This window comes from Rousettus aegyptiacus, unplaced genomic scaffold (assembly GCF_014176215.1).
Source record: "Rousettus aegyptiacus isolate mRouAeg1 unplaced genomic scaffold, mRouAeg1.p scaffold_m13_p_3, whole genome shotgun sequence".
NCBI lineage: Eukaryota > Metazoa > Chordata > Mammalia > Chiroptera > Pteropodidae > Rousettus > Rousettus aegyptiacus.
In genome coordinates, this window is record NW_023416306.1 from 142,568,892 (window position 1) to 142,713,070 (window position 144,179).

Genomic DNA, 144,179 nt, shown 5'->3' on the forward strand with positions numbered 1-144,179 from the left:
CGATGCGTATTTTACAGCATATCTCAATTCAGACTAGCCACATTTCAATAGCCACATGCGGCTGAAGCTACTAAATTGGACAGTGCAGATCTAGAGGATTAAAGGAGAGGTGCAGTTACTTTGATATGCCCTTGACTAAATTCATTTCTCAGCTCCTCTACCCGTTCTTTTAAAAGTTCCTCCCTTTCCCTCTTTAAATTCTACTTTATTTTGGAAATATTGTTTGCCTCCTGAACAACACTTAAACGGCCCTCGAAAGCCTGCTCGAGAACAAGAAGACCCTTGGAGGGCCCATCTCTTCTCTGCCCCTAAGGACACCGGGGCGTTCGTTGCCTGCGCGGTCCTTCTACTAGGCTCGCTCCGCGCTAAGCGGCTTCGGGAAGCGGTCACCTACATTCCGGGAGGGCGGCGGTGGCCAGCCGCCAGAGGGAAGCCACGCCGGGTGATCAGGGCCTGTCACGGTTGTCGGGCCTCATTGTGACATCAGAGCGCCGTTACTTCGGTGTTCAAGTCTAGGCTCCAGGCTTCCAGGCCCCAAGGGTCAAAGATTTTCAATGGGAGAGAGCCGGGACCGGAGGAGGCAACAACTACGTCCCCGCCACTATGCCCAGAATTCATCGCTTCCAGTCTCAGGATCTGGCGAAAGCAGGTGAAAACTCACGCGCCAGCACAGGAAGACCCAACGGCGGGAAGCACCACTCGGCTTCTGAGGACTACCAGCGGGGTCTTCCGGGTGGACCCCTACCTCTGCTGATTGGTTGGAGGTTACCGCCACGTGATCCAGAAACAGGTCGGCGCTGCTTTCCCCGCCCCTTTCATACCCCCCCCCCCCACCCAGAGGTCGCTAGAGGGCTGAGAGTGGGTTTCCTAGGCAACCGCTGTGGGTGGCCTGTACACAGCAGGTCTGGGGCTAGGGAGGGTGTCGTGTCCGCTGCTGCAACACAAGGATAGAGAGGTCAGAGGGGACTCTGCTCTGTCTCGGATTGACCCGGAATACATCCTGTCTCTGAGGTAAGGTGAGTGTCTGCCACCTGGCGGCCTTCGGGCATACATTTATATGTTGCCAGACCCTGGGAGTCTTTGCTCTGAAAGAAGGGAAGACAGGAGAGAAGCGAAGTTGAGGTCAAAGGACCCAGTAATGGTGCAATGGAGATAATATGAGAGACAAGGACATAGCTTTCTCTGGGGTCTTCAGTGAATCGAGCAAAACTTAAGAGTAGGAGGAATGGGAGAGTGACCCACGACCATTTGTGCGGCCTTTTATGGCACAGGTTAAGGTACTGGGCTAAGCAAGACCTCACCTCTAGTGGGGAAGGGCGTTCACCCCATCAGCTGCAAACTCCTTAGTGCACTGGGGACACCTATAGTTTTCTGAACAGGCTGGATATTTTCTCTACTTTGTTATACGGTGTTTCCCCACCCTAAAATGTCTTTTTCTCTTGACTTTATGGCTTTCTCCATAAATCCTTAAATGTTTAAATTAAAGGTCTTCTGTGTGAAGACTTTTATTTTCTCTCCTGATGTTATAATCATTCTCTTCTTTGTGACTCTAGTTGAGGCCAGCATACGCCCTATATACAGCACCTGTCTCACGGTAGTGATGCTTGCAGGTCTTTCCTCCCTACCAGGTTACATATTCATTGAAGGCAGGGACGAGGAATGTGTCCCAGTGCCTAGCACATACTTGGTATTTAATAATAAAAAAAAAAACTGTTGAATGGTTTGAATTAATTGTCATAACCACAGAGTCCTTTATGGTATAACAAAGAAATAATTGCTGTACATGACCAGAGTATAGTAATAATTAGAGTGTAAAGGACCATGTTTTTGTCTACCATGAGAACTGGGTTGAGTGTCATTCGGAAAAAATCAGATTTCTTTTCTATAAACTGGAAGCTCTCTATGTTCAAATTATTTCTTCCCTTGGGTATAAAGGGATCAGAATCCATTATTAACACTGATGGGGTGAACGTTTTTATTCTTTAAGACAGGGACAACCTAACATTCATATATGGAGAAAAAAGACCCTAGAGAAGAAAATATGGGAACAAATGTGAAAGATGAACATTTGACAGAGCAGTGTTCTGAAAGAGATTTAACAAGATGGGAGTAATACACAGGAAGAGGGATTCATTTTGGACAAGAGAAATAATACTTTTACTAAAACAGAAAGAGAAAGCAATACATTTTTAAGAGGAAAGGGAATTTACAGAATGCATATATGATGGCGTCATTGCTTTCTGTGAAGATAGGGACAAGATTTTCTGCTGAGAGAGAGAGAACTTGAGAAGAGTGGTGGAAGTTTAGAATAATCCCTAAATCGTTAGTCCCAGATCTATAGCTCTAATCCTACTCTCTCTAGGAAAGGAAGTTGAAGTGGAAAATATCTGTTGTTGAAGATCCAGCTGAAGTTAGAGGTCGAGCATTTGTAGTGACTTCAACCCCATGATGGTTATGTGAACTCTTCCAGCAGCATTCCAGAGCAGAGAAGAGAGGTGATTAAATCAATCCAAGATTTGAGATTTGAAAGGTGAAAGTTATAGAAGCTCCTGATGGTTTCTGGTTCCCTGTAGGGATTAGAGAAGACCTGTGGTCTCTTAGATGGGCAGGCCCTGAAAAGAGCTTTCCCAAAGCATAAGAGAGTGGGTAAAAGCTGGCAAACAGGACATACCTCCTGATGGAATCAGAAGCTTTATCTGGAAGCCTTGAGCCCACTTGTGACTAGAAAAAGCATACAAGGCTTATAAGTACCAGGAAGATTCAGGCTTCTCATAATTTAGATTTAATTATTCAAATGATAGAATTTGGAGTTTTTAAATTCTGTTTTGTTAATTGACTATTGAATTAGAACGAGATTTTTTCTAAATGAAGGCACCGATGAAGGGAAAACAGTGTGAAGTGAGAGATAAGGTTGGCATCCCAAATATGGATATTTCTCTATCAAGAACAAGTAGTCTTCTTAAATAAATGGAGAGCTGTACCTTGTTCTTGAGGAAGACTCTACACCTTCAAGATAGAAGTTCTTCCTAAATTAATCTTTACAATGGAATCTCAAAACCGTATGTGAATTTTTAAAAAAACAAATACAAAATAATCTTTGTTATACCAAAATAATCATAACTCTTATTTGGAAAAATAAATATGAAAGAATAGCCAGAAATTTTCCAAAAAATAATATGAGGTGAGAATTCCCAATATAAACCATAGTAATTAAAACAGGATAATACTATAGGAATAAACAGTGCTAAGGGAGAGCACAGATTAGAAAGTCCACAATTAGACTCAAGTATATGTGAAAGTTAGTGAATAACAAAGGGAGGTTAATGTCTTCTGAAATAAATATCTTGAACATTGACTACATAAGTTAGATCACCATTTGTTCACTGTGGAGGTACTGAGGGGAGGCTTTGCCCTTCGTGTGGTAATCGGAAGGCAAACTTTCCTTTGGTGTTCACAGAGATTAAACCAGAATGCAGGAGCTTCTCTTCTGCTACAAGCCCTTCCTTAGCTGGTATGCTATCCAAAAAAACCCTGGGGAGGGAAAACTGGTCTGCATCTATCTAAGGGCCTTGACGAGGATCTAAATTCTTTCAGGTTGTTCCTTGTTAAGTGCTCCCTTGCCTGGCCACTCCTACAGCCTATGCTGGAATATCTTGGGGTTGTCCAAAAATGGGGTATGAGACAGCTGCCAATGGGAGGCACGGAAGAAATGATCAGTATTACCTTCAATATAGATCCATCATCTAACTACTTGCAATTAACCCCGACTACTACCATCCTACTCCAACCACCACCCTCTCCAACTTACATTATTACAACTGTCTCTTAACTTGTCTCCTTGCTTGTGCCCCTGACCCCTACATATTTTCAACACAGTAGCCAGAGTGATCCTTTTCAGAGCGTAAGAGAGCTTGTGTTACTTTTCCACTCGAAGTCTCCATACAGCTTTCCATCTTACTCATAATAAAATGCAAAATCCTTGCAAAAGCCTACAGATCACAAGATAGTACATAATCTGGCCCCGCATTACTTCTCTGACCTCACATCCTACCAGTCTCCATTTTCCTCGCTATGCTCCAGCCACATCATTTTCCTTGCTATTCTGCAAACATGCCAATTAAACTCTTACCTCATTTTTTTTTTTTTTTTTTGGCATTTGTTCTTTCCTCTGCCTGGATGCATTCCCCAGATTTCCTTATAGCTCACACTCTCTCATTTCTTCCAGCTCTTTGCCCAAATGTAACCTTATTAGAGAAGTCTTCTCTTTCCTCCCATCTCATCATTCTCCATCTGGTAGATATTAGTCCCTCAATACATCTAGTAATGAATGAGCAAGTGACTGAACAGAGAATCCACTGTATTGGGGTAATTTTCTGACTGTATTTTTCTTTGTGATGCTAGCTGGGTTCCTTCCTCTCCTCAACTCAGCATGGTGAACAATGCTCCCTGTTTACAAAGCCCGAGTACAGATACAGACTCTGGGTAGTACTCTGATATGGATCTCGAAATCCTTTGATTTGGTCCCTTTGAATGATCCCCAATAACCCTCTTCCCAATCACTGCAGCTTTGAGCTTGGGGAGTTTTTGAGGCTACTTTTATAAAACTACTTTCTCTGGTTCCTTGAATTTTGGGCTGGTCTATACTGATGGGCTTTTCTCTCAGTCCGATGCTGTCCGCTTCATTTTCATTCAAAAGACCTTTCTCAACATTTCTAGCAATCGATGCTCTTTTCCTAACACTACTACATATTTCTTTCTTATTTTCACATTTCCCTAGTTATTCTAGTAGGATTTGGGAAGAGGAGTTAGGTAAATACATGGGCACCAGTCCCCATTTTTTGCCATATGATTTTAATTTGTTTTTACCTGAGGCTTCTACCACTATCCCCATTGTTTTACCCCTATTCCAACCACTCTGGTCTCCTCACTGTTCCTTAAATATACCTAACACGGACCTACCTTAGGGCCTTCGCACTTGCTGGGATATTCTCCCCCATGTATCTTTATGGCCCATTTCCTACGTTACTTTGCATAAATGAATAAAAGTGATCATGTAAATGCTTTTTTAAATAGATGTTTAAGTAAAATTTCATTTAAATATGTACATATATATATTTCACAAATCTTAGGAATCTAATTTTTTTTCCTCTAAGTGAACCTATCCCTTTCACCAGAACCCTGATAAAGGAACATATCTTCATCAGCACTCCAGAGCCTCCCTTTTGTCTCCTCCTAGTCACTCATCCCCAAAAGGTAACTACTCTCTTGACTTCCAATACCACAGATTAGTTGTTTTCAAATTTTATATGCGTGCAGTTATGTAGTATTTATTCATTGTGTGGCTTCCTTTGCTCAGCATTGTGTTTGGGTGAATTATCTTTGTTGGAAGAAACATGTTTCTTTCTCATTCTGCAACTAGGTATAAAGCCAATAGAAATGTGCACCTGTGTCCCAAATCGCAAAACTGTTCAGAGAAGCGCTAATTAGCTCCAAATGTCAATCAACAGTAAAATGAATAAATAGTTATATATTCACACTATGCAGTATTATATATGCTTTTTAAAAAACGTAGGTTTTTTCCTTTTCTATTTTTGCCTAGATCTAACTCCATCCAACCTGTCATGGCTATTATAACCACATCAGCTTTCACCTGCATCTAAGGTAACTGATAACAACTTAGTATGTATCTTTCCATACTTTCTCCTTGCAAAACCATACACACACATATACATATATACATGTACACACATATCTGTGGGGGTTATTACTGTAAAACGTGGGATCACAATATACACCATTTCTACATCTTGCTTTTCATTTTTGTAATATTAAAACTAAGATTCCTGTATTTTTAAAATAATGTATGTCTGTAATAATATAATAAAAATATTAAAAACTAAAAACTAGGTTAAATTTTATTGATAATATTTAGGTATTAATCAGTTCATATCATCTCAAATGAAGAAGTTGGCTAATTCATTTTAATAAACATTTATTGCCATGCCAGGTATGTCACTGATCCTTGAGGATTCTTTTTTTTGCTCTCTAAGTACACTTAGAAAACTGAAAAACATGAACTGGGGACAAGGTAAGGGTGTAGATGAGAGAAGACTATTTTCGTCAAGTGGTAAAGGCTCACAGTGTGAAAGAAAATTATACCTGTTTTATTTGAACCCAGAAGGTAGAATGACAACTAGTGGGAAGGAATTATGGAGAGACAATTAAATTCAGAATAAAAAATAACTTTCTAACAGAAAACTTGAGAGATGGAATGAACTGTCTTGGGGCCCAGACAGATATTTAGTATTGTACTGTGTGAAGATTTCAAGCCACAGGTGGGCAGTTCCACCTACATAGCTTTAAGGTCCCTTTCAACATGGAATGACATAACTCTAGTGTGTATTTCAATTTTATATTTTCCCTAATAGATAATATTATTATGACCCTTATTTTTAATGGAAGATGATTGAATGTGAAAACCTAAACCAAGAAGAAATAATTAAAGAACTGGTAAGTCAAAGTCAAATTTCTTTTCAGACACATTTGCAAGAATATTCAGTGGGACTTTTTTACACTCCTTTTTGGAGCTTACATAACGATTTCCCCTACTGTGTGACCTTTGGAAGCAGAGAAAAATCATATTCATGGTACAACTTACCTTCTTATGAGAGTAAAAAATGGCAACAGTGCAATCGACCATTTATAATTTCTACTGGCAAAAATAATTTTTTGATTATTTTATTTTTTAGCCAATTTTTAATTTAAATAGACAATAACTTGATTTTTTTTTTAAACAGTGCTTATGCAATGGTTTATCTTATGAGATGGTTGGACAAGAAGGATCAGATACTTCAAAACTGGAGATGTTTTTCTCAGGCTATCCGCGTATAGTCGGATTATCATTATTTCCTAAGTTAACAAGTCTCACAATTGTTGCTCAAGATATAAAAGAAATTTCAGGATTAGAGACTTGTGTACAACTCAAAGAACTCTGGATTGCCGAATGCTGTCTAGAAGTAAGTCTATAACTTGATAAGAAATATTTCATACTGAATTAATTGGTTTTGGAAACATAAGTCATTGAACTATGCTTGAGATACAGATCGGTACAAATAAATGAGAGAGGAAGGGGAGAGACCATACATGATGAATTGCAATAAAACCCTTTAACCAGTAAAGCAGACAAAAACAAAACAAAACAAACAAACAAAAAAAAAATGGGCAAAAGATCGAAATAGATTTACCAAAAAAATAATAATAATAAAGAATTAAAACAGATATATTCTACTTTTTAGTAATCAAATCAGATCAAATAATACCCCGTATTGCTTAGTAATGGAATCACTATTGGTAGTGTGAAAATAATAACATTTATATTCAAAAGTAATATTGCAAAATGTATAAAGAGTCAAAGAACGATACATGCCATTTAATTCAGAAATCCCTATTGTAAAATTTTATTCTAGACAAATAATTCAAAAGCAGAAAACAATTGTATGCCTGAAGTTAGTTGTTGCAGTATTATTTACAAAAGCTAAAATTTTGAAATATAAATATGCCACATATAGGGTTGTTTTAAAGAAAATGATTATAAACTTCATGAAATATTTTGTAATTATTGAATATTATAATTTGAAAATTATGGAAACATTTTAGACGGTCTTAAGTTTAAAAATACCCACAAATTATATAGATAACTATATAAAAATAACTATAAAAACTATATAGAAATAACTATATAAAATTAAAATTTAAAGAGAACATGAAAATTGGAAATAGTTATATTCAAGTGGAGAGATTACACGTTTTTTTTTTTAATTTAGTTCACTTTACTGGACATTAATTTTATAATAATATGTGATTTTTAAAAGAAAACATTTAAAATCTACTTTATTAAAAAGATTAATGACAAACAAGCTAACACTGTTCAGTCTGCTCTTTTTTTTAACAGAAAATTGAAGGTCTTCAAGAATGTAGAAATTTAGAAAAACTGTATTTATATCATAATGAAATTTCCAAAATAGAAAATTTAGAGAAATTATCGAGATTGGAGGTTCTTTGGCTAAACCACAATTCAATTAAAAATATTGAGGTAAGATAATTTCATTGATTTATATGTAAAGTTAATCACTACTATGGAGTTTAAACCACAGTGTCCAAGATCATATTGTGCACAAGGGTCAAAATAGTCATGATTTGTTTAATTATTGTTAAGAAGAACTGAGAGAACTTTATATACATTTTTTTTTTTTTTTTTTTTTTTTTTACTCCTCACATCAAACCATCAAACCTGAAAGGTGATGTCTTATTTCTTCTTTGGAGATTTTTAAAAAAGAAGTGTAGAGAAGTTTTATATATAACTTGCCTAAGATTAGAAACACACACTGTGATGTGTTTTTCTTCCTATTCCTCCTCCTCTTTTCCTCGCCACTCCCCTCCCTGCTCCCTCCTCTCCTCCAATAATGCTCTCCAGGTTCCAGGTTCATTGAGGTGCTCAGTGCTCAGAACACCTGGAGTACTAACTAGATCGATCAGATGATTTATAAATATAGATTTTAATGCTTTCTCCTAAGTTACATATTATCTAAATTTTTAGGGCTTGCAAACTTTGAAGAATTTAAATGATCTCAACCTTGCTGGAAATCTAATAAGCAGCATTGGTATGTACTGTTTCATTTGGAATTTGAGATAAAGCTACGCTAATATTTAATCAATATAAATATTTCTTTCTTTTAGACTTTTTTGTATGACATTTTTACAAAGCATTTCAAAATCTATGATTATAGGGTGTGAAAATACTGCCCATTAATCAGTGGTTACTAATTTTACATTGTAACTGTTAGTCTTATTTACATGCAATAAATGATATGGCCATATACAACTCAGAAATGTGACAGGATAGGAACAGGAGATAAAACAAGACATTTAATTTTTCTTTCATCTTGTTTTCTAAATTAAAGGTCGATGTCTCGATCCCAATGAACAACTGGAAAGATTAAACCTTTCTGGTAATCGAATATGTTCTTTTAAGGTATGTTTAAGTGGAATAAGTCAGTTTTATTTATCAGCCTGGACCATGAACCATTCTATTGCAGAAAATGGACTAAATAGCCACCTTTTAAGAAATAATTTAATTATTTTGGACTACCCAGTGCTGCTGGAAATTTTAGAGTTAGCTGACTAAATTGACACTGTTAAAACCAAACAAATGATATGACACTACTAAAACGAAACAAATAACTATTTACTTGGCTTTAAGATAACACTTTCTAGTTTTCATCCAATTTTCCTGGCTATACCTCTTCAGTTTTCTGGTTTTTAATCTCCTCCTTTCCTGGCTATACCTCTTCAGTTTTCTGGTTTTTAATCTCCTCCTAACATCTGAAAAAACAAACCGCTCCAGGTAAATCACAGGATCTTTTTCTCATTTCTATCTGCTTTCATTTTCTAAATAACCTCATCATGTCTTGTGACTTTAAGTATCTTTTATCTACTCATTACTCCTAAATTGGTATCTCTACTTTCCCCAACAACTCCACCAAAGTCTAACCATTTTTTAACACATGCATCACTACCTACCTGGTTTAAGACACCATCATCTCTAACCCACATTACCAGAAAAGAAAAGAAAAAAAGGCTCCTAACTGGTCTCCTTTTGTTTACCTGTTCACTACTATCTATCTGTTCTCCGTAAAGCAGCCCATTCCTTTAAAAATATGTCACATCAAATCATTCTTCTGCTCAAAACCTTCCCTTGGTTTCTCATCTCTTTCAGAGTAAAAGCCTGTTCTTACAAAGACCAACAAGACTCTAAATAATTCAGCCTCCCACCTGTCTTTTTAACAATAGCTTCTACCACTTTCCCCTTTGTTTACTGTATTCCAGCCCTATGGTCTCCTCACTATTCCTTGCACACACCCACCTTAGGGACTTTGCTGAAATATTCTTCCCCTATATATCTTTGTGGCTCATTTCTTCATTTCTTTCAAGACTCTGTTCAAATGTTATATCCTTAATGATGCCTTTTCTGCCCAATTTAGGTAATATAGCAACAACCCTTACTATCCTTCTTACCCTGAAGTACTCCCATCACTCTTTCTCTGTTTCATTTTTCCTCTTGGCATTTGTCCACTTTTCTTACTAGAATACTAGCTCCATGAGAACAGGAACTTTGCCTGTTTTTCTCCCTGCTATATGCACAATGCTTAAAACAGTACTCGACATGTAATAAATCTCAATAAACATTTGTCAAGCACTTGAATGAAAGAGAAAAAAGCATAAAAATTCTTAATGTTTATGGCATATAATGTGGATGAAAACATGGTATTTATAATTTTGACAGTGTTGGATCAAAGGAACATATAACTCTTCCTCTAGACAATACTGAATAAAGATGAGTAAATTTACTATAGAAATAATTTTGAATTAATCAGTATTAAAATTAAGCATTCTTTTACTCAGAAAAAAATACAATACCAAAAATCTGTGGAATGAGGCAGGACGTTATAAGTACCTTTAAAAGAAATTTAAACAAATTTTATTTTCTTGGTCAGAATCAAGAGGAAATATTTTATGTGAATCTTGAAAGATTGATAGAATTTTAATAGGTATTGTAGGATGATCTTCTGGGCAGTGGCAGGTAGGCATTCTAAGATGGGGAGAACAATGTGTACAAAAGGCATGGAAGTAAGAAATCAAGGGGTATATTTGAGTAATAGCAAAAGAGATCAGAGGAAGCTGTGAAAGAGAAATTCAGAATGCTATGGGAGGTAATGTTTAAGTTAACATATGAGACATGAGTAAGAGTTTCCTAATGAGAGAGAATTTGGGCAAAAGTGTGAAGGACCTACGTGGTAGAAAGGAGCATGGCAAATTCAAGAAACTAGAAATCCTGAGCATCTATCCCAAGCTTGGGAGATGAACCAAGGCTCCCAGAGGTGATTCCTAGGTTGAGTCTTGACAGATTCAGAGGTAAAATGGGGTGAAGTCGAATCCACTGTCCACTCAAAGGCAGCAGCATAAGTGAAGGTCTAAAAATAAGATAGGGTCTGGCGCATTCTGAAACTTTGAGTTGTTCAATATGGCTAAAACATAAAATGTTAGAGTTTAAATGGGAAGAAGTGAGAGCCAGATGCCGAATAAAAGAAAGTGTAAAGAGGACTTAAACTTCAGGATAAAAATGGTGAAGGAGAAACAAACTGGAAGTGTGTTGTTAACCCCTCCTCCTCCAAAGGTTGTGAGGAAAAAAAGAAGCTCTCAGGAGAAGGCTAGGTTTCAGTTGTCCTTAAGAGGCAGAAAAGGCATTTATAGAAAAAACAAAAATATTTTTTAAATAACTAAAAATCAGGAATTCGCTGGTGAGAAGAGCAGATCTGGAGGCTGAAGAAAATGGCGAGCAGTGTTCCTAGGTGGTAAGGGCAGGGAATGGTGGTGAAGAGGGTAGGAGACCTGCAGGTACAGTAGGAGCAGTAGTGAGAAAGGATCTGTGCAGAGGAGGAAATGTCGCCTAAAGGAATAAATGTGCTCAAGTGACTGGCTCCAAGGTTCCAGTTGGAATATATAGTTTAGTAAATATTCTCTGTTTTTATTAAGTGCATTTAAAATGCTTAGTTATATAGTCTATATTTAATTACTGAAGACCTATTCTATTCATGTATTTAGCATATTTTTCATTAGAGAAAAACATTTTATCTATCTCACTTTAACATATTTAAGCACATAATTAGAATTCATTAGATTACATTATCATGATCTTAAGTGTTCAGAAGCCATTTTTAGAAATGGACAGTTGCAATTAATTAATTGAATATTATTACTGCTATTGTTTTAGGACCTCACTAACTTAACCAAGCTTTGTCACTTAAAGGATTTATCTCTGAATGATCCTCAGTACAAAACAAATCCAGTTTGTCTGCTGTGTAATTACTCCACACATGTGCTGTATCACTTGCCTTGCCTTCAAAGACTTGACACATTTGATGTGTCAGCAAAGTCAATCAAGGAACTGGCAGATGTAAGTGTAACCCTAATCAGGTATCTGTGACTTAAATTTAACTGCTTATTTCTGGTTGTGTCCACATATTGTAGGTAGTAGTATCTTGTCACCAATTCTACTTTTGCCCCAATGAACTGGATATTTCACACAAATATATACAAATAATAACAGTACTAGGATCCCAATTTTGATGGCAATATTAGAAGGTGAAGTAATAGGAAAATATTTTCATTTATACAAAACTAAAAGAAGGAAATCTGAAAATCATCAGTGTTAAGAATAACTGAACTAGTACTATATATACCAAAATTAATAAAGCCTAAATAAAGTAGAAAGGAAATAAGTATAAACTCTCCTTGTTTGGAATAATACATATCAAAATTAGAAATTATCCATGGTTAGTGGCAGTATGCCAGGATTAGGTCACTTTTAATCTAATTAAAGAAAATTTGGAATTCCCTTGAAGTACAAGTGAAACCATCCACACTGCCAAAATCTTGACTATCTCCAAAATTTTGAAGAGAGCTATATTCCTGGACTGCCACTGATGGTGAACCTCCCAGTAGAGAGGCTACTTTGACAAGCCACCAAAGATCTGTAATTTCATAAGGGAGCCACCGTGTTTACTAATAGTCTTTCCACATTATATTTCTGCTTCTTTACCCGGTCCAGTGAACCACTCCCCTTCCTCCATTTGTTCATTCAGTTTACCATCCAATATATTTGTTTCTAGTCTATCTTTTATGCCAAATAATTCTGTTGAGATCTTGACTGTCCACTCTCTACTAAATAAATCACATAATAAGAACCTGCATCTATAGGAAATATATGTCCAGAACAGTGCACAAGCCTTCCAACTTAACCTGAGGTACAGATTTCCTGATTGAAAAAATCAAAACAAAACAAAAACAAAAACAAACTATTATTTCAGATAAACGGTTAAAACTTGGGCACATTTTAAAAGTGCGCCTGATGCATTTTCTTCTCAACTTGTTCATTTTGACTAATGTAATTTATAAGCACCATTTAGTTATTATATTTCTTAATGGTAGATTTAATCAATTTATCATCATAGATTTGTTAACTGCATCCATTGGTATTAATGAATTCAAGATAAATGGATTAGGTTGACAATTTACTAATTTGCTCAATCTAAAACAAGTTCATTTAGAGCATCCTTTTATATATTTGAAAAAATAATAATTACCATATGATCCAGCAATCCCTCTTCTGGGAATCTACCCCCCAAAATTTGAAAATATTTATACGTAGAGATACCTGCACCCAGTGTTCATTACAGCATTATTCGCAATGGCCAAGACACATAAACAACTGAAATATCCTTCAGTAGATGATTGGATAAAGAAGATGTGGTACATATGTATAATGGAATATCACTTAGCCATAAGAAAAGATGAAATACTGACATTTGTGACAATATGAATGGATCTTGAGATTATCATGCTAAGCGAAATAAGTCAGACAGAAAAGTTGAAAACCATATGATTTCACTCATATGTGGAATATAAAACTAATACATCAAATGAACAAGACAAACAAACAGAAACTCATAGACACACATAACAATTTAGTGGTTACCAGAGGGAAGTGGGGTAGAAGAGGAGGCAGATAAGCATAAAGGGGGTCAAATATATGGGAGAGAAGATCTGACCTTGGGTGTGAACACACTATGCAACATACAAATGATGTATTACTGAATTAGAAACTTGAAATCTATATAATTTTATTAGCTAATGTCACTCCAATAAATTTAATTTAAAAAGTAAAATAAAAATAAAGTAAAATAGAAATTTTAGTCTTAGCTATGATTTTAAAAACTGAGTTTAATAATGTTACATTTGGTCTATAGCCATGCCACCTATCTGATCTCAGAAGCTAAGTAGGGTTGAGCGTGGTGAGTACTTGGATGGGAGACCAACTAACAGTACCAGGTGCTAAAGGCATTAAAAAACAAAATAAAATAATGTTACATTTGCTTTTAATTCTTTTTAATTTCTTTACTTTTTCCCTAAATTAACCAAATAGAAAAAAATGTTATATATTTGGTAGTATTAAAGCTTTAGTAGTATTGCCTCATTAGCTAAATGATACTATTTTGTAAATTAAATTCTGTCAGTAGTCTATGTTCCTGACCTGGAAATAAATGTGAATATGCTTCACATTTAGAATATTATCCACAAAGAAAATCTTTCAAATTTTATATTTTGCTTATTAAGTTTAAATATAGAACTCTGTATAGCCATTACCATTTCAACCATCATCATTAGTAATCGAGCATACAAAACTTTGAAATTGTTATATAGAATGTATCTCACTCATATAATACTACCAATAATTTCCTATGTTTTTTACTTCGGCTAATCTTTAGGGTTTTCTCACTTTTAGACCACAGCGATGAAAAAAATAATGTATTACAATATGCGGATAAAAACTATTCAAAGGCATCTCAGTGAAGACCTTGACAAACTGAATGATCGAAAATGTAAATTACAGAAGTTGCCAGAAGAACGAATAAAATTATTCAGCTTTGTGAAAAAAAATGTAAGATTTAATACCGTAAACTTCCAATGGCCACATCTTAAGAAAATTGGCAGATAATATAGCATTATCCTTTAATTTTATATATATGTACACATACATATATATATATTTTTTTTATTAATACTGAGTTTCAAGTCAAGCTTGTCCCAAAAATATTTTGATTCCAGGAGCTTAACTAAGTTTCATTCTGTGCTTAGAAATCTTCCATTCAAAAAGGTATAGGCTTGTTGATATATTAAATTTTTAAGCTGTATAAATAATTCAGTATGATTCAGAGAATTACAGAGATCTGTTAGACTTATTTAGGCTGCATTTTTATTAGATACCAGTAGGTTGTGCTCAAAATTCATTTTCTTGTTGAAAGTCCTAAAATATCTCTTTACTATTATTAAGGCATACAGCAAGGTAGGAACTTTATATTCAAGCTGCACTTTAGTAGTTATATTATGTGTGTTTTTTTATTTATAATAAATTGGATTTCTTTTACAAAAAGTAAACCCTAAAAAATTAAGCATTATTTACCTCAGAAAAGAACTTTGTATATATAAAAACATATATATATATTTTTTTTTTAATATGAGAAAATAATGAGTTATTCAACAAATGGTGTTACAAAAAATAGTCAAACTAATTGGGAGTAGGGAAACTGGATCGTTAGTTTATATTTTACTAAAAGTAAACACCAGTGGGGAAAAAGTTAAATGTAAAAATGAAAACTTGAAAAATATATAGATTAATATTTAAGTGACCTCAGCCTGCCAAATCAAAGAAATACTAGAAGTCACAAAGGAGAAGAATATAGATTTGATTATAAAAAAGTAAAATGCTTTTGTACTAAAAGCATCATTAACAAAAATAACAAATGACAATCTGAAAAAATTGTTTTCAACAAACCGATGGATAAACACGATATCCTTAGTATAAATGTACTTATAAATAAAACAAGACAAAAATAAATAGAAAAATAGAAAAATTTAGCAAAGTACATACATTATCATTTTATAAAAGAAGAAATAAAAAGTGACTAGTAAACATTTGAAAAAAGAGCTCAACCTGATTATTAATTTCTGAATGTGAATTAAGATAACAGGCTGGCATTTTCACTGTAAAAATATTAAATCATAACACATGATAGTACTCAGAACCATGAAGATGGGTGTGACGCTATTATACCACTGATGGGAGTGTAATTCAATCATATATTAACAGCTTAAACATGCTCATAGCCTTTGATTCAGTAAATCTACATCTAACACTCTATTCTAAAGATTTAGATAAATATTTATGTATAAAGACATTCACCATTGCACAATTAGTAACAAAAACACATTGGAAACTACCTAAATGTGTAACGAAAGAGAAGAAATTATTCATTCTTAAAATAGAATAGTATGTAGCCATTAAAATCAAGTTTTAAAAATATATTTAATATTCTTTCTAAAACAAGCAGATTTAAATGCATATTATAATCAGAAATATATTCTTAAAGTAAAACATTAACAAAAATTTAAATTATTTATTTAAATAAAAATCACAGGAAAACCAATATATGGAAATCATTTTATATCTGCCATTTTCATGTGCAAATGAATGTATTAAGTAAAACCTGCAAATGTGATAAATAATAGGTATAGCTTATATAAGCTACAGAAATTTTTTATAAATATGCTTAATTTGTTTTTTAACAGCTGGGATATAGCCATTATAAAGAGAGAATAAAGGAAATTGGTAAATTTTTATTTATATACACCTGTCCGTGTATAGTATAATTCATCCTTAAATTCTACAAGACTGGGATTCTAGTAAGGCAAGTGATGCAGTCGCCCTGGGCCCAAAATTTAAGGGAGGGCCCCAAATCTCAGTAATCGAGATAAATCATACTTAATGCAATATTTTTAAAAATACAAATAATGCCAAAAAAAAAGGTTACTATGAATGGAAAAAAACCCAAATGTAAAAATTTTAAATAAAGACATTGCTATATTGAGCCATAGAAGAGACCGAGGCAAAAGGAAAAATGTGCACCCCTGCATACATGTTTCGTGTTATTTTTTATGATTATTTTTTTCTCAGAATACCAAAGTAGTTGAAAATTTTCTGAAAAATTGAAAAGTAGGTATGATAAAAGTCACATTATTTAGAGTTTAAATATTTTATTTATACCCAAACCAGAATTTACTATAATTTTACTTCGGCTTTAAAAGAAGCAAACTAGTAATATGTAAAAACCTATTTCTTTGTTTTTCTCATTTTCAGTTGAGAGAACCACCACAATTGAAATATTTAAGATTGTCTTTCACTTGGTCAGGAAAAATTGGCTGACTGAACTTGTACCAAAGTTATAATCCTATGCTGGCTCTGTTTTTGCAAAGTTTGGCCTATTTGTTATCTAGATTTCTTCTTTGATAATTTAAATTAACTATACATTGAATAAAGTAGACTAAAAGGTTTTGCTTTCTGGTACATTGATTTCAACAGTTGGAACGGGAACTATCTGAACTCAAGGGATCTGGCAAAGGGCACAGTGAGAGATCCAATAACAATAAAGTAACCGAGCTTGACAAATCAAAGAACGGTGAAACTGTCACAGAAGAACTGAGCCTTCAACAGAAGATACTGACCAAACTAAATGCTTTGAATGAAAGGGTAACATTCTGGAACAAAAAACTAGATGAGTATGTTTAATGAATTCTCTAGTCGTTCAAACTTCAAACATGAGAGAATAGAATGTTCTGGGCCATCAGTTGAGCTCATTTCCTTGCTTCAGGAGTGGAAAGAATTACCATATTGAATGAAACATGAAATCTGTTTTCTAGTATGATAGACATCACTGGTTCAAACTTGGTATATAGTTTTTTACAGAGGCAATACTAAATTAGTAACAGTGAACTTCCCCTGAGTGGCTTCCTGTCACATCGCTAGAGTCTACAAACTAAAAACATCAGTTTTTTTGTTTGTTTGTTTGTTTTTTAACATTAGCTGCTACCAATGCAAAAAATAAAAGACGTAGATGAGACTTGCAAAGCACATACACAGTTGTCTGGAATCATGTAGAAACAAACTCAGGTTAAGTATCAACTAGAAACATAGAGCAAGAAGACTAGTAAGTACTACAAATTTTTTTATTTACTGAGGCACCAAGAAGATAAGTTAGTTTGTCCTATAATAATACTAACAGAATAACAGCTAACATTTATTGAGTTTTTACTCTGTGCCAGACTCTTTGCTAACAGCTTTATGTGCATTCTGCATATAATCCTCAAAAAAAGCCTATTCAGGTGTAGGTACTATTAATATTGCCATTTTACTGAGAAACAGAAGCATAAAAATGTTGTGACTTGTCTAAAATCTGAGAACCGTAAGTGGTGGAGCCTAAGAATCTTCTAACATTCACTTATTCTGAGGTTAACAAAATTTGAGATGATTTTAATTGCCAAAAGTAGAATGACTTTTTCATGGTTTAACTGCTAACAAAGCTTTCTGTACTCAATGACAAAAGCCTTATATTTAAAAAAATTTTTGACATGGTTTTTAGTGTGATTTTTAGATCATTTTAATAGCTTTATTTTTTTTTCTTAAATAGAATTGAAGCAATTTATCATACTGAAGTAAAGCAAAAAAAGAAAAGTCATGGCTTATTGATCCCATTTTTGTTAATTGAGTTGGAGACTGTGGGAAATATCCACTTTGAAGAAGGCACTCGAGCTGATGACTGGTAAATCTGTTTGAAATTTAGTTATAGCTTTAAAAATAATTTTAAGTGCTTACCATCATCAACCAAAATATCAATTTATAAAAATATTAAACAGTCCCATATTCAAAACACTTCTCATATAGAATATTCACCCACTGAATATTGGCAGTTACCGACTTTGCCAACTATCTGTTTTCTGTTTACACCATTGCCACGAGCTAACCTTAAAAACATCTTAATGGTATTTCATTGCTCTTTACCCGATTTTCCTTAACCCAAGAGCAGAATATAATTTAGAAGTTTATGGTTCAGTATTAATTTTATGTAGATTTATACTGTTTATTTCTGGACTGGATATAGGCCTGGATCCTGAATATTGGGTGAGAAGTTAGAACAGAGACAGAATGTCAAAGGAAGACTGGCAACAGCATATTGCCAACACCAGAGAAGGCGGTCTAGTAAATTTCCTGGAGGTTCCATGATCAAAGCCAAACCAAGTTGTCTAGAGCTAGCTATTGTCAAGGTGCACATAGAGACTCTACAATTTAGAGTAAGGCATGCATTTAAAAACCAAGAATCCAGGTGAAAAGACCATTTAGGGAAAAATGGAGAGAGCTACCAGAAACAGAAGCAGGCATCCACACTTCAGAATCAAGGCCTCCTGGGAGACACAAGGAAGTGGTTGTATTGCCTCACCTAGAGGATACAACTAAAAAAAAGAAAAAAAAAAGAAAAAGAAAAGAAAGCCTTTGCAGAAAAATATCACTAATTATTTCACATTTCTGCAGTCATTTTCTCAAAATTGAGAAGTCCATGAACAAGCAAAGATTGCCCTAAACCCTAGAAGCATATATGGCAAACTTGGGTATGTGGACACACATAAACCTATAGAATGGACTTCGTGTATCACCCGAGGGATGATTTTACTCATAGTCAGTGTTGAAATAAATTCTGATTTTTTTAATGGAGTGAAATGCAAAATTTGCATTAACCTTTTAGAAAGAAAAGTGTATGATTGTTATGGGGTACTTTAAACTGAGCCCCCTGATTTCTATTAGATGTGGCTCTTCCTCACCTCTGTGAGTAAAAGCTTCTCAAGGGCCTTGAGAGTCCTTTGGTGGACAAGGGTAAGGAGCTCTAGCCAAGGAAGAAAGAGGCCTTTTAAAATACTTTCTTTTGTATAAACACATCCATTTGCCCAGCAGGTACTACTGTTTGCTTAACCACAGTACTTGATTTTATATACAAAGATATAAAAGGTATTCATCCTAGTTCCCGTGTAAACAAGTAGAGGCCTTGATTTTTCAAGTGCAAAAATTGAATGGTGTCACTTTGCAAGGTGCATGAACAATTTTTCAGTCTTTCACTTATATTTACTCAATCTTAACAGAATTATTTTTGTTATATTTTTTCTTTTTAACTTATCATAAAGTAAGCTCTTTACAAAACAAGTATATTAGTGGGAAAAAAATATGTAAAAGCAATGACTAAGAAGCCATTTAGGTAACTATGACAGCCTGATAGTAAATTAGATAGCTTTGATGGAATTTGATAAACTTTAACAATTGTTTATTTGGTTTTAATAAGAATAACCTTGATCCATTTTAAGGAAAAAATCAAATATATGTTGGCAGAATTTCAAGGACTGTTTTTTACTTTTAGCATTCTGCAAGCTTAGCCAGCTTAGCTCTGATCTTTTATGTATGTTAAGAAATAATGACTAAAGTGCTTTAAATTGCTCTGTCCACTACATTTCTAGTAGTTTTATTTAAGCACTGACTTCTCTTTTCTTAATATTTTTAAAGCCAATGATTTAGTGTTTAAATAAAAAGTACTGGAGTAGAGCTAGCATTCACAAACAGGCTTCGATGCTATTCTAAAGTGCAGCGTTCCTGTGAACGCTTTCTTAAACAGAAATGGTGGAAAGTGAAGAAGCAATTACCATTGACTTATATGGGAAGATTTTTTTTTAGCACTCCCAGACCTAAAAAGTAACCTACCACAACATACCAACTAACACATAAAACCTAAAATAACACTAACATATATGGTAAAAGCAGGAATTATATGATAAACACAGATTCTATATAAAGTAGAAATAACATAAGTACAGTGTAGTTTCACTTACCAGTGCGTGCAGCCTCTATACAGCTCATTGCAAAACAAACGCCGAATACTATTTGTTTTTCATCTTTTTTCGTGAAGTGAAAATCTTCAAATTTCTTTTGGTTAGCAAAAACAGGCACTAATGTAGGTCTTTTATAAAAACGAAGCAGCGTAAAATAAACTTTCGAAAAGCAGGGTATACTGTATAAAGGTTTTCTATCAAAATAGCCTTTTATTTCTTTATCAAAAGAGAATTGCAGATTTCTAATTGTATATCATTCAACATTTCTTAGCTTTATTTCTTTTATGAAGAAATGGGCTATATTTGTCATTTTTGAAAAGTCCTGTTTTATAGATCCTTGCTTGTTGAATAGATTGTTGCCACTATAGCATTATCATTATAGTTATATTTTTTACCAATGTATTAGCAATTTGAGTTATCCATTGTCATCAGATGACATTTATCAGACAATGACTCCAGAGCTTCAAAGATGCTGTCTTTGTGCTTGAAAAGCTTTCAACCAGATTATAGATACAAGACATTTACAATTTAAAGAAATAACTCTAAAGAACCACAAGGCAATATATAAGTGACTCTATAAGTTCCTTGGGGACAGACACAATGTCTCATGTGCCTTATAAGTCATAAAATTTAGCATTGGGCTGGCTGGATTCACAACTACTAATTTAGTTTCTGTATCATTTTGTAGATACTAACTTAACAGTTTCAGTTTTGTGTATATAATGACTTTCAGTAATTAATCTAACTATGTATAAAGATTTCATGCCATACTGTTTCAGGGAGCTATAGAAGCATAAACTTTTCATTTTATACTAATATTGGTTTCAGTCAGCAAGTCATTTAACAACATTGATTAAACTGTTGTTTAAGATTTTGAAATGCATTTTAATAGGTTGTTATTAAACTCCAGACATTTAAAAATATGTGCATTATACATTTGCTAAATGCATACATCATCTATATATTAATGAACGTTAAGGCATCTCCCTGTGTAACTAAATATCTTAGTCGATGATGTATATTGTGAATGTTCACACATTCAGATCCCACTAATGAGTGACTAAGAAATGAGGGACCTCACTCTCCTAATCTCTACAGTACTTGATGCCTGTTAACCATTCTTTTCTTGTAACTTCGTCTCGTTTTTTGTACTTAGACATTTTCCATTTTCTTTTTATACTCATCCTTGCCAGTCTCTTCTATTTCCTGCACTTTCAAAAAATAGTTATAATCTCTCTCCTTTACTCCAGTCCTGAATTTCTCCCCGTTAGACATTTCTAGCAGGATGGCCAACTGGCAAGGAAAACTAAACACATTCCAAAGGGAACTAGGCTATGAATATACAGTAGGATTAGTCAGAAAACCTAGGTTCAAATTGTATCTGCATAGTCATAAAGCAGTTACTTAACCCACCTGAACCTCATCTGTAAAAATGAGAAAAATAAAGATCTATCGCAAAAGATTACTGCTAGGAATAGACAAGGTAATGTGAAAATATACTTCATTTTTAATTATTATATTTTTGTTTTCTTATTCCTGCCCATAAATCACTCCTTCCTTCTGACTCCACCATACTTGTTTATGGCGCTACCTCTTCTCAGTCGTGGAGACTCACCAAACATTGAAGCCATTCTTGATTTCATTCTCTCCCTTGTCTCCATATCTAATCAGGCCAAACCCCACAGGTTCTCTTCCATAATGTCTCTTGCATTCATTCCCTCCTCCATTGTGACCCAAGTCACCTGCACACAGGCCCTCACAACCTTCCTATTAGACTATTGCTACAACATCCTGCCCCCTGTCTGCATGTAGTAGGCACTAGATATTTGCTAATCAATCCATAAAAATACCAAACCGGTTTCCCACATGGTCCCTGTCAGAATGCTTCCTACACAGAGAGGACTCTGTTAAAAACAAAACTAAAGCCTCTTATAGCAACTTGTTACTTTCAAAATTATGTTCAAACTCACGCCCTGACGTTCAGTATCCTTCACCGTATGGTCTCCAAACTATCCTAACTCCCTTCAAACCCCTTCAGAGTCAGCCATGGTATGTGTGCCTCAGTGCTCCTGGAGTATACCCAGTATACCACCACATAAGTGGCTTTGATTGTTCTACTTTCTTCACCCAGAGTGCTATGCATCCCTTGTCCTCACTCTCTCATTGCCTGTCAAAACTTACTGACATCACTACCCATTATTCTTTTGTGAAGAATTTTCTTGTTATCTTCATCAGATATAGTCATTATTATTATTCTTTTGAGTCTTCATAGCATTGAGTTGTTTCTCTCCTATCTTATACTCTATTATAATGTTGCTTATACTTTTCCCTTTATGTTTCCACTCCATTGGGTGATAAACTCAATGAAGACAGACACTGTATTATATTAACCTTTCCTATTTTGTTCACTTGCTCGGCATCTAACCTCTGAGTTTCAACTATGGGCCAGATTCTATGCTAGGTGCTTGGGATGAAAGTCAGACAAGACATAGTTCCTGCTTTCATCAAGCCTGCAGTCTGGTGTGGCAGACTATGGTAACAAACAGTAATAAGTTCTGGGATAACTGTAGGTGTGGACAGTGGAGGTGTGGAGAATGTAGCAGGGGGCAGCCATATGAAGATCAAAGCAGAACAGGGATGAAGAAAGTTTTCTGGAAGTGAAGATACTTACGGGAGATGCTTTGATCTGAATTTTAAAGAACAGATAGAAGTTAACTATACAAAGAATTAGGGGAAGGACTTTCCAGACAGAGGAAACAGCATGTGAAAGGGAGTGGAAATAGTATATATAATACATTTGGAGAACTACTGGTAATTCAACATGACAAGGGCCTGATCATTAAGGGTCTTGCAAACTAGGTTAGTAGTTTGAATTTTGCTCTTAGATCTATGGGATTCCTTGAAGGAGAGATATCGGATTTAGATATTATTTTATATAAAGTCCTAGAAAGTCATTATTTCAGGTTCAAACTAAAATGTGTGTACCTCAAGGCAGTAATGGCATGCTCTCAAGTGAATCTGGCATATTTTCAGCAAAACTGTGAGAAATTGTTATCCTCTATGAAGTACTGATAATACTGAAAATCATGGTGCTTCTCTATTAGCATGGGTCTAGTTCTCCCTCATCCAGCAGCATTCTGTCATTCCGTGGATAATGTTTTCTCATTCCCAGTATGACCATGTGATTGAATGAACTGCTTTACTTCTATGACTCCTGAGTCCTCTTGGCACTAGGGTTCCTTAACTCCAGGGCTCTAGGAATTCCACATAAGGAAGGGCTCAGGGGCTGAATTCCCAAGCAAACAAACACTCTATGAAAGGATCACGCTTTGTGGAGTTCCCTGTATCATTCCTGGTTCTTGCATTCTTGGGGGACCAGATTAGAAGCTAGGTCTTGTCCTTTCTCATCTTGATTACATTCTATCTAATCTTGATTACATTCAAAGAATTCTTGATTACCCTTTTGTTACTATATAACAAAAACCTTATCTACATAAAATGCCTATGGCACTAGTTTCTATCAGAATGGAAAAATAATAACAACAACAATAATTAGAGTGCAAGCAATAATAAGAGCTTCAGGGATTCCAGGACAGGTTGTTTAGGGCTGACTTGGACCGATTTAGGCCCAGAAAAGAATCTCTCTATAGATGAGACTGCAATTTGCCCACTCCACAGGATGCTGTGGTTGGTCGGCCAGACCTCTGAACTAGTTAGTAGCGTCATGCTGGATTGCAGCACTACATCTGTCTCTACCAGACTGTGAGCTCTTTGGGGATTAGTTTGGTTTGGGCAGCTCACTTCTCAATGATATGTGAGGGGTAACTGGGCAGCTCCTAGCTTCACTGATTCGGTCTTTGCTAGTCATAAAGGCAACACTATAAATTAGGAGCTCAGATGTTAGACTTAGGGAGAGACTACCCATCAGGAACCTCTGCGATCTTAGTCCTCACCCGTGCTCAGACCCCAGTTGGTTGTGCCAGTGAGGGCCAGACATCTCATCAAATACAAATATATATTGGATAGAATCATTTAACTTCCTTTCCAAATTGATCCATCTTTAAATCTCATAGTAATCTAAACTCTGTGCTACTTTTTAAGACAGGGCCAGAATTATTGCGAACACGGCCAGGTGAGGGCAGCAGAGAGCAAATGAGCACTTCAGTGCATTTTCTTGAGATTTTCACATTGCTGGCCTCGCCTCCTCTAATTCTTAGCTCAAATATCTTCTCTGAAAGGTCTTGCCCAAGACCCTTCTTAAGTAGCCCCAACTCCATTTATTGCCCCAAGACTCTCTTTCTTCAAAGCACTTATCAGTTTAGAAATGGTTTTATTTATGTCTTGTTTTTGTCCAACTCCCTTAGAATATAGGCTTTATGAGAGCAGGGACCCTGTTCTCTTTCGCTTCTGTATCCCTAATTACGGAATTATTGCAGTAGTCCAACTGAGAGATGATGGTGATTTGGAGTTGGGTAATAACAGTGGTGATGATAAAACAAGCTCATAGTCAGTATGTATTTAATTTTATTAATTTTTAAATTAAAAAAATATAGTTGGTACACAATCTTATGTTGGTTATATTAGTTTTAGGTGTATAATATACTGATTCAACATTTTTATACCTTACAACGTGATCACCCCAATAATTCTAGTTATTATCTGTCACCATGTAAACTTATCATAATATTATTACAAGATATATTTTAGATGTATTGCCAAACAGACTTACTGAGAATTGGAGGAAAGATTTATTCTTGGGGTTTATACTAAGCTACCAGTTAAATAGTGGTGCCATATACTGAGATGGAAAATACTCAGGAGGAACAGCGTTAGGAGCAGGCATCAGATGCGTTAAGTTTGAGAGGCCTATTACATCTGCAAGTGAACATACCGAGTAAGTAGTTGGATATATCTGATCTGGGTATATCCAGCTAAGTTGGGCGGAAATAAAAACTAGAAATAATATATATAATAAATATATAATATAATATAAATAATAAATATATACATGCATATACACACACACACACACACACACACAATATTTTTAACATTGCCAAAGGACTAGATGAAATTACATAGGGGTGATATTCATGGAAGTAAGAGGAAGGCCAAAGACATAATCCTGGGACAATCCAATATTTAGGAGTCACTGTCAGAGGAAAAAGAAGCATCAAAGAAAATCACGAAGTAGCAGCCAATAAGAAGAAAGCAAGAAACGAGAAAATGTTTCAGAAATGTAGGATTGCTCAATCAACATCTTTTAGTCAAAACAAATATATATAATAATTAATAAAAGACTATTATTTTTATGTTTCAAAGTTTAACATGTCTTAAACTTTGAAACATAAGTATGCCCAGTTTGAACCAAAATAGAGCTACTATATGGCAATGTATCTTTAGCAAAAACATAAAATATGGGTTATTTTCTATCATATGTAACTTTGTGTCTTCAATATTTTAAGAAAAATCTGTTATTTCCTTTGTGTATATTCTGTATCCCCATATAGGTTTAATTCCTGCTATGAATTAATTCTATCACGTTTTTGTACATGGGACTTCAGAGCATATGGTATTACAGGAGTGAAAGTAAAACGTGTCATCAAAGTTAACAACCGTATTCTGAGACTAAAATTTGAAAATAAATTCCAAAAGCTTTTGGACAATGAAGATATGCATAATTCAGAGTAAGAAGTTCAATTCCATAAGGAACATTTTTACATCTGATTTTATTTTGTAAAAGTCTTTCTGTTTTAAAAGTCTACAATATCAAAAGTATAACTTCTTAGTCAATATTTCCTTTTCATGCATCTCCCTTGACTAGGATGAGCTCATAGTTCATCCACAGTTGGGCTCTTTTTGAGACTGAGAGGGAGCGGAGAATTAATAATGACATGGGAACATCCAATGTAAGTGGGAAATATCCTCAGCAGAACATATAGTCATCTTATCATTGGCTAAGCTTTTTTGAAATCAGTTCTTAATTTTTTTTGTCTCTTTTCTTAAGGAGGTATCAAAAGATGCTGGAATGCCTTTTTTATGTTTTCGATCCTGAAGTTAAAGTGAAGAAAAAGCATCTGCTACAAATACTTGAAACAGGATTCAAAGACACTGAAACAAGCAAGGTAGCATAAAATGTCATTGAGAATAATGCTCTCTTCTTAATGAATAAAGCTCTGCCACTGGTTAAGCATGGTTTAATTCTTAATCCTTTTATCCATATTTATAGAAAATGTCTGTTTCACAGAAAGCTTAGTGCTATCATAGAAAGTACAGAATCTTTGTTCTTTGGGTTGTACAAGAATAAGTCTATTAATTACTTTATCTGCCTAACTACTCTTTCTAGTCATCTTATTTTTTATGTTGTGATCCTTTTGTTGATAATCTTGAAACCTATTTCTTTAATCTGTTTTAAACTCTCCAAGGTCCTCTCCATCTTGAAAAAAATTTCAATTAACACTGCTGTGCTGTCTAGCTATCATTCTATTTTTCTCCTTCCTTTTATTCTCATCATTTCTTTATTCTCTACTTATTTTCCCCTCCTTGATGATGATATTGCTTTATCCCTGGTCACTCCTGAGCTCCAAAATATCCAGTCAACTTTTCTCAGTCCTCTACCCTCTTGATGAGGCAGCTGTAGAACTGGTACAGAGTAGTGTTTCCTAACCCTTTTCAAATTATGGCACACATGAAAGGAAAACATTGCTACATTCGAATCCTGGCTTTCCTACTCACCAGCTATGGAACTTCACCACTCTATGCCTGTTTCTTCCTATCTGTAAAATGAAGAAACTAATAGTATCTTTCACAGAGTTGGGATTTAGCAAGACATGCATAAAAAGTTCTTGTATAGCAATGTTCACAGCATCATTATTCACGATGGCTCAAAAGTAGAAATAACTCAAATGTCCATCAACAGATGAATAAACAAAATGTATATACATGTAATGCAGTATTATTCATCCATAAAAACTCTGATACATGCCACAAATGGATGAACCTCCAAAACATTAAGCTAAGTTTAAAGTTTCTGATTTTTGAAATTATATCTAATATTCAAAGCCTAGCCATGATCCCATTACCCCTACAAACTCCTTCTTAATCACTTTAGTTGAAAAAGGATATCTTATTTGACATGTCGTGTGATGCCTTGTATTTTTAATTATTGGGTATAATTTCTATTTTCCCTTTTTTTATTTGAGAGCCAAGACCATGCTATAGCCTTACAATGCCATGCAAATAGCTTGTATCTAATGGCTATTTAGTGATATCCATTGGAAATATAAAGCTATATTTACTGGGATGTGGAATTTGTGGTCCTATGAGCCATATTTCAGTATTTATTTTTTTAAAAACCTCTTTGGATAACAGATTTAAATAATAAAAAACAATATAGGCAATTCAGCATTTATAGAAAATATATATTTCTAGAAAATTTGGCTATTACCATTAAATTAGTAATAATTTCAAAACTCTGAGATAGTGACAGGGAAGAGTAGAACTGAGTTCAAATCATGACTTTGCCAAAGTCTGCTTTTGTCCTTGGCTAGATCATAGACTCTCTCTTAACTCTAGGTTTTTTATTTTTTACTGCTAAAAATAGAGATTTTTTGTTTGCTTTTTAGAACTGTTTTCACAGCATGCAATATGAATATCTCTAACAAAACACTTTCAAGAAATAAATCTAGTCACAATGCAAACTAAGGTTTCCATGCATTAACACAAGAAGCACCTGGAGAACAATGTGGATTATTAGACCAGATATAATATTAGGATACAGGAATAGGGATAAGGATAGGAATAGGGATAGGCATAGGCATAGGCATAGGCATACACATAGGTATTAGTTATAGGTACAGGTACAGGTATAGGTATAAGTATTAGTTATAGGTGTGGATATGAACCTTCACTGATGTAATATCTCATTCTCACAGGATTTTCTTTCTGGAATTTGCACAATTACTAGTGAAATATCATTGACTGTATGTAAAACTATAGCTCCTGCACCACACAGTGTTGTCAGTCTTGACTCTGCTTTTACAAAAATAAATATTATTCTGTCACTTTTCATAAACCTATTTGCATGTAAATTTAAAACATATGAATGATTTTACATAAGAAGTTGTACTTGATGGTTATTTACTTCTTTTCAATTTTCTTTGTACAGACACATAAATATAAAACAATAAATAATCTATATTGACATTGAACTATTGTCAATTTTATAAAATACTCAGACTTTGTTCTTTCATTACAGCTGCCTCTCAGAAAAGAAGCTGTGATTCTTGCTAACAGCCTTAGTGTGTGTGAGTGTCCCAGAATTGAATTTCTACAGCAAAAGTACAAGGATGAGAAGAAAATTTCTTTTGAGCATGAGCTCTTTAGACATGGTAATATAAATATACAGTATTTCTGAACTTTTAAGTTCTAAGCCTTAAAATTCATTGATTATTTTAATAACATTTTTATACTTGGTTTTATCAACCTAGGAGATTTTCTGAAACCCATTTTATTTAATATTTACCAGTATAGTGTTACAAGACTTTCTGATCCATTAATTTAGTCAGGTTGTCAACAAATATTTGTTGAGTGATTATTGTGTGTCAGCATTAACAAGATGGGACTCATTTGTTATTCATATTTAATCTAATTTGTATGATATAAACACTTTTCACAGTCTGCTTTTGTTCATTGTGTCCTAAATAAACTTTATGTATTCATACACACATGCATATACATGTGTGAATATTATACACACACACTACACACCCCAAATTCATAGAACAGAGAAAAGAATTTGGCCCATTTATGCATTAATCATCATATAGAGCACTCTGGAAGGCAGGCTTTATTTGTCCTTAATCATCAAAATGATGATAAGAAATCATGGTTAAAAATCCAAAATTGGCTAAAGACAAATTGTGAAGCATATCGATTGCTTTATAAGTTGCCTTTTGGAAGATAAACTTTTGGTATTTAATTTACTCAGTCATGAGTAGTTTACTTGCATTTTGAATATATATATATATAAAGGCACATGGTCTAGTTTTTCTAGGACACTCCTAAGAGATGTTCCCTGGTATCTACAGATTGGGGAAAAGGACCAGTTCATCATGTCCTTTCTTGCCTCGCCCTCTTTCACTGTTCATTCTTGAGTCCCACGAGAATTTTTTGAATGTTTACTGTGTGTTAGGCACTTGGTAAGTAATAGGGATACAGTCAATACAAACTAAACATAGTGCTATAGTGCTTATGAACATTCATAATTGTGTAAATAAATATGAAATTACAATTATCATAAGAGCTACAAAGATGAAGTATTAATGCATAGTAACAAAGAATGTATAATAATAAGAACTGATCAGGTCAGGGAGTAAAGGATACCTCATTTTTGGTCTCATCTATCCAACTACTACTGACATTTGACTAATCAGAAATTTCATTGACTTTATTTATATGAATTATATTTTTATATGAGTTATATTCTCTGCTTAGATGGTTTAATTATTTTTATAGTCTTTCATTCAGTTAGTCAGAAAATTAAACAGATTATTGAATCTAGAAAGAACTCTGTTTGAAAAAAAAATTTACTTTTTTTCTCATTCTCCATTCCCACCAACCTAAGTAATACCTCATGGTTTTTTTCTAGATCCTTCTGGAATATGCTTTCCAAAACAATTAGGTTCTCCCAATTTACATTTTATAACTTATATGTAGTTTTTTTTTAAGTGATCTGAATGTTTTAGGCATAGTAATTACAAGTTACTCTATAGGATTCAGTGACTTCTAGTGATCTTTAGGATTTGATGAATATCAAGGTTCCTTAAGATCCAAAGGGAAAAGAAATGTTCATCTGTTCAGTAAATGTGTATTGAATGCATCCTGTGCTCTAAGCCACATGCTAGGTGCTGATGATACAGAATTGAATTTTTATAATGGTTAACAATAACAACTAATTTCTTATTTTAAATTGCTTAATAAAAAAACATTGCTAAATTATTCTGTTCTTTTCTGTAAAGTTTTGCTTGATATAATTACAGGAATCCTCTTTTATAACCATTTCATTTATTCAACAAATATTTATTGAGCTCCTATTTTGGATCAAGCAACGTATTGTGTGCTATCCAATGGCAACAAGATAGCTAGGATCTCTGCCTTTTCAGAATATATAGTCAGGTCTGTGGCCAGCCAATAAGAAAGGTGATACTGGAAAATTACTGAAATTAATTATTGTTAAAATTATTTGTTTTTTCAACTTAGGCATCCTTCTCATTACAAAGGTTTTCCTTGGCCAGAGTGTTCAGGCTCGTGAACAGGATTCCATCAGTCAAGCCAACTATCCAATGGTTAATTCAGTGTTCATTCCTCGAAAATATTTACTAAGTATGTCTGCCGTAAAAAGAAATGTGCTTTCATCTTTCTAAATACTCGATGTCTATATCTACTACAGATGCCTACAATTTAACCTCTGCCTAAAATAGTTTGTATACTTTTCCAAAATGTTCCTAGCTACTAATGAAAAAATGTTCCTAGCTACTAATGAACTTCCATTTTTCTATCCTCTACTTCAATGTCATTTATATATCTGTGCATAGATATTCTATTTTGTAAAATTTTATTTTATATTTCACATACAAATACCATATGTGTTATTATGATATATAATATATATTTCAAAAGATAAAAACCACCCAACTTTTAACAACAAAGGTTTTGAAGTATTACATTTGTCAAAACTACATGGCCACACATTGAATAGAAAAGTGAAAAAGTATGAAAAGGAAAATAATAGGAATAAAATTAACCCCTACTAGTCTATGTAGTGAAAAGATATTCTTACTTTCTACTAGAAAGTAAGAAACTGTATGGGGTGGGTGGTGGGAAGATATAAGAAAAAAATCTCACAATAACATAATATTTGGAACTTACTGAATTTGTTGTTTATTAGCCTGTGTAAGAGCAAAAAAAAGTATATGATGTTTAATTTTGAAGAATATTTGTTTTGCTTGTTTTTGTTTTTGATTTTACTCTAGATTCTATGGTGGGACAAAGAAACTGTGATTGCAGCTTTCGGCAGTGCAAGTGGTTTGTCTTTGATCATGACCTTGTTTTGCCAGAATACATCGTTGAATTTGAATATATTACAGTGGTATGAATGTATTTTTAAAGCTAAAATTCTTTAAATGAGAACAGAACAGTCATTTGAAGTCTAATAATGTTATGTCAAGTTTTTTATATATATGTTTATATACTTAATTTTAAAAACAAATCATTATGACACCTAAACATTTTAATTATGCAAATATATTACAGGAGTAATATATGGCTGTAGTCTCACTGGAAAAGATTCAAACTATATTGAAGACTATAAAATAAACATGAGAATCTGCTTTCACTTCAACCCCACTGCCACTCCCTGTCATGGAGGCATCCACTGTTAACAGCTTTGTGCGTTTGCTTTCAATCTTTTTTCTGTGCATTTACATATATAACAACATGTACCATTTTACATTGTAGAATCAAGTTCTAAGTATTCTGTGATGATTTTTGCCTTTAACGATATGTATCAGACATACTTTCATTTCAGTACATAAAGGTTTATACTTCATTCTTTCGGTAGCTGCATACTATTCAGTAATACTCTGATATATTTGACTCTTCCTGTTAATGAAGCATATGGGTTATTTCCAGTTTTATTAGTATTTAAAACAATATTTCAGTGAACATCACTGTAGGTGCATCTTTATACATATATAGAAGTGTCTCTGCAGCATAGATTTGTAAAAGAATGGGATAGTCAAAGGGTATGTGCATTTTAAATTTTGATAAGATTTTACCAGTACTCTCCACAAAGGTTTGACTATTTCACAAATTTCCAACAGTGTGTGACAGTGTTCGTTTTTTTGCATTTTTACCAATGCAAGATAATATTAATTTTTTTTTTTGCCTCACTCTGATGGTCAAAAAAAAGAGAGATTTTATTCTTTCATATGCTATGAATTATTTGTAGTTTTATGAATCACCTGTTACATCCTTTGACCATTTTCTATTGGACTCTATCTTTTCCATACTGATTGGAAAAATCCTTATATACATTCTGAATATTAATCCTTTATTTTGTATATATGTTGCAAATATTTTCGGTCACTTGCCTTTTATTTTTATTTCTAGTAAAAAAAAAACTTCTTGGTCATTTTAATTTGTTATTTACAAGTTAATTTTTAAGAGGTCTGCTCTCTCCATCTTTTCTGATATGGATTCCATTTTCTGTCTCATTTCAGAAGGCATTTATATAATAGTCTTCTTTATTTTCTTCCAAATCTTATATAGGTTGTTACAAAACCTTTAGCTTTTTAGTTCCATCTAGAAATTGTTTTATATTGTGTGAGGTAGTGTGATCAAATTTTTTTTTCTTAAAAATGGATAACTACTTGATAAACCTTTTTTTCTCTATTTTAAAATATCATCTTTATCGTTAAAATTATTTTCATATACAAAGGGTATATTTATAGATCCTTTTATTCTGTTCCTTTGAACTCTGTCTAATCTTGGACCCTTACCACATTATTTTGGGTATTACAACCTTGTTGACATGTTTTGATATTTGATATGGCAAATTTCCCTCCCCTGCTCCCCATTCATTAAAAAAAAAAATTCTTGGCTATTCTTGAGCATTTTCTTTTCCAAATAAAATTTAGAATCAGTTTATTAAGTTCTATTTTAAAATTCTATTAAGATTTGATTGAGATTGAACTGAATTTAAAACTTAATTTACAGCAAACTAAATACTGTGTGGTATTGGGCCTCTCATCCAGGAACATAAGTTATTCCATTTACTCAAGTCGTGTCTTACAGTTTTATTTACATAAGTCTTAAACATTTCTTGTTAAGTATAGTTCTGAGCACTTATATTTTATGGTTCTTATGAATGGGACTCTATCAGCCAAGTATGCTTACAGCAAAAGACATAGACACCCAGACAAATAGTAAATAGAATAACTTAAATAATAAGAAGTCGAGAGGTGGGCAGTTCCTGACTGTCGTGACTGTTCGGTGGTGTCAAGAAAGACATTAGCTGCATCATTCTTCTGCTTGCAACTTCATGAGCTCTTTTGATCTCATGATTGAGTTTTTTCTTCACTTCTGGGAAGTTTTTTTCTCTTCCTTAATTATTTCTTCTTTTTTAGTCTCTTCAAGCCCCCTAAAATATTCATTAGTTAAAAACATTGGATGTTATGAATTGATCCTCCATGTCTTATAATTTTTATTTCATTTTTTACATCTCCATTTAAAAACTTCTATGTTCTGGAAGATTTCCTCAATATTAGCTTCCACATTGCAATTTGATCTGCTGCCATATCTGTTTGATTTTTCTCATAATTTATTGAACATATTTCATTAATAGTTTTTAATTTGACTTTGAAGTTTTAACCCTATTTTTTCTATAGTAGATGCTTTATGATAGATGTTTTAGTCTCACAGATCTTAAAAAATTCTCTTATGTACCATTTTGGAGGTTTTTTTTTTTTTAGAGCCATTTCTGTTTGTTCATGTTATTCTTGCTTATCCCTCCACAGTTCTTACCATAATTACCTAATTACCTGATTACATAATTACGACATCTTTCTGCTGTTTTATTTGTTCACTCTGAATACCAGGTTTCTTTGGATCTGCTCTTCAGAGTGGTTACCTCCTGTTTATGTTTTAGCAAAAGGTTACATTTCTGCTCCTATTTTTCTGTCAATTCTGTGTCTTCTGATTTATGTGTCACAGTGTTAAGTCTTTTGTTGGTGCCCTCTTCACTGTTATAAAATATTTTTAAATTATCTTTTGCCAGTGTTAAGGAATATTCAGTGGGAAAGGATGAATATACTCATTCTTAGCCTACAATTTTAATCTATTCTCATAGATTTCCTAATGTGATATGATCATCATAGATATTCCTATGTAACTGAAAAAACTTAATTTTTTCTACATAGCCTGTTTCTTGTTCAAATGATAAATACAGCAACCAAAGTTTCAATATTTTTAATAATTTTTTTAGGTCAAGCCTCACTCTTTATTTTCTTCATTCAACAACATTATTCTAGAAGAAAGCAAAAAAAATTCAGAAGGATCAGTATTGTCCCAGGATTTGAAATTTGATGATGAAGTTATAAAAATGGACCCCAGAATCAAACCTAGACCCAAACTTATTAGTTTGGATGATAGAACGATACTTTCCCTTGCCAAGACTAGCATTTACTGTCATATTGTGGTAAGTATTATGAGAAATAAAATTTTGGGACAGGAAACTAATTTGGAATCAGAATCTATCATATGAAATCTAAAGCTACTAAATCACCTCTCTGATGATTCCAGGCATCTAGTCCACCCTTTCCTTCTATGCAGACTAGATCAGTGTTGTTTGATAGTAATATAATATAAATACATATGTAATTTAAAATTTTTTATCAGTCACATTAAAGAAAGTTTTGAAAAAATTAAAAGGCAAGATTAATTTTAATATATTTTAGTTAATGCAATTGACATTAAGATTCATTAATCAGGTAGCTTCATAATAAATCTTTGAATTCTGGAATATATTTTTCATTTAACAGCACATCCCAATTCAGACTAGCCACATTTCAACTGCTCAATAGCTATCTGTAGCTAGTGGCTACCATACAGGACAGTGTAGGTCTAGAGTTAGCCTTCTAATTTGCAAGAGATTTTATTCCTCAATAACAAATAAACTTTCCTTAAATGATTAAGATGAAAATAGATAAGTTTTTAATCAGTTTTCAGGATTAATCAACATAGAATATGGGAGCTTTATCTTTACAAAATTAATCAATAGAATTTGAGTTAACTTACTAAAATGACTTTGTTTACACTGAGGTAATTCTATTGAAACAGGAAGTCTATGTCCCTACCTTGACTCTCAGATCTGTCCATTTGAACTCTACCATTCTACCCAAACTTCCTTTATCCCTAACCAAGATTCCTGCTATAGCCTTCTAACTGGCCTCCCTCTACCATCACAACATTGCACAACTCCAGGGGCCACCATACACATTATATTAATATGCATTGTTAATGTACTCTTTGTATGTCATTCACTATATAATTGAATATAACTCAATATAAAGTGAGGGGTGCCTCCCTAGAGCTAGGCAACAGAGGCCCTATCCTTCTTCTACTTTGAGTGGCCAACTTTGATTTTCATGTTGAAGCTAAAGTAATCTTTTCAAAACATAAATCTGATCATGTCACCTTTGTCACCTCTCACCACTTCTACTTGAAATCTTCAAATGATTTTTCATGGCTTTAAAAATAAAACCAAAGTCCTTAAGCCTATAAGGTTTTGCATGGCTAGGTCCCTGGCCTACCATGCTCTTCATATTACTTTTTCTTTAGCTCTCTGTGCTCATTCTCCCTCTTATTTCTGAAATGCCTCCTGTTTGCAGCCAACCTAGAGCCTCTGTACTTGATAGTCTTTCTGCATGAAATGTTCTCCCCTATCCCCCTTCTCCTGATTAACTCCCACACATCTTTTAGATCTATACTTAAGCATTAAAATCTACTCATACCTCTGAGTCTAGGTCAGATTCCTTTGTTATATGCTGGGTATCCCTCTGAAACTATAAATTCTATAGGGGCAAAGGCTATTATGGCCTTTCCAACACCAACACCAGGGCAACAATATAAGACTGTGAAGTGTGCATTGTGCAAGAGGGCCACATCTAAGGGGTACCTTTTAAATCATAAAATAGTACATTTACTATAACAATTTCCTGAAAACTTTTGGCAAAATTTCTCATACTAACAAAACTTAGCATATTGTGACAATTATCTATAAGCTGGAAATGAAAGTGTCTTGAAGAAAGGAAGCTTTTTTCTAATTTACTCATAAACACTATATAGACTAGCATCATCTCTGCCATTATCTACCACAATACCTGGCACACAGTGATACTCACTAGCTACTTATTTAAAAAAAGATTGTCTTTGCAAACAACAAGTGATTATCACAGAGAAAGTGGGTTGTTTGCTTGAACCTGCAGAAGTAATAAGTAAATTGATATCTGATTGATAAATTGATAAGAATACTTGCAAATTCAAGTTATTCTTACACAACACTATCTTTCTGTGTTTATCTGTATCTCATCACTGAAAGCCGAGATATAGATAAAAATTTAGAAATAATTTTTGTTACCTTGAAAGTCAATTACATGGCTCCACTGTAACATTTCTAGATCCATTATTTATTGACAATTTTTTCTCAAGTGACCTCGTAAAACAGAAAGAATACAAAAATACTTTTGAAATAGTGAGGTGAATAGTTTTAAGTCTGCTTCTGAAAATATTCAGAAAACATCTTTTTAAAGAAATTTATCAGATTGCTTTGGCAAAATTGCATTGTCACCATCCACTAAATCTTCAAGTCAAGAAGATTAAGTCCTTATCTTAGCCAGTTTTTATTAGAGAAAAAGGGAACCTTCATAACATAATGGCAATATCACCATGTTTATCGTCAGTGTGCCGTACAGTGATTACAGGAGCAACCTTTAAGCTGACAGTATGGAAAAATTATTGTTTTTGCACTGTATTGTCAAGATTTCGTATTTGAGTAATAAATTTTTGATGATAAAGCCTTAACAATGAAAAATTTAATAAATGAATGTGCTCTGATTAGATTGAGCTTCCACACACATGTATTTCTATAGATATAAAGGGATTAAATAAAAGTAAAAGAAAAAAAAACAGAAAAAACAGAACAGAAGGTAGGCCCTTTTTTATTATTTTGGTTTGTAAGATGAAAAACAGGGAGGAGACTAAGACTTCAGAATACTTGGACCTGCTTGTGACCTCCACCTGACTGTATTAATTTAATCAAGAACCATAGCATAAGAATGGAGGGTTTGTTTTTGTTTTTTGTTTTTTGTTTTTCATCTTAAATTTGCCTATACTGCTTAAAAGCCAACAAGCTTTCTAGGGCTCTAGTAAGAATACTAGATATTTCAAGAATATTTAGATATCACATTCTTTGTTTTCCTTTCTTTGCTCCATTACTATAGGAGAAATTCAGGTACATACCTCTTATTTTCATTTTAGTCTTCCCCACTAGATTGAGTTTATGGTGACATCCATAAAAATAAATGAAATACATATAAATAAAAGCCCAGAGTATGTAACAAACAATTTTATATTCTTATAGCATAATTAAATACCAAAAATTAGAGCTGTTAGTTATAGCCTGGCTTTTGCACTGATTTATTCTAGCATTTACTGGAATTTTCTATATTTTAGGCAATGAGATAAGTATTGGAGGTTGGAAATAAATTGTTTTTCCTGCACCAAGGACATCAATTTAGTAGAGGAGACAGATGTGTTAACAACTATAGGAAACTTGGTGTTACTGGGAGAGTTCCACAGAAAGAGGTGGATTTTGAGTGTATTTTTGAAGGATATGAGAAATTTAGTTATGTCTTCTAGGCAGAGGAAAGACTACATATAGGAACATGGTTTTGAAAGAGCCTGGTATCTTCAGGAACACTAAGAAATTCAGTGTGATTAGAACATAGGGTGTGCGATGGTAGAAGGTAGAGGTGTAGATTGGAATACAGGAAGGAACATGAAGCTGTGGCTGGAAGAGTAGGTTATAGCTACATTAGGATGGATTTTAGATGGATTTTAAAATCTGGTCTAAATTCTGATATAAAAAACAAATTTTTTATTGTTTTTGTTAAGGAACAGGCTCTCTGCTTTTAAAGACCCTAACTTTGGTAGCTTGTGGTTAGATTTAACTGAAGTCAGACCAGTGGCATGGAAATCCAGTAGGAACTACTGTGGTAATCCAAAGGACAAACAATAGTATGAACTTAGACACTAAGATTCTTAATCAGGATTGAAAACATCGACTACCAAGCACAAAAAAAGGGAAGATGATGAATTCAGCTATGGTCATGTTAAGTGTGAGGTGTCTGTAGAATTTATCATGGATGATACCTGCATGTGACCAGAAGAATAAACTAGTCTGCATACACTGGCCCTTCTTTAAATTTTAGCTAATTTTTGACAACTACTTGACATTTAGTTGTTCCTCCCTACCAAGAATTTAGTTATGTCCACAGTATAATAGAGGTATTAGATGGTGATGGTGAGTAAAGAGGATTGGGAGGTAGACACCTGAATTTATCATAATACCCATTTCTTGTGAATACTTTGGTCAATTAATACATTTTCTTGTGCCATTGTTTATTTTGCAGATTATACATAAATATAATCTTCACTTGATACCATTCACAATAGTGTGGCTTAAGGACAGAAAAATATGTAGCCATCAGGGGTCCCCTAAATATAAAATGTAATAACATTCATTTTTATATAGCCCAGGATCAAATGGGCAGAGAAATTCTGGTCTAAATTCTGATATAAAAATTGTCTTAGACACTCTTCCGCCTCCTGCCTTGACATTCTGCCCTCCTACTTTAATAGCCTCAATCAGCCTTTCTTTCTTAGTTCAGTGTCCTCATACAGTTTCCTGCAGTCAAGGTATATCCTTGCCATCCTCTCTCTCTTGTGAGGTGTCCTAGCTAATACCCCAAATTTTTTCGGTCTACATTGTTCAGTGGCTAGCCTGAGAAATAGGTCTTCCCTGATAAATATCTTAATAATGCATTTAACTATTTTCTAAAAAGAATTTCATGCCAGTTATTGATAAATTTAGACAAAGTGGAAAAACAAATTAATCAAGAACCATATCCAATGATGCTATTATAAATAATACCTTCTAAGAATCATACATTAGAATTTCTCATTGGTTCTGTGTTAATATTTTTAAAAAACTGGTATACAATGTAATCTGTCTTATTTTTTAATTTGTATTTTATTTTACTTCAGAGTCTGAATCTACATGGAAACAGCTTGAGTAAATTGAGAGAGCTCTCCAAGTTAACAGGACTTCGAAAACTTATTATCAGCTTTAATGAATTTACTTGTTTAGATGATGTATACCACTTGGTAAGAACTGTCCTTTTGAAATTAAAGTAAAATAAAATTATTAATTTAATGGATATATTATGTTTGTAATTGTGACCTCATATATATATAAGTGGTTTGAAAATGACTAATATAAACAAATGGTAAGATGTTTGACTTCACTAGTAATAAACAGTGTAAATTAAAATAAGGCAGGTGGATTACTAGATATTTAAAGAAATGGGCATTCTTATATTCTACTTTTGGAAGAAAAAAATGATACAAACTTCCTTGAAAAGTATTTGGCAGTATTTATCAAGAGTCTTAAAAATACAGAAATCCTTAAAACCAGTAATCCTATTTCTAAAAGACCTTTTCTGAAAAAATATCAGGGTCTCAGTTAAAGTATCATGATCATGGACATTCGTTGCAATGTTGCCAACAATTAGAAGACACATAAATGTCCACAGAAAAAATGTTTAAAACAATCCCAGTCATTCACATATTAGAATATTATGCAATCATGAAAATCATTTTAAAGAACATTTAATGATATGTGAACATGTTAAAAGGATTCAAAAGTCTATGTAATACAATTTGTTTAATATAAGAAAGTATACATACATATAATTAAACAATGTTTTCAGTGGTTCTTTCTGAGCAATAGAATTATGTGTTTTCTATTTTTTCTTTGTATTTATTTACTATATTTCCTAAATTTCCAACAAAGAATATGTGTTACTTTAATGATTTTTAAAAATTGTTAAAAATCATGCACTTTTGGATAAGAAAATTATAGAATAGGTTTAGTTTTTCCCTCTGAAGATGAACTTTTTTTAAACCATGCTGTGGGTTCAACAGTATAAGCCAGGAGCCTAAATTTTAAAAAGTGTAATTCCTTGTCTGTTTAGGACAAATTATCTTCCCAGTTTCTCTTTGCCTTCTCTTCTATGAAAACAAATAATGCCACTCTCTGTTACAAGAATAAAGTGAGACTTAAGAGAGAATGACTAAAATAAAACTCCTGTAGCTCTTTAGAAGAATACATATGTTGTAACCATTATTGCAATATAACGACTGTCAAGATTTTCTGTAAGGATTACTAAAAAGCATATAAAATACTTAGAGAATCATAGAGAAAAAGAACTATGTAAATATAAACCATGATCCTTTCATCATCTCTCCTATTTGTATGTATTGCAGTATAACCTTGAATATTTGGATGCAAGTCATAACCATGTGATAACCCTTGAGGGATTTAGAGGTCTAATGAAACTGAAACACTTAGACTTGAGTTGGAATCAACTGAAAAAATCTGGTGATGAAATAAATATGTTATGCAAACATACTACAAGCCTTCTCTCTCTTGATATTCGACATAATCCATGGCAAAAGGTATGCAACAGACATGTTTATAAAAAATCAAAAAACTATTTTTATTTCAAAGCCACTTTCTCACTATTCTTCATTAATAGCCAGAAATAGACAAATTATCTTTGTTTTACTAGAATTTCTTTTAAGTATTTTATAAGTTGAATTTAGTGCAGTGATCAAATGAAGCAAATGTTAACTATAAAAAGGCTAGAATTTCATATCAGACTTTTTTGTAATCTCTAATAGTTTGAGAGTATTATGGCTTTAAGAGTATTAAATGTCATTGCCATTTGAAAAACTTCAGAGAATATATGTAACTCAGTGTGCTAGAACCCTATTGTAATGAGGTATAGAAACCAAGAATAATAGAATATAATGAAAGAAACCTACTCTTAATGAGGGAACGAATGTTTCACCTTCCCTGATAAACCTGGATTATAGTCTATGTTCTACTATAAAAGTAAATTTGATTGAACACTTTTTTCTCATCAAAAAATAGGTAGGTTTTTGCTAAGAAATTTTAGTATTCAACTATTATATTTAAGGATATTTCCAAGTATTTAAAATAAGCCACAAATTTATAATTTCAAGAATTCTCCTTTCCTTGCTTTTCAAAAATGTATACAAGATTGTGTTTGACATTTTAAAAGGGGACTAAAGTATGGTCCTATTAAAGTGGCCTTATTACTGTTTATATTATATTTCTTCCATTTTGCTCCATAAGATTGAAGGATAGTTTTCTTTTGCCAAAGCAGACTTTCTGAATGATCACAATACAGCTGTCTCCCTGTTGCCAAATGAGATGTCAAGGTTTGAAGATCTGTACTGAATCATACATGGAGCTGACTCAGTTAACTGCTGATCTAAATAAAAAGGAGGAATGCAGTTGTTTATCAGTCACTTTCGCCACAGTCACTTTGCAACAGCTCACATGATTTCTCCCCTTCATAAGGGCAGAACCATCCACCTCCAAACAAAATGGATTGATTACTAAATATCATTTAATTTTAACTATTATTTAAAGAATTAAGTTAAGTCTTTATTTTTACATACATAGTAATAGGAGATGCATAATTTTGAATTATATGGGAAGGAATAAAGAAGCACTCCTTTTCATGCCATAACATATGTAATATTTTGTAAAAATTAACTTTTGTTATTTTTCTCAAGCCAGCCACATTAAGGCTCAGTGTTATTGGCAGATTAAAGACTCTTACTCATTTAGATGGACAACAAATTTCTGAAGAAGAAACAATAGCAGCTATGAAATTTATTACTGGAACAAAGATTACTCAGGTTGGATTTTTAATATTCTTGTGCTATTTAGCATACACAAATAATATTTCCCATACTCTTATTTTGTTAAGATTTTGTATCTTCTTAGCATGTTAATTTAAAAAAATCAATTAATATATAACAGTTATATCACTTGAATTTTTTTGTTGTTTAAATGTATCACATTTAAATATCAACTGGTTGTATGGGTTCTCATCCCTGCACATTGCCCCAAAAAAACCTTTAGGGTAACTGTTTTTTTCCTAGTCGACCTGAATTCACCAGAGCCCTTTGTAGAGCCTACATGTAAATAAGCAACTTTCTGTAGATAAGATAAGCTTAGAGACCTTGTGAAAACATTTAGTAAAATATCTACCTAGTATTGATATTATTTGTGTTTAGCTAACAAAAACAAAATCTATTAACTTGAGAGAGAAGAAATAGCTGTATTCTCCAGATTAATAATGCTATGGTTTGGCCAAAGTAGCTTCAGCATCCTAAATATATTTACTCTAGTTATGTAGCTATTTATTTTTTGTAGGGTCTTTAAATTTTAATTCTTTAAACAATGTAATGTTTAATTTTGGATCTATTCAAAAATAAGGAAAGAAACCTTTTTGTTATAAAAATATAATTCTTGAAGAAGATTTGGGGATTTACCCTACCAGAAATCAAAACTTACCAAAATCCTATATGACAATGTGGAATTGGCCCAGGTTTAGACAAATAGACCAACAGAACAGAATATAAAGACCCAATTGGACCCATACATACATGGAAACTTGATAAAGAGCAGAGCTGCCTTTACAGATCAGGGAGGCTAGTCAGTTAAAGGCACTGGGACATATGCATTAAAAACTTCACTACAAAAGGAAAAACTAAATGTGTTTTTGAAGAAAATATCAGATTATCATTATGACCTTGAATGAGGGAACAATTATTACATAAGAAACAAAGTGCATAAAAGATTAGATTTGTCTATGTTAATGCATCTGTTCCTCAAAAGGCACACCATGAAGAAAATGAAAAGATAAGCTACATAGTAGGAAAAGAAATTCGCAACACATCTAGCTGACAAAAGATATTCTTTGTATATCTAGAATATATCAGGAAAAAGATAACAAATCAAACAGAAAAATGGGCAAAAGATTTTAAAAACACTTTATTGGAGAGGGAATCAGGATAGCCAAATAACTTAGGAAAAGATGCCCCACCATGTTAGTATTCAAGAAAATGAACATTAAAACTGAAATGATCTACTAATTTACAGCCACGAATTGGCAAAAAATTTAAGCCTGACAATATCGAGTTTTAGCGAAGATCTAATATAACTGTTACAACTGGTCACGACCTCTTTGGAAAACAATTTAGCATTATGTAGTAAAGCTGAATATAAACAACCCTACAATACCACAAGCTGTATATACTCTAAGGAAACTCTAGCATGTATGCACCAGGAGCACAATAATATTCATGACAGCAGTACTTAAAATAGCAAAAAACTGAAGTCAGCCCCAATGTTCATTAACGGGAGAATTGATAAGGAAATATTATATAGCAATGACATTTGAATGATCCACAGCTACATGTAACAGCATAGATGAATCTCATGAATATAACGTTGAGCAAATAAGCAAGTTATAGAAGAGTACATACATATTATTCAATTTATATAAAATTCAAATATGTGCAGACTAAACGATATATTGTTTATGGACACAAACAGGTTAATAAAGAAAGCAAACAAATGGTAGATACAAAATTTGAGATTGTTGCACCTGAGATGAGTGATTAGGATGCGGTACACAGGGAACTTCTAGGGTAGTAGGAATATTTTAGCTCTTAATCTGGTTTCATGGCTGGATTATATGGGTGTTTGTATTACAGTCATCTTTTCACAATTTTAATATTATTTTATAATGGTTAAATATCTGCTAAAACAAAAAAGAGTGAGGTACATAATTTCAAGTTTACCTAGATTTTGAAAACATTTTAAGGAAAAGCAAACATCATATTTTAAAATTACTCATTGGGTAATTGGGTCACTCATGTAGGAAACAATACTTTTAACTATGTATAAATGAACTTCTACATGCTATTTCCTTTATTCATTATGTGTTTTTTATTTTGTTAGTTATCTCTCTTACAACATTCTAGCACTAAAGAGGAGAGACCACGGATACTTAGTACCTGGCCTTCTGCCAAAATTCTGACACAGATTTCAAAGTTAGGACCACATCCAGTTATGAATGGAAACTGGTACTTGAAGGTAAAAACTAATTCTAATAAACTTAATATAAAATTTAATTTCAGTTGATTTTTAGTCAGCTTTAGTCTGTATATCCTAAAGAAGGCACAGAAGAATAAGGGGCCAACAATTGGAAGAGCCAAATTAAAACCAAATAGGGAGGTCCAGTTGTATATAGTTACATCATGGGGGCTAAGCCTTAATGGTGGTCACCACAGAATTGGAGATTTGGGATAAAGGTACACTACAAAACCATAGGGTAGATTTCGATAATATATCAAAAGCAAGCAAACTTTGAAGCTCAGAGCCAGAGATCAAGCCAAAGTTTGGGTAACAAGGTAAAAGGGATCAAGAATCCGGGTAAGGGAATAGCAGAACTAGTCAGAATTCAACCAAGGATAAGGGAAAAGATTATGGAGCACCAGCAGCTTCTTGCTGCGTAAAGCACCCACATACCTCTTGCCGAAGATAGAAACTTGGTTAAGAGAAGCTGAACCTTGAAAATGGAAGATGTTAGAGGCATTATTTTTATTACAAAAGATGTAGAGATGCATGTCCAGTGACAGACTTGGCTGACCCCACAGGAAGTTCTAGAATTAGAATGGCCCTTTAAATTTGTCCCAAGTCGGGCTAAGATGGCCAGGCCTAAATATCCCTCCATTATTGGATGTGGGCCAACATGGGATACAGCGTGACACAGCTCACTGCTGCCAAGGCAGTCCCTGAAGGGGCTGACAGCTGAGGGCTTTCTGCCAACAGCACTCTCAGCAGCTGGGACAAGTCCTTCACTGCAGTGGGAATCTGGCTGGCATAGCATAGTGTCCACTTACCAGATAACTCCTTCTCGGAGTTACATTCTTTTAGGAGTTTACATTTTTGTAAACTAAGAGCTTCTCAATATCTTTATTGCGAAGGAATTCCTTTAATGTTACTTACCTCATTTGAGTTATTTCATCAGTCTTTTTATCTTGTAACATTGAATTTATTGATGAAATTCAGAAATAACATACAATATGAATTATTCTACAGATAACTGCCTTAAATTTAGATGGACAACATCTCTTTGAAATCACAAATTTAGAAAAATTGAAAAATTTGAAATGGGCATCATTCAACAACAATAATCTCACGAAAATGGAAGGCTTGGAATCCTGTGTTAACTTGGAAGAGCTCACATTAGATGGAAACTGCATCTCAAAAATAGAAGGTGAGGTGTTTGAGAAATTGAAAGTTTAAAATAAGAACATCTAATTGATAAGAGCAAAAAATTAATAACATTGAGGATAGAATTTCTGAAGAGGAAAATCTCTAGAGAAGTCCTGAGAAGGTTTGGAGCAGAGTATTTTAAACACCTGTTAGTGGGATCTGTGACCACCTGCTGTATATAATGAGCCCAGGTAGCTGACTTTTACCTCCTCCTCCTCCCCTTTCCTCTCCTCTGTGCCAATGTTTACCATCTATTACCAAATTTAGCACATTACAAACTAGGCAGTAATTAATATCTGTAGAATTGAAAACCTGAATGGATGAATGAAGTTTTTTTAAAAAAGATAAAAGAGCCCAGTTCATTATTCAAAATATGGAATTAAGGTTATATTTGGAAATTTGAAGACTAACAAAATGAAAATTTTATTCACTAGAAATTGAAAATTAAGTGTATTCTATAACCTTTTATATGGATCCGCATACAAGTAAAATTCAGCAGCTTTACTAATGTCTGAGTATGTGCAGATAAATACAAACATACATAAATTTTCTGAACATAGAATATTTCCGGATGTGCATTTTAGTAACAGGTTGCCCTTGGCAAGGACAGAAGGTAAGAATTGGAAATCATGACTGGAAAAGAGAATTTATACTATTCATATCTTTTAAAACAGCATGTATAACATTTGTTATACTTTATTTTAAACTTGCTTGATCATAAGAATCACTTGAGATACTTATTGAATATTCACATTTGTAGGTTTCTCTGTAGATTTAAGTTGAGAAAACCTAGGGGTGGCTTAGGCACTTGTGTTGAGAACCATTGCTAGTCTTCTAATCCTATACAAAAGGTGTTTGTTTTGCTTTGTATACACGATTGATGACCTTAGTTCCTTTTTATTCCCTTCCATAAGCCCAGTGAAGGGAAGAATTCTCCAACCTGTATTTTTCTTAAACCCACTTTTCAGAAAAGATAGGTACCCCACTAAACTTTAACAGATATTTCTCTTCTTTTTCCCAGACATAGACGGGTTTAAAATCCATTTAAGGATTTTTGCTTTGGTGGTTTTATCTTAACTTGCCCCAGATCAATTTACTTTCAATATTGCATCGTCCCATAATAGTCCCATTGATAGTCCCATGAAAGGGAAGCATGGATAAAATTTATTAAAGATAAATTACTTGCCAAAAGCTGTAACTGATGTTTTTCAAATATCATTCCATTTAATTTCATAACCCCTTAGAAGCAGATTTCAGTATGACCATTTTATGGATAAAGAAAATTAGGCTCAGAGGTTACATAATTTTACATAAATTATTTATGGTCCCAAATCTAGTAGTGAAACATTTGAAACCACTCTAACTTTAAAGTTACCTTTCACTTGTACCTTCCTATCTACACTTATACAGTACCTATAGTATATAATATACACAGGGGTTAGGTTGTGGTGAAAGGTGGCATTTTTTAAAGTACTGTCTTAGAGTACTTTTAATCATACAAAGGTAGAATTAGACTAAATAGTTATTTATAATATAAATGATGCCACAATGAGAAATATATTTTCCAGAGTGTTATACTCTATCTAGTTTCTTTCTCTTTTTTTAAAATGAGGGTTAATGATTATTTTTTGCTTTGTGTAGAGCTTTGTGTTACTGTGATGGTGATAATCTTAATTATATCATTTGAAAGTTATTTAAAAGTGAAATTTAGTATTTTCTACATAATACCTTTCCTTAATATCTAAAAAGAATGAGTCTACTTAGAAATCCAAAATTGGAATTTAATATGTTAGCTGGGACTTTATACACAGTGTATCCTTCTTAAATAAAAGGAAAAACAATGATAGTTAATATTATAGAGTCTGTAAAACCACCTGCCTTAGAAAAAGAGAAATAGTAAAATAACCAGCCAGTTATTTTTAAATTATCTTTTAGTGCAGTCTAAATGTTTTCTTAAATTTGCTTATTTTTCTAGGCATTTCCAAGCTGACTAAATTAACCCGCCTCAGCATAAATAATAATCTTCTCACTGGTTTGGAAAAGCATACTTTTGATAACATGCTTCATCTCCACTCCCTTTCTCTTGAGAACAACAAAATCACTTCATTGAGTGGTTTACAAAAAGCTTTTACTCTAATTGAATTATACATAAGCAATAACTATATTGCTCTCAATCAGGAGATCTACAATTTAAAGGTGACTATCTGGGGTAATGTTTTTATTTTTAGAATATTTACTGTTTGTTTCTACCATGAACGTAATGAATGTTCACTATACAGGATTTGGAAAATATAGAAAAATGCAAAGACGAAAATAAAAGTCAAGACTAACAAAGTTTATTAAAATGGATTTGTGTTCAATTTATGTATACGTACAAACATATTTATGTGTAACCATAATGACCCCAGGTTCATAACCGCCTAGGGTATATTTCTTTTTATTACTCAAATAAAATAACCCAAGTTTCCTTCCCCCTAACTAGTGCCTTCCTTGTTATTTCTAAGGATTCCCAAAACTGGTGGAGAGTAAGATTCTTTAACATTTCCTGTTCTCGGAGCAGTTCTTGATTATCTCTCACTTACTTACTGGTTCTTACTGGTGGCTCCAACCTTTTCTGGTCAACTTTGCCTAGCTTTGCTCTCTTTAATTCTCCCAAAGAAACCACTAATTCAAGGCTACTGTATAACAGGCTTTACTGAAGGTTTGAATAAAATGGAAGTTTACTACAGTGCAGAATAAGAATTCACTTCAAATGCGATATGTGACTTCATTGTTTCTAAAGTTCATGGCCATTTCCTACCACTGGAACTCTCGCCATGGCCTCTTTCCTTTTGCTCATACAATATTTTTAGGATATTATCTCCTACAAGAAATGTATGTCCATTTCCTGTCTTTCCTTAAGTTCGGCTTTCTCCCTATCCTACTCCTTCAATATAACTACTTCTAAAGCTACAGAGGCAGCCTAATCAATGATAGCAGCAACAAAGTAAATGATTTCACATTATGATGCGGAGTAGATTTACTCCCTCTTGTCTTAACTTCACCCATCCAAATCTACTCAGGACCCTTCTTTCACAACAAGGTTCATCACAATGTCTCGTCTGATAAGAAGGCATATTTTCCCTTAATATGAATTTTGCTACTCTCTCAGAAGCACTCCAGTTCTATCCCTCATCAGAAGGCAGTGTTTTTCATTCTTGTTATATCTGTATACACACATACATGCCATTTAATAGGACTTTATTCCATAAACAAGGTATACTGTTTTTAAACTTAGCAAAATTCCCTCCAAGTCTTTACCATGAATAGATAAAACATTTACTACTAGCATCCTAAAAAGGATTCTGATCATATGACACAGACCACTGAAATATTATACAAAATTAGACCTTAATGGTCTGAAAGGGTAACCCTTACACTAAACAGTAGACTTAAAAGTACTCAGAACGCTATGAAATGATAGGACAATTCAAATATTAAAATTCAAGGATGGATAAACTCTTAACCATCACTAGTATATGTCACTTGAAATGTATGTATTTTTATTACCCAGGGTTTATGTAACTTGGTCATTCTAGACCTGTATGGAAACATTATTGTATGGAATCAAGAAAACTACCGGTTGTTTGTAATATTTCATCTCCCAGAACTGAAAGCATTGGATGGAATCTCAATTGTAAGTTGTTTTATGAATCATAGTGTTTAGTCCATGCTGCATGTTCACATATCATAGGCCATAATCCTTTTGAACATTGCTTTTTCTCAAGTGTGATATCCAAACTTACTATGCTTATTAATATCTAGGCCTCCAAAGCATATTTTAGTCCTGAGTTTTAAAATTTTCTCATCTGGCCAATTCTTAATTGTCTAAATTGGGGTGGCAGAGGAGGAAAGATGCTGCCTACATTTGTACCCACTGAATTCAATGTCTAAAAAATAAAGAGCATAGTTTATGGAACAGGATAGAAAAAATATATGACTTATTCCAAGTGACATGACTTTAATGGTAAAACCTGGACGGCCGGACCTCACTATCTCCAAGGCTCTACGGACGTATTATCACACTGCCTTTTGAGGATGGGAGTGCAGATTCAAAAGGCTGAGCAAACCCCAAAAGAGCAACCCCCTAAATTTATGCCAAGACACATAATTGTAATCATAATCAATTTTCTGAAAACTAAAGACAGAAAAAATCTTGAGCAGCAAGAGAGAAATGAAATCTTATCTGTAAGAGGAAAACAATTTGAATTACTGCAGATTTCTCATCAGAAATCATGGAAACCAGAGAACATTGTGGTTCTCATTCAGAGAATGCTGTGCCACATTCTTCTGGTTTCCATGGTTCCTCACCATGGAAAGAAATTGTCAGCCTTGAATCCTATATCCAGAGAAATATCATTCAGAAATGAAGAGGAAGTTAAGACATTTCCAAATGAAGGCAGCTAAGCAAATTTGGCTATTGATGATCGATTCAACCTCTAGCCTTTCTCTCTTCCCTGGAGGTTAGAGGGTAAGATGAAAATTTCAACCCTCTAATTACAGTTGGTTCCCCTGGCAACCAGCCCCTATTCTTAGGGACTTTCCCAAAGCCACCTTGTTAACATAAACTCAAATGTGGTTTAAAAGAGTTTGTTATGAATAACAAGACATTTTCACCTTTATGGCTCTGGAACTATTTCAGGAACCTATGACAAAAGACCAAATATTATAACAAGATGCTCCTCTGCTCCTCTGGCTTTCATATCGGAAATTAAAAGGGTTTAAGAGCTATGTGCCAGGAATAGTGGAGGAAGACCTAATACATATTTCTTATTACAAATCACAATATCAGTCCACCCCCTGGTCTTTGACACAGATCCTTTACATCAAAATTATTATAAAATTTAAAAGATCCTGGCATATTATTATAATTCTATTCAGTCATTATGTAGTCCATAATCAAATGAAAATATCTCCCAGGGTAAGACCACTCAGATTTGCAGGTTTCTTACTGGAGACTTTTTCAGGTTTCAAAAGCAGGAGTGATCTCAGACACCTTTTCAGGTATCTGATATAACTGAGCTAAGAGACAATATCACCTCTTGTTCTGAGCCTCTTCTGAGGTGAATGTAATATTAAATTTTCTTCATTATATAACCTATTTATTAATTCCTTTACCCATAACTACTAATTCTCCTCTCCATTTATATCCAAACTTTTCCACCTGTGGAAGGGACAGTAGGTTCGGCCACTGTGCTGGTCTTGATTGCAGACACCAATACTAGTCTAGCAAATAACCCCACTTTGTTCACTCCCATTCAAATACAGTAAGATTTTATAGGGGCAGAACTAGTGGGTTACTTTTGCCACCAGGCACTACAGCTACATTCACTATTAACCCTAATTTTCCCAGGTAGAGTAAAGGAAAAATCCTATCAGGCCCTTAGGAACAACATTTAAAAACACAGTCATGGTTTCATTGCTTAGGCACCATCCCCCTTTCCAGCACTTGAGGTTACAGCCGTGGTCATAGGACCACTGCATCATATAGAAAAAAACTGAGGTGATATGCAAAAGAAAAAAAAGTATAGTGGTTACACCAGCATCATCCTCCCTTAGCAAGACTTATATAGTCATACCAGCCTCCTTCCCACCCCATTTCCAAGATCCACCAGGAAAACAGAAAAATCTATCCAGTGAGGACATGTCTTTAGCCCTACTCATGTTTACATTGAGTGTAGGCATTCTCATGAAAGTGTGTAAGTCAGCCCTTCCTGATTTTATCTGTTTTAGACAACCAGTGTTTCAACTGCCAATTCCAATTCTCTGTCAAACTATTACCTGAGGAGGGTACCTTTCTGCCTATTGTTGGACACTATGGGCTGTCAAGTGTGTTCCTTGGTCTGAAGAAGTAATAGTCAGTTGTCCCAACTGTTGCCGTAGCTTCTGTTCCAGTTCTTTTACAGCACTCTGAGCATTTGCTTTTACCACTGGGTAAGCAAAACCCAGTCAGAGTCAATATCTATTCCTGTCAAGACCCATTTGTAGTCCCCCAGCACTACCAGCATCTGTTTGACTTGCCAGCTATGTTCAGGGCTTTCTCCCTAGGGCAATGTGCCACTTGGCCATCTGCAGTCTCTGACTCTTTTGCTGGCAAGCAGTCATACTGGTATTTTGTGCCTCAGAGAGTACAAGAGGAATATGTCCAGATTCTGCCCATCTCTGCATTGCTATAGTCTCCCAATGTCCCCAGTTTCACAGACCCAGGTGGCCACATTAACTAAGCATATGGGTACATCTGCTTGTCAATTCCACTCACCTTCCAAACCTGGAAGGGAGCTCTGATGGGCATCATGTCCTACTTTAATGTACCCCTCATAGGGCCATGCCCCATATGAGCATCCCGTTAATAGGCTAGGTTTCCATTGCTCTCCTGCCTGATCACATGGCCAGGCCAGGAACACTGGATGAAGACCAAATACATATATTTCTTATTATAAATCACAATGACACACCAGGGAACTCACCATAGTGTCATTCCTCAGGTCCCAAGGTCCCTAGCTGGTCTGCCTACTTCTCTACACCTTTCAGTCTCCTTGTGTTTATTTTATATATAACGTGCAGGGCTTTTGGTTGTACTTAGTAGAAGGAATAGGGATAAATGATTCCACTCCATTTTGACCTGGAACCAAAAAATTAATGGTATTTAGTCATCTGTAAGAGAGGCCATCACTTTTTAAATGTCCTCACATATAGGAACCACAAGAGACTGAGTATGCAAAAGATTTGTTTGGTGGCAGACTTACTTCTGACATGATTGCAGAACGGCAAGGACATTCAAACTTTGTCCAAATGCAAGAACTAAACTGGACTTCATCATCCATCAGGTACAATCATTTTATATGCTTTTTGACATTATAATTAAATATGTAATTATTATCATCTTTCTAAGGTTTATACTTTATACATCTTATCCAAATATAACCAATAATTCAGAAAATTATCTAGTGTACTTCAAAATCTCATATTAACATTACCACCTTGGAAATATTTTAAGAATCTTTATTATCACACACATTAAAAATGTTATCAATCTCTTTCTAAGACTTTGTATTTCTCTCTTTTGCTGCTCACATAATATTGCTCTAATCAATGCAATCTGGCTTCCACTGCCATCATTCCTCTAATGTTATTCTCGTGAATGCCCTCACTGTCCTGATAAGTAAATCCTTTTCTCTCCTTTTTCTTACTTTGCACTCATCACAGGCGAAATATTTAGCCATGACAATGGTCCCCAAATTTAGCCTAAACCTAGGCTCCTCACTTGAATATTCATCTACTTGTTGTTGCCCAAGCCAAAAATCTAGGAGTTATTACTCTCCTAAGAACATTAATCACTATGTTCTAAAGAGTATCTTTAGTATGTCTTGTAATTCCCCTCTTCTTTCCATAGTCATTGCCACTAGCCTAGGTTGGGAAGTGAACTATTTGAGAAACTTTATTGGTGACGTTTTTGGTTTCTTGTTTTATATAACCTGCCTTGTAAGTCCATCTATTATCCATACTGTCTTCTAAGATGCAAGTTTTATCAGATTACTTCCCTTCTCAAGCCATCGTTCAGTGGCTTTCCATTGTCTACATAATAAAATTTAATGTCTTTGCGTATAGCACAGAAAACCCTTTAATTACCTATTTTTATCTCTTGAAATCCTTGCCTTTACTGCCCTATAGCTCTATACTTTAGAAATGCTAAACTATCCTAGTTCCTTAATCTCAATCACAAGATGCCGTTTCATGTTTCTACCTTTGTTTATGCCTTCTTCACTGTCTAGAGCTTTCTTTTCTAATTTGCCTAACAAATGCCTAATAAATTCTCCAAGTCTCATTTCAATATCTTTCTCCCCTGGGAAGTCATTTCTGACTTCCCCAATAGGTTTTTCTTTCCCTAAAATGCCATTTTACCTGACTCTATTATAGCAATTTTCCTTCTTTATTTATTTTTTCTGGATCCCACTTCTTGAGGGCAGAGACAGTGTCTTTTCACATTTACTATAGCCTTTCTAAACACAGTGGCTGCACCTAGGAAATACTAATGAAAATATATTGAATGAACGAATGACTTGTTAATGGATAAAAGTATGTCATAATTGTAACTTCAGGGTTTAGAATTTGTTTAAAGAAGTAGTTAAGGGCAAAGTGATTTTGCTTTATGCTCTTCTCTATCATGGCTCAAAGAAAGGTGGAACAGTTGTAAAGCTATGGACTAGAAACCAAGCATTCTGTCTCATTACCAAAACATCTTGACAACATGGAATGCTGTAAAAGTTTTCAGTATATTCCACAGAAAACTCTATTTTCAAAGACCTCATTTGATTTTCCCATTCCTATCTCCTTCCTGGCATTTCAAAAATAACCTATTTCCCATATATCCTCTGCAGTTTAGAAGCTGAAAATCTTATGATTTACCATATCAGTTTCACTATAATTTCATGAACATGTGAATTTATAAAGAAATTGGAGGCATTTATTTTTAAAATTTCTTTTATGATAGTTTTTGTTTAAAGATGTTTTTAAAGCAATCAAATTCTATGTCATTTTCTTACATAATGCCCCCTCCAAAATAAATCTATTTATCTGATTATTTGACCCATACATTTTAATTAAGGCAATTCTTTTTCATAGCATTTGTCAGATGAGATTTTTTTAAATGCCTTTGGCATTGTACATGAGGCTATTCACCTACATAAGTTTCCTATTAAAATTATAACTGTATTTACTTTGTCTAAATTCAGAACTGTGGATTTGATTCCAGTTGACCAATTTAGAAATGTGTGTAATGTGAATCTACAAAACAATAATCTTACCTCATTCAGTGGATTAATCTATCTGCCTAATGTGAAGGTGAGTCACAAATTTTCTTTCATATTTTTCAATGCAAGCTATAATCTACTTTGGATTAAAATGTATTTTTGTGTTATTAAACACATTATTCCTAATTTTTTTTTTTTGGCCAAGCAAGAAAAAGTATTAATTTCCAAAGTTATTTTGGTTGACCTCAGTCTTATGTGATTGTCTTATAAGGAGTAGATCTTACTCTGCAGTAGGAGATGGGAAAGAAGGCTGCCTCTATATTGAATGGATATGGTATGAAGTTGAAGGACACTATGATTCTCAAAGCGGCTTCATTGCTTTCTCTCCCATAGCTTTGAATCATCTACTAAGGCATTTTAAACATAGAGAAATAGCAATTTCTCCAATTAAAGAGTTATTTCATTTAAATCAGGCTCAGAGAAGTCAGGAGTGCAGATGGGGAAAGTTGAGCAGCTTTCTAGGGTCTCCATTATTTTGTTTGAAATGTTATAATTTTGCAGCATGTCAGATAATAAAAAAAATAAATAAAAAACATTGAAGCCAAATCCAATGTGTGGTATAAAAATCTGTCATTTTTAACACTGATGTTATTCAATTATGTTGTATAGTCCAACCATGTTAATAGTTTTTAAAATGTTCCTGATCTCAAACCAAATACACACACACACACATAGTAGCATTCATATTTTAATGTCTAATTAATAAGCTATTCTATCTTTAGGTCTTATGCCTCAACTATAATCATATTGAATCAATCATTCCCAGACTAAAGCCTCAGACTCACTTGACCAACAGACAGCTACTCTACCAAAAAGTGCCTTCAAGTGGCTATGGACAGCAAGGAACTTCAAAAATAAATAGGTACTATTCTTTTTTTTTTTTTTTTTACAATTATAAATAATTTTGGATGGGAATTTTAAAAGCAGTCACATTAATGATAGCAGTAACATACATTTAGCTTACTTTAATAGTTATTTAATAATTACATTCCAAAAATCAACTTCACAAGTAAAAAGATACTCAGAATACTCCTTTGTGATTGCTTTTCTCAATTCCTCCATTTCATACCTATATGTAAAAAAAAAAGAAAACAAAAAACCTTGTACATTTAATGACCTGGTGTTTTTTTAAGAGATATAATGTACATACCATAATATTCATCCTGTATATACGATTCAGTGATTATTTTAGTATACCCACAAAGTTATGCCACCATTAAGACCACCTAATTCTAGAATATCTTAATTGCCCCACAAAAGAACTTCTAATCTAGGAGCAGGGACTTAATTTAAGTTTATCTGGTTATTTAATGTCCCAGCAGCAATGGAAAAGATACTTTATTAAAAAGATGAGGACATACCTCCTATCTTCCTACATATTTTTGGTAGAGCATAAATATATATGAGTGTGTGTGTGTGTGTGTGTGTGTATCTAAATCGGAACACTTTCATTACAGTTTTCCCAATGAAGAACATTCCTTGTGTTTTTACCACCTTTTTGAAGTATTAGGCATATATAATAAAACTCACCAATTTAAATGTACAGTTTAATGAATTTTGACAAATATATTCACCATGTAACCATTCTTCAATCAAGGTACAAACTATTCCCATTTCAAAAATTTTCCTGTCTCTCTTTGCAATCCCCTTCCCCACTTCCTGGTGGTTACTGGCAACAATTACTGATCTACTTTCTATCACTCTAAATTTTGCTTTTTTCTAGAATTTCATAAGCCCATATAGTAAGTAATCTTGTGTCTGGAATCTATGTTGTTGCAAGTGTCAGTAATTCATTTTATTGCTGAGTAGTAGTCCATTACAGAGACTGCATGACAAGTTGTTTGTCCATTTATTCCTGATGAACATTTGAGTTGTCTTCAGTTTCAGGCTGTTTTGCAATGAACATTTCATTTATACACATCCTTTTTACTGTGGACTATTCATGTCTATTTTTAACAGCTTTATTGAAGTACAGTTTACATACTATTTTCACTCATGTAAGTGTATTAATTTTTATTAAATTCATAGAGTTGTACAACTATTACTACAATACAGTTTTAGAATATTTCCATTACAATCCAAAAAGATCCTTCAGGTTTATTTGCAGTCAATTCCTTTTCCTACTTCTAGCTCCAGGATACCACTACTCCACTTTCTATAGAGTTGTGTTTTCTAGTTATTTCATATAAATGGAATCATATAATATATGATCTTTTGCATCTAACTTCTTACATTTGGCATAATGTTTTTGAGGTTCATCCATGTTATAGCATGTAGTAGTAGTTCATTCCTTTTTACTCCTGAATATGTTGGGTATTCCCTTGTATGGATATGTCACATTATGTTTATCCATTCACCAGTTGAGGGACATTTATATTGTTTCCATTTGGGGGCCAGTATGAATAATGCTGCTATAAATTCATATAGAAGTATTTTTGTGTACTTATACTTTCATTTCTCTTGGGTAGATACATAGGACTAAAAGTGCTGGGTTTATGGTAACTTAATGTTTAACTTTTTAAGAAACTGCCAAACTATTTTCCAAAGCGGTTATACCATTTTGCATTACCAAGAATACTTTATAAGCGCTTTAATTTCTCTGAGTCCTCACCAACACTTGTTATTGTCTTTTTGATTACAGCCACTCTGGTGGTTCTGAAATAACAGCCCATCATCGTTTTAATTTGCATTCCCTCATAGTTAATGTTGTTGAGCAACTTTTCATATGCTTATTTGCCATTATTATATCTTCTTTGGTGAACTGTTTAAATCTTTTGCTTATTTTTTAGTTTGTTTGGCTTTCTATTATTGAGTTCTTTAAATATTCTAGACATAAGCCCTGAAATAAATGATTTACAAGTATTTTCTCTCAATATGTGGCTTTTTATTTTTTAAAGTGTCTTTTTTAAAAAAAATTTAATTTTGATAAAGTCCAATTTATCAACTTTTTGTCTAACAGATTGTGATTTTTGGTGTTGTACCTAAGAACTCTGCGTAACCTAAGGTCGCAAAGATTTTTCTCATAAGTTTTCTTCAAAGTTTCACCTAAGAACTCTGCGTAACCTAAGGTCGCAAAGATTTTTCTCATAAGTTTTCTTCAAAGTTTCATGTTTTTTCACTTATTTAGGGCTACGAACCATTTTGAGTTAATTTCTGGGTATGTTGTTAGGTGAAATGTGAAGTCTAAATTCATCTTTTTTGATTGCAGGTATCTATTTGTCCCAGCACCATGTAAAATACTATCCTTTCCCCCACTGAATTGCCCCGGTACCTTCATTGAAAATCAATTGACAATCAATGTAAAAGTTTATTTCTGGACTCTTAATTCTATTCCATTGATCTATGTGTCTGTCCTTTTGCCAGTACAAGACTAGTTTGATTCCTACAGCTTTATAACTTTTGAAATCAAGGATTATAAGCCCTCCAACTTTGTTCTTTTTAAGGATTGTTTTGAATTTTCTGGGTTCTTTGCATTTCCTTACATTTGTTAGGATTGGATAGAGATTTTCTGGGAGTGGAAGAAAGGCCTGATGGGATTTTGATAAAGATTGCATTGAATCTATTGATTGATTTGAGGAGAACTACCGTCTTATTAAAACTGAGTCTTCTAATTCACAAACATGGATGTTCTCCACTTAGGTAGATCTTCTTTAATTTATCTCAGTAATGATTTGTAATTTTCATTTTATACTTTTAAAAAATTTTTGTTAAATTTTTTCTGAATAATTCTTTTTTATACTCTTATAAATAGAATTCTTAATTTCATTATCAGTTTATTTCTTAGATATAGAAATTTAAATGATTTTCGTATATTAATCTTTTATCTATGATCTTGCTGAATTCATTTATTGGTGCAACAATGGTTTTTGGTGGATCCCTGGGATTTTCTAAATACAAGATTACATCATCTGAGAATAAAGACAGTTTTACTTAATCCTTTCCAATCTGTATGCATTTTTTTTTCTTTATCCTGGCTGACTATACTCACTCTTATTTTCATTTTAAGTAACTCTTTCTATACTTTTGTTCTTTCCATAAAAAAATATTTTTAAAGAATAAAAATTGTTATTATATAAAATATAAAGAGACATATTACAGTTTAATTTCAATGTTTTAATAAATGCACTAATTTTCTTTTTTTAGCTTTAACTTATAGTAAGTACATACCAATCTGTCTTTTTATGATACAGCTGGTTTGAAATTAAGTTTATGGGATCGAACTTAAATGTGTGTTTCAGAGATACAACAAGCACTGAAAATTTACCCCCAATAATGCACAGTTTAGAAGTTCTTCATTTGGGCTACAATGGAATTTGTAATTTAATTCAGCTACAGCTAAACAGACTAAGAAATTTAAAATTCCTCTTTCTACAGGGTGAGTAGCAACAGCATTAATGTGTAAGTCTTTTTTATTAAAAACTGATATATCATTCTTTTTTATTAAGCAAATATAGGCATCAACATATACTTAAAAACAGATTCATTGACAAAATATTTAGTAATTACAAATGGGTTTTTCCTGGGTTATCTGCATAAATAAGGTAAATACAATATTCTATAGGTATGGAATATTGCATTCTCTAGGGGAATATTCTATAGCCCTAGAAAGTGCAATATTCTAAGGCTCACTTCACATATGACTTATCTTTTTTAGGGAATGAAATCAGTCAAGTTGAAGGGCTTGACAACTTAGTTGTCCTTCAGGAATTGGTAGTGGACCATAACCGCATCAGAGCGTTTAATGACAGTGCCTTTGCCAAACCAAGCTCTTTGTTGGCACTTCACCTGGAAGAAAACAGACTACGAGAGCTGAGCAAATTACAACCTTTGGTAAAACTAGAGAAACTCTTCCTAGGATATAATAAAATCCAGGTAATGTTATCTTGTTTTTTTGTCATGAGATTCCTAAGACAACTCCTCTGAACATAAAGCTTCCAAACACACCAATGAAAATATTGCTAGTGTGTTACTTATCATTTATATGCCATGAAAATCCTCTGCGATGCAGAGGCATATAAATAGTCTGTGATACAAAGATGTCGGCCCTGCTTCTAGACTTACAAATCCAACCAGCCCACATACATCCACCTGCTAAAACGGGTTAATTTCAAATGTTTTAATGCTCTTCTCAGAAGTCCTCTCTAAGAGATCGTCTTTCTTATTCTCTTGATCTCTTCCTTCATAGTTTGCTGTTTTTCCTTAATCTTTTGTTTAGGTTCCTTTCTCTTTCTCCCTTGTATACCTTTTCTAAGTTTTTGATTTGTGGTTATCCTAGGTTTTTGTATATCATTCTTTACCTACAGCAGTCTATTTTAAGTTGATAGGCATTTAAGTTGCAATATATTCTATAAAGACTACATTTTTACTCTCCCCTTCATGTTTTATGTTATTGATGTCATATTTTAGATTTGTTTGTGTTGTGTTTCTTCTAACTATTTATTGTAGTTTGAATTGAGTTTGATACTTTTTTTTGACCCTACTAACTTTGTAGTAGCGACAATAATCAAAACAGTATGATACTGGCATAAAAACAAATATATAGGCCAATGAAATAGAATAAAGAGCCCAGAAATAAATTGTCAGAAGGATATGCAATGGGCTAAAGACAGTCTCTTCAATATGTGGTGCTGACAAAGCTGGACCAATACATGCAAAATAAATTAATTAATTAATTAAGCTAGACCACTTTCTTATAGCATATACAAAAATAAACTCAGAATGGATTAAAGACTTAAATATAAGACCTGAAACCATAAAACTCCTAGAAGAAAACATAGGCAGTAAACTCTTTGATATCACTCTTAGCAACATCTTTTTGGATATGTCTCCCCAAGCAAGAAAAACAAAAGAAAAAACAAACAAATAGGACTACATCAAACTAATAAGTTTTTGCACAGCAAAGGAAACAATTATCAAAACAAAAAGACAACCTACTGAATGAGAGAATATATTCATAAATGATATATCTGATAAAGAGTTAATATACAAAATATACTTAAAAACATACAATTTTTCACCAAAAAATCTAAACAATCTATTAAAAAATGAGCAGAGGGCCCGAATAGGCATTTTTCCCAAGAGGAAAGATGGCCAACAGACATAGGGAAATATGTTCGACATCACTAATCAGGGCAATGATAAAACCACAATGAGCTATCACCTCACATCTATCAGAATGGCTCTCAACAATAAATCAACAAATAAATGCTAGAAGATATGGAGAACAGGGAACCCTCATACACTGTTGGTGGGATTGTAAATTAGTGCAGCCACTATAGAAAACAGCATGGAGAGTCCTCAAAAAATATAAATAGAGCTGTCATATGATTCAGTAATTCTACTTCTGCATATTTATCCAAGGAAAACAAAAACACTAATTCGAAAAGGTATATGCACCCCACATTCATTGTAGCATTACCAGTAACAGCCAAGATATGGAAGCAACCTAGCTGTCTATACATAGATGAACAGCTAAAGAAGACATAGTATATATACAATATACAATATTATTCAGCAATAAAAAAGAATGAAATCTTGCCATTTGTGACAACATGAATGGACCTAGAGAATATTATACTAAGTGAAATTTGTCAGACTGAAAGACAAAACCGTATGAACTCACTTCTATGTGGAAAATTAAAAAATGAATAAACAAAACAAAACAGAAATAGACCCATAAATACAGAATATAAGCTAATGGTTGTCCAAAGGGAGGGTGTGGGGTGAGTGAAACTTAAAAAAAAAAAATGACTTTCTTGAGGCTATAAAGTGGGGTAACCAGGCATCCTGGTTTGCCTAAGGCAGTCCCATCTACTCTTGCAGTCTTGACATTATTATTAATATCAATCCATTTAACCATCAAAGATATATAAAAAATTGAAGAGAAAAGAAAAAATAAAGGTCTTAGTAATCACCTGAGACTGGAAATGACTCCATGAAATAATTCACTGCTATTTCCTGCCCTGAATGAAAAGCTCCAATCCAGACCTATTATGATGATTGACAAAAGTACTTATCCTGACAGTGTACTCAAAACCTAACAACCATTGGTGTGCTGGTTAATATTTAATGATGACTCTCCAGGGGAAAAAAGTCCTGATCAATACCATTTGCCAGTGCTCCATGGTATAATTTCTTTCACTATAGCCAATTTCAAGCTAAAACACCATTTCACAAAATTCCTGAAAATTTACTAGTCGATTTTTGTGAGCCACTATGAAGTAATTTCAACATGCCATTGTGAAAAATACTCTATATTAAAAAGAGGAAGCCTCCAACCATTTTCCCTTAATTATGAACATACTAGTTTGTTTGATATCTCTTTATACCGGCATTATCCTCTTCAAATTTCTCACATTAACATTTCCCATGAGAAAGATATTTTGATTAGAAATACTTCACTCGTGAACACTGCCATTTAATTTGAAAAAATAAGACTTTCCACATTTCTATGCTTTCCAACCAGTCTTTGGTTCCACTGATAGGAACTGCCTATGAGTCAAATGCACATGATCTCTGTAAGTAATTGACTGACTCTACAGATAACTGAGCTTTTTCAAAGTCCTCCTTTATACTTCCAAAATCAAAATAATAAAGATCAGTCATTTTAAAAATCAAATTCTACTTCCAAATGGTGTAAAATAGATCTAATTTTTTTATATATACTTCCCAGATGAATTGACTATGTCCACTTGTCATTCCAAATAAAAGCATTTTAGTAACTTTGTTTTATGATAATGAACTAGCAACAATATTAAACTAAGCTTATTGCCTAAATTTTGCCTGAAACAGCATCTTAGAAATAATTTTACAAAAATTAAAAAGTACGGTATTTGCAAATTTTCACCAATGTTAAGTAGATAATAAATAATAGATAATAGATAAATAATAGATAGTAAATAATCCTATCCAAGGGAAGGCAAGTCATTCAACTAAAGAAATAGTTTTTCAACTATATACATTCCAGAAAATATATCAGAATGCAGTCTACTCAATATCACATGCTCCTTTATGGTTAAGATTGTTTTAAATATGTACATTTGAAATTGTTTAGACTGATTCACCTTTTTTCCCCCACACTTCTGGGTTAGTACTTTAGGGAATTAACCAACTATATAGTCTGACTCCTAGAATAGATCATAACTTTTCTGAGAAATAATTTGGTCTTTTCTTGCAAGTGCTGCTACATGGCCTCTTTCCCATGTTAGAATGTCATCTCTGCCAATCATTTATTGGGAGATAATGGTACACAGATCAGTCTTTAATCAACAATACAGAATATTGTATTGCAAATATGTAATCTAGCAATCTAAGACTTACATAATTACTTCAAATCAGTGTGTATATGTATTTGAAGACATTGGATCTAACCAAATAATAACTTACTAACTTTTGATTAGGATATGGCAGAACTGGAAAAACTTGATGGTATCTCTTCTCTCAGAGAGCTTACAGTTTATGGCAATCCGGTGAGTATGTTATTTTTCTAACAGTTTTTTATTTATAGTTGTATATAATTTATTTTTATATGATGGGAGAAAGGATTTAATTTTATCTGTTTCCATATGCATAGATAGTTATCCAAACACAATTTATTGACTAGTGTCTTCTTCCAACTGACTATGGTATGAACTGCTATTATCATATGTATGAGGGTCAGTGTTAGGATTCTACATTGTATTATTCAATGGCTTACTTGTCAATTCCTGTCCCACTATTACACTTTGTTAATTACTAAAGTTTTATATTAAGTTCTGATGTCTGATAGAGTACACATCTCTAATTTTCCTTCTCTTCCATCTTCTCTTTTTCTTTCTTCACGGTCTTGGCTATTCCTGACCCTTTACATTTTCTATGCGTTTTAGCAAACAGCTTCTCAAGTTATGTGAGAATCTTGATATTTTAATTATGCTTGCATTGAATTTATAAATTAATTTTGAGAGAAATTGGTCATCTTTCTTGCTGGAGTCTTCGTAGCACACTACCCAACATCTGCACAAAATGTGAAATATGACAATGGCAGATAGGTGAAAATATTTTGCTTAATGAGAAAGCCAAATGGGCCTGCTAATAGATCTCAGAAATGGGCAGTCATGGTCATCCAGTAACAGAAAAATACATGACTCAGGACTTTTCACATGGGAAAAGAGCTTCTCCTGGAAGAACAAAATGCATTCCCTCAGCAATAAGCTCCTTCCTGAAAGGAAAGACAGGAACTAAACACGCCTAATTTAATCTTCCCAGATTTATCAGTTAAGTCTCTCTACTTCTCCTAATGGAGGCGTGAAGGTCTTGAGAGAACTCATAGAGCTATTTCCACCAAAAAAGAAATACAATAAGTAGTCTTACCTAATATTTACAGTATAAAGTCCTCCCATTAATTAACAAAAGTATCTCTGCATTTTTATGTCCTTTAATAATTATTTATAACTTACTCCTAAAGGTTTTCATTATCTTTGGTTCAATTTATTCTGTTGTTTTAATAGCTATTTTAAACAATGTATTTTTTACATTTTTCTAATTGTTACTAGAGTATAGAAATTCTGATTTTTGCGTATCATTCTTTGTCCAAGAACCTTGCTGAACTCTCTGTTTTTAGTTCTAATATTAGGATTGCAAATTTTGTAGATTTTCTCTATAGACTATCATATTATCTTTAATAATGACTCGATTATTTCTTTCCAATCCTTATGTTTTTTATTTCCTTTACTTTTCTTAGTGTGCTGACTAGGATCTCTATTACAGTGTTGAATAGAAAATTATAGTAGACTGACTTCAAAAGAATGCTTCTCAGTTGTCACAATTAAATGTTTGCTCTTAGGTAGATAACCTTCAACATTTTAAGGAAGTTCCTTTCTAATTCCAGTTTACTATCTGTTTTTACCATGAATAGACATTGGATTTTGAATAATTAGTAACAGAGTTTTTCTCTTTAATCTGTGAATAGGTAAATTACAGTAATAGACTCTAGGTTTAAATCATCCTTAAATTCCTGAGATAAATACTACTTGGTCATGTTTATACTTTGCTAGATTCAATCTACTAAGATTTCATATATTATATCTGTATCTATGGAAATAAGAAAATTATATAATTTTGTTTTCTTATATTATTCTTTTCAAGTTGATCAAGGCTATTTTCTTGCCTCATGATAGTAATTGAGGAGCTCTCTTTTTCTACTCTGTGAATTAGTTTATGCAGAAGAAGACACATGTGTTCCTTGAAAGATAATTAGATTTTATCTCTAAAAGTCTCTGGGCTTAATATTTTTTAAGTTAGGTTTAAACTACTTACTCAGATTTTTTTGAAGCTATTAATCTAGTCATGTTTTCTATTTCTTCAAAAGTCAATATTGAGAAGTTTTATTTTTTTCATAAAATTGTCCTTTTCAACTAAATTTAAAATGTATTGCTATCATAATACTCTCATGAATTTTTAAAATCTCCACTTTACCTGTTTTATCACCTTTTTATACCTAAATTTGTTGATTTTTGCTTTTTCTCTTTTATTCTTGATAAGTCTTATTAAAGGTTTGTCTATCATATTAATCTTTTCAGAGAACCTATTTTTAATTTTATTAAGTATACTATTTCTTTGTTTTTTATTTCATTGATTTTCAGTCTGTTATTTCCTTCTTTTAGTTTCTTGGAATTTGCTTTTTAAAAAATTCTTCAGAAGATGCCTAGCTCATTAATATTTAATAGTTCTTACAACTGAATAAATTTTAAGTTACAAAATACTGCTTTAGCAGCATTCTGAAAGTTTCAATATGTTATATTTTTCCTGTTTTTTTATTTCTTAAAATCTGCTTTCCAAAAGATTTCTTCTTTAAACCATGAATTAGTGTGTGTTCATTTAAAACCTATGAGGTGTTTTTAGTTATCTCTTGGCCATTTATTTCTAATGTTATTATATTTTAGTCAGAGAATACAATCTATTTATTTTAATCTTTGGTATTAATTAAACTTATTTTCTGCCCTAAAATGTGGTCAAATTTTTCTTTTTACTCAATTATATGTCTTAGAGAGCTGTCTCCATTAATATGTATATATACTACATTTGAAAAAATAGACTGTTTATTCATTCCCTTTTGATTATTGTTTGTTTTCTTTTCACAAACAGTGCTGCATATTTCTTTTACTATCGCAACCACTGCAACACATTTTCTGTGTCGTCAGTCCTCAAGATCAGCCCCATGTTTAGAGATTTGCTCATGGGATTTAGCATATAGTCATACTCATGGCTAAGATTTATCAGTGACATAGTAAGCATACACAGCCAGGTAATGAGTGAAAAAGACACAGGCAGAGTCTGGAGAAATCCATGTGCAGACTTCGTTCTGCTCTTTCTCTTCTTATTAACGGATCACAACAGTACACACTCTTCACCCAGCGATAAAAATGCAGCAACTGTTGGTTATGTTTCTGACCAGAAAACCCCATTAGACTTAGCATTCAAGAATTTTACTGGGGGCTGGTCACATAGGTACCCTATGCCTATTACATACCAAAATTTCAGACTCCCAGAAGGAAAACTGGTCAAGCTTAAATCATATTTTTTATGTAAGTAGCTTAGGTACAGTGAACTACTCTTATGTTAAGGAATGTGGGAACACTTCCAAAGTGCCAAACACTAGTCAAGAGCTATCTTTGTAAGTAGACCCTTCTAAAGATAACAGCCTCTTTCTACACATCTTCTTATGCACATATACAATATTTTTAAGAGTAGGTTGGCACTATGAAATGATGGATCATACAGTTCAATAGATGTGTATTGAATTAAATTGCATAGTGCCTATGGGAAAATACATGTGTCAAACTAATTACTTACAAGTGAACTTTTATAATATAATCCTATTCATGAATTGGGATTGCCTGTAGTTAATGAACAATATCATATCTTCTAAATAAAGACACTAAACCTCAAGTAGTAGCCTTGGTTTAAAAAAAAAAAAAAAAAAAAAAAAAAGGAAAAAATGTTCTTAATTTCATTTACCATAATAGAGAACTGAGAAATCTTTCAAAAAGGGAGCTCATATTTTTATCATTTGTCATTTTTGCTGCTTGTGCTAAATTTTCTTCTCTATAAAGGTTAATCTTTGAAATAAAAGTTTTTTAAGGAAAAAATTATTTTTAACTTTATTCAGATTTGTAGAAAAATGCTACATCGCCACGTGCTCATATTTCGACTGCCTAACTTACAGATGTTAGATGGAATTCCTGTGAATTCAGATGATAGGGCAAAAGCTGAATTTCACTTCTCTGAACTACAAGCAAAGAAAAATTTGGTAACAATTATATTATTTATACTTTTTCTTTTACAATATATAAATTATCAGTAAATGAACATTGTATTATATATTGTGCATGTTTACTTAAATATTTAAACATAGGCTATGATGTTTTTGTTGATTATTTTAGTATGTATTTAGTGACTACTATTGAAGGCAGCTTGATCTGGTGAATACACACTCTCACCCACTCACACACTCACATATACACACACAAGTAGGGAAGCTCTTTTTTCTAATAAAATATTTTGACATAAAGCAAATTATTTTAAATCTGTTTCACTCTTGCTCAGTATATGTCTGATAATGCTAGAAGGTAAACTACACCAAATCACTTTTATAAACAGAAACTAACAATATAACTCTTTCCACTAAGCAGAGAGGAAGAGAAGGAAGGAATTCTGAGCTCAACTCTCTGGACTATACAGTTTATCTAACAAGAGAGAAGTGTACATCTTTTCTTCTATATTAGCAGAATAATTGGGCCTTTTACCTATGAACTCTAAAAAGGTATCTGACTGGTAGGAAAGAGATTAGAAAGAGAAGAAGCCACTAAAGCATATCATTAAGGGATCCTGTCATTGACCACCAGGATTCTTCAAGACCATGCTCCAAAGACTAAATACAGAAACGCTATGTGTTGTTTTTTGTTTGTTTGTTTGTTTAACAAAGAAGTGATATTATTAGAGCTGTGCCTTTGCAACATTTGAGAAAGGAGAGTCTGGAGACAGGGAAAGCATTTAAGAGGTTTTTAGAATGATCAAAGAGAGAGAGTATGAAAAACTGGACTAAGGAGGGCAGTGAGTGAGAATGTAAGTGAACCTCTAGGTGAAAGCCAGAGAACTAGGACATTAGTGAACAAAGATTACTTTTAAAAGTTATATTTAGGAAAGAAATGAGACTACTGTAGATACTTCCACTTAACTCACTCTTTTACCCAACATTCTCCATTCCCTCTGTAACACAAACCGATTCCCAGAGCATACTGAACATTTAATACTAGTAAACTCCCCTCTAGTCCACTCCTGCCTTTAGGAATAGATTCACATATTTAACAAAAGTTAAATGTGATTTTTCAAAAATTTTAAATACATGGATACATAATAAATGTGCATTTTAAATTATTATTATTATGTTTCTATGAAAATAAAATGGCATATTTTGGAAAGTCTGGATAAAAATCAGTGAGGGGGGGGAGAGAGGGGGGAGAGAGAGAGAGAGAGAGAGAGAGAGAGAGAGAGAGAGAGAGAGAGAGTCAATCTCAAGTTAGATTGGGAGAAAAAAACTTTGAAATATAGAAGAAAAGTATAAAAATTCAGATAAAATATGTGGGGAAATTATTCTACAAACCTAGACAGATTCTTGTGTTTAAATTTTTCTCCATGTCTTTAATAATAAATTCTTGCTACTTTAAAGAAACTAAAACTAGAAATTATAAGCAAAACCTTAAGGAGGGATTTATCCAACAATTAGATAAAATACCAATCAGGAGTATTCTTACTTAAAGAAAAGGCCTTGGCCCTTCATCAAAAGATTGGAGAATACATGTACTTTTGTGTTTTCAATTTTTTAAAGAAAAAATATGAATTATACATATAATTCTTAATTATTCTCTTTTTTTATTAACCTTGACTTTTTTTAGATTAATCAAGTGGCTTCTTTTATAGGTCAAAGTAGCTACAGAGACCTGTGAGACTTAAAGCTGTACAATATTAATAAAGATTATCTAGATTAGGCAAAGAAAATTGGTTCATTTGTGGGTGGTATCTACAAAAAAGATTTTTTAAAAACTGTTTTGTGAAAAAAATGTTAGCTACTAATCCGTATGATATATCTAAGAGAACCATCTAATGTCATCTACTAAAATTATTGTCACAGGTCTTTCAAAAGAGAATAATCAAATAAAATTTAGTTCAATGATTTAAGCCTCCTTTCCCTTTCTCTATATTATATTCCTGAAGCAAGTCATTTCTTGCTTTCAAAAGCAGAAAACTAAAGAAAACTTTAGTTTCCTATTGCTGCTACCTCAAATTTAGTGGCTTGAAACAACACAAATTTATTATCTGAAGTCAAAAGTCCAAAAATCAGTTTGACAGGGCTAAAATAAAAAGTATCAACAGGTGTGCATTCCTTCCAGAAATTTTAGGAGAGAATATCTTCTTTGCCTTTTCAAACTTCTAGAAGCGATCTGCATTCCTTGGCTCATGGCCCTCTTCAGCAGTGGCATCACTTCGACCTCTGCTTCATCATCACATCTCTCACTCTGACCTTTCTGCCTCCCTCTTATAAGAGCCCTTGTGATTGTACTGGGCCCACCTACATAATCCAGGATAATCTCCCCATCTCAGAATACTTCATTTAATTATTCCTGCAAAGCCCCTTTTGTCCTGTAAGGTAACATATTTTTTGGAGATTAAGATGTGGACATCTTTTGGCGGGGTGGGCACATTGTTCTGCCTACCATACCACATATGTGAAGGCTTTAGTGAGGGACCTATAAAAATTGTCCTGTTAAGATTTATAAATTCTATTTTAAAGTAATGTTGGCTAAATTTGAAAAATTACATGTAAACTACATATAAATTCACTAAATAACATATAAAGAAACGACTTTGAGCAACTTTAAAGATCTTAATTTTTATACATATTTTTAAATGGCTTAATATAGCAGAAAAAGTGCATAAACCGAAATATTAGTCAGTGATGAGTATTTCATTACAGTGTTTGCTTGTTGGCTACTCTATTTCTCATATAGTGAACTCATTTTCCATTACTAAACTATGATGTTGTCTTAAGTGATTCTAGATACCTATTCTAGCCATTTGAATCAGTGCTATATATAAGATTTTAATTCTACTTATTTTATATGTAAACATTTTATTTATTTAAACATTTTTTTATTCTTCTACACATAGGAAAATAAAAGGTATTTGAAGTCTTTATTTTGGAGAAATCTATTGTAAGATTAATAATTTTTATTTTCAAGGCTAGAATAAAATTGAGTCATTACTTCTTTTGGCTGTTCAGAAAACAAAAGAAATACTTTTCAAGTTTATCAGTTCAATCTAATGTATTATTTTTTTGTTTTAGTTGTTCCTATTCTTTCTTTTTTAACAACAGAAAAAGAATAAATGAAATCTAAAGTTGTCCTTTAAACTAGAACAGTTTTAGTGCTTTGGTTTCAGAAGAAACTTTGACAACATTCTAAATTAGTGATGGGAAGAGATTCCCCCAAAAGAATTAGTTAGGGAATCGAGGACTGGCCAGCTTCAATAAAAGGCCTGATACCTTAGTGTTCATTACAAAGCTGCGCTCTTGGTAACACTTAAGTATGAAGGAAATCAGTAATTTAACACAAATAACAAAAATAACTTCTAAAAAAGTTGAACCGTATATTCAAAATTTATATTTTTAAAAGTATAAACAAGATCAGTCTTAATGAAGGCAGAGAAGGCATAAATTTCCAGGGAAACCAAGTCCATTTGCTGATTCCTGAAATTCTTTAAAAAGCCTCTTAATCCTCAACTAACCTAAAATGTAAACACTAACGTTGGCACATTCATTAAAAGTGATTGTTCTAAGATGCCTTTCCTAATTCCACCTTTTTATTTTTATTTTTAATTTTAATTAGTTTTTGAAAAACTAATTAACTGCAAGGCTCCTAATGAGGCATGGTGAGAAATGCAAAGATGTAGAAGATATAACTCCTACCATCCAGAAATTCCTCTTCAGAAAAAAGAAGAAACAATACAAAGGGGGAAAACCTTCATTCTCATTTTCTTATTTCTACACTTTCCTCTTTAAGACCCTTTGAAAAGGAGGAGGTGCCATCACATTAGATTCTAGTGATGAAATACAATCTGAAAAGACAGAACATAATGTTCTATAGGAGGTTAAGGACCCAAAGACTAATCATTTCACACAGTTTTTGCCTCTTACCAACTCTGAGTTTAGGCAAGTATTTAAGTCATGACCTAAAAAACTTTGAGTATCAAGTGGGGCTTGTAAAAAGAACTAAACCTATTGATTTGAGTTTTGAAGGTGAGGGTTCTTGTTTTATTTTATTATGCAGTTTATTCCTGTTACCAGTTCTCCTATGGATGGTGGATCATTTGCCCAAGTGAAAGCTCCTCACATAAAGATAACGAATGTAATTCTGCCTGATGGATTTAGCCATTATTTGGGATCTGACTTCACTTTAACTCCTGAAGTTGAAGGTATTTTTTTTTCAGTTACAGTTGACATTCAATATTATTTACATAATTTACAAAGCCATGTCCCCCCAATTAGTCTAGAACCCACCTGGCACTATACATAGTTATTACAATATTATTGACTATATTCCCTATGCTGTACCTTACATCCTGTGACCATTTTGTAACTACCAATTTGTACTGTTAATCCTTTCACCATTTTTACTCAGCCTTCCAAAGAGTAAATGTAAAAAATGAAACAACAAAAAAAAACTTCATTTGAAACAAAAATAACACTTTGATTTCTAATACTACTAAAATTGCATGTTTTATATTTCCTAAAATTGCATGTTTCTTCAAGTTTCATGTGGCCATTGTGATTTCAAAGAGTCTATAGTATTTTTTGGTTCTGCTCAACTACTAATATGTTGTAGCTAAACATTCGTTCATAATTTGAACTTCGTTTTACTTGTACAATTATTTCCTGACATTTCTTTTCAAAGCTTTTATTTAATTTTGTGTATTTCATAGCAGATAACTACTAAGACAACTTTAATAGCACATCCTGCTAAAACGAGAAATCAGAGGATTAAGAATATTGATAACAATACATTCTTGTGGTACAAAGGATGTCTTGGAATGATCAGACTTATCCTTGAAACCATAAGTAAAATAATCACAAAGCTAATACTAGGGAAGAGTTTCAAGAGATATAGCTCTAAAGGAGGAAATATACTAAAAGGGCAGGACACGGAAATGGTTCATTCTATTTATATACATTTTAATTCAGGCTTAGATAAAGCCTTTTACCTAATTCCCATATTCCCAAATATGGCTGCCATATTTATGGAATTGGAGCTAGCTATTCCTTCTACAAGGGGCTCACCTCTTCCATTTCCTTTTAACATCCCACATTGCCTCAAAACACTGTTAGACAATATAACTGAACATTACAATAATTGTGAAAAGATCCGAGGGCTTACTAAGAATAGTAGGTTCCTCTCTCTATGTGACTATTTTTAAAGAAGACTCAGTTTTAAGAAACCCAACATAATTTACTGTTAAAATGTTACATTTTGTTTAACTTATTTTCCACAATTTTATGGCTTCAAGATTTTAATCATAAGGAGGATTTTTATGCTTTTCTCCAGTAGATATAACTAACAGTAAAACTGGACATACCAAATTGTTACCAACCTCTTCAGTACAATGTCATCTTCAGGAATGTCATCAATATCTTTTCTTTTTTTTTTTTTTTTTTAGCATTAGTTCAATCCTGGATTAATTGTGCAGCTATTTATTAAAATTTTCTGGGAAAGTTCTGTAATTTCTTTTTTATTTTCTGACTATGTTGCCCCAATATTTATTTCAAAAAGTATTATTATGTTATCTGTACACAGCTCTAGATATTCATATTTTAAAAAATAACCTAAAAAAAGATCAAGTGGACCCACTAACTCAGAGAAATTGAAGCAGCATTAAGTCCTACAAATATGTTGCAATTTTATAATTTTATTAAAAATTTTTTCCTCTACTCCCCAAAAAGTTTTTAATTAATGTTATGAAATATGTATTGCATACATTCAACTAAAGGACTATAAAATTTTATTACTTATTTTATTACTTAATGATTCTAATTGTTTCATAATTCCTAATTTCAGACAAGAAAAACAAGAATGCAGGGATTCTGACAAATAATCCTCGGAGCATCCATGCAGAAATAGCTTTTCAGCAACTCAGAGGGATAAATATCTCTCCATCTCTTTTATCACATCAGAATGTGGCATCTCCAACTGCACAAATGTACCCAAGCAATCAAGATGAGAGAAGGTAAAGCTATTCAATGTTTTAATATCATTTCTCATCATTAAAAACAAACCTCTTCAAGTTTGCTAGTCACATATATAAGTAGGAAAAATTGTTATATACTATTATATATTTACTCTGAGAGCTGAGATAAACTGCCAGATAGCATAGAACTTCTCTCACATCCACCAAACCTTTCCCAAAGTCCAGTATATGTACATCATAATTCAAAAAGGCTTAGAAATAGCTATCAAGGTAGAATAGTGCTCACCTGGTACTTATGCAAGGAAAAATTGAAATAATTACATGAGAACTACTTTTAATTATATTCTCTCCCAACTCACTTCTACTCACTGAGCATGCAAAGCAATTCATTTATGTTTTGAACAATAGATAAATTCAACTCTCTGAAATCACAAAGGCTGAGAATTTTGTGAATTCTTCAAACCTTTCCTTTACATTTCCCACTTGCACTTCCTCACATCTGGATTCTAGCCCTAGATGCCAGCTCAGTGCCTAAGAACCTGCTCATTAAGAACCCACTCTGCTGCCATATACCTGTTTGCCTCGATCTCCAATTATTTGTCCCCCAGCTTCTTTGTAGCAAGCAGATCTAGATCGAGTTCTTGCTGTACTGACTTCTCTGCTATAATCAGTCATATCCTGAGTCCTTATGATAATCTAATTTTTAGGTAGCCAAGAATAGTATCATTTTCTCTTTTGTCTTTTTGAATCGTACATATACAAACCACAGAAATTATTTACTGAAGAATTACTTTAAGTAAGCAAATCTATTAAGAAATGGAGTCAGCATTATTTAACTAATAAATATTTTATTTCTGACAGAATTCCTGGCAGCCACTTCCCAAGAGCAAATCGAATGTAACTGCCTAAAGAGAAATGAATATACACCAAGAAACCTATTTCTGTTTAGTAACTGTGCAAAAACTAGCAGACAATGTTGATGAAAAAAGTATAAGATAATCACATTACTTTTGTTACTGAAGAGTGCATTCCATATGAAGATAATCTTTATCACCCTTAGTGAATTTAAATATCGCCTCTCAAATTTTCTTTATGGTTATCATCTTAATTATTGTTTTAAATTTCTATATTATAAAAATCATGAGCTTATTTTATCATTCAACAATTCAAACAGACATAAGTGACATAAAACAAAGTCCAAAGAATCAACTATTTAGTCATGGTATTGGAAGCATTTAGTTACAAAATCTCACTATGGCCTATCATAAGAAGATGCTAAGAAAGGTAATTTTAGGAAATAAGTCTACTTTCTTTTGTAGAATATCTGTTCATTTGGGGTGACTTGAAACTAAAGCATATATTTCTTACCAAACACAGTGATTACAAAAGCAAGATGAGTTTTGCTAGTTGAACCACAGATTATTTTTTACAACTATGCTTTGAAAAACCCTCAACTGGGTCTGCCCTCAGAATTGCTTAGAGAAGCAAACCATGGGCATCAATAGTACTTCCTGAAGGTGGCTAACTGTGGGTGCAACCAGTTATTCATGCTCTACAAATAAAAGAGTACTCTTTTATATACAAAATTGGTTAATTGTTCCCATAAAGATATACTTTTAGGCTAAAAAGAACACATTTCAAACTGAGTAGACATATTTAAAATTTGGACCCTTAATAATTATATTTCACTGGTAATAGTTTTTCTAAAATATTACATTGTCTAGTATTAGGACGTATCACAAATAAGTCAAATATTTTTTTTAATTTGCTTATTTGTTAAATACAGTTCTTTAAATTAGCGACTAAATTGTCAATCATATTTTGATATAAATGGACTCCATGATTCGTGAAGTAGTCTACTTAAATTTTTCAAGTATTGGTTCAACATTGCATAGTTTTCCTTTTTTATATGTTCCTTACATAAAAATAGTTTTTGCTAAAATATTTGTATTTTATAATCTATCTGGAAGTAGTTTTAAAGCTATTTTGGAAACTAATTCCAAAGTGTATGCAACGGTTTTGTATCTTTTCATCTTTAAATGCTGTATGTTTGTAATTTAATCATGTGAAATTTAATACAGATTGATTTTACACTTCTTAATGTGTGGTTTTTAAACAACTATTACTCTTAGGTGGAAATAAGATGCTTTGTTTGAAAAACAACAATGCAGTTCTTAAGATGTCCAGAAGATGTCTTCGTTGCCCTTTGGTTTTGATAACTGCTTTCACTACAGTTTAATGATAAAAGTCTGATCTTCACTGTCACTAACGTGGCATGATCTGCTTTTTTTTCTTTTACAATTATAAGTAAAATACTTAATAGATGTTACTTTTAAAATAAAATGTGTCTTTTAAAATAATCTGGATGGAAAAATAAATGTATCAGATTTTCACTGGAGAAAAATTTACAAGTATAAAGAAAAAAAGTATAAAGTAGGAAAAACATAACTCATTATCCAGCATCTACTTAACATTTGCCATATTTCCTTTTAGCCATTCCTCCTATGCATGTGTAATATATTTGAGAGCTATTATTTGATTTTTATGTAAACACTTAAATTTTAAAACATCTTGTTTCTATTATAAATTTTTAATTACATCTGAATTTTTCCTTGAAGGTAAATTAATTTGTAATACATAATTTGATAGTGATACTAAGGATAGTAATAAATGTGTATTTTCACATTGCTAAGTGCTATACAGAAAAGAGACACAGACTCAACCTTAAAATAGTTTAACACAAATATATAATACGTAATTTCTATAAAAGCAATGATGGGGATGATTACTAACATAATCTGGCACAGCAGTTCTGAATTTTTTCTGCCATGATAGCAGATGACACTGGCATGATATACAACGTATTCCTCTGGGGAATGCCTAGATAGGTTAAGCTCTTGGTTATGATGTATAGTTCACAAGGCAATAGCTAAAACTTCTCCCTTTCCTAATCAACAAAACAGATAAAAATGTAATTGAATATGAGGGATGCTTTTATAGAAGTGACTTTAGGTCCACTCACAAAAATTTTGTTTAAGTAAATTATTCACAAACTGAAATTTTAAGTTATAGTTACAAATTATTCATAACACTTCACAACTGATCGCAACAAAAAGGAATGTATTGTCTCAGTTTATAGATTTTTTTAAAAACTGGCTTAAAACAAAGAGTAGATATCACACCAAATCCTAAATTTTTTCAACTCAAAATTAAGTGCCTTTTCGATTACTACAAGTGAATTGACATTTAATTCTTCCTAATGCGCTACAAAATCAGCTGTTTTAGAGCCCTAATATATGTAAAAACTATCAACTACTTATTCATTTTCTTCCAGTGTATTTAGCTTAGGGGAAATGTGTAATTTCTACAGTAAAATTAGTTCTTTGCTTCCAGCAAATGTCATAATAGATTTTGCATGCAATCAAGTGCCTGATTATGTGACTTGTTTTACATTAAAGGATAATTCTACAAACAACCTGGAAAGCTAAAAATTAAGGCATTTTTAACTACATATTAGGAGCCTACAATGCTGAACCGAATATATAGGATGCCAAAGTGATCTTCTGATTTCAATATATGAAGATCGACTATAATTAAGTAATTGTTCGATAGGAACTTTATTATTTCTATTTTGATAGTTCTGGATTTCTCTGTTGACACAAAATTAACTATGGTTGTGAACATATTTTTGCCTAAAATATTTAGTGTGCACTGTGTGTGTGTGTATTTGCAGGCATTCATGATTAGTTTTTTTAAATCCTTATATTTAAGTAATATGTCATTTCACTATTCATAAACTATCATACATTCTGAGTAGTGTTAGTGTTTTAAAACATTAAATCTTAATCTTACTCATGCTATAGACTCTTAGCTTTAATTAAATGTTACTGATATAAAAAGAAGTAAATTATTTTTAGCACTTATGGCAGATTTCCCTTGATTATTCAATGAATTTAATAAGATCAGTTTTTTTAATGGGATAAAAACTGGCTGTTTTTATTCATTGTTCTGCTATAAAACTTAGAGCTTCTGGATGGCCTCCAAGTGCTTAGCAAGCTATCTTGATAATTTCTCCACTATTGAAATATTTTTAAAGAAAAACCTATATACTGAATTGCAATTTTAGTTTATAACTGCCTTGTAGAATAAGGTCAGCAAGAAGTACACAGTCATTTTATTAGAAATATGTTATTTCTACTAGTCTTTATCTTAAAAAATAGCAGTTATAATAGTCTATTATTTTTATGTCATTTGTGAATAAAATTGTAAACTACTGAAAAGACATTTCTCTGGTCTAATTTGTATATCTTTTATCTTAAAATTTTGTTTTGGTGATAATTTTTCCTCATAACTAAAATAAAATGAATGACTTCTTGGCAAAAACATGAAATGCTGTAACCTGAAAACAGAACAGTATATTTAAAGGGACCTCGAAGTTCCTCTGCAAGTGTTAATTACCTGAAATCAAATTATTTATCATTTTTGTTTTATTTATTAGGCTTTACCTTAACTATATGCTCTTTTAGGTAACTCTAAAAGCCAATTCATCAAAATCATCATTTTCCACTAAAATATTTGTAATTCTGCAATGCTAATTTTAAAATTAGAATTTTTCCTTATATTGTATTAAAAATAAGAGTATTTGCATATGCTCTGAATAAAAATTCATCAGGATAACGTATTTTATAACATTGAAATTATTACATTTTGGTCAAACATTAAAATAAAAATGGATGTGAAGTATTTTTCACAAGTAGTAGTCTACACTTTCACCTGGTTTTAATTTTATAATTCTAATTAACTTCCAAATGTTTAAATATATTTCATACCAGCAGTTCCATTTTTAAACATTACAAATAAGAAAAAAGGCATTTAACTTACTATTTTTGTAAACCATTTATGTTTTATGGTTTTGAAAACCATTTATGGTTACATTTATTTTTAAATAACATTTTAAATAGAAAAAATTAAGGTCATGTGGTTTAAAAGCTGTAGATTTTAATCATGGACCTACCTGTTTTACATTTTGCTTAGTGTAAAACATTTTTTTTTAAGAAAATGTTTTAGATAATTTGAGTAGGTTGGCTCTACTATTTGTTCTACCTTTAATTATAACATAATGCCGCCCATCATCCCTCCTCTCCTCTGAACATTTTGCAAGTATATATCTCTCAAGAACAACCAACAAGACTAATCTGTAAAAAAATATATCAATAACGTTTTTAAGTTTCCAATTATTTCTTATTCCTTCCTATCAATTTGACTGAAAACAGGTATTTACAAACACTGGTAGCCTACTTTCTTATGGCTTTTCATTTTTTTATGAAGTGCTTTAAAAGAGTTCAATCAACCTTAATGGTACATTTTTAGTTAAGGAAATAGAATGAGAAGTCAATTTAAGCTCCCAGACAAACAAGTGTCTTCAGAAAGAATGGGAATAAATAGGTTTAGAAAACAGAGTACGAGTAAAACACAATGAGCAGAGCACTCAAGGAAGCCAAATACAATGAAAAGACTAAAATACCACAGAGCTTTTTAAGCTACATACAATTGAAACAATGGACTTGATCCAGCCATCTATGTTAAACTGCTAAAAGATAGGTGAAAAGCAAGCTGGAATTCTGTGAAGAGTGTTGAGGAAGAGTAGCATGTAGAGCTTTAAATCTAAAGAGAATGAATGCAGTAATTCAATAGGATGGAAATGAAGTCAAAATTGGCATATTTTCCTGATTAATTTACCTTGTGAAGGACTCTTCCATGTTAGGTATTAAGCCCTTGTTAGCAACAAAGCAATTTAAAAATTGCCACTACTGTAATTTTTAGGCAACACCATAGTGTACATCTGTAAATTTTATATATACATACCACATATACGATACAAGTAAAAATGCAATATATAGGTCTCACTTATATAATTATAACAATTTAATCTTGTAGTCTGTCTCAATCAGTGCACTATATATGTGAAAATTCCTGTTCTCCAAAAACAGGGCTAATTTAGAGTTAGTGGCAAAGGTACTAGTGTACAATTATAAAATACTGAAAAAGAAAACTTGTCTAGATAACATATGTAACTCATAGGCTACTTTAGGATAACTGAATGGCTTAATTTTTTTTAATTAGCTGGAAATCAGAAGACTTGTCTTCCACATTTTGGGAAAACTTTTATTAAATAATAATATAGTTTCCTGCTTTAGTAAAAAAATAAATTAAATTTTATTTGCAATGATTTGTAGGGTGATGGTTGTGCATGATTTACAATTTTTGAAAACTAGCTGACAAAAAGAGTATAGAATATGTCCTTAATTGAGAATATAACCTTGAAAGTTCTTTATGGCCAAGATCCCTGATTTGTGCTTTTGTTCTTGTTTTTTTGTGTGTGTTCAATTACTAAGATGCCGAAATAATTTCAAGTTAGGTGAAGGTTCTAATATTTTCTCGTACAGTGAATGGAAGCATTATATTGGTATGTTTTGAATAAAGGTAAAAATATATTTATGGAAATAGATCTAAAACCTCTATAAATAAAAACTAAAGTTAAGCCCAAACATTTGTTAATGTTAACAGGTTGGGCCATTGTTAACTCTCAAAAAAAATAAGTATGAGAATGTCAGCCACATAATTTTCATTCTTTAGTAGTTTTGTTATTAAATGTTGTAAATACCTATTTATTCTTTTTAAGATTTAGCATTAACCATATTGACATTATCAAGAATTTAAACAACAGCTACAACAGACGTCAGAAACAGTAAAGATTTTCTAGTACCATAGAACTGTTTTAATATAATGCCATTTCCAGATTTTTTTTCAATGTTTAAGAAAATAAGAATAGAAATATGTACTCAAAACATGAGTATTTCAGTCACATCAATATTTAGAAATCATTAAAAACAGCTTTTAAAGATTATACAAGTTTAACTTTTTAAAGAGCATTATTTTCATAGAGCAAAAATGGAAAAAATAGTTTTTGATTAGAAATTTTTCTCTTAAAGCTCAAAAACGACTTTAAAAAGTGAGATATTTATTTCTAATATTAGATCCTGAATGTTTTTTGATCAGTTATTTTCAATTATATTCAAAAGATCAATAAAGACTACTATTATGAGCCTAGTAGGGAAAATAAGAACAAAGTAGAATATTGGTGTCTAGAATAATTTTATTCATATTTGGTTATAAGTAAGATTGTTATAAATAAGCTCGTGACTCCCTTATTGGGTCATAAACATTTATTTAATTTTGAAATCAATCATCGATGTGTACATACTGTTTTGTTTCCCACTGAATTTGTAATTTTATTATTTTTATGAATCTTCTTAGGATTTTGAGGGGGGAGAACAAAAACAATTTTTTAAAAAATTCTAAAATCGACTCTCACTAATTTAATCAAAAGTGTAAGATTATATAAAAATATTAAAAACTTGTGAGCTTGTAAGTTTTTAAAAATTGATTCTATTCCTTTGATATAAATCCACTTATTCATTTGTGTGATCAGGCTCACTACAGTTAAATGACCTATGTATTAAAGAGATGAGCACATGAATAATATAGCAGAGAAAACAGGATACGAAACTAACAAAAAGAATAATATGTCAAAGATCTGTTTAAGGTTTTGGTAAAGGCTAACTTCATGACCGCTCTTGGATGTCCTGGCCCAAAGGGAGCCCTATCATATGAAAGTGATATTATAATGAAAAAAAAAAAAGAACGCATGCACATAAACTACATAGGAATTAAAAGCAAAGTAACTCATAGTCTGGCTACCTCTACCTTTTGGGAAGGTGTTGAGATGTGAGTTGAGAGTGCTTTGTGTTGTATATGAAGAATCAGATAATGTAATCAAGTGCTGTGTACCCAATAGTACCTTCCTTATCTGTTGTATGTGTGGCAATTCAAAAGGAACCCCTTAAGTCATTCTAGAGCACATAGGAGTTTATGCTAATGTGCTGACTTAGGGTGTGGCTCCTTGATAGCATCAGGATGGAGCTGGTCAATGGAAGGACCAGGGGGTTAGAACTTTTAGCCCCATCCCAGACCTCTGGAAATGGGGAACAGAATCTTGAAATTCAAGCTCTGTAGGAACTCTTGAACAAGAAGAGTTTCATGAGCTTCCAGATTATTAAATACATCCATGTGGCAGGAGGGTGGTGCATCCCAGTTCCATGGGGACAGAAGCTCCTGCTCTCAGGACCTTCTGGACCCAGCTCTATGTTATCTCTTCATCTATGTCCTTTATATTATCTTTTATAATAAACTGGTAAATATAAGTAAATATTTCTCTGAGTTTTGTGAACTACTGTAGCAAATAACTGAAGAGGGGATCATGGGAATCTCCATTCTATAGCCAGTCTGTCAAAAGCACAGGTAAAATTCCGAACTTGCATTTGGTGTTAAGAAGTGGGGCCAGTCTTGTAAGACAGAGCCCTTAACCTGTGCTATCTCCCAATTGAGTTCAATGTTAAGTACATCCAGGCAGTGTCTACCGAGAATTGGAGAACTTGGTGGTGTGGAAAAAACACACTGGAACATGTAAAGAATATTGATGATTATGGGAAATACTACAGTAATAATTGTTGTAGGTAAGAATCATCTATGGATACTAAAATTAGTAAATGGAAGGATATTTGAATGGTTTCAAGAACTTTTAAATACAAATAGAAAAATAACTTTGCAGTGGAAAAACCTGGTAAACATCACTTTAAATAATCAAAGTTAACATCACCAATAATAAGATATATCAATATCCTGACATGATGTACTGATAAGGGGACAATATCAGTTCTGTGGTATTTTTTCAAAAATATATAATCTGATCATGAGAAAATATCAGACATACCGAAACTAAAGGACATTCTACATATAACTGGTAAATAACTCTTCAAAAGGATCAAGGCATTGAATGATGAAAACTGAGAAAATGTCAGAGATTGAATTGGAGGAAACTAAGGAGACATGACAAGAAAGTTAGTATGTGAGATTCTAGATTGGCTCTTGGACTAGAAAAAGGGCTTTGGTGGGAAAACTGGTGAAATATGATAAGGTCTATAGATTAATTAACAGTATTTATCATTGTTAATTTCCTGGTTTCAATCACTGTTCTGTTATATAAAATATTAACATTAGGGGAACCGAGGTACAGGAAAGTGCACTGTTTTTACAACTTTTCTGTATGTTCAAAATTATTCCTTTAAAAAAATTATAAATTTGAAATATAAATTTGTGACGATGTTCCTGATTCAAATTGTTATTTTGCTGATGCTTAAGTATAGGAACAAAACCATCAGGTTATAAGCCCAAATACTACTGTATTTTACACATTCTTCATGAACTCGGGGATTCAAGAAGGTCCTAGGGATCTTCTATATTTTATTTTCATATCACAGTCTACAAATAATTTAGTTTGTTTTAAAATATGCATTTCTTTTATAAAAACAACACACGAAGCCATATTTTGAAAATAACTGAATTAATGGCAATTTTATTAAGAAAAGTTAACCACTATTTAGGCAATTGAAATAAGTATAATTATACAATAAAAACTATGTAATTAAAAAAATTAAATTTTTATTATAAAAGAAACTATTTTTTCCCAAGTTTTTACTATACTAATTGAACTAAAAATGTACAAAGCTGTCCGAGAACATAAAATAAACCATGTCTTAACTAGAAAAATGAGAATTTATCTATAAATAGGTAAAAGAAGTAGAAATTGTGGAGAAGACAACCAGTTAATTACCCATCAGTGTCTGTGCTATCATCTTCCTTCAGTAAAAGAACTCACTTTTAGCCAGGCACAGTGCTTCCCTTGGAACTAAATGTGGCCATTTATTTTGGCCAGTGATATATGTATGGAAACTTCTAGGAAATTTCCTTAAAGAGGAAAAGAAAACAATTTCCCTTCCTTTCATCCTGTAGTTTGGAACAAGAATGTGATGAAAGAGCTCTAGCTGGATCAAGAGGAGGAAACTACGGATGACGGTATAGTAAACTGGACTGTCCCATCAGACTGTGGAACCTCCACAGTGACACTAGAATACCTAAATCCAGTCTTATTTTAAATGGCAGAGAAAGCCTAAAGAAAAAATTGTAGATCTTAGGAAAGAGTTTAGTGCAAAGGATATAAAATGAAGGCAGCAGCTGGTTCTGAATGAGTCATATTAGAAGGTAACTGCAAGTGATTTAATCTCAATATAAAAGAGGCCGCAGAAGAATAAACTGTAGAATTAAGATATAAAACAGGAATCATGCTTATATTTACCAAAGATTAGCACCTTAGAAAAAATAATTTTACTTCAAAATAACAGCTAAAAATCTTCATGTATCAGTCAGCGAGTGGTTTTGGTTACCAGAAAATTACCCTGGTCAACTTAAACAGAAAAGGAATTTATGTTATTGAAAAGCTCACACAATCAACAAGAAGGGTGGACAGCCAGGCTTACAGAATGAGTAATTACCAACTGGAGGCGGGTGGTCAGAATCACAGGCAGCATCATAACACAAGAACAACTTAATTCAGGTGCCAGTACCTTGCTGCTACATGGGTGCTCCTGGGGCCTGGATGTTCCTGTTGCCATCAGAATGAATTCTAACTATTCCTGTTTCTTTGCTTCCCATGTTTTACAATGAAAGCCCTAGGAAGGAGATGGCCAAATTTAGCTTGTCGTCCAAAACCTTAGTTATGAGTTTTAAAAATCATCTGTATTTTTCACCTTCCATGATGGGAATGTGGCCTGCCTTCTCACTAAGGCTCCCACAATGACAAATATGCAGTACATTAAATGATTTAAAAAATTTAAGGAAATTAAACAAGAACATTCATGTTTATATTTTTTAAAGTTGCTTCACTATAAAGTGTGTATAGTAGACTATGAGAGTTGTCCTTTTTGTCTGCCCAGATAATTTTCCCACCCTCTTTCAGATTCCTTTGGGAAACACCTTTCTGACTCTATGTGTTAGTATTAGGGCTGCTGCTCATAGGGGTAGACACACAGGACCTGAAACTGAGATATGGACATTGGGAGAGAGTTCTTTATTTCCTCCACTGCAAATGCTTAACTAGAAGAATGTGAATCCGAAGGCTCTGAAGGCATTTACCTGCCTCCAGGAGAAAATTTATTTCAAGAATAAAGCAATGCAAACCAAGAGATGGAAAAAGTCTTTAAGCTTCAGTCTTTCCTTAAGATATATTCTTGGACTTTTCAACTACATGAGCCAATAAATCCATCAATTTTGCAACAAAAATGTTCTGACCTAGTGCAATGCATAAGATCTAGAAGATAATAATATAATTTCTATTTTGAGCCCTACACTTAAAGAGTAATTTGAAGAAATATAGTTCCTCACTTCCTACAGTGGATTCCCACTGAAGGATATTTGGACATCAGTTTACTAAACAGTTTAGTTTTAAAAGTAAAGAGAGTGCAACTTCTCAGGATCAAAGAAACTATGGCTTGGGAAAAGAAAAGCTGTGAAGTTTATAATTGCCTGAGAAAGTTAAAAGCAGGAGTAAAAGACACAGATTTAACTTATATCAGAGGAAATTCATGCATAAGAATCTCCTAAAAGAAATAATAGAATGTTTCATAAGATTAATTTTTTAAGATTAGAATCTGGCTTGCTTGAGGTGGTATAAAAAGTTAAACATTGTAATGGGCTCCACTCTAGTCAGATATGTCATTACCTATCTATATAATCTTAACTTCTCTGGACCTCTGGCTTCTTATTTCTAACACAAGCATCTCTTTCACCTCTAAAATTGTGAATGAGCATTAAAAGTTCATTTCAGTCTGACTAATATATTTTTTGCTACTATGAACATACATGTGCTTAGAAAAGCAAAGCAGGAAAAATGAGTAGATTCCAAATCATAAATTTGAGCATTGTATGTATTATCACATTTTGTTATCCATTCACCTATTGAACACTTGGTTTGCTTTCACCAACTGGCTATTTTAAATAATGTTGATATGAACATTGGTGTACAAATATCTGTTTGAGTCTCTGCTTTCAATCCCTTTGTGTATCTACCCAAAAGTAGATTTTCTGGATCATATGGTAACTCTACGCAATTTTTTGAGAAACCACCATATCATTTTCCACAGCACCTGTACCATTTTATATTCCCACCAGCAATGTCCAAGGGTTCCAATTTGGGGATACTTTTATACATTAACATTTTATTACATCTGATCTCAGAAGCTAAGCAGGGTCAGGCCTGGTTAGTACTTGGATGGGAGACCACCTAGGAAGACCAGGTGCTGTAGGCATAAAATATATAAATAAAAAATAAATAAATAAATGATTGTAAGTTGACAGGGTCCTTGCAATCTGTGAGGTCAACCAAGGGTTGCCTCGCCTAAAAAAAGGAAAAGTGTTATTATTTTTAAATAATATACAAAGTTTCAAAAAAAACATTAAAATGATCATCTAAAATACCACCATGCTAATACACTATCATTTTCTAAAGTCCAAAGTTTTCTCACTTATGTATTTTTACAGAATTGTAATACTTAATACAATTGTTTTTTTCATATCATATCCTAAGCATTTTCATATTACAAAGCCAATATAATCATTTTAATGTTTGCATTGTATTTAATAAAAATACTTTATTGTCTTAATCATCAAACTTTTAAGTTGCTTTCAATTTTAAACATTAGAAATATGCAATAAACACATACATGCATATGTGTGTTGAATGCTTTCTATAAAAGGGTACTCATCAGTTAATTTTTTATGCATTTTTTATGAAGTTGCTGATAAATATCACTAAATTTCTTTCCAAAGGGATCATACAGGTTTGAACTACCCCAGCACTCTCACCACTAGGACCCATGATGGTACTGTTATCATTCTAAGTATTACTAATTCCTAACAAATTGCCTGTCACCTAGTAAACACACAATATATCTTTACTAATTGAATTCATGAATGAACAATGATAATGTTATTTAACTGAATCCTTACTATCACTGAATCTTTAGTTCAAATCAGAAAGTCCATAAAATAATGAATCTTCTTGCCAGCATAAAGGTCTTTCTTGATATTTAAATATTTCCCTATACATTGCCAAGTGTAATGTAATTTCACTCAATTATAACCGTTCTTTTAAACATAAAATATTACTGTAGGATCAATTTCCTAACTTGCCACACTTTGTGGTATCGGAGGTATAACCTCAATTTAGCATTTATGAATAAGTAAATAAAATAGTATCAGCCATACTCAACTCATCATAACCAAAGTATGTTGGTTCTAAATTTTCCTTGTCTTATTTTGTTCCTTTTCCTTGTGAATTTTCTATCCATTAAACTGCTAGTTCTTTGACATTAAATGATGTGTGATTAGCACATTCTAGGAATCAATACTTTGATATATTTATCATGCTATATATTTATTCTCTTATTGAGCTAATTGAGAATAATTTTAAAGAATCATGATTTTAAAAATTATATATTCATTTTAAAAATACACAATATAGGATCCCTTCTTTATGTTAAGAGTAGTAGAACAAATTATCAGATAAAAAGGAAGCTTCAAACTATCATGATATTCAATGTAGTATTCAATTCTTTTCACAGGTTGTAAATTATGATGGGAATGTTACTAGAACTGTCAAATTCTTCCCAAAGCAATCTTCAAGCTAATCAACATAGACAATCACTCTTTTCATTTCTATAGCAGTAAGAAAATTTTAAGCGGCATCTTTTGATTGGAGCTGCCTTGAAAATGGCTTGGTTGGAGGCCTTATTTTAAAATGCAACTAGCCTGAAATATTAAATGTAATTTGTCATGCAGCCTAGAGAAAGAATGATGCATTTGGTACATTTTTCCTAATTGTTTCTGATTGTTGCCTGGGTAGCCCTACCACTTCTCCACCTTCAAAATCACCTTTGAGGGCTTCGACATCTTTGACCACTACTGTTAATCAAAGAGGCTAAACATAAAATAATTTGACTATTATGTAGCAGAAATCTTAACAATACTGGCTTTAACATTTTTATTTAATTGACCTTAGAGAGCCCTCAGGAAGTAAATTGTTGGTACTTAATGAATTCTGTTAAGATAACACATCACCTGATGTTAATACTGACAGAAATCACTGTCCCAGGTAAAGTGCTCAATACAGATGTTAGCAGAGTTTAGTTTTCCAATGATAATCATATTTTGTTTAGGTCTGCTTAACAATAAATAAAGTTCACTCTTATGTTTAAAGTATGGTTACTGAGAAAATTTATATACCTTTAAAAAACTGCATGAAAAAATGTTACAGCTTGTCTTTATTCCCACCCATACCATGATCAATTTAACACAAAATACAACAGCAGAAATATAGCATTACATGGAAATTTAGAGATGTAGACCAATCTCTTAATATTACTGAGGAAACTGAGGTCTGGAGAATTTAAGTGACTTGCTCAATGTCGAATATCAAGTTTCTTGCTGACAGTGTATTATAACTCAAATTTCATTACTTCTGATTAAATATGCTTTCTAAACAGCTCTATGAAAATTGTTGGTTTTTTCCTTCACAATAAGAACACTGTTTTCTTAAATTTTCACTTTTTTAATCTGGAGTAAAGTTCCTATGTCCATTTATCCAACAAAGAAATCAGTTATTAGATTCATGCTTTGATAAGGAGTGAGGGAAATATTGGTCTAGTAAATGGAGATTACGAAAAGAGGACAAAGTGTTTCAGAGTGTTCTCAGGTAGGTCTCTGAACAGAATGAGTAATTCTCTTTGGGGGGAGGCAGTACTGAGTGGGATACTGAAGCTATAATCAAAACAAGAGGAAAATCGGCTCAGGGCCCTCCTTGTTGTTCTTAAAGATTGTATACTGTCTCAAAAAGCAAACGTTTCACTATGTGCATCAGGAGAAAAACAAATAAGACTTCTTTCTAGAAGAATCCACATCATATTCAGGTTAGTATTTTTCAGATGCCTTGTGTTTCTAACAAAAATGTGTACTGGGGAAAGGAGACATACATAAACAAAACATGTCTTTTTTTATAGAGTATATGTAACTTGTAGGTTTTCAAAGGCCAATGTTCTAGCCCACAGTATTTTGGGGTATACCAATGATACAGGAATCCCCTGTCCAGGAATATTGAATTGTGGAATTTGGAGAGTATGCCTCTATACAAACTGGGTCATTTAGAATAAAATATATTAATTTAATGTTTTTCAGTAGAGAGTATGAGTATTTGGTTTTCTTATGTGTGTTAGGCAGCACATTTATTCCCTTAAAATAATGGTTGTCTTTTAAATTTTATTCATTATTGTTGCCAGAAGAAAAAGTTATGAGGGAATAAATTCACGAGGGAAAAAAATCCATAGACTAGTTTTATATAAAAACCACAAATAAAAATATCCATAGTTTATTCTTGATAGTTACCTCTACAAGTAAATGCAGCTCTTTCTTATATGCTGCTCTTCACTGGTATATACATTTTCTACTAATTACGAAGTCTTTTAGGAGGAAAATATCAATGTAAAAACAGGAATCTGATATTTGGTCTGAAATTTATAAGTAAAATGTTTTAGATTCAGTAGGATTAACAATTATTCTAATATTAATCTCTATACATTGGTTTTCACTTAAACTAAGAACCTATAAGGTATCTCTGCTAAAAGAAAATCAATTCCTGGCAAAAATTTTTGTTAAAAAGTTGTTATATTTTAAAATTATATTGCTAGAAACAAAACACATATGAAAATCTCTTCCATTAATACTTAGTGATTGTTAGTTCAATAAAATAGGACTGCCATGTATTTTATTTTGCATGTTATCTACAGCATATACTTTCTAAATGTATAAGTATTTCACATGTATATATATATCTGTATATAAATACACCGATGCATGTATATTTTACATACATTACACTAAAAATTGAGATTTTATATACAACATTAGAAATCCTAATAATCTTTAGAATGTACATAAATTCAGTGAATGCACTCATTTAATATAAAATGAACTAACTTTAAGGATTCCTCTTGATGAAGCACTAAAGTGGTCCCAATTCTAAGCAATCTCTTATTACCAAAACACAAAATTTATCAGTATATCAGATAACTTATTGTAATTTTCAACTCTCATATAGCACTAAAAAATATATAGTATTTCTCGCCCTACAAAAGCATCACTAATGTAATCATTTATTCATAGAAACTAGCAACTATATTTTCTAAATTATATTCTGGATAAAGGTACTATGTCATTTTTTCTTGTTATTAGCAGTTTGGTGGGGTTTTTTGGGGTGGGTATATGGGGTATTATGGATTGTCAATTTAATTTTGTTTTTCATTTTATGATTTAAAGATGATAAAAGCAATACATGTTGATTGTTAAAAATATATTAACAGCACAAAAATAAAGGTAAAAAGTTAAAGTTCCCCTTCCCATTAAACCCGAGTTAAACTATTCAGAGGTTAACTTCTATCATTGTTTCATATATAAAAATAAGCATATACAAAGCTTCCTTATGTATACCTCTAATTTTTACATAAGATCACACTATAAAAATTTTTAAATTTTTTACTTAATATAATTTAGACATGCTTGCATACCAGTACACATAGATGTACCCCTTTTTAAACCTAATTTATTTAATCTGTTCCTTACTGAAAAATGTTTTATCTTGCTATTACAAATGTTCTAAGTACATCTTTATACAAATACTGCTGCACACTTAGGTGAGATATCTGTCAAGGTAAGATATCTGTAAAGTGTTATTTCTAGAGATTAAATTTCCCTGTCAAAACGAACTGCATTTTAAAGTTTGTTAGAGCCAAGCTAAGTTTCAAAATGTAATTCCAATATACTATCCCACCAACAAAGGTTATCGTTGATATATTATTGTTATTTATATGTTATGTATAAATTTTATTTGCCAAATGTGGTTTCATTTGCCCTAAATATTTATTCAGTTTTCTTATTTTTTAATATATTAACCTGAAGAAGGTATCGCAATATAAGCTGTAGGAAGTAATTCTAACCAGTGTGGACTTTTCCATTCTACAGCAATAGTATAATGAGTCTGCAAAGATTGTGAGATGGTATATAAACTTTCCTCTACCTTAAGGCAAATTATACTTAACTTTCCCCCCACTCACACATTCTTATTTAATTACAACTTCTACTTTAATTACAACTGAAATTATATCAGGCAACTTGTTCATTGCATTTCCTTATATATTCATTAATAAGAAAGTGAAGATAATGTTCACAGAATTCTAAACAGTTGGTACATTTACAAACAAAGAAATTAGCAGGCAAATGCCAGGAAAAAGAACATCTATTGGAGGTTACTAGCTTCAATGCTAGCTTTAAAAATTAAGGTGCTAATAAGAAGATATCATACCCTTGATAATACTGTCACTAGAAGAGGTTAGTATAGGACATTGGGGATAAAGACTATGAAATCTGCATAGTCAATTTTTAATTATGTATGCCAAAATAAAGGGAAATCATTGTAATTAATTCTGATCTGTGTGTAACTTAATTTTTATACAGTCAAATTGTAAATATTCCTGTGGCTATTTACAGAGATTGGTTACTCTTAAAATTTGATTTTTCACTGAAGTTATATTCATGAACTTTTACAAAATTTAACATAATTTAAAAAATAAAATTCTAGCCTTTTAAATATCCCAATGTAATAATTGTTCAGCTTTTCAATAATTCTACTGTTTTTTAAAATAGCTACCTAAAATAAATTTTTATCAGTGACCTATGGTAACTATACTTATGGTGATCTCATTGCAAGGTATATAAATGTCAATTCACTATATTGTACACACTTGAAACTAATAATGTTGTATACCAACCACATTTTAAAATATTTTTAAGAATAAAAAACAAAATTTCCAGTGGTGATAACTTTCTAAAATAATAACTGAAAGACTTCTAAAGTTAAAAATCTAATCTGTGAAGTTAGTGATGTGACATAATAACAAAACTTATGAGCTACATAAGAAAATTCAAAGTTCTTGATCAAAACCAAAATCTGAGAAACCCTATACTCCTTTCACACTATACTCATCAGGAATTACTGTAAAAATTTCAGAACTGTAACTGAATATATATTGCATTTCTTCAACAAAGCTTGAAACCAATTAATGGCAAAGCCACGATTACATAATGTATTATTTGATGGTCCTATTTAAGAATGTTTACATAGTATGAGATTTTTTTCCTATATTAAAGGAAGTTTCAATATTAAACCTTATAATTAATAATTGGTTACTCCTTTTCATATAAGCTTTCTTTCATATAAGGTCATAGCTTCATAACTCAATGTCACCCAACCCACCAACTTGTGAACACAATGGAAAAATACCAAAATTTCTACCTATCACATGCCCATTTATATGGCCTTTGTATGCATTTCTATATACACCATGATCTGTGTTATAAAGCAGAGATGAACTTCAACAAGCCATGTAAGAAATTATCTTATATGTCCTTTCTTCTCTCCTGATAATTTTCTTCATGTCCACTAATATTCAAACTTTGGCATTCTTTTCCAATTTCATGATTTGAATTTTTTTAGTGTAAAATACTCTCAAATCTCTTGACCTCTCCCCCAAAGTCCAATCCTATATTTCTAACTAGACACATCCCACAAGTTCCTCAAACATATAATGTCTCAAAGAAGATTATCTTTCTTTCCAAACCTATTCTTCCTCCAGTGCTTATTTTCAGGTACTTCAAACTTTGTAGTCACCCAGCTTGAAGGTTGGGCTCTTCTTTTTTCTTTGGTCTCCTTACCACCACACCCCACTCCCATCCCAATCCAATCCTTTACCAAATTTTATCAATTTTCCTGCCCTGCCCTGAAAGTTCAGCTTCCTAATTCCCTGAGGCCATTTTACCTCCTCTTTAATTCATCCTATCTTTGCTGCAGTTCTGTATGGTTATTTTCAGAGCCTTCTGCTCAATGGTCTATGGGCAATTGGGACCAATGAAGATTTTACAGGTTTTTTGTTTTTTACTTTTTGGCAAGAGGAAGAACAGGTACGAATTGAAAATGTGCATTATCATTACACAAAAACATGTATGCCATTATATGCCTAGATAAACATTTTTTTTCTGGCTGAAGCAGCAGCTCTAGACTTTTGGTAGTTTCATTTTATGTGAATCAGTAGGGTAACAAAAAAATACAGATCTTAGAGACATACAGATGTGCTCAATTGCAGATCTTATCATTTACTTTTATGAAGTTCAGGTTCCTTATATTCTGAAATGAGAATAACATGAGCTATCTCATAAGGTTAAGATTAAATAAGGTATATACATACCTGATTCTATATATGCTCTAAATATTTGTCAAATGAATGAATCCCTATCTGGAATACCTCCTCTCCCATATCTTCATCCACTTAACTTCTACTTGCCTTTTAAAACTCAATTGCAACCATCTGAATTTCTTAATAATTTGTGTCCCAATTCTGTGTTTCTATAGTTCCAGTGCATAGCTGTTTATCACACATTCTATAATTACTGGTGTCCTTTTTGGTCTCTCATGTGATATTTTGGTAAATTCCTTGAGGACAGGGATCATGCTTTGACTTCATATCTGCAGCAATTAGTGTAGCGCCTGGCAAATAGCATCCATTATTTCAATAAATGTTGAATGAATAAATACAAGTAACCAAAGGCCTTGTACCATAAATTTGACTAATTTTATTCTAAGATAGTGCAAAGTACAAACATACTGGAAAAAAAATTAACCAACAAATATTCATAGCAGGTATTTCGACAACAAAAATGTTCATTCCGCTTGGGTCATGTGTAATTCAAGGTGATGAAACAGGTATTATAAATACAGCCTCTCTACATTAATAGTTCATCCTTATTAAGCACAAGCTGTGCCAGTTATTTCTATTTAGTTATTTGATTTAATTCAATCTACAAAACTCCCTCTGGGTAAGTTCTGTTATTTGCCCTATTTTACAAGGTATGGAAACTGAGCGGCAGAAAGATGAGGCAGCTGAAGTGAAGGATCACGTAAGTAGTGAGTGGTGGGATCAGGGTTCCAACTTAGGCTTCCTGACTTGAGTCTCTACTCTTAATCACACTTCACTGGCTTTCTAGTAGCTGATTTTTCAAAAATCCTTAATATGGTACTCTGACCCACATTATATGCGGATATGTCTTCCCCAAAAGAGTGAGAGACGTTACAGATGGACCAAGAGCACATTTCCCCTTCACGCAGAACTACGAAAGGTTCTATCTGTAAATTGTGCTCTTGAATGCTAGTATATGTACATCCCTGATGCTGCACAGGGTTTTCTTCCATATGCTTTCAATAAAATACTTGTCCTCTAGATAAATTTTTCTTATTTTATATAAGCCTTGGATTTCTTTTAATAGTATAGCTTGAAAACCTAAATGCTTAAGAACTAAGCCATCATTCCCAGTAAAGCCATGAAGAAACAAAAAAGTCCGCATGTATGATTTTGCAATGAGATCCAAAGGACACAGTCCTTAAGACATTCATTCAGAAGTCCCAAGTATACATAACTGTTAGGATATCAATCACAAGGGGTAAACCTTGATAGCAACAAAATGGCTTCAAAATACCCTTACATGAGCCTGTACATAATTTAGGATGAATTTAAAGTTCTCAGGGGCTCCCTTGCGGACTTCCAACCGGCAACCTGGAAGAAGTCCACAACATGCGGAAGAAATGAAAACTTCATGGAAAATGCAGGCGGTAGACACAGGGTATACGGATAACTTCTAAACTACCGAACTGAGGACTTCTTAGCGACTTGTAACGATTCCCGAATCTGAAACTAACGCTAAGTACTAACAATCCACAACTTTTTTTTTCCTACTGGAACGCGGTAGCTTTACCTTATTTTAATAAACAGATACTTTAGTAACATGTTTCAATGACGGGCATTTTGGTTCCTGGTATTTAAATATGTCACAAATCAGTCGCGAGGGAAAAAATGCGATAATGGGGCTAGAGTGTGCACGTATATGCAGTTCTAAATCTTCCAAGTCGTAAAGGACGTATGAAGTATCACTTAAAAACATTTATTACCGTCGGTGCGTTGGGTGGTGGCGGCCAAAGCGTGGATGTGGTTAATATAGGTCACAGGACCCAGAGTGGTTGGAATCGCACTACACTCCACCAGTCTGCGATCAGACCACAGCCGACCGAACGCTCACAAAATGGCGGCCGCGCGTCCAACCCGCGCGAGAGCTCTACCCGGCGGCGGACCATCCCGTCACCATGGTAACGACGCTCTCACGTAAGGGTGCGGCCCCGGTGAAAGTTCGGGGATAGATCTGCGATCTCCTTGCTGCTGTTGCCGCGTCTGGGCCCAAAGCAAGACCAGAGACCGAGCGATTCGTAAGACTCCCGGCCAGACGACCGTTGGCCTAGGCCTGGAGCGAACGAGGCGCGCCTCTTACCCCGCTCCGCCCTGCCTGGCCGGCGGGAAGAGCGACACCCATTTGCGAGCGCACGCAGAGGGGCGTGGCGAGCCGGGCAAGCATTGCCCGCCCCAGAGCGTGCGGTGAGTTCTGTGCCGGGTGGCGCCAGCGGGAGTTAACGTTAGCCATGGAAACGCGGAGCCGGCCCTGGCGCGCCGGAGGTGAGTTGGTTGCTTGGCAGCCACAACTTCTCTGCGTCCGCGTCGGTACCTTGGGCAGCCTCTCTGCAGGAGCGCCCAACCCGGGTTTACCTGCAAAAGCGCAGTCCATGGGATGCCTTCGCTTCGCTTCTTCCCTCGGGTGACTCGAGGTAGGTTGGATCCCCGACGCCCACTTACAGACTGCTTGGTTGCTTTACTTTCCAAGCCTGTGCAGAGCCACGTTGTTCTTGCAGGTTTAATTGCGACAGATTTCTCCTTCTTCATTGTAAAACCTTTAAGTGCATTTAATTGCCCTTGGTAAGACGTGAGATGAACTCTTATCTCCAGAAGTATCATCAGTCCGGTGTGATTTTAACTTTTCTTTCGAAAGACTGTTTAAACCCGTTCACGTAAACATTTTGTTTCTAAGAGACACTTGTGATATGGAAAATGGCCTTTTGATTCTTGATTCAGGGATGGCTTGTTACCCCCAATAAAGTTCACAGGCTATCCTTCTTAGTACAGTACTTCTCTCATCTCCGTCTAAGCCACTTTTGTCCCAAATTGGTCAACTCATGGCTCCCAGAATGAGTAACTCTTTACCCACTGATCTGCTCCCTTTCTCCACAGCTCTGTAAAGGATCAACGTTTACTTCTATGATGTCTACTCCGTCAGAAGTTATCAGGCCTATGAATTTGTTATCCGCTTTATTATTACTTTTCTTTAGCTGCAATTAGGGCAAAGCCAGCCTTTATGTTATCGGGTATTCTCTGCCCCCCATACTAAATTCCCAACCTTTATCATAGCATCTAGAACCAGATTCCAAGTTCAGATATTGCCATTTGGGTAATGTACATGCTAATCTTAAATTTCTGACTTAAAGACCTGCCTACTAGTTAACTGCCACAGAAAATACCAGGTTGGGACATTTTCTGTTTTCCTTTTGTAATAATATAAGATAATATTGAATGTCAACTATGATTGAAAAGTAAAAAAAGAACATTTCATAAAATTTACCCATTAAAAGTGTAGGATTCAGTGGTTTTTAGTATAGTCACATAACTGTGCAACCTTTACTACTTTACAGTCAATTTTAGAACATTGTCATCACCCTAAAAAGAAGCCCTGTATTTTTTTAGTAATCACTCAACTTTGGTATTTCATCTCACTATCCCCTCCAGTCGTAGGTGAACACTAATCTATTTTCTGCCTGTATAGATTCCCTTATTCTGGACATTTTAAATAAATGGAATCATTAGTATGTGGTCCTTTGTGATTGGCTTCTTCCACTTAGCATTCTGTTTTCATGGCATCTGTGTTGTAGCATGTATCAGTATTTTATTCTTGTTTATAGCCTAATGATGTTCCATTGTATGGATCTACCACATTTTATTTCATCCATTGGTGGACATTTGGTTGTTTCCATATTTTGGCTGTTAATATTTCTGCCATGAAGGTCCATGTACGAATTTTTGTGTAAACTTATGTTTTTATTTCTCTTGGGAATGGGATTGCTAGGTCATATGGTCGCGCTATGTTTAACCTGTTTTCCAAAGAAGCTACACCATTTTACATTACCATGTGAAGGTTCTCATTTCCCCACAACCTCACCAATACTTCTTATTGTCTGTCTTTTCGATAGCCAGTCAAGAGGATTGAAGCGTTATCTCCTTGTGGTTTTGGTTTGCATTTCCCTGATGAGGAATGATGTTGAGCACTGTTTCGTGTATTTATTGGCCATTTATATATTATTTTTGGAGAAGTGTCTAGTCATGTCTTTTGCCTGGTTTTAAATTGAGTTATTTGGTTTTTTATTATTGAGTAGTAAGTTCTTTATATATCCCAGATACAAGTCCATTATTATATATATGATTTGCAAACATGTTTCCCTTTCTGTGGGTGTTTTCACATTGTTGGTGGTGAGAACCTTTTCTTTTAGACACTTTCCCACCTTATCAAGGAATCCTGTATGCCAGTGCCTTCATTCTGGCTTAGCTAACAAAACTTTCCTATTTTGACATTCTGTAGATTCCTCTCAGGCCCACCTTTCCCTGCAAACCCTTTCTTTTATTTCTCTATATCCTCGAAATAAAATACCCTTTCATTGGGCAGTAGTTTGGAGTGATTGAAACACTCAGTCTGCCACCTGTTGACGTTGTGTTGGTTAAGTCACTTCATGTCACTGGTTCCCTTTTCTGTAAAATAAATTGATTTGTTTCTGTTAATTCTTGTGAGTGGTATTCAATTTATTCACCTGATACTTGATTTTGAAAGAAAAGCATGTTAACCCATTTGAATTTATAGTGGATAAGATGTGTGAGGTTTGAGAAGGCTAGACTGGACTATGAGTAGAAGTATTGACTTGCCCTACTGCACATTTATGATATTCTGATGTGAACTTTGGCTATTTCTTACCATCTTAGTTTTCCATAAGTAATGGAATGCTATCAGCTCATATTCCACTGTTGTACATTTATGAAGGGTGAATCCTAGAACCAATAACTCATCATTCCACCTTTGAAGCATTGCCAATACCTGCAATAAATAGATCCCTTGAATGATCTATCACCTTTCCCATCCAGTAATAGTTGTCTCTACAAACCAGTTTCTGTGAATGTACAGAAAACTCTTAGATTCAAAGACCCACCAAAATCTTGAATTTGAATAAATACCATTTTGTAGATCCAAAGAGATGCTAATTTCTTGTTCTTTCTGTTTAAGACTCTTTAGATGCTTGGATAGATTTTCCTTTCATTGGCGGGGGAAGGACGGTGCTTACTACATAATTGATAAACTATAACATGAAATGTATTTTTCATGTTTAAGACCAAATGTCTTTCAAAGGGCTCTTCAAGAATTAGCTGTTTGTCCATGGTGTGGCATTTAGTTAAGACCTCATAGAGTATTTTCAGAATCATTAAGGGTAGATGTCTTTGCATCTCTAGATTTCTACTGGTACCCTCAGCAGTTAGCTCTTGGCTATAAACAAAATCCACCTGGCATAGTTTTTAAAACTGCTCTGGTAGTAACAGGTGATTTTTATCCAGAGCAACTGAAAATTGTTTCATACTTTGTTTTTGAGTACTTAGGTGCAGGTTATTTTTGTTTCTTTTCTAGATACAAAGTTTTTGTTTGTTTGTTTTCCGGGTTAGTAAAGGTGGTGATGTTTGGAAAATACATATACATACCTGTAATGAATATTCTCAGAGATAAAGACCATATTCATGAAATAAAATAGGATTCTATGAAAAGGGACATCCAGGGATTAAAGAAGTACTCTTAGAAATTAAAATATGAAAGAAAAATTTATTAAAATTTGACAAGTATATCCAAAGATAGTAAGTTTCCTGAAAGTACAACAAAAATATAGTTGAAGCACAGTGCAGAAGGGCTCAGTACATAAATATGTGTATGTTGAATATAATCTCTCACCTTTTAGGACGGCTATGACTTTTTTAAAAAGTTAAGTGTTGGCAAGGATGTGGAGAAATAAACTGTTGGTGTGGACTGCAAAGTGGTGCATTCACTATAGAAAACTGTATGGAGGGTCCTCAAAAAATTAAAAATAAAACTATCATATGATCCAGCAATTCCACTTCTGGGTATTTATCCAAAAGAATGGAAATCAGGATCTCAAAGAGATATTTGCACCCCATGTTTATTGCAGCATGATTTATAGTAGTCAAAAAATGGAAGCAAACAACAAATAGGTAAAGAAAATGTAGTATATACATATAGTGGAATATTATTCCGCCCTAAACAAGGACACCCTGCCATATGTGACAACATTAATGAGCCTTGAAGACATTATGGTAAGTGAAGTAAGCCAGTCACAGAAGGGCAAATACATGATTCCACTTATATGAGATATCTGAAATCATCAAACTCCTAGAAACAGTAGAATGATGGTTGCCAGGAGCTTGGAGAAGGAAAAAATGGAGAATTACTGTTTAATAAGTATAAAGTTTCAGTTACACAAGACGAATTAGTTCTAGAGATCTACTGTACAACATTGTGTTACTGGTTAACAGTACTCTATTGTATACTTGAAAATGTATTAAGAGAGTAGGTCTCATGTTAGATGTTCTTACCATTAAAAAAAAAAAAAGGCTCAAACCTCATAGGAAAAAAAAAATGGTATAGATTCAATGAATGACATCAGTCAATAAAAATATGATAGGTTTTTTTTTTTTAAAGTAACCTTAGTTAAACGAAAATCAGACAATTGTTAAAACATCTATTTCTAGGAATTCTGTTTGCCAAACTTAGCTATAAATATAGTATAATCCCAAAAAACTGCCACTTTTTGTTATCCCTTTCCTTGTTTCAAGGTATTTTCAGTGTGGTGCCTTGCATGATTGCTGAGTTAAAGTTTTGGTGACTAAGAATTTCCTCCTAATACATTGCCAAATTGATCTTTGTTTTCTGCCTTTCTGGATAATGCATAAGAAACATGACTCAGATTCCAAATAAAGTAACATTTCTTTGGCTGTTTTGTTTTCCCACTTTCAGAGAAGCATATGAAGAAAGCATATGGCTTAAATCGATGTTGTGATGCCATCTTTATCCCTTAACTTCTCTTTTCTCAGCTCCCTACCCCCTCCACCCCCCACCCCCACCCCACACACAAGCCTTGAGCTATTTTTCATTTTGACAAGTTGGAGGTACCAGCCATCTAAATGCATCAATTTGTTTGGGAATTAAGTCTTTCAAAGGGTATGCCAAATTCTCATTCAGGGATTAAATTTCAATTCTGATTTTATTTTCCATGATAGTAACCCAGATAAGGATTTAGATCTCTCTGTGTCACTTCCTACAAAGAGAATATTTAAAAAATATTCCAGGATCTGTAATTAAAGTCAAACAATACCAAATTATCATAAATCTTGCCTTAATGAATTTCCAGTGTCTGTTGTGTAATCCTCTTTTATCCTTCAGATATTAAAAAAAAAAAAATACCCATACTTTAAATCACTCTTTTAGCAACCTGATATACTTGCTACCTGTCAAATTTCTCTCATAATTTTTTTCCTTGTGCACCCTTGTTCATGACATTTCTTCTTGACTGGTATATATTTTTAATTCTCCTTGGCTTAGCTAACTCTTAAAGGTCCTAATTGAAGCTCAGACCAATGTTTCTAAAAGTAGTTTCCATAAAACACTATAACACATGATCTGTTATTAGATATTGTGGGGAAAATGGGTTTAATGGTCAAATAATTTTGAGAAACTCAAATGATAAATTATAAGCAGATTTGCTGTGGATGGTGTTTTTTAACTTCAAAGATGTCTCAGAATCTTTAGCTTCCTGATATCCTTTGCAACTCTTCAAGATGATAGTTTAGTGTATACTTTCTCAAACTAATTTGACCATAGGCCCCTTTTCAAGACACATTCTGTAGGCCAAGTCTTACAAGCAAGTGGCAACTGAAGTAACTAACACGCTTGAATGTGTTTGTGACTTTCCACAAAGCTCGGTTTATTGCGTGGAACTGTCTCAGATAAACGGATCAGGCACCCACACAGGTTAACATACAACACACAGAGAGGGAGAGTACAGAGTCTTAAAGGATAGAGCAAAGGGATGAAAGTCCTTAGCGTATCCAAAGTGAACTCTGTTGACTGACGACATGGAGAACTGCGTACAAGTCCCAAGCCAGTGCTACAATGGGACAAAAGGTCAGAGAGTCTTTTACTCTAGTGCATCATCCATGATTGCCGGAGCCAGCCAGCTGAGATCGAACAGCACCTAGAAGAGGGGGGTGAAGCCTAAGGGAAAAAAGAGAAGACAGAAAAGATCTTTCCAGGAGGGCATACAGTCAGAGCTGCAGCCCCGAGTTTATTTAGCATAGCCTTTTTATGTGATTTTTTTAATACCATAATCAATCACTACTTTGCCATAGCAAAGCACACCATACATATCTATAACAATGCTTGTCAATTACATATGATCATACATATCCCTGTCTCCATGGTTGTAAAACATTCTGTTACCTTAAAAGGTGAGTTTATGAGGCTCACCGTAGTAACTCAACTTCTTGTTTCCTAGAACCATTGTTTAAGCAAACTCAGTAGCCATGTTATGGCTTCTAGCTACGTGACTTCTTCAGTGCCTCATAATGGCTTCCATCATGTCTCAAAATGGCTCCCGACACATGATGCTATCGGCTTGCTATCAGCTTAGGCTGAGCATCGTCCATCAGGTGTTCATCTTATGTGGACCTTACAAGGTGGGGCTCTTCATGCTTATCAACTCTTACAGGTGGGGGTTGACAATCGTAGTTTTGGGCAGTCCAGTTACACCCTAAGGGTGTTCCCCTTATGTGCAAGTTGACATTACTGTCATGGCCCCCATGGAGTCCATTTTGTAAAGTCCATAAAGTTTTCATTTTTTTATGCTCATATAGTAAATAATACTGTACTTTTAGCCTTTCTTTTAATACCCCATTAAAATAACTTAAATCACCATCCAGTGTCCTCCCCCATGCTTCTAAGGCTTCTTAAGGGAATTTATATTCTCTTCATACTTCTTGGCCAGCTTTCACTTCATTACTGATTGTTCCTGCCTTATTTTGCCCCTGTGCCTGCTGTTCTACGTCTGCTTTTCTTTGCTGACATGAACTAGTTCCTCCATCCTTATAATGAAGAAAATTAAAGTGTAGCATAGGACAGGAAACAGAATTGGACTTCTGACATATTAAAATCTTCCAGCCACTTCCTTCTCCACAGGGGAAACCCAGCCATGTATATCCGTTAGGCCCATCCTGCTTCTATATTGCTTTGAGATATACTGCTCTAGGCAAAAATCTTCTTTGAGCCAGTAATACTATCAATAGAAACTATTATTTTTTCCATAATAAACATTAGTGAAAATACTTTCCAAACAATTCCTAGAAATAGTTTATGGGTTTACTGTTTTGAGTCGGGTGGGATGTGCTAGAAGTTTTCAAACAGTGTATGTACTCTCAGCTTCCCTTTTGAAAAAACAGCAATATTTATTGTTTTCCTATTTTAATTATCTTATTTAAGCTATACCATTAATGTATTACATGCCTCTCCATGGGAGGGTATTTTACTAAATATTATGGAGAATAGAAGTACCTCAAGTGTTAGCCCCTACCCACAAATAACTTTTTAGTAGAGAAAAAAACACATATAAAGAGTCAACATGTGAAGAAGTGAACTATGCAAGAAATGCCTTATTTGATACATGTTACAAGTTAAATAGTATGAACAAGCAATATTTTTGATATACAGAGAGAAGAGAGACACAATTTGGCCTGAGTGTTCTGCAGAATTTTCTGAAAGGAGTAGACTGATGAAAGTTGACTAAGATTATTAATTAGGGAAGAGAGTAGAGGAGACCATAAGCAAAAGAGAGCTTGAGCAGAGGCACCCAGAATGAAAAGCACAGCATATAATTGCAAGGCATGGGGTTGAGAGTTCTAAAGGATATTTGGTTATTTGAAGAGATATGAAAATGTTCTATGTAAAATACACAAACACAGCTTAGTGTATATGCCTTCTCAAACTTTTTACACCAATACAAACTGCACAGCCAGTTTTTTTAATAAAAACAGGATCATCAGTATGTTTTAATTTTCAGTATATTGTGGGCATATTTCCATGTTTCCGCTTCAACAGTACATCTTCAGAATATTCCACTGTTTGGAATATAATCAGTGTATTCTATCGAATACTATCTCGTTCCTGACCTGTCAGTGGAGCAGGAGGGGCCAGTTTTTCCTAACTTCTTGTGGAAAATTTGGCGTATCACCACTCTACAGAACTCCCAGGCCAGCCATCCCAGTTCATTTTTCTGTCCGATGGCATCTTCCATATATAATTGAAATCAGAATGTTTACCCCCAATAACAGTAGTATGCCTTTACTTACCCTATGGCTTATGCAGAATAATTATTCAGAATATGATGTCACTGAGCCTGACATCAGTACAGGAGATAAGCTCTTTCAGAGAGAGGGAAGCAGTCTTCATTCCTGGAGATTGAACCATCAAGGTTCCTTTTGGCCCTGTGGTTCTCTTGTTTTCTGAGTACTTGGATGTAAGTAAAAGCTATGCCTTGTTTTATGCAGAACTAAGAGCAGTGGCTTGAAAATGTAAAACAATAAATGTCTATAAAGAACTTCTTAACGGTAACAAGAGGTGCTATAAAGCAGTAATTCTTAATGGTGATCTAAAAACCTTTCGAGATGCCCAAAAGCTCTCTTCAGGGCTGATTTTGATTGGGTAGAACTGACTTTAAACTAAGTGGAAGAAAGGCATTTTATGATGGTTTTAAATTTTTTGAGGGTGGTAAAAAACATATAACAAAGTTTACCATCTTAACCATTTTCAATGTACAGTTCTGTGATATTAAGTACCTTATCACATTGTTGCACAGTCATCACCACCATTCCCATGACTCTTCATCTTATAAAACTCTGTAGCCATTAAACAATAACTCCCCATTCTCCTCTCTCCCCAGCCGATAGCAACGACCATTCTACTTTCTATCTATGGTTTTGACTGTTCTAAGTACCTCATGTAAGTAGAATTGTACAGTATTTATCTTATTGTTACTGGCTTATTTCACTTAGCGTAATGTCCTCAAGTTTCATCCATGTTATAGCATGTTGCAGGATTGCCTTTTTAAGACTGAATAATATTCCCTTGTAAGTATATACCACATTTTGCTCATCTATTCATCCTTCAGTGGACATTTGGGTTGCTTCCACATTTTAGTTACTGTGAATAATGCCGCTATGAACATGGCTATACCAATATCTCTTCAAGACCTTGCTTTCAGTTCTTTGGAGTGTGTATCCGGAAGTGGAATTCCTAGGTCATATGGTAATTCCATTTTTAATTTTTTGAGGAACCACCATAGTTTTTTCCACAGAGGTTGTGCCCTTTTACATTCCCACCAACAGTGTACAAGGGTTCCAGTTTTTCCAGATCCTTGCCAATACTCGTTTTTTGTTTTTTGGTTTTTTGTTAGTAGCCATCCTAATGGGTGTGAGGTAGTAGCTCATTGTAGTTTTGATTTGCATTTCCCTAATGATTAGTGATGTTGAGCATCTTTTAATTTGTTTATTGTAATTTTTATATCTTCTTTGGAGAAATGTCTATTTCAGTCCTTTGCCAGTTTTTGAATTGGGTTGTTTTTTTTTTTTTGGTGGTGTTGTTGTTAAGTTTTAGGAGTTTTCTCTATATTCTGGATATTAATCCCTTATTAGGTATATTATTTACAAATTACTTCTTCTATTCTGTGTGTTGCCTTTTTATTGTTGATCATGTCTTTTGGTGTACACTTTTTTTTAATTCCAATTTGTCTATTTCTTTTGTTACCTGTACCTTTGGTGTCATACCTAAGAAGACATTGCCAAATCCAATGTCGGAAGCTTTTGTTTTGTGTTTTCTTCTAAGAGTTTTATTGTTTTAAGACTTAATTTAGTTCTAAGAGTTTTTTTGTTGTAGGGCTTTCATTTAGGTCCTTTATTCATTTTGAATTAATTTCAGTATATGATATTAGATAAGGTCTGACTTCATTCTTTTGCACGTGGAGATACCCAGTTTTCCCAACACTGTTTGTTGAAAAGACTATTCCCATCGAAAGGTCTTGATACCCTTGTCAAATGTTTGACCATATATGTGAGGGTTTATTTTGGGGCTCTCTATTCTATTCCAGTCTGCGGCCATACCACCCTGAACGTGCCCGATCTCCTCTGTTCTATTCCATTAGTCTATATATCTTTATGAAGAAGACTTTAAACACAATTTTTCTTTTCTAGCCCAATATATGATCCCTGAGGTAATACTTTGCTAGCTGACCTTGTGTCAGGCAACTGTTTTTCAGAATAAGTTCCCGACTGTATCCTAGGAAAAAGAAAAGTTGAGGAGAAGAGACCCATGTTATTTGGCATTTAGATTTTTGTGGCCTTTAAAGTAATCTAGACTAAAGCATGTACAGGTCCTATTATTGTTTCAAATGCTTTCTTACTGCTGGTAGATTTTTGGAAACCTACAGAAAGACTAAATTTGAATTATGAAGTGGTTTGCCTGTGGTAATGTAGCTAGTAATAAGCATTACTGTGATACCTGAAGTCTTTTCATTTCCAGTTCATTGTTCTTCCTACTACCTGAGCTGCCAGTGGCTTTTTATTGAAATGCTACTATTTTAGCAGAATTTGACTAAATTATTGGATAAACCTTAATTTACAATAATTAAGGGATGTGACTAATGCTTAGTATTTCTATTTGTTTTCCATTTCTCTGTCCGTTTTAATTCAAGGGAATTCTAGAGGATATCTTTACTTTATAGGGCAGGGGTTGATAAACTATGACCTGTAGGCTACATCTGGCCTACAGCCTGTTTGGGTAAATACTGTAAAGTTTTATTGGAACAGAACCATTCATACTCATTTATGTATATATTATCTGTGGCTGCTTTTCTGCTACAACAGCAGAGTTGAGTCATTGTAACAGAGACCTTATGGTCCACAAAGCCTAAAATATTTACTTTTGGACTTTTACAGAAAAATTTTGCTTACTCTTCTAATAGAGGAAAAAGTTAAACAACAAAAGCCCTCAGGGAAATGATAAGTTAAACCACTAGCAGAGTTGAGTTGAGAGTTTTAATTTTGTAAACTTTACTTTGACCTCAAAATCTAAAAATGTCAATTAACTTAAGATCTAATTTCAGATATTAAGTTCTAGATAAGTTAATGATGGATATGATTTTTTCCAAATAAAAAACAACTTAGCAACTATTTATTTAGTGCCAGGTATGTGTCAGGTAATGGGGAGGTGCTAGAGAAGTGAAGTTAGAAATTCTGCCCTTAAACTAAGGAGATAAATAGAAATTTGAGGTTTCCCCTTCCCATGTTTTAAGTATGACATTTTCAAATTGTAACTTTTTCCCTCTTTTTTTTTTTTTTTAGAGATTTCTATATTACAGAAAAGGATGTGCTTTCAGAATAATCCTGAATGAGAAGGATGAGTCCAGATGTGCCTCTGCTGAATGATTACAAAAAGGACTTCTTTCTGAAGCGCTTTCCACAGACTGTTCTTGGAGGCCCAAGACTCAAATTAGGCTACTGTGCCCCTTCTTACATATATGTTAATCAAATTATCCTTTTTCTGATGCCATGGATTTTAGGTGGAATTGGAACACTTTTATACCAATTAGGCATCCTGGAAGACTATTACACAGCAGCATTCTCAGGTGGACTAATGCTTTGCACTGCGTTTGTCATCCAGTTTACAAGTTTACATGCCAGAAACAAATCAATGACAGTAGAAAGAATGCCAACCACGGATATCTTAGCACAGGAGGATGAGCATGAATTTACAAGTTGTGCCGGTGCCGAAACTATCAAATTTCTAATTCCTGGCAAGAAATATATAGCCAATACAGTTTTTCATTCTATTCTTGCTGGGTTAGTGTGTGGTCTTGGAACGTGGTATCTACTCCCGAATAGAATAACTTTGCTATATGGCAATGCAGGAGGCACTGTTTTACTGTTTTTCTTTGGATGGATAACATTATGTACAGGAGAATATTCGTTAATTGTAAACACAGCTGTAGAGACTGCAACTTTCCAAACCCAGGATACTTATGAAATCACTCCTCTTATGAGACCTCTTTATATTTTTTTCTTTGTTTCTATAGATCTTGCACACAGGTAATAAGCTATCAAATAATTTATTTCTTGCTTTGTTTTTAAGCATACCTAATAAGAGTACTCTTCTTAGTATTAAAAACAAATGAATCTGTGGATTAAAAGTCATCAAGGCCAAACCATTGGGTGATAGTTTGTTTTTATGATTACTCTCTTAGGACTAATTTCTGTTAAACATACATACTAAAGCAGTAATTAAATGTTATTGAGAAGTAAAAAAGAAAACCCCTTTATAAGAAAAGATAAATAAGATAGCCTGGCTGAGACCTATGAAAACAATGGAACTTTTCTGTGAGGTGAAAATGAAGAATTTAAAATTTAAATACATAAATATTATGTACAGATTGAGTGGATTTAAGATAAACAACAACATTTCTAATTTTGTTATAGTAACTTGAAGAAATTGATTTTTTAAATCAATTTGATGAAGAAAGTAGAAAATAGGTTTTTTAACAAAATTTTTTGATAACCCCTTTTACTTGCCTTTTCTAAATCTGAGTTTTTCTCTGTAGATTGCAGCTTTCTCTTTCACAGGTCAGTGTCTAGGTAGAAATGTACAGTCATGTTATGGACTGAATGTGTTCCCTCTGAATTCATATATTTAAAGCCTTAACACCCCATGTGACAGTATTTGGAGATGGGGTCTTTGGGAGGTTATTGGGATAATCAGGGTGGGATCCTGGAATGATAGAATTAATTATAAGAAGAGATTCTAGAGAGCTTGATCTCTTTCTCACTAACATGTGAAGATACAATGAGAAGTTGGCTTTCTACAAGCCGAGGAAAGTTCTCACCAGAACCTAACCAGGACGCCACTCTGATTTTAGGCTTCCAGCCTCTAGAACTGAGAAATTTCTGTCGTTTAAGCCACCCAGTCTGCAGTGTTTTGTTTGGTAAGACAGATTGTCATACCAAGAGGCGGGGATGCTTCTCTAACATAACCCAAAAGTGTAGAAGTGACTTTGGAACTGGGTAATAGGTGGAGGCTGGAAGAGTTTTGAAGTGAATGCTAGAAATATGCCCATTAAAGGTGATTCTGGTGAGGTCTCAAAAAGAAATGAGAACATGTTATTAGAAACTGAAGGAAAGGCAATTCTTGTTAAAAGCGGCAAAGAACTTGCGTGAACCATTTTCTAATGTTTTATGGAGGGAAGAACTTGTGATGAAATTAGATATATATCTGAGTAGTTTCTAAGCAAAATATCGAAGGAACAGCTTGATTCCTCTTGACTACTTATAGTAAAATATGAAAGGAAGCGGATGAACTAAAGAAGGAATTGCTAAGCAAAAAGGAACCAGAACTTGAAGATTTGGAAAACTTTTGGCTTACTCATATTGCAAAAAGTGAGGAAGCATGTTCTAAAGAGAACACCAAGGGTGTGGCTGGACTATCACTAAATGGTTTATGGGATTATATGGGCAGACACACTGCCAGTTTAAACTAAAGGGGTCAGAGACCAGATGTAATGAAGGAAAGTTGTTAGATTTGATAGGATGGGAATGATAGACCTCTTTGGCTGTGAACAGGCACTGTTCTTTAAGAAGATTGGAAAAATGACCCTGAAAGTAATTCAGAGATTAACAGGACTAATGCCTCAAATTTCAAAGCTAGAAAGCCATGCTGGAAGCCTTAGGCTGGTACACCCATGGAGGTAGGACCCCCACCTCGAGTTTTGCTTTGGGCGACATTTCCACCATAGGGACCTGGAAGGCAGAGAATAGTTTTGGACTTACTTTGGACCTGTCATCCCTTCCTTCTTTCCTGTTTCTCCTTTTGGAATAGGGATGTCCATTCTATACCTGTCCTCCCATTGTATTTTGAAAGCAAGTAACTTATCTGTTTTCACAGTTTCACAGCTGGAAAGGAATTTTACCTCAGGATAAATAGTATCTCAAGTCTCGCCTGTATCTGATTTAGATGACTTTTAGATAAAACTTTGGACTTTAGAATTGATGCTGGAACCTATTGGGATGGAATTAATGTATTTTGTATATAAGAACATGACGTTTGGGGTGGAATGTTATAGACTGAATGTATGTGACACCTCAAAATTCATGGGTTGAAGGCCTAACCCGCATTGTGATAGTATTTGGAGATGGGGGTCTTTGGCAGGTGATTAGATCATTAGGGTGGCCCAAAGCTGATAGAATTAGTACTCTTATAAGAAACACTAGAGACCTTGATCTTTCTCTCTACTATGTGAAGATACAATGATAAGTTGGCTGTCTGCAAACCAGGAAGAGAGTTCTCACTAGAACCCTACCAAGGTGGCACTCTGATCTCATACATTCTGCTTCCCGAACTATGAGAAATAAATTTCTATTGTTTGAGCCACCCTAGTGTGTGGTATTTTTGTTATTGCAGCCCAAAATAAAACAAGGCACTTAAAAATATTTAGGCAGCCTATGTACTGAAACTGACCTACTCTTAGGTATCTGCTATTCCTTAACTCTTAATCTTGTCTAATGTGATACATTTATGAACCATTGGACACTATAATACCCTTGTAGTTCTTCACCTAATCAAACATCTAAGAGGAGAATTACTTTATGGGAAATTGTTTTATAAATGGTTTCTTAGTACCACTACTGTTTATTAACTATAAAATATAGTTAAATCCTTGATTTTGAAAGTTAACAATAAAGTTGAGTTTAAATGTATGTACATACATGTTACTCCTTTTGAAAGATTTAAGTTTATAAGATTATTTTCAGAATAGATTATTGAGTTACTATCTTACTGTGCCATTTCTAAAATCAGAAATTATATACCTTCTATAATACATATTTGCATTTAAAATGATGCCCTAGGTTCTTTAATTAAAAAAAAAACTCAGTTAATTTATAATTTGGTTACCTTGATTTTCCACATTACCCATTTCTAAAAAACATAACATGTTTTTTACTACATTCTAGTTGGGTTTAATATGCAGTTTTAATGTTTACAGTTTGAAAATACAAAGAAAACTTTGTAACTAAAAAGAGGCAGTTTTCAAAACTTTTTTAAATGACATTTTTATACAGAAAAATTACCTCCCACTTCACTTTTAGAAAATGTTTAGCTTCTGTTTAGCAAAATAATAAAGAATCAAGATGACCTTTATACATTAGGTATTGATACTGTAGACATAATGTATAAAATGTGTACACTATTCAAATTTGGACAGCTGTCAAATATATCAAATTGTATCTTAATTTTATTTCAGAGCATGCTGAAAGTTGAAGAGCTGAGTTCCACAGTGTAGTAATCTTTTTTCTTTTCCCATTTTTTATTCTACCTAGTACAGATGTCATTTAATAATTTTAAGTGACTATCTGTGTAGTTTTATCAAAGACAAGTGTTAAATCTACAGTGCTTTGTTCATACACTCAGGAATTGTTTGAATGAATGATGCATATTTACATCATCTAAACTATAAAGAACATCTTTTGGGGAGTATATGGATCATAATGCATATACAGAATTTGAAATATATTTATGGTTGTTAGATTCCCTTTCTTCTTGAGGGCTCAGATTTTTGCCATAGAAAATTCCTGTTAAACATTTTCATATAAAAAAAAATCACAATAATCATTTACTTGGGCCTGAGTCATATAAACAAGAAAGTAATCAATGGTTACTTCAGTTACATGTGCTTATATTTATTTGATATCCTTGTGAATAAGTTTTTCTGTGCTGTTGCTTATTTATGTTAAGAACAAAATGATCTGGGGAGGGAGTAAATTCAACTTGTATAAAATATTTCCTGAGTATACATTTTTTTACACAAATTATCCTATCCTTGAATATGTTAACAAGTATTGTCTTTTAAAAAAACAACTATACAAATCTGCATGTTTTCCTTGACCTTCCTGTGACTTATTGTGTTTCAATTTTCTTTGTTACTTCAGTGTTTTCTTCTTAGAAAAAAATGAATTTTATTTTGAAACTATACTACGAAAAGTATTGTCCTCTAATTTAGCATCACATTGTTAACCTTGTGTTCATTATTTCTCTGCTTATAAAAATTTGAAGGACATGCATTAGGAGGCAGAGTGCATTAGTTGGCATAGTCCCGGTACACATGTGAGCAAACACATTATGCCATTATTATATCCATGGTTGCTATACATTTGCTTCAGGACCATTAACATACACTTAAGTGGTGATTATCACAGAAATTGCCTTTCTCCTTGACTGATTTCTAGCAGCTCATGTATTTAAGTACAGTTATGCTATAAGTTTTAGATTTAGTTTTCTCTTTTGAAAGTTATCTCTGAAACTCTTAAGTACTATGACATTGTTGTATTCCAGACAAAGTGTTTGGTTAGTCTCATTCCAAAAAGTAATGTATTGATAGCATTTATTATTCTCTGCTTTAAAGTTTTTATTAAATTATTTGAAATCATTTAATGATGTTATATTTACCTGGTCAGTGTTATATGAAAAACCAGTTTCTCCACTTAAAAGGAACAGTCTCTAATGAAATTATATGTGTTTGTATTCTCAAATCCATATCATTGTATATACAAAATAGAAACAATATTATAAGTGCTAGTTATGTTTCCAGTGTAACCCACAGAGGCACATTCATAACCTAATGTTGCTAACTTCTGATATTAACTCTACTGATTTCAAATTCTGGGCCCTGGGAGCAAGACAGTGCTGGAACGAGTAGGAGAAAGAAGAGCTTGCTCTCTTTGCTAGCTACTAATGTGTGAACAGCAGTAAGGCTCTGGCTTTCCAGAGTTACCTGCAATTTTAAATTAAAATATTTTATAGTTTAAAGAATCATTGGTAGAATTTCATCCAATGTAGTTTAGACATTTAAGGGAGAAATATTTTTGCCCTTGGCTCAGTTCAGTTTTACAGATTTCTAAATTCAATTTTATTCAGTAAATTACTTTTAATTCCTTTTTTTCCACATTTGAAATCACATATTCTCTTAAGTGCTAAACTTGGACACTATCGAGTAGGGGTACTTAATGGTATAGGGGAAGGACAATGATCACAGTTTATATGTGTTGATATTTTTCAAGTTGAGACTAGGACCTTTCTGTAAGGGTCCTTTTGTGACGGGAGGAAGGTGTGTGAGATAGGGGGTGTATATCTTGTTTTTCCTGGAAGGGTCTTCTTATAATTTTGTACGATTTAAGTGTTTTTTTTTTTTTCCTATAGGTTTATGGTCAATATACCAGTTCTAGAACAAATGAATCAGGTTTTACACACACTATTTATATTTTTACCTTTTCTATGGGCACTTGGGACCCTGCCACCACCTGATGCACTTTTCTTATGGGCAATGGAGCAGGTTTTAGAGTTTGGCCTTGGAGGCTCATCTATGTCAACCCATCCACGGTAATTATTTTAAATATTAAAGCTATATGTAACTTATTCTTAACGTTTTTATTCTCTTCAAGAAAATCTTTTTTTCTTCTCTTCAGGTTATTAATAATGTTCATCATCTCTGCTGGAACCGCGGTAACATCGTATTTCATTCCCAACACTACTGGAATGGTTCTTCTTATGAGTGGACTTGGGTTCTTACTGAGTCTTAACCTAAGTGAGATGGGTTTTGTCTTCAAATACAGTGTGACCAGACATGGAGTTGGAACCAAATCTAAGGCTTTACCCAGTGGTTCAGAAAAACAGTTTACTTGGAAGGAATGCCTTTTCTACATTGTTATGTTAGTCTTGACTCTCTTAGAAAGTATTTTGCTTCATCACTTTGCTTGTTGTTCACAGATTTCCAAAAATAGTCCCCAAGCTATTGTTGGCCATATTTTGATGATATTACTTATAATATTGTGGATACTTAGAGAAATTCAGAGTGTCTATATCTTTGGAATTTTCCGAAACCCTTTCTATCCCAAGGATGTGCAGACTATGACATTATTTTTAGAGAAGCAAGCAAGGCTCATGAAGATTGGTGTTGTCAGACGGATTTTGCTAAATCTAGGTAGGAATTGTGTTGTATCTACAAAGTGTACAGAAATGTTATTAATTCCCATATTTGTATAATGCTACATACAAGTGTTCTTTATGTTTTGATTTATTGGTTTTTTTTTTTAAGTTAATTGCTTTAATGTGCATTTTTAAAACCTCATCTTGGCCAAAATAAAATATGGTAGGAGTTACTTTGTCTTAATTAAATTTGTCTTTTTCGTTTGTCTTAGTGTCACCTTTTGCTATGATAGCATTTCTTTCACTGGACAGTTCCTTACAAGGGCTCTACTCAGTATCTGTTTCCATTGGATTCACAAGAGCTTTTAGAATGGTAATCCTAATAATGCACTTAATAATATTTTCCTATTCCTAAGTTTAATTGTGATTTTGTTTGCTATAACAGTTTACTTAGATTATCAGATTCTACCTAATAAAGTAGATAATGTGTATACTACAGGTATGGCAGAATACAGAAAATGCTTTATTGGAGACAGTCATTGTGTCAGCAGTGCACTTGTTAACCTCTAATACAGATGTATGGTGGAACAGAAGCCTGGATACAGGAATCAGACTCTTATTGGTAAGTGTATTTTTAACAGCTTTATTGAGATATGTTTCATATACCATAAATCATCCACTTAAAGTATGCTGTTCAGTAGTATACATTCAGAATTTTGCAGCCATTATCACAATTTTATAAAATTTTCAACATCTCCAGAAGATACCTCGTACACATTAATAGTCATTCCCCATTCCTATTCATCATCCCATCCAGTCCCAGCACCCATTAATCTACTTTCTACATCTATGGATTTGCCTGTTTTGGCCCTTTCACAAGAATGGATCCATACATATGTAGTCTTTTACATTTTGCTTCTTTCACTTATACGTTTTCAAGGTTCATTCATTTTGTAGCATGTATCAGTATTTTTTTTTTATGGTGACATTGGTTAATGAAATTCAATAATTTTCAAGTGTACAGTTCAACAGTAAGTCATAAATATATTGCATTGCATATTTTTATTTTTATTGCCGAGTAATATTCTGTTCTATGCATGTGCACATTTGGTTGCTTGGTTCATCAGATAATAGATATTTAGGTTGTTTTGTGACTGTTTTCAATAATGCTATGAACATTTGTGTACAGATTTTGTATATGGATATATATTTTCATTTCTCTTGAGTATGTGTTTCTAGGACTGGAATTTCAGTCATACAGTAACTCCGTGTTTAACACATCAAGGTGTTGCTATTCTTCTAAAGTGGTTGTACCATTTTACATTCCCACCAACAATGTATAAAAATTCGAATTCTCTACATTTTCACCAATACTCTTTATTATCTGACTTCTTCATTATAGACATTCCTATGAGTATGAACTTCTATCTCATTGTGATTTTAATTTTCATTTCTCTAAATGCTAATGATGCATCTTTTCATATGTTTATTGGCCATTTGTACAGGCTTTTTGGAGAAATGTCTATTCAGCTCTTTTGCACACTTTACTTGTGTTGTCTTTTTATCACTAGGTTGTAATAGTTCTTTATATATTGTGGATAAAAGTTCCTTGACAGATTTGTGATAAACAAAAAAAATTTCCTCCATTCTGTAGGTCGTCTTTCATTATCTTAATAATGTCCTTGAAGCAAAAAGTTTTTCACTTTGTTAATGTTGTTTATATTTTCTTTTGTCTCATGTATTTTGGTGTCATATCTAATAAACACTGCCTATTCCAAGATCATAAAGATTTACTATATTTTCTTCTAAGAGTTTTACAGTTTGATCTCTTACATTTGGATCTGTGATCTGCTTTGAGTTCATTTTTATATATGATGTGAGGTAGAGTTCCAAATCCATTCTTTTGTATATGGATGTACAATTGTCCCATAACAATTTATCGAAAAAACTATTCTTTCCTCAATGACTTTTCTTGGCATCCTTGTAAAAAATCAAATGTGAGGGTTTACATCTGTCTGGACTCTCAATTCTTTTACGTTTATTTATGTGTATATCTTTAACAACACTGTCTTGATCACTATAACTTTGTAGTAGGTTTTGAATTTGGAAAGTATGAGTCCTCTGGCTTTAATTTTCTTTTTCAAGATTGTTTTGACTATTCTCATACCCTTGCATTAACATATAAATATTGGTTTCAGCTTCTCAGCTTTTGTAAAAAGGCATCTGAGACTTCTATAGGAATTACCTCAAATCTGTTGATCAATTTGGAAATTATTACCATCTTAAAAATATTAACGTCTTCGTCCATGCCACCCTGAACACGCCCAATCCCGTCTGATCTTAGAAGCTAAGCAAGGTTGGGCCTGGTTAGTACTTGGATGGGAGACCACCTAGCAAGACCAGGTGCTATAGGATAAAAAATTAAATTAAATTAATTCTTCTGATCTATGAACGTGAGATGTTTTTACATTTATTTAGATCTTCAACAATGTTTTGTAGTTTTCAATGTAGAAATCTTATGCTTTTATTAAGTTTATTCCTAAGTATTATATTCTTTTTGATGATATTATAAATGCAGTTGTTTCCTTAATTCATTTTTTGGCTTGTTTATTGCTATGGTATAGAATAAAATTGATTTTTCAATATTAATCTTGTATCCTGAAACCTCACTAAACTCCTTTATTAGTTCTAATAGATTTTTAGTAGATTTCTTAGGATGTCCTGTATATAAGATTATGTTATCTGCAAATTAGATGTAGTAAAGATAGTTTTACTTCTTTTCCAATCTAGATGTCTTTCATTTCATTTTCTTAGCTAATTGCCCTGGCTAGACTGAAAGCGCCTGATCCCGTCTGATCTCAGAAGCTAAGCAGGGTCAGGCCTAGTTAGTACTTGGATGGAAGACCACCTAGGAATACAAGGTGCTGTAGGTTTGGGTTTTTTGTTTGTTTGTTTGTTTTTAAATAAAAAATAATAATAATAATTGCCCTGGCTAGAACCTCTAATATGATGTTGAATAGGAGGAAGAATGAACATCCTATGAGGAAAGCATTGAGTCTTTCTCCATTAAGTCAATGTCAGTGTTTTACCACTATATATCAGCTATTCTTTTTTCATAAATACTCTTTTTCAGGTTGAAGAGGTTTCCTTCTATTCTTAGTTAATTCTTTTTGCATTTTGTCAAATGTTTTTTGTGTCTTTTGAACTGAGCATGTGGTTTGGGTCTTTTAATCTGTTAACATGGTGAATACATTGATTTTCAGCTATTAAACCAACTTTGCATTCCTTAAATAAATGTCACTTTGTCATGGTGTATAATCCTGTTTATGTGTTGCAGGATTTGGTTGGACATATATTTTTTTTCCTGTCATGTCTTTGGTTTAGATATTGTAATAGCTCTGACCTCAGAATGAGTTGAGAATTTCATAGTAATTATTCTTAAATGTTTGGCAGTATTCAGTACATATCTTAAATATTTTGTAGTATGTGATACTTTGTAGTATGGGAGCCATCTTTGCCTCAGCTTTTCTCTGGATAGCTTTTAAATTACTAATTCAATTTCTTTACTTATAATAGGTCTATTCCAATTTTCTATTTCTTGAGTCAATTTCAATAATTTATGTCTTTTTAGAAACTTGTCAGATTTATCTAAGTAATCTAATCTATTGGCACAGAGTTGTTCACAGTATACTCTTATAATTCTTTTCACTTTTTCTATAAGATGGTATGTTATATCTGTCTTTCCTGATTTTAGTAATTTGAGCCTTCTGTTTTTTTCTTGGTCAGTCTAGCTAAAGGCTTGTCAGGTTTGTTGATATCAAAAAATAGATTTGGTTTCATTGAAATTTATCTGTTATTTTTCTATTCTTTATTTTATTAATTTGTGCTCTAATCTTTATTATTCCTTCCTTTTGCTTACTTGAGGTTTTGTTTGTTCTTTGTTTTCTAATTTCTCTAGTTTCCTAAAGTAGGTTAGGTTATTGATTTAAGGTCTTTATTCTTTTTTAACGTAGACATTTAAAGCTATACATTACCCTCTGAGCAATGTTTTAGCTGTATCACAAATTTTAGTATGTTGTGTTTTTGTTTCAATCATCTCAAAATATATTCTTATTTATCTTGTGATTTCTTCTTTGACCCATTGGTTATTTAGGAATGAGTCTTTTAATTTTTAGATTTCTTTCTATTGTTGATTTAATTCTGTTTTGGTTGAAAAGCATACTGTGAGTGATTTGTATGAACACTGAACATACTTAGTGTGATTTCAATCTACTGAGGTTTTTCTTATGGCATGACTTGTTTCTTAATCTGATAAATGTTCTCTAAGGATAAATTAAAGATAGTTGCTTAACTCTTCCACTCTTAGTTCTCATGAATTAACCAATATGTAACGCAAGGCTTAGTCAGCCTTAAGATTTAGATAGTGCTATGTCAGTTCTCTTTAGTACTATTTTTCTTTATAAGGAAGCCCAAACTTTTTAAAAGGTAGTCTCATTTATTAATTCTAAGGTTGGAGAAAATTATAACAAAGAATCTTATATAAAGGCTAGTCCCTCAAAAATATTGGGGCAGTAATAAAATTATACAGTTTTCCTTTAATGATCTTGAAAAGTCACAAAATGACTAGCATAAAGAATAAGGAAAAAAGATCGTTTTTAAGAATAAGATTTTGTTAAGAATAAAAAAGTTATTTTTATATCTCTACAGGTTGGCATCATGCGTGATCGTCTGATTCAGTTCATCTCTAAATTGCAGTTTGCTGTGACTGTACTTTTGGCATCATGGATGGAGAAAAAACGTAGAAAATCCACCACCACTTTATGTATACTCAACATTGTCTTCTCTCCATTTGTGCTGGTCATCATAGTTTTTTCTACACTACTCTCTTCTCCCTTACTTCCCCTCTTCACCCTTCCTTTGTTCTTGGTGGGGTTTCCCCGACCTACTCAGTGTTGGCCAGGAGTAGTGGGCACCACAGCTTGCGTGTGTACAGATACAGTGTACTACTACCAGATGGTCCCAAGTTTGACCACTGCATTGCAGTCTGCAATGGTAGCTGGAAGTTTAGGTGAGTAAATGGGTTGTGCTTAAGAAATCCTCACTAATCTATTCAAAGCCATTTTACAGATTCTAAGACTTCGAAAGACTAAATATGAAATAGAAGTATATCCCTTGCTCTTTATTTTGAGGTAAATGAAGTTACAAAAGAAAAAATACTAAGGGAAAATTTCATTAAGGTGATTTGACAATTTATAAAAAACATTTTTTTTTTGCATTAAATCAGGTTATATATAGTCCCACCATTGAAACAAGAAACTTTTTCTCCCCAAATTTCCATGATTTTATAATGAGTTCATATCAAATTGATGCAATATCTTAAACATAAATAGTGAAAACTAACATTATATAATATCAGATTAATGAGCTTTAGGGAGTTTGCTCATATCTTATTAGTTATTATATAGCAACTTAAGCAGTCTGACAAGTTTATAAAGCAAGATAACATAAAAACTTTGGTCAATGATAAAGTAGAAATTATACTTTATTAGCAAATTAATTATACTCAACCAAGAAATGGGTTAGAAATCAGCAGTCCCCACCTTTTCGGCACCAGGGACCAGTGCTCCTAGAAGAATCTAATGCCTGATGATCTGAGGCTGTGATGCTAGCTCTGGGGAGCGGCTGCAAATACAGTTGAAGCTTTGATCTCTCACCTGCTGCCCACCTCTTGCTGTCAGGCCCACTTCCTAACAGGCCACTGACAAAACAGCCTAGGGTTTTGGGACCCCTGTTATAAAGTAAATGAGGTAACATTTCACACACTTCTGATTGGCAAAAATGTAAAAAGTGTGACATTACCAAGTATTGCCTAGGGTATGTGTAAATTTGTACAAAAACCTGGAAGAGGAACCTGAAATAGAAGTCTCCAGATGCCAGTCAAGGTACAACTTTATAAGCAGGCCTTTCGAAGGATAGCAGTCAGTTCTGTGTTAACTCTTTCCTGTACAACACTTTGTAGAAGCAGAATTGCACAAAGATCATTTCTACCGCATTATTAAAATAGTGAAAAATTGGAAGCATCTGAAATACTTGTCAAGAGGAAAATAAATATTCAGATTCAGCTATATTCATACTATGAGTTCTCATTGCAGTTACAGTGAATGACTGCTGTTCGCAGTCAACATGGGCAAATCTCAGACATAATGTTGAGAGAAAAAGTTTTAAAAGTATTTGTACAGTGAGATAGGTAGCATTTTATGTAAACTTTTATCACAGCAAAACATTTTTATATGCATGTATATAAAATATCCATGTTTTAAATCATTAATATGAGGTCGGCTTTTATATACTGTACTTAATACTTTTTAAAATACATTTATTAAGTAGGTTCTAATTTATTGTTTTTTGGAAAATATATCTTTGAGTTCTATTATCAGCTATGGATTTTTTTTTCTAACTGCTCCTGTAAAGAATTTAATGCCTCCCAACATGCAGTGAATTGTTTCTATTCTTGATGCAAAGGGAGGGTCAAAAGAGTTGTGAATTAGTTCCAGGTGAGTTATCAAGTTAGAAGATTCACATGACAAAATAAAACAAACTTGAACAATTTTTTTTTAATTTCTTTTAGGTCTCCTCTTACCTGGGTCTCATTACTTGGGCCGTTTCCAGGATCGTTTAATATGGATAATGATTCTAGAACATGGCTATACTTACTGCTGTATTAACATTAAGGTCGATGTGCATTTGAAACTACTATATTTTTATATTATGCATGTAAAATTTTACTTATTATGTACACATCAAACAATAGCTCAGTTTTAAAGATATCTTTTAATTACCTGTGAAAAAACCTAGAGATATTTCAATATACATATATTAATAGGCAGACTAGTATTGATTGTATAATAGAGCATAGTACAAAATATACCTTCCTTCTTTATATCCAGTTCTGTTCTTTTTATCCCTGTCTAGTTGAACATCTCAAAAGTGTGGTTCAGTAATATTTTTTCACTCCCATTTCATAAAAGCATTCTCAATAAAACCTTTTGACCTCACTACTCCTATCTGCTACACGCTGTTTTTCTCCTTCTTTTTAGAGCAAAATGCCTTATTAGAGTTGCTTATAATCATATCTCCAATTTCATTTCTTCTACTCTCTCTTCATCTTACTCTACATTGACCCTATTTGTTACTGCACCAAAAATTGCTGTTGTCAAGGTCTCCAATGCCTGTTACATTGCTAAACCAAGGATCAGTTCTCAAACCCAGACTTATTTAACCTGTCAGCTGCATTGGACACAGTTGATCTCTTTCATTTGTTCCATCGGTTAATCCTTGTCAGTCTCTTTTGGTGGTTCATTCTCTTTTGCTTGACCTCTTAATATCAGAGTGCCCCAGACCCCAGCAGCTCTTGGTGACAACTCCATCCCTCTGGTTGCTCATCCCCAAAACCTTTAGGCTTTAGCCCAGTGATATTTGACTCATTTACTTCTATACCCTACAACTAGTCCAGCAAGAAATCCTGTTGGTTCTCCCTTTAAGCCATATCCTGTATCTCAACACCCTGCGTCTCAGCCACCTTCATCCCTTTTCTGGATATTCGATTTCCTGTTTCTACCTTGTTTCTCTATAGTCTATTCTCAACTAGATTAATCTTTAAAGTCTAAGTCAGGTCATGTTGCTTCTCTACTCAAAACCCTACAGTGAATCTCTTCTTTCATTCAGAGTAAAAGCCAAGGCCCTAAATGATCAGGCTCCCTATTTTGTCTTTCAGCTCATTTACTACTTTAACCCTCTCACTCTACTCCAGCCTGCTGGCTCTTCTCTCTCCTTAGAACACTCTTTCTTCAAATAACCATACAGTTAACTCCCTCACCACCTTCAAGGCTTTGCTCAAATGTCACCTTTGTGTTGCTGTCTATTATGGCCATCCTATTTAAAATCACTCCCACTCCCACCCGAGTGCTCCCATTCCTCCTTGCCTTTCTTTTTCTTCATTTCCATAGCACTTATACCTTCTAACAAACTATATAATTTACCTATTAGTTTTATTTTTTATTGCCTGTGTCCCTCTAGTCTCTAATGTAAATGTCACAAAGTTAGGGATCTTTGTTTTTATTTGGAGTATGTATTCTAAGCCCCTGGCACATAATAGGCCCTTAAGAAATATTTCTGAATGAATAGTGAATGAATGAATTTTTTGTCCTAGCACAGATTGGATAGAATTGCTGGTGACTAAAAAGCTATTCCTTTAGTCCAGTGGTTCTCAAAATGCAGTTCCCCACATTAGTAATATTAACATCTTTTGGGAACTTGCTAGAAATACAGTCTTAGGCCCCACCCTAGTACTACTGAATAAGAAACTCCAGGAGAGGGGTCAGCAATCTTGTTTTAACAAGACTTCCAAATGGTTCTGACACCTAAAGTTTGAGAACCACTGCTCTTGTCTAACCTGTACCAGTAGAGGGCAAAAATCATGTAAAATTTTGAGGATAATTTTAGTGTTTAACTTAGCTCTATTTTTAAAGTGGTATGGTATTATAATAACTAATAATGTGGTCCTTTTATTGATCTTTTGTGTTACGTGACATGTGGCATAAAGACATACTTTTTGGTAGCAGTCTTTTTTTTTTTTTTTTTCAATTTTTTTGGACACAAGTTTGCTTAGCTATACCATCTACTAACATTTACATAATGCTTTAAAGTTTACAAATCACTTTTATTACTTACTTTCATCTTTACAATCCTATGTGCTAGAACTGTTTTTCTTTGAAAGAGAGAGAAAAGGAATCTCAGAGAGGTAAGGTGGCCTACTCAGGATGGTGTACTAGCATCTAGTAGAGCCATGATTTAAAAATGGATTTTGACGTGACATTTCATGTCCTCGCCCTGGATTATAATACATCTTGACAGGATTACCTTTTATTAAAAGCACTGATAGTTTTGGAAAAATGTATAAACAATGATAATAATAATAAACAGGGACCTGGCATAGCCTCTTCAAATGATTTCTTCAAGGGCCATAATCAAAATGTGTTTAAAATTCATATAATAATGTATTCATAATATCCATTCTTTCAACATATATTTTGCATACTTACCATGTGCCACATACTTTTTTTAGGCTCTGCAGATTTAATAGTAACCAAAAGATCTGCTTTATGAAGTTTACATTGTAGTTGGAGGAGACAGACAATAATCAAATACTAAATCTGTATTATTATACTTTTCTAGTAAATAAAACTGAACATGAGAATGATTAAATTATGCATACAAGAGAATAATATTCTCATATAAAGCAGGATAGAAAAGATACAGAACTACTGTGCATATTGTGTTATTCCAGTTTTACTTTTTTTCCCTCCAAAAATTTTTATAATTTAAAAAAGTTTTTAATTAGTGTGATTCAATCTTGACTGCAGATATAGTCTTTTAAAATTATGGTCATATTCAATAAAATTATTTTGTTAATTTCAAGTAGAATTTCTACAATTTCTTTTGAAATAGTGGAATTATTTTTTTATCTCTGTATCCAGCATACATCTTAAGTACCATTAAATTGGAATCAAGGTGTAGCTTGAGTGAAAGAAAATTTTTGCATTTTTTGTATTTTTATTCTGAGAATCTAATCTATGGGCATTTACAAAACCAGTTGTTTTTTTCTGTGTAGTAAGTGATTATAAACCTGAATACTTTTTATTTCCTTTTTAGGGGTTAGAATTGCAAGAGACATCCTGTCATACTGCTGAAGCTCTAAGAGTTGATGAAGTTTTTGAAGGTGCCTTTGAACAGGAAGAATATGCAAGAATATGTTCCATTAACAAACATTTTGGAAATGTTTTGACACCCTGTACTGTCTTGCCTGTGAAACTCTATTCTGATGCCAAGAATGTGCTATCTGGCATAATAGATTCTCATGATAACTTAAGAGAATTTAAAGGTGACCTTGTTAAAGTACTTGTATGGATACTTGTTCAATATTGCTCCAGAAGGTCTAACATGCAGGAGAATGTTGACAAGACCGAAAATAAAGGGAAAGGATCTCTAATAATCCTACCTGCTCTGAATACTTCACCACAAACTCAATTCCCAGATGACACAGATAGTTTAAATTCAGAAACTTTGGATGACTGGTCTGATGATATTTTTGATGATGAGCCAATTACCAAAAAAGGAAAGGAAAAAAAAGATCAGTTGAAAATTTTGCAAGGTATAAATTTGCCTATTCCAGGATCAGTAGAATCACAGAGGATCGATGATCATTCTGTAGGCAAAGTTCCTAAAAACAGTCTTTATGAAGCAGTAATATTGGGATACCCTGCTATTGACAAAGGAAAACAAGATATGATGTATATTCCTCTCATGGAGTTCAGTTGTTCTCATTCTCACTTGTTAAGCTTACCCAAAGAGTGGACATCTAACTGTTTGCCTAATTCTAAAATGAGGGAGATGAGCTCATTATTTCCAGAAGACTGGTACCAGTTTGTCTTAAGGCAATTGAAATGTTTTCATTCAGAAGAAAATGTCCCAAATGTACTGGAAGAAATTGCAAAGGACAAAGTTTTAAAAGATTTTTATGTTCGTGCAGTAATGACTTGTTATTTTAGTTTATTTGGAGTTGACAATATGGATCCTAGCCCTGGTCATATATTGAGAGTTTACAAGGGTGTTTTGCCTTGGTCTGTTGCTTTTGATTGGCTGATGGAAAAGCCAGAACTATTTCAACTAGCTCTGAAAGCTTTCAGGTAATTCATTTTGATTATCTGCAAGTTATAACATTGGCAGGAAAATGTTGATTAAAAAAAGAAAAAAACCTATGAGATATACCTTCATTTCTAATTTTTAAAAATAATCACTTCTAAAAATGAAAAAAAAATGCTTAGTATGTATTGTGATTGTATCAGGAGTACACTTTAATTTGTACTTTTGTGTGGAGAACCTGTTTTTCATGTGGATGTCTTCAGTTTAACTCCATCATTTCTCCCTTTTTATCTGAAACGTTTTATTTCAGTTTAATGTCTTAAAAATATTGAACAAAACCTATTTCATTTATAAAGTTGTTAATTCTTTGTTTCTCCATTTGTTAGGTATACTCTGAAACTAATGATTGATAAAGCAAGTTTAGGTCCAATAGAAGACTTTAAAGAGCTGACTAACTGCCTTAAAGAATATGAAAGTGACTGGTACATTGGTTTGGTATCTGATAAAAAGTGGAAGGAAGCAGTTTTACAAGAAAAACCATACTTGTTTTCTCTGGGGTATGATCCTAATATGGTAAGGTTAAAAAATGTGTTTTTAAATATTTTCATATATTAACCTTAAAGAATGGAAATCAGTTATAAAGTTTTTGAATTAAGTCATAGAGCTATGACATTTTATGTATGAATGTATTAATTAAGATTTAAGACATTTATAATCAATCATGACTTTATGGCCAACATAGTCCAGTCCTAAAACGACTAATTGTTTTACTTTTATAAACTTACTAGGAGCCAGTTAAAAATGACGTGTAGCCATTATGCAATAACTGACCTATAAGATAGCCAAGTAAATTTCATTTGTGTTACCATATTTGACTAAAAGCATTGTATTTCTATGCTTATTCAAGTGTATGAATTGTCACTTTGGATTTGATTCCTAGGGGGAAAAAAATTCATTTGCTATTGGCAAAGTATTTCATTTGCCCACATCTATATCTTATTTGAAACATATTTGACCTGTGAAAATTAATAGACTTCAAATAGTGAATGGCTTTTTTAAGATTTAGTTCTTGTTTCCATTGCATTTAAAATGTCATCGAGTGTTCATAGTTTGAAAGATCCAACATTATTAGCTTATTATGGGTTCCATGCCTGGCATTACATACCAAGAACCTCTGCAGATGTGTTCCCCAATGAAAGTGATGAAAGTTATTTTTAAAAACAATCATTTAAAGTCTTGGAAATGGTCCTAAAAGCATACAGCAAATGAAGAAACATTTATTCAAGAAAATCAACTAAAACAGTAAGTACACTGAGAGACTATAGTATAAGAACCATGACCCATTTTTATCAGCTTAGTAAGATAGAAACTTCCATTCAGACTTGTACGGCCAAGAACAGAGGGCTCCCTCTCCCCTTAGCTCCCAGGTGGAAGACTGTCTTCTTAAGAGAGGCAGGACTTCAGCATTTCTCATCTTACTCTCAGCTACCCATTGTGAGGCTAGGTTCTGAGCATGTGTGGTCAAGAGGTGAGAATGCTTTCTGGCCTACCCAACTCATTGGATAGAAGCTTTAATCTGAACATGGTGCCGCTGAGAATGTTGGGGCCCCAATCACCCTTTCCTATCTGTAAGGTGGAGGTTCCACACTGCAAGAGGCAAGCTAAGAAGACCTGAGGTTACTGCTCCCCCTCTACCAAGTCCTTATCTCCTAAAGCAGAGGTGTCACTCAAAGAGAAGCACACCATTGTCTCAGCTTCAGATTCAGAGATTTTGCCCAATTGGAGAAGCAGACCATTAAAAAAAAATTCCAGATTTCTTCCCAAAGGAACCGACTTTATTTGTAAAATAGTGTGCACATGTTGACACATTGAAGCTAAGATTCTCTCAAAAACAATGGAGGTTGTGGTGAAAAATGATTAAGAGGCAGTTGATAAATTCATTAGAGATATAAGTTAAACTGTAGGCAGAGAGAACCAGGGAAAGAAACAGCAGAGAAGAGCCCTCCTGGAGTCAAAACAAATCTCAGACATTCATCTCCAAAGCAACACTTTCAAGGGAGCCCAAATTTAATTACATTGGTCTGTGGAGTACTTTATGCCCAAGTCATTGTTGAAAATGTAGAGCAACCAACTGGCAATCAATGGAATTTAACAGCTAGGTGTGAGCACTTAATACAAAGAGAGCCCTGTCAAAACCACTGCCATCCATGGTAACTGTGGACATTCACAAGTCCGTTCTCACCAAGGAGCAGTGTCAGAGAATTCACACGTGGCAGGGAGGTAGGGATTAACTTCACTAAAGTCATCCAGCCATTTACTAAACTAATAAGCAAATAACAATAACAAGCCTTGAGGTGGGGGGGACAGTACCCAGAATTGCTCCATTATCTAAAATGTCACATTTTCAACAAAAATTATGAGATATGTAAAGAAACAGAAAAGTCTGACCCATACACCAGAAAAAAAGAACACACAAAAGAAATTGCCTGTGAAAGCCACCAGATGTCGAATTTAGCAAAGATTTTAAAGTAACCATTACAAAACCATTCAAAGGACTGGAAAAAAAACATGATTAAAGAAGTCAACAACATAGGCAACAAAATAGGTATAAGAGGACTGTACCCCAACATAATAAAGGCCTTATATGACAAGCCCATAGCTAACATACTCAACAGTAAAAAGCTGAGAGCTCTTCCTCTAAGATCAGTAACAAACCAATTGGATGCCTATTCTTGCCACTTTTATTAACACAATATTAGAAGTCTTAGAGCAGTTAAGCAAGAAAAAGAAAAGGCATCCAAATCATAAAGGAAGTAAAACTATCACTAATTGTAGATGACTTGATATTAGATACAGAAAACCCTAAAGACCACCAAAAAACTATTAGAACTAATAAAACATTCAGTAAAGTTGGAGGACACACAATATATAAAAATCTGTTGCGTTTCTGTACACTGATAATGAACTATCACTAAGAGAAACTAAGAAAACAATCCCAATTACAATTGCATCAAAAAGAATAAAATACCTGGGATTAAATTTGGCCATGGAGGTGAAAGAAATTGAAGAAGACAAAGAAGTGGAGAGATACTTTGTGCTCATGGATTAGAAGAATTAATATTGTTAAACTGTCCATACTACTCAAACCAATCTACATATTCATTGCATTCCTTATCAAAAGTCCAATGGCAGTTTTCACAGAAATAGACAACCTAAAATTTGAGTAAACCAGAAAAGACCCCGAATAGCCAAAGCAATCTTGAGAAAGAACAACACTGGAGGCATCACACTTCCTGATTTCAAACTATATTATAAAGCCATAGTAGTCAAAACAGTATGGTACTGGCATAAAAACAGTACACAGATCAATAGAACAGAATAGAAAGCCCAGAAATAAACCCCTGCATATGTGGTCAATTAGTTTACAACAAAGAAGCCAAGAATGTACAATCAGTAAAGAACAGTCTCTTCAATAAATGGTACTGGGAAGAGTGGACAGCCACATGCAAAAGAATGCAATTTATCTTACACCATACACATAAACTAACTCAAAATGGATTAAAGGGCTTGAACATAAGACCTGGAACATAAAACTCTTAGAAAAAAACATAGGCAGTAAGCTCCTTGATATCAGTCTTGGTGGTGATTTTTTAGATTCAACACCAAATATAAACTCATAAAACTCAATAGCAAAAAAAAAAAAAAAAAAAATCCAATTAAAAATGAGTAGAAGATCTGAATAGAAATTTTTCCAAAAAAGACATACAGATGGCCAACAAGTATATAACAAGGTGCTCAACATCACTAATCATTAGGAAAATGCAAATCAAAACCATAATGAGCCTCACTCCTGTTTGAATGGCTGTTATCAAAATGAGAATGACAGGTGTTGATGAGGATGTGGGAAAAAGTAACCCTTGTGCACGATTAGTGGGAATGTAAATTGGTGCAGCCACTATTGAAAACGATATGGAGGTTTCTCAGAAAATTTAAAATAGAATTACCATATGATCCAGCAATTCCACTTCTGGGTATTTATCTAAAGAATATGAAAATGCTAACTTGAAAAGATATGGACCCTTATTTTAATTGCAACATTATTTACAATAGCCAAGACATGGAAGGCAACCAAAGTGTCCATTGACAGATGGATAAATGGATAAAGAAAATGCAGTACACACACAGATAGAGGAATATTATTCTGCCATAAAAAAGGAAATCTTGTCATTTGTAACAACATAGATGGACCTTGAGGGCATTATGCTAAGTGTAAGTCAGAGCAAGACAAACACCATATCTCACTTATATTTGAAATCTAAAATTTCAAGAAAACTCATACAGAGACCTAATCGGTGGTTGCCGGAGGCAGGGGTGGGGGGGTAGGCAAAATAGGCAAAGGTAGTCAAAAGATACATGCTTCCAATTGCAAAATGTCTTGAGGGCGTAATATACAGCATGTTGATTATAGTTAATTCTGTATTGTATATTTGAAAGTTGCTAAGAGAGATCTTAAAAGTTCTCATCACAAGAAGAAACAAAAATTTGTAACTATGCATGCTAACAGATGTGAACTAGACTTTGGTGATCATTTCACAATACATATTTGTTGTACATGTATTATGTTGTACACCTGAAACTAATGTTTCGTGTCAATTATATCTCAATTTAAAATGAATAAAAGAAATGACAATCTCACATCAAATAGAGAAAATATCAATATAGAAATTATTTTTTAAATAACCAAATGACAAACTCACTAGAGAGAATCAAATAGATTTGAACTAGCAGAAGAAAGAATTAGTGAACTGGAATATTTTAGATCTATAGCAATTATGCAGTCCAAAGAAGAGAGAAAAAAATGAATGAATGAAAAGGAAGAGAACCTTAACAGAAATGTGAGACACTATTAACTGCACCAACATATACATAGTGAGGGTACCAGAATGAGAAGAGAGAAAGAAAGGAGCAGAAAAAGTTATTTGAAGAGATAAGGGCTGAAAACTTCCCAAGTCTATTGCGAACATTAATCCACACATCCAGGAAGCTCAGTAAACTTCGAGTAGACACCAGTTATTGTATTTAGAGCCCACCTAAATTCAGGATGACCTCATCCTGAGATCTTTTACTTAACATTTGCAAAGACCCATTGCAAATGAGGTTACAGTCACAAGTACCATCGATTAGGACTAGTGTATATCTTCTTGAGGGATGCTGTTCAACCAACGGCAGACCCTTACTGCATTCTACATTAGAAAAATGAACTCGAAATGGCACAAAAACCTAAATGTAAGAGCTAACACCATAAAGATCTTAAAACAAAGGAGTAAATCTTCATGATCTCAAACTTGGCAGTAGATTTCTTAGATATTACACAATAAGTATGGGAAATTTTTAAAAAAGGTAAATAGGGCTTAATCAAAAGTAAAAACTTGTGCTTCAAAGAACACCATCGAGAAAGTGAAAAGACACAGAATGGGAAAAAATTGTATATATCAGATGAGGGACTTATTACTAGAATATATAAAGCACTCTTACAACTCAATAAAAAGACAAATAACTCAATTTAAATTGAAAAAAGGGTCAGTATAGTCATTTCTCTAAAGGAGAGGTGATATATAGATGGGGCTAGTAAGCACATGAAAAGATGTTCAACATCATTCGTCATCAGGGAAATGCAAATCAAAACCACAATGAGATATTACTTCATACATAATAGGATGCTAAAATCAAAAAGAGAAAAGTGTTGGTAAGGATATGGAGAAATCGGAACTCTAATGCAGCGTTGATGAAAATATAAAATGGTGCAACCACTTTGGAAATATTCTGGCAGTTTCTCAAATGATTAAACTTAGAGTTACCATATGACCCAGTTATTCTACTCCTAGGTATATACTCAAGAGAAATGAAAACATACGTCCACATTGAAACTTGTACATGGATGTTTATAACAGCATTATTTATAATTACCGAAAGGTAGAAATAACCCACTGTCTATCAACTGATGAATGCATTAGAAAATTGTGGTATATCTATACAATGGAATATTATTCAACCATAAAAAGAAATGAAGTACTGATTCATGGCACAACATGAATGAACCTTGAGAACATGCTAAGTTAAAGAAGCCTATCACAAAAGACCATGTATTATTTCATTCATATGAACTTTCCAGAAAAGGCACATCAATAGAAATAGAAAGTACATTAGCAGTTGCTTAGGACAGGGGGCATGAAGGGATAAGAGGGTAATTAGCTAAAGAGCACAGAGTTTCTTTTTGAGGTCATGAAAATGTTCTAAAATTGACTCTGGTGATAATTGTACATATCTGAATATACCCAAAAAAACTGTTCAGTTATACACTTTGCATGAGTAAATTGTACATTGAATTATATCTCAGTGAAGCTGTTTTTTAAAAGCCTGTTGTCAATTGTCCACTTATTTATGACTTATGCATTGCTGAGGCCAAATGGGATGAAAGAAAATAAGGAAAGAGTAGTGAGATTTTGCTGTCTTGTTCATTGAGTAAAATGGCTGTCAAGGAATTTTTCCTCTCATACTTATTTAGAGTATTATAAAATAGAGGTAATTTCTTGATTCTGAAAAGACAAGCAACTCATGTTTGTACATTTTAATATACAACTTTCTGTTTAAATTTGCCTCAATACAATGGAATTTTTTTCCGCGTTTATAAATAAAATATAAAGGCCTGAATATAATCTTTTTTTTCTCTCCCCCACCTTTTTTATATTTTAAAGGGAGTTTACACTGGGAGAGTACTTACCCTTCAAGAATTATTGGTGCAAGTTGGGAAGTTAAATGCTGAAGCTGTTAGAGGTCAGTGGGCCAATCTTTCATGGGAATTGCTTTATGCCACAAATGATGATGAGGAACGTTATAGTATACAAGCTCATCCATTACTTTTAAGAAATCTTACAATACAAGCGGCTGATCCTCCCTTGGGCTATCCAATTTATTCTTCAAAACCTCTCCATATACATTTGTTTTAGAGTTCATTTTGTCTTGTAAATGTATTGTCATCAAATGTCTTTATTTTTTCATTCTAGAATAATATAATTTATCATAATTTGACTGAACTTCCTTCCCCTCACACAAGCCAGATGTCTTAGAAAAGCGAAGCTCTATAAAGTTAATTCTCTTAGCTATCTTAATTGTTTTTAAAAACCCAACTTTATATCTAACATAAAAGTTAGAACTGTTGGCCAATATTTGTGCCCTATGGATTGTGGTAGGCTTTGGTAAATATAAAACATTTGTATAAGACTAGATAATAAATTTTTTAATGCTTTCTTATGATAGGTGACTTACCTGACAAAAGTCAATAGCTATGTAATTTTTAGATACTGAAAAGATAAACATATCGGTGTTTTTAAGTTATAAAGGATGCTGTTGAAGGCTATATAATGTATATATATTTATTTGAAATACAATTAAATTTTATAGTATTTTCAAACTTTGTGCTGTTTTATTTTAACATCTAACATGGCCTGGTCGTTTTCATATAATTAGTTTATTTTCATATACTTTAATTCAAAAACCTTAACAATTTTTAATAACATCTATTCCCATAAAGTTTTTTCCAAGTATCCTTTTGATACATGTGAAAGAAGGAATTTACTACTCACAGAATTAGTAACGTTAGGGTAACCTGAGTATGTATGACTGCTAGAGGCCATTCTGTAGATCTGGCTCTTCTTTTCAGCTGAATATACTGCTTCTAAAGAATGACTTAACCAATAGGACTACCAGTTACTATCTTAAGGTATCTGAACTAAAAATAGAAAGAGATAGAAGAAAATTTTTCATAATACGATCAGGATTTTATTTTCATTCTCTAGCTGCTTACGAACTTTTTACAGTTACTTAAAGGAAGATGTACAATGAATATCACTTGAGACATGAATTTCTTCCACCTCTCATTTTATTTACAATTAAATCCATAGTAACTTACTAGGTTAGTAATACAGCAATAACATTCTCTTTAGAAATGATGGAAATTATTTGAAATGTAGTGATCAGATTTTTATTATTTTTCCGTTTATTCAATATGTGGAACAGTTCATTCAATACAGCAATGTTAAAGTATAACTTTTTGGACTAATTTTTAATTAATGAATTCATGAAGTTTTCTCGTTAGTCATTTTTGGGGAAGCAATATAATCATTAAGAAAGGCTTTTATATCTAAGTTCAGATCTTAGGCTTCTCATTTACATAATTGAGATATACTAGGTGGACAATTTTATGTATTTTTTGTCACATTTTCTCATTAAAACCACTGTAATTATCAGTTTTAATGATTGTGTAACATTGACAAACAATTTATTGCACTGTCTCCAAATAATGGACTTTTTAAGTTGTTTAAAGATCTTCACTGTTATGATGTTAACCCATGCTTTCCCTTTACCTTGCAGCCTCCTTTAAGTGTTCCCATGTCTCTGTTTCATTCATGGTCAAGTTCCCTCATCTTTAATTCATTTGTCAAGCCATCCAGTCCGGATTCCATTTCTGCTATTCCCCCAGATAAATTTTTTATTAAGGTTACTATTTACCATCATATCGTGAAACCAACTAGTTGCTTTTATGTTCTCATCTTATTTGTCCTCTAAGTAGCATTTGACAAATTTGACCACTCCTTGAATCACCTTTTTTTATTTCCTTCTGAGCTTTCCTAGAACATTACCTTCATTTTCTTTCTAGCTCCCTGGTTACTCCTCAATCACCATTGCTGCTTTTCCTTTTCTATATGACCTCTAAATTTTGGAATTTCTCAACAGTTGGTTCTAAGCCCCTTCCTCTTATTTTGTATTCACCATAGACAGTCTAATCTACTTCCAAGACTTAAAATATCAGTAAATTGATAGTTTAAATGTATGTACTTAACCTCTCTTCTTAGCACTGAGCCTATAAAAGTAACTTCTTATCTCTATCTAATATATTCAAAACTGACCTTATTGAATTTTTCCTAAAACCTGCTTTTCTGACTTAAAACTTTGAGTAGTGCATAGGTCATTCACACCAATCAACTTACAGAGAACAACTAGCAAAGCTGGGCAGAATAATATTTTTAAATTTGCTTAAAGTTATCAGAGAACCAAGAATATAATGAAGAATTACATCACCATGAATCAAGGCAACATGAAACTTAAGAGACCTGAGCCCAGCATTTGGACTGCTTCCTCTAGGAGCATTTGCCAATTCAGGAGGAGGTGGTTGAGAGTCTGAGAAGCTGAAACACGTTTGACAGCCTTGCTGCTGAGTTAGAGGGATAAAAATTGGAGTCCAGGGTTTTCATAAGAAGGAGGTAAGCACCCTAATAGCTGACCACACATTGGATTGGGACCTCAAGGACTATATTCCTAATATTAAGGGTGAACAAAAAAATAGATGCAATTTGAATCTTCTTAATTTCCAAAACTGGATTAAAGTGACCCTGGATTTCTAGTGTACTTAGCCACTACCCAGAGCAAATATAAATATACTCTAGACTGACCTTTTATTTTTATAACTTTCCATACTTAATGCTGGACTAATTTAAAATAAAGCACCTGAGGAGACAAGACAACATGATCAAAATCCAAGAGAAATGAAAGATAATAGGGACAAACCCACTGGGGATCCAGGTAATAGAGTTTTTAAACAGAGGCTTGAAAATTATCCTATTTGATACATTTAAAGATATAAAACATAAGATTGAAGGTCTCAGCAGAGAATTAGGAACTAGACAGAAGAATTGATAAGTCCCAAACTGAAAAATACATTCAAGAAGTTTAAGAACTCAGTGAATAGAGCTGATAGAAACTGGACACAGCTAAAGTTAAGACTTAGTGAACTAGAAGTTAGATCAGAAGTAAACATGATAGGAGAAATGACACAAAAGAATGGAAGTACAATGAAGATAATAGATTGTTACCATGAGAAGATTTAACATACAAATAATTGGAATTCCAGAAGGAGAGGCAGATCCAACATTTGAGATAATAACAGAATTTACCAAAGTTTTTAGGACCATCTCTGCAAGACCCAAGTATGATAAATAAAACCATGTGCCAACACATCATAAAAAATATTAAAAGGAAATCATAAAGTGGCCAGAATGACATAACAGACATTACTGTCAAAGGAGCAACAATTTTATTAAACTGACAACTTCTTGGTAGAAATTACGGAAACAAGAAATCAATGGAATATCTTAAATTTTCTAAAAGACAGTGACTGCAAACAAGATTCTATACTCAGCCTTTCCCCAAAAACAACTCTTTAAGAATAAATGTAAAGACACGTTGAAACAGTAAATTCAACAGCAGATTCTCATAAAAGGATATAAGTATAGAGTATTTTTCAGTCAAAAGGAAAAATAATTCAGAAGCTCAGGGATACAGGAAGGAATGAACAGTAAAGATACATATTATTAGTGATGATATAAAATAGTTTGGAAAATTCAGACATTAAAATACGTAACAATAGTATATAAGTTGGTGCATGAGTAACGTAGAGTTCTAGATCCTTATATTATCTAGAAAGAGGTTAAATGTACCAAGTAATTAAATTAGACTTTGCTGTATCATCTATATAGGATAACCACAAAAACAAACAAAACCATATAAGTGTAATAAGGCAAAAAAGAATAGAAAAACATCAAATTGTATACTTAAAATACATGGTTTATTGTACATCAATTATACTTCAGTAAAGGTGTTAAAAAATAGGATGTATATTAAATCTGCCTCTGAATAACTGACTGTGACTGAGGTCTCATGTGACGACTTATTGATACACCCAGTAGTTACGCAGACTAACCCTAAAGCCATAGCTTCCAGTGGTAACTGCTACCAACTCACCAGCTATTATTCTCTTGCACGACCCCATCTGTGCTTCATTTTCAGCAAAGGTGGAATGAATACACCATTTCCTTCCTATTTCAAAGGGCCATTTGAGGCAATAATTAGAAAATGCAATGTCAAACTTTAAAAAGTCAATATGCAAACACTTGGTTTCACAGTTCTTGACTATCTTTGACAAAATGAACTTCAACAAAAATCTCCCTTTCCATCTCTGGCTGCTGACAAAAGAGCCTACAGAAGAGAAGTTTTATTCACAGATCTAGCATGTATTAATCACATGCCATAGAAAAATACTATACAGTGAATTACTAAAAATAATTTATTTTGTTTCTCTTTGACCCTCCAATTGGTGGAGTAACTGAGCAAACTAAACTCATTTTTCTTTCATCCCCAAACCATGCTAATTTCAGTCACTGAGTTTTCATTTGTGACATTCTGGAGGCAAAGAATACCTAACTTACACAATCCCAACAAACCCTAAAATTGGCAAGCAATGTCAAGCACTGGAAATTCAATGATAAGTAAAACAAAATCAACTTGGATCCCAATCGCCTGCGGCCTTAGTCTAAATTCCATCCTTTAAAGGCTCAGTACAAATCACACCTTCTCTACAAAGAGCTTCCACACTTACAATCCCTTTTCTGAACTATTTGCACTTACAATCTGCACAAGGCCACATGGCATATATGTGCATTCTAGAATTGTTCTAACATATCTTTATTCCCCCAGGTGCAGTGTGTATTCAGTTAACTATAATTTCCATCACTGGTCATGCAAGAGCCCTCTTGTTTATAACATTTTATCCCCATACTACACCCCATTCTCCTCTCCGTCCTAAGCAACCATTAGAATGTGTCTAATGTTCATCTTTTCAGTTTTTCTTGCACAATGAACACTGCCTTCTATGCACATAAATTTAAATGTATGTAAACCAATTGTTATAGTTCATTTACTTTCTTCACTCATCATCATGCTTCTAAGATATATCCATGTTGCTATGTGTATATCTATCCTATTGCTTTTATTCTACCCCATGGTATACTTCCACCTCATATCACCTTCCCCCTTCCCCAAGGATAGCCACCATAGTGACCTCCAACGTCCTCAACAACTATCCTACAATTATTTTATATATGTATTACTTTGGCTGTAGCTAAACTGTGAACTGCTTATAAAGAACCATGATTTTCTTCTGTTACATACCCTTTGACAATAGTTAAGGAATATTTGTTGATTTTCTATTGTGGCCTATGCATGTTATCTACTGGAAGGTGGTGAAGATTAAAATAAAGTTAATTGTAATAACTAGAGTAAGGAGTTGCCAACGGAGTCTTCCTGAGCTGAGTTTTGCCCTTTACTAGCTCTGTGACCTTGGTGTCTCTTTCTGCATCTATAAAGGTTGATACATACCTACCTTAGTGTGTGCTGTTACGAGGACTAAATGAATTAACTACTACAAAGCACCTCAGTACAACAAATGGCATAGAAGAGGTGGTTAATAAATTATGGCTGCTATGAATCCTACCTGCTGCTTCAAATTATAGTCATTTGTACCTGTCAATTCTTCTAAGACAGTGTAAGTACTTTGGAGACAGAACCCATTTCAGATTTTCTTTATTTTGGTCATTATCCAGCACTCTGCTTCATGTCATATTCCATACATTTATGTTAGATGGATTACTATAGTTCTTTTTTCTATTTCTCCTTCCAGTGGCTTAAAAAATGTAAGTACTCCTTCAATCACGTTTTCTCTTCCAGAATCTAAAATCATCTGTATTCTGTAAAAGTGACAGTGACACAAATCAGTCCCTCCTTGTATTTACCCCAATTTTTGACAATTCTGTTTTGAGAAGCTATATCATTATGATTCACAGTTGAGAATCCTTATAAAACTGAGGCAAATGCTTAAATTAGAATAAAAATCATAGCTAAAATTCTAGATCTACACAAATATATCTATTGGGCTTAGCATCATTATCTCCACTATCGGTCATTTTGGAAATGCTGAAATCTCTATTATTAATCTTTTGGAACAGCTATCATACTGACGCTGACTTGCCTTAATAATTACAAAGAATCGGAGTATTTCAATTGAAATATTTGATAGATAACTCTAAAATGATATGCAAACTTTTAGTATATTGCTTAAAATGGAATAACACAACAAGGCAACTTGATACCCCTAAGATGTGACATTTCATTTGGGAAGACTGCATTTACTACTTAGAAGAATTTGCACTAAGACAAAAATTATATCAACCCAAGTATCCTGGCACCAGATACTATATCACCTCCCTAGAAGGTGGCCTTTCCCTCTTAACTCTTAACCATCACTGAGCACAATACCACTATTTAAAACTCAGATGTAATCTTTGATGAAACTGTACCTTTAGAAGCATGCCACACTATCAAGCCCCAACATTACCAAAACACTTATAAAAGCAAACTGGTCCACAGTACAAGTTGGTAGAAAATGTGTATCCCCACACCTTCATGATTTTTCAAGCTCTGGACAGGTTAGTGCATCATAGAAGTTTTAATAACCTTTAAGTCTCTTTAAGCATTTTGGTTTTTGCTTTTGTTAGTAATTCATTTTTACTGTCCTGCAAAAACTTGGAGCAAATTAAAATGTCTAACAATTCCTGGATTGCTTAAATAGTGCTAGGTTAGATAATGATATGTATGGTATGATCCCATTTTATAATTCTCTTTAGATATCAAACCCTACTAACTTATTTCTAAAAGAGGGTAGTAATAACTGAAAAAAAAAATACTTTGACAAAAACCATCCACAGAAATAACCTTTGTGTAATCATACATATAATATTTGGCTTAACTCATTACATTTCCTGTGCTGTTTACATATTAAATTCTTTCAATGGTTACACTCTTCTCAGAAATAGTTCACAATATTCCTCACTCCTCTTTAATAATGTGTGCTGAAAGAATGAGTGACCAGCATGTTTTCTTAGACATGGACATAGGCACATCTCACATGTGCCAAGTGCTTCCAGAACAAGTCAAAGCAACCAGTACTATGCAGTGAAAGTGCATCTGTTTTAAAAGCTCAGTAAATGTTTTAACAGAGGTAAGCACGAGGCTGAGGTTCACATCATTCTGGGGAGAAATGAGAGAGAAAGCCAGTTATCAAACTAAGGAGGTTACGCCAGAGCTGACGCTTGTAGGACGAGTAGGAGTCTGTGAGTAGAACGAACATCTGGCACACATACTGGTCAAACAGTAGAAGAAAAAAATGGCATTCTTTGATTTGACTTTACCTTGTATAGAAAACTTTCTCCAAGAGCAGTAGTAAAACAACAGACATGCTTGGGGGATAGAATCCCTTTTATATTTTGTATATGTATCATGAAGTTGGTGGAAGGTTAGTAAGGAAAGTTTTTAAGCACTAGAAAATTTCATACTTTCTTACAAGATCAATATGTATTAAGAAATATATAAATTGTTCTTACCGAATTTTTCTTAAAGTTACTAATCCTTTTCTTCCCTATTATTTTTATTATCCACCAGGCCAAGCTTGGTGTATATTGGCACAAATATGTTGTTAGCAAAAAAGGCTGCTCCGTAATCCAAGCCTCATTCAAATCATTGGCCATGCTGATTAGTATCAGCCGCACACAACGACTGGTCACCATCTTGAAAGACTGGTCTCCATTAGTACCTAAAGTCTAAGAAATTTTTGACAATTAAGAGAATGCTGAGTGTTTGTCTAAGGTATTTCACAGAATGTTTAAGCTAGAAAGGACCCAGCAGTCATTTAGTTGACTGAGTCCTTTAACGTGACTTCATACCCCTTAGGAATCCCCAATAGGTATTAATGGATGTCTATCAGCTCTTTGTCATATTTCAAAAAGCCTAACAAGAATCATGCACTTACCAGATAAGATTATGCAGCCTAATTAAAAGATGAAGCTTCTTTGCTTTTAATTAGAATTGTATCATTTTAATGTACTTAACAATAAGTATATATTCCTATAGTAATAAAAAATTTTTAACAAATTATTAATATATATATTTAACAAATGAAATTCTGTAAAAATAGAGTCCATGGGAGTCAAATGGAGATAAAAGATAAAAGTGATTTTTTGGTAGTAAAGAAATCTGGTACTGCTAACCTAGTTAACCTGCTACCATTTATAAATAAACTGAGGCCCAGAAAGATAGTAACTCATCTGTGTTTACACAGATCGTTGTAATGACCAGGTCTACATCCCAAGCACCTTGATTCCTATAATTGAGTGCTTATCCTATTTTATCTTAAAGCCTCCACAGACGATGTGAAAATATAAATTAAATCTGTGGACATTTATATAGAAGCAGTAATACCTACATTTGTCTCAGTATAAATCTTAATGGAAAAGAAGGAAAATTTCATGGTCTTTAAAGGGATTTTGTATTATTGAGTGAGAATGGATTCTTCACAAGACATTTGCTATTCATTTGATAAATTATTACTTGTAATCTGAGCTGAGGGAATCACAGACCTGGGTGAGGCTAACTAAAATCATCACAATTCAAAGAGGCTTCTTCTAAGCTCTTTCATCGTAATTCCTCTTTAAAAGCACAGTAAGATTTAATATACTAAAATTCAGCTACACAGAGAACTTTTCAGTATTGCTATAATTTGTGAATTGATAGAAACTGGGTTTTTAGATCACATCATGCTGGATTACTTATAAGTAGTATCTTAGCAATTTCTTTAGCCTGATTAAAATTGGCTGTCAAAGCACTATCACTTAACCTTAACAGTTTTCCAAATGTCATGAATTAAGTTTTGTAAATAAGTTTTAAGCAGTTCTAACATGAAAACCATGAGGCATAGTGATATAACACCAATATGTAACTACTAAACCACTCAAATTATACCCCAACTAAAAATGTTTACCTTTGTGATGTCTGTAGTTAAGCAATTCTTCTCAATATCTGATTGCACAGGTCCTGGGCAAATGTTAGAAAGTACTATACCTGGGTATGTGGTAAGTTCACTTCGGAGGGAATTTATAAAACCCTAATAAGCAAAAAAAAAAAAAGAAAGAAAAAGGAGGAGGAGGAAATTTTTTAAAAACACAAATATGTCTATTAGCATGAAATTACTTCAACATTTTATGAAGGATGATAGCACATTATTAAAGTATGTTCTGAAATGCCTGAGTAAAGGACAGGAAATGTAATTGTGCAGGCTTATTAGGCATTTTTAACTGTAAGACTGGACGCAATCTAGAACTGGCATTCATAGCTCTTTCCGGGTATGAATGGATTTACCTCTTTGGTAGTGGTGGCTCAGGCCATCAGTGATTTTTATGGTAAGCGCTGGACAGGTGAAAAACTACCCCCTGGAGATTCTGATACACCCTCCTTACACTAATCCCCATCTCCCCACTTCAAAAGGAGTACATGTTCTCTACTGAGCATCACTCAGGTTTGGTTCCTTCTATCCCTCCAAGTGGTCTAAAGTGCTCATATTGGGGGCAAGAGAGAGTAAGAAGGGATTAGTACTCAACAGAAACTCTCGCTGAGGAAGAATTCAACTTTTTCTATTTTATTAAAATTGAACAATTAGTTTCAGCCAACATCTATCTTTTCTGGGTAGTAAGACTCCCTAGACTTAAAGATACTGGCCATTTCTAAACCAAATACAGAGTAAACATCTACTTCCCCTCTTCTCTTCTCCTAAATTAGGAAATGTTCTAAGACTATACTGGTATATAAGCTAACTACTGAAAAGCCTAAACAGCTAATAGAGTACATTCATTTATAACCCAACAAAATTAAATAATTACTAGCCCTTAATGCTGGTCCCTAACAAACACAGCCTATGAGGGTTCATGCTGTCAGAGACTAATACAGTGCCTGACTCAGATGGATAGGGGGGAAAAGAGCTCCCTAAATGAATGAACTCCCATAGCCTTAACCTTCTGCTTCCCCCTTTAGCAAGAGAGAGGACACCGTGAGAGCCAATCCACACAGTAAAACCTCTCCTTGTTTGAAATCACATTTAGTATAGCATGTGAACTTTTCAGAGACAAACAAGCTCACTCTATAGCTCGCTAGGATTCAGGGAAGGAAATGTGTTCTTTCAAGAGCCTTCTGGTTCCAGTATTCAGCTACTAGTATATTGGGGCAAGAGAGAGTAACTAACTAGTCTCGACCTGCCGCATTGTATCAGAGGATCAAATCCAGTAACAGTGTCTTGAAGAGAAGGCATATTGTTTAACTGAAAGCATCCTGCATGTCTTATAAGATACTTGGTAACAAACAGATGGGGCAGCCACCTTCTCTTATCTAACAGCCTGAGACTTGCCCAACTGCTCTGCAGGAAGTGACTGATACCCTACTACAAACTATGAGGAAATCATCAATGTAACATTCCATTTCATCACTCTCATCAACTATTTGCTTCTTACAGCAAAAAGAAAATATCCTAAGGAACCAAAGCTTCAAATTTGATAAAACTAATGATCATTCGGCTATTGCATCTCATCATTCCAACACTGAAACATTCTATGTTAACTGACTTTCAGCAGCATTAATTATAAATTATGTATCTCCTTTAATCATTTGCCTCCTCTTAGCCTTATGACTTAATTTGTTCCATGTTATAGTTTAATAATATTTCTTCATATCTACTCTTAGCCAACATTAAAAATGCACTTGTTTCTAATATTCACAGCTCATAAGTTAAGCAACTCAAATCAAGCTGTTCTCTTAGCCTCTGCCTTGACTAGATTTTCTTCTTCCTATGAATCCAAGATAAAAAGAGTCAAAGCTAGCTCCAGTAAGGATATGAAGCCCAGGGCTAATCATCCAGTGGGCAGTTTCTATTTCTGACATGCTTTTATGTTTAGACTAGGTAAAATAAACCCCATCTACAAAGGGGGAAGGAAAAAGAAGTCACAGAAATGAGAAAAACTATACCCTAAAGTGTGTGTAGAAGAAATGAGGGGTAGACCCCAAATTTGCCATGAAGACATGGTAGAACTGAGAAGGCAAAGGGTGATATGTTGACTAAACCAGTGGCCTAACCTTTTGGACACCAGGGGCCAGTGCTCCTATGAGAATCTAATGCCTGACAACCTGAGGTGGAGCTGAAGCAGTGATGCTAACACTGGGGAGTGGCTGCAAATACAGATGAAGCTTCACTCACTTTCCCACTGCTCACTTCCTGCTGTGCATCCCGGTTCCTAACAGGCCACAGACAAGTACCAGTCCATGGCCCTGGGGTTGGGGACCCCTGGACTCGACTATATATTTCTTGAGAGCAAGGATCATATCTTATCTTTATATCCCCAGGATCTGTTGTAGTGCATGGTACAGTGTAGGTGCTCAATACATGTTTGTTGAATTAGGAAGACGTATGTGAGGCTGAAGTCTTTGAGCACCTTCTGGGGATGTCTTCTACCAAAGGTCTCCTTGGATCTCTGCCCAGTTCCAATGACCTCCTGCAATAATGACATATCCCCCATACGCACTTAGGTCAATTCTATCAAAGTTGAGTTTGAGCAGCCTTACCCGAAGAGCATGTTTGCTGGCACAATATGCAGTAGAAAGGGGCGCATAAAAGACTCCCAGGATGCTATTTATAGTAATAATCTTTCCTTGCTTCCTCTCGATCATGTGAGGCAGAACACACTTTGTCAAGGACATTGTCCCTAAGTAGTTAAGCTCTATTAGCTCTCTGTAGACATTCATGTTGGTTTCCAAACACAAAGAACGATGGGATCTTCCACCATTGTTGACCAGAATATCGATCTAGTAAAATAAAATTAGAAAAGGGGCATTTTGGGGTGACCCATAAATGGACTGATGGAATACCTAGGGATGGTTGCTTATATTGCTAACTTGAAAAACCACTGGAACAGAATAGCGTATTTCCAGAAGTCTGCAATTAAAAGATAAAATAAAAATCAGAATTTACCTATAGACTTAAATTCCTATTTTAAGTGACTTTTTATGGAAAGTAATATATCATAAAAATAAAAGGCACAGTGAATTTTTAGGTCCTTTTGTCCTACATGCAGGAATACTTGATAAGGTATGAAAAGTACTAACTACACAAAGCCGAAGACTCAGATTAGGAGGCCCAATTTATGGGCCTTGATCCCTTGATCACACTGCCTGGATCCATTTGCCTAAAGCCCTTTGAATGATAGCACTACAGATGGGACTCTCTTTTGCAGCTACTTAAAAGGAAGACTTAAAATTCAAAATGCTACTTACTTTACCAAACTCCTGAAGAACTGCTTTGGTAGCAGCTTCATGGGAACTCACATCCTTCAGATCAAGAGGCAAAACAAATATATCTTTTCCTTTCAAATTGCCATTCTCTAAATAAAGACACTTAAAAATTAGTGTGGAAATCATTTCTACTCGCATTAACACCCACCCTACAACCAGACTTGGCAACAAACTCATTTCTACAGGGTGGCCCTATGGAAGAATTTCTTTCAGTGACCAAGAAGAGGACTGGTGGTAAAATGGCAAGATCCTATTGGATAAAATGTTGGCTGGGTACACAGGAAGTAAAATGGCTCTCTTCACTTTGTATATAAATAGTTTAACATTGGAATAGACTCTAGAAGTCAAGATTATAATACATGCTTAAGAAAGCAAAAATTTTAGATCATTTTCATTAGAAGTACATTTGTTTTATGGTAGGTTCGCAAAGTTTAGCTTCCCTTTTACACGCATTAACAAATAAAGACTACTTATGCTTAAAATCAGTAAGAAGCTCAGAGTCTTCCAGTGACTCAACATATACATAGAAGTTTCCTTCTGGAGGATAAGGATTCCAAGAGGCAAACAAGGAAAAAGATATAATCCTGAAATTCCCAACCAACAAGCTATACTATACTGTTCCTTTATATTTCTGTTCATTAAAAAAAAAAATGAAATTAATTTTCTTGGCCTCTAACCTTGAAATACACATATTGCCAATAAGAAAAACAAGCAAGTAGAGAAAATACAAGAGGTATAAAGGCTTCTTGCAAAAGGAGTAAATTTAGAAACATTTAACTGTTTCAAAAGAAATAGAAAACTTTGCACCAGTGATCTGACAGATAAAAGGAAAACAATTAGCCTCATTCCATCTAAGAAATGCTAATATGCTTCATCTCTGCTAGTGTAGGACCTGCAAGTCTCAAGAACAGAGGAGCAACTAGTGTAGGACCTGCAAGTCTCAAGAACAGAGGAGCAACTACCGTAAGTAGAGGCCCAGGGCAGAAATGCCAGAGGCTTTTGAAAGCAATATTGTGAAAGAGGCCTTGTGGCTTTGGTAACCAACTCTCATTTTCAGGTAGGTAGTTCCATCAGCACACTATTACTTGATGCTGCTTGTAAATGTGAACATTACAATAAAACCCAAATAAACAAAAATTAATTGTTACCCTATATATGAACATGAAAAAATACTATCGCGAATTGTACTTTTTAAATTTAATTCCCTTCCTGTTCTTTTATTCTTTTTAACAAAAATCTTATACCATCCCATATGACTTTAATATCTGATATTTTAGCAAAATGAGTCAGGACCCTTTCTAATTTAACTTTTCTGGTTACATATGTGGATATCATACATAAGAACCAAAATATTCTTTCTCTAAGATAAAAATATAAGGCATTTGGTTACTAAAAATCCACCGGCATTTGAGAGAATTGGTGGTCACTCCCTAATGCCAAGAATCAGTGCAGAGGCAAAAAAATAAAAAAAGTAGAAAGGTAGCAGAAAGAGAGAAGAAAAAGGCAGAAGCAGCTAATTAAGAGAATGACAAAAGTACTTGGAGCATTTGGAACCAGAGGGTACCGCCCAGGAAAACCCACTTGGGCCTCTGAAATTTCCCCCAGCTGAATTTGAGTTTGGATTCTGATTTACTTCCAGGAATCATTGCTATTGTTTTAGATTTACTTACCAAGGCATTTTCTTTTCACCCTTTCCAGTTCATGTACTCTTCTCGCTGACAACACAAGAGAAACTTCTAGTTTAGACAGCTGGTAAGCCAGTTCCTCACCAATTCCACTTGATGCACCAGTCACCCAGATCACCTTGTTGGTCAGCTCCCGTTCTATTGAGAAAAGAGTGGGGATTGAGGAGAGAAAACAAACTATGAATTACACACATAATCAAAGATCAGTAAGAAAAAAAAAAGTGTTTTAAACAATACCTCTAAATATGAAGATAGAATGTGTAGAGCTTAAAATTTTTAATATCCTATGTTTATGGCCTCGATTGTGATAATTTCACAGGTGTATACTTACCCACAAACTCATCAAGTTGTATGTATTAACTACAGTTTTTTCTGTGATAACTGTATCTCAATAATGCGATTTTTTTTAAGTTTTTAAATTAAATACCCTAAGAAAACAACTCCTACCCAAATAAAAAAGAAAGCATGAATACAAATCATACTAGTAATGGTTATCACACTATTTTGTGTATTCCAGACTCTTGGATGATTTTTCCAGGCTTTACTTCAAGGTAAGCCTTATAACTCCACTGTTTCAATTCAGAGCTCTACTTACCTCTGTATTTGATCGAGAAAAATAAGGCTAAGTAAATAGAAAGTCTGCCTAGACTTTCCTTTCTCACTTTCCTTCTCCATAAAATGAGAGACTCAGAAGATGGTCACTTAAGTTCCCATCCAGTTTTCAATTCTATTATTTTAATTCCCTACAATGGAAGTATTGATAATGATGAATCTGAATATGTTAATTTCTACTCTATGGTATGGTGGAACCATCCTGGAAGTTTAAAGTCATGTTTTCCCTATATGTCAATCATACCCAGTGCCTATCAAGTAAAGGTCATTTTGTAAAAGTGCTTTCCAAATGCCTATGCTTTCACCTTAGAAGAACCCAGTAGTTCACCCAAGGTAAAATGC

General features: G+C 33.5%; 3 protein-coding genes and 2 pseudogenes across 6 annotated transcripts in view; 4 read left to right on the forward strand and 1 right to left on the reverse strand.

Annotated features, from left to right (window-relative positions):
- Positions 1 to 393: 393 nt before the first annotated feature.
- LRRC9 (leucine rich repeat containing 9) lies at positions 394 to 74,843 on the forward strand. Its single transcript, XM_036217859.1, has 36 exons — positions 394 to 790; positions 2,363 to 2,495; positions 5,154 to 5,253; positions 5,573 to 5,661; positions 6,429 to 6,510; positions 6,798 to 7,016; positions 7,952 to 8,092; positions 8,597 to 8,660; positions 8,961 to 9,031; positions 11,831 to 12,013; positions 14,402 to 14,557; positions 17,036 to 17,232; positions 18,141 to 18,272; positions 25,890 to 26,066; positions 26,387 to 26,504; positions 28,637 to 28,769; positions 30,640 to 30,762; positions 31,413 to 31,528; positions 34,424 to 34,636; positions 39,265 to 39,384; positions 40,546 to 40,737; positions 41,887 to 42,012; positions 44,126 to 44,260; positions 45,269 to 45,446; positions 47,421 to 47,641; positions 48,999 to 49,121; positions 52,181 to 52,311; positions 54,217 to 54,325; positions 55,017 to 55,156; positions 58,485 to 58,669; positions 58,949 to 59,166; positions 62,694 to 62,762; positions 66,440 to 66,580; positions 70,656 to 70,800; positions 72,438 to 72,606; positions 73,429 to 74,843. Exons 5-36 carry the CDS (start codon positions 6,463 to 6,465, stop codon positions 73,466 to 73,468), a joined length of 4,533 nt encoding a protein of 1,510 aa, XP_036073752.1. The 5' UTR covers positions 394 to 790; positions 2,363 to 2,495; positions 5,154 to 5,253; positions 5,573 to 5,661; positions 6,429 to 6,462; the 3' UTR covers positions 73,469 to 74,843.
- A 19,024-nt stretch (positions 74,844 to 93,867) lies between these two features.
- PCNX4 (pecanex 4) lies at positions 93,868 to 134,601 on the forward strand. 4 transcript variants are annotated; one of them, XM_016162401.2, is made up of 12 exons: positions 93,872 to 94,330; positions 102,647 to 102,705; positions 105,102 to 105,845; positions 111,001 to 111,180; positions 111,267 to 111,781; positions 111,999 to 112,099; positions 112,226 to 112,348; positions 116,434 to 116,794; positions 118,355 to 118,458; positions 121,438 to 122,471; positions 122,814 to 123,000; positions 129,183 to 129,842. In XM_016162401.2, the coding sequence occupies exons 3-12, from the start codon at positions 105,148 to 105,150 to the stop codon at positions 129,432 to 129,434; spliced, it is 3,555 nt and encodes a 1,184-aa protein (XP_016017887.1). In that variant the 5' UTR covers positions 93,872 to 94,330; positions 102,647 to 102,705; positions 105,102 to 105,147; the 3' UTR covers positions 129,435 to 129,842. The 4 variants fall into 4 exon arrangements, with proteins under 4 accessions (XP_016017891.1, XP_016017887.1, XP_016017886.1 ...); XM_016162400.2 differs by lacking the exon at positions 102,647 to 102,705 and having other exon boundaries at positions 129,183 to 134,601; XM_016162403.2 differs by lacking the exon at positions 102,647 to 102,705 and having other exon boundaries at positions 93,872 to 94,181.
- Positions 114,023 to 114,141, forward strand: LOC118600477 (annotated as a pseudogene).
- On the forward strand, positions 114,540 to 114,659 carry LOC118600872 (annotated as a pseudogene).
- A 284-nt stretch (positions 134,602 to 134,885) lies between the features above and the next one.
- Positions 134,886 to 144,179, reverse strand: part of DHRS7 (dehydrogenase/reductase 7) — a 14,746-nt gene continuing 5,452 nt past the window's right edge. The window contains exons 2-7 of the mRNA XM_016162406.2: positions 143,211 to 143,363; positions 141,523 to 141,629; positions 140,815 to 141,054; positions 138,191 to 138,313; positions 136,758 to 136,973; positions 134,886 to 135,065 (exon numbers count right to left, since the gene is read on the reverse strand). Of these exons, the coding sequence (XP_016017892.1) occupies positions 135,024 to 135,065; positions 136,758 to 136,973; positions 138,191 to 138,313; positions 140,815 to 141,054; positions 141,523 to 141,629; positions 143,211 to 143,363 (881 nt within the window). The 3' untranslated portion in view covers positions 134,886 to 135,023. The remainder of the gene's footprint in view (positions 135,066 to 136,757; positions 136,974 to 138,190; positions 138,314 to 140,814; positions 141,055 to 141,522; positions 141,630 to 143,210; positions 143,364 to 144,179) is intronic.

Bases quoted from the DNA above. Each gene is read 5' to 3' on its own strand.
- PCNX4 (XM_016162400.2), top strand. From the start codon at position 105,148: ATGAGAAGGATGAGTCCAGATGTGCCTCTGCTGAATGATTACAAAAAG. The intron at 112,349-116,433 runs GTAAGTGTATTT...ATATCTCTACAG, and splicing joins CAGGAATCAGACTCTTATTG to GTTGGCATCATGCGTGATCG. The intron at 118,459-121,437 runs GTCGATGTGCAT...TTTCCTTTTTAG, and splicing joins ACTGCTGTATTAACATTAAG to GGGTTAGAATTGCAAGAGAC.
- LRRC9 (XM_036217859.1), top strand. From the start codon at position 6,463: ATGATTGAATGTGAAAACCTAAACCAAGAAGAAATAATTAAAGAACTG. The intron at 45,447-47,420 runs GTGAGGTGTTTG...TTATTTTTCTAG, and splicing joins CTGCATCTCAAAAATAGAAG to GCATTTCCAAGCTGACTAAA. The intron at 66,581-70,655 runs GTAACAATTATA...TTTATTATGCAG, and splicing joins TACAAGCAAAGAAAAATTTG to TTTATTCCTGTTACCAGTTC.